Source organism: Homo sapiens, chromosome 3 (assembly GCF_000001405.40).
Source record: "Homo sapiens chromosome 3, GRCh38.p14 Primary Assembly".
Classification (NCBI taxonomy): Eukaryota; Metazoa; Chordata; class Mammalia; order Primates; family Hominidae; genus Homo; species Homo sapiens.
The window spans coordinates 167012126-167156304 of NC_000003.12; the positions used below are offsets into that span (position 1 = coordinate 167012126).

A 144179-nucleotide genomic window follows, 5' to 3' on the forward strand; every position below is an offset into this window, starting at 1 on the left:
CTGAGCCTGGATTTCACTGTGCATATCACTATCAGCACGTTGGTCAAAACCATTCAACAAGTCTCTAGGAAGTTCCAAACTTTCTCACATCTTCCTGTCTTCTTCTGAGCTCTCCAAACTCTTTGAATCTCTGCCTGTTACCCACTTCCACAGTTGCTTAAATATTTTCAGATTATCTTTATAGCAGTACCCCACTCTGCTAGTACCAATTCTCTGTGTTAGTCCATTTTCACACTGCTATAAAGATACTACCTGAGACTGGGTAATTTGCAAAGGAAAGAGGTTTAATTGACTCACAGTGTCCCATGGCTGGGGAAGCCTCAAGAAACTTACAGTCATGACGGAAGGTGAAGGGGAAGCAAGGCACGTCTTACATGGTGGAAGCAGAGAGAGAGCAAGCAAAGGGTGAACCATCAAACACTTTTAAAACCATCAGCTCTTAACAGAACTCACTCAATATCACAAGAAAAGGGGAAACCATTCCCATGATCCAATGACCTCCTACCTGGTCCCTCCCCTGACGCATGGGGATTACAATTTGAGATGAGATTTGGGTGGGGATGCAGAGTCAAACCATATTAGCCATGTTACCTTTTGAGAAATTGATATTTTAAAGTAGTGTGTCCCATTCCCCTTTAAAAATAATATACAACACATAAATATTTATGCACAAATAATGTATAGCTTAAAGAGGTATAATCCCTAATAATATCAATTCTTGAATTCCTACATAAAACCCATGATTGCCCAATACCATTCTTAGTGATTGCTCAATATTCTGTGGACACACACACATATGTATATACGTTCATACACACATATGGTACTTGACTTTTATGAGGCCACATATTTGTATACTTAATATATGGATATAACATATTTATACATATTTATGGTGAATAGAAACCCTCAAATAACACTGAAACTGGATTAAATGCACCTCCCTTTTCAACTCAGTTGCTAAGAATCTCAGAGCCATATTGAATGGCCTCAAATTGCAACTTTACGGTGTTAGAATCTCACAAGTCCACTCTTTTCACTACCTTTAAACAGAAGATATTACCTTAGGTTCACATGGATGGGTTTCATAAAGTTGGTGAAATCCCTGAAATTCTACGTATATACATTCTCAAAAAAGGTCTAAAACTTTAATAAGATTCTCAAAGGGGTATATAACTACCCATCATTAAGAAATAGAAATTTAGAGCGAGGTACAGTGGTGCACACCTGTAGTCCCAGCTACTTGGGAGGCTGAAGTAGGAGGATCACTTGAGCCCAGGGGTTCAAGGCTTTAGTGCACTACAGCCAAACCTATGAATAGCCATTACACTCTAGTCTGAGCAACATAGCAAGACCCCATCTCAGTAATAATAATAATAATAATAATAATAATAATAATAATAGAGCTTTAGTTGGTCTCTGTTCTGGCTGCATTGCTAATTGCTTTATTTTACATTATCTTCAATTTTGAAACCCAACATAAATATATCAGAGAAGAAATAAAAGTCACATTTTAAATAAATTAGTTAAATGTTTAGAGTAAACTGTCATATTACAAACTTTTTTTTCTTTTCTATATCACACATTATTTCCATTTGAAATGGTAACTAAAATTTCAGATCTCCATAATTTCTTACCAGTATCAAGCCACTGATATTTAAATATTGGCATGTTTGTTACACTATCTCTAGATTCTTTCCACCCATAATTGCATGGAAAATCCTGTGTAGTTTATTCAGTATTAATGGAAATGAGGAGCTGCTGAAATAATTGTAATGCTCAGCATTCACTTAACTATACTCAATAATTTTAAAATTAGACTTAATTGGCTGGGATCCAGTAGCACTTATTAAAGAAGCTGATTATGCTTATGATCTGTAATATGTTTTCAATTTAATTATTTATTTATTTAATGGTTGACATGATTTTATCAAGGAATATGGTCTCAGTTCAATAGGTTTCTAGAAATAACAGAGTGAGGTTATAATGCTCTTCTGCAATCTCAAACTCTCCTTTGTATACCTAATTGCCTGTTTTCTATACTCTGGTCACTAAAGTAGTTTCGATCATAGTGTTTCTGTCTCTGGTGTTTTGTCCCTACTATTCTTTGCTAAAAATTGTTTTTGTTTTCAAAATAGGACAGCATCAGGTATTTATGTCTTTATTTATTTGAGCTTAGACCAAAATATCTGCTGTTGTACCACAGTAGTCCCTGTTTCTCTATCTTCATTTTTCCATTGAGTTTACTCTTTTTGACATTCAGAGAGAAAAAGCTTTAGCATAGTTATGTAATGAGAAAAATATTTCCAGATAAAGTTTAAAGTCTATATTGAGATTTCCAGGCACTAAAACCTTCCCCTACTACCTTCCCATTTCTCATTCTACATGACAAATTCTTAGAAATACAGTTAAAAAAAATTTCAGATATTTGCAGTGGTTTCAACAAACCCCACATTGGGTAAATAAGTTTAAGAAAGAAAAAAAAAAGATAAAGATAGGATTAAGAAAGCTCAAACTAATGGCTTCCTTAAACTAAAACCATATGTCTCAATAAGAAATATTGGTCATATACACAGATAGCCCTCAATTAAGAGGCATTGAAGGCATGCAATCAGCAAAATAGAGCTAGACTGGTCAGAGAGATGGTAGAAGTTAGAGGAGGATGAAAAGAGAGAACAAAATGAGACAACATATAGCAGAGATGCTATATGGTATGAAGAGCAATAAAAAAAGATAAGCAGCAGGGACAGGGAAGAGAACCATTTGAGATGCACAAGAATACAATACCAGGAAATAATCTGCTGATGGCAGAAAGAGAATCTAGGTCAAGGCCTTATATTGACACTTATAATTGTACTTGATACTTGTGCTTGAGTATTCTTTAGGCATTTTTTTACTTGTGGTGCAAAGTACCAGAGCTTGCATGAATCAGCCTTAGCTCTGCTGATCTTATTTTATATTGCTTAGGTTAGAGCCCCAGAGCAAGAAGGTTTTTCTTTTTCAAATATTGTACCTACTGAAAATCAAGAAGTGTGAAATACTAAACGAATGACTCTAACTTCCAGCTCCGTTATCAGAAATGAAGGTTCCATCGACACGGGTTCACTGGGGGAGCTGAGGATAATCCATGCTCTCTAACTTCACATTTAGTCTGTTAAAGTTCTTTGGGTAAAATTAGACACACATACTTTTTTCTTCGGTCCTAGTTTGTTTTGTTTTAATCAGCATAATGCCCAAAGGAAAAAAATGTGAAAAATGACAAAATTAGAGATAATGGGGATACCTAAAATAAAACAGGTTTCTTTGTAATGAAAACTTTTAGAAAATATTGTTTTATGTGTCAGTAAGATACAATTTTCAATGTAATGGATAGCTCTGTAGAAACTAGAAATTACCAAAATTTCCAAAACAAAAAATTTAAAATTTGAATAAAACCCAATGTTAAAAGAAAATCTTTAGATAAGTTAAATTTAGCAAAGTTTATTTGAGCAAAGAAGTGATTCATGAAATGGCCAGCCACCCAGAACCAGTAAAAGTTCAGACAACTCCACCCAGCAATGTAGGTAGGTAGTATTTTAAGACAAAAAAGAAAAGTGACATACCATAATAGCCTGATTGGTTGCAGCTCTACCTTTGCCTTATTTAGACACATATGAGAAGTTTGCAGCCTGTGGTTGGCTGAATTTCAACTACTGTGATTGGCCAACAAGAACACTTAAAACCTCAAGCTAAGTTGCAGTTTGTTCACATATTGTTATTTTATAGTTTGCTATGTAAAGAGGCTGTTTTAGACCTAATTTAATTTAATGCCAGTAACAAGGAAGGAAATTGAGAAAATCATTGAAGGATTATTCTATAAAACTTGTTCTGTGTTTAGATGGTTTTATCCATAAATGCTCCCAAATAATGAGTTTTCAAGATGAATGAATTTTCAAATATTCAAAATATTTTGAATTTGAAAATATTCAAAAATTCAAATAATGAATTTTCAAATATGAGCTTTCAAGAACATAGAAATAGCTCAAAACCTATTCTATTCTGCTCATATAGCATACACAATAGATTATAAGAACTAACAGTTGTAGCACAGAAAAGTAAGTTACAGACAGGATAATTTTAGGCACAAAATGTGAAACTCAAACAAAAATTAGAAAACATCAATGGGTATGAAGTTTCAGTTATACAAGATAAGTGGGATATAGAAATCTGCTGTATAACGTTGTACCTAGAGTTAACAATACTATACAGTCTACTTAAACATTTGTTGAAAGTAAAGCTCATGTTAAGCATTCTTACCACAATAGAAAAAAAGAAGAAAGCAGCATTCAATAGTGCATTTTAAAAGTCACTATTATCATGCAGCTTTTATGTGATGAATAAAAGTGTAAAGAAAATGTTAGGAAATTTAATACTATAACTCATCACATCAAATAGTAATACAAATATATTAATAACAACAAAAATAATGTGAACAGTTGAAAGACATCAAGGAATCATTTAACCAATTTTAATATTATTGCTGAAAAAATAATGTTAATTAGAACTTGAAGGAAACATCTGTTATTATTAACTTTTTTGCTACCCATTAATTTGTGATACCTTCTTTATTACTTATTATTACATATCAGAGATTATATTTTGGTGATATAGACTTTTTTACTCATTAATTTGTCCTTTCTTAAATAAGATATTGTTATAGATGCATATAGTATACATATTTGGGAAAGGTGTTTATTTTTTAGGCATTTCATATAATTGGAAGTATAATTTTTATTATAATGATTTAGGAAAAATATCCTAAGTTTTTTATTTGCTTCTTTCTTAAAACAATATCTTTTGGAGAGTTTGGTGTATGCGTGTGTGTGTGTGTGTGTGTGTGTGTGTGTGTGTGTGTGTGTGTACAACATTGAATAAAAGTATGTATTTAAAAATTCTTAAACTTAATTTTAGAGTACTAAATATTTCTTTCTAGGAATATAGTATTGCATAGTATTAAAACTATTTTTAGACCTTAAAATGGTTTGGTATTTGATTTTCTATTAGTTATACTTTTTTATTTCTAGATATTTTAAATGTTTTTCCTATTAGTGGCATTTCTTTGGCATAGCATTTTAAAAAATTGGAATAAAATTTTCTACTGAATAGGTTTTAAATATCCATATTTTGTCTGGCCCTTTTACATTCTACTTTGCTTTTAATTCACATTAAAAAATATTATGATTTGGCTCCCTCTCCCTCTCCCTCTCCCTCTCTCTCCACGGTCTCCCTCTCCCTCTCTCTCCACGGTCTCCCTCTCCCTCTCCCTCTCTCTCCAGAGTCTCCCTCTCCCTCTCCCTCTCTCTCCACGGTCTCCCTCTCCCTCTCCCTCCACGGTCTCCCTCTCCCTCTCCCTCTCTCTCCACGGTCTCCCTCTCCCTCTCCCTCTCTCTCCACGGTCTCCCTCTCCCTCTCCCTCCACGGTCTCCCTCTCCCTCTCCCTCTCCCTCCACGGTCTCCCTCTCCCTCTCCCTCCACGGTCTCCCTCTCCCTCTCCCTCTCCCTCTCTCTCCACGGTCTCCCTCTCCCTCTCCCTCTCTCTCCACGGTCTCCCTCTCCCTCTCCCTCTCTCTCCACGGTCTCCCTCTCCCTCTCCCTCTCTCTCCACGGTCTCCCTCTCCCTCTCCCTCTCTCTCCACGGTCTCCCTCTCCCTCTCCCTCTCTCTCCACGGTCTCCCTCTCCCTCTCCCTCCACGGTCTCCCTCTCCCTCTCCCTCTCCCTCCACGGTCTCCCTCTCCCTCTCCCTCCACGGTCTCCCTCTCCCTCTCCCTCTCCCTCTCTCTCCACGGTCTCCCTCTCCCTCTCCCTCTCTCTCCACGGTCTCCCTCTCCCTCTCCCTCTCTCTCCACGGTCTCCCTCTCCCTCTCCCTCTCTCTCCACGGTCTCCCTCTCCCTCTCCCTCTCTCTCCACGGTCTCCCTCTCCCTCTCCCTCTCTCTCCACGGTCTCCCTCTCCCTCTCCCTCTCTCTCCACGGTCTCCCTCTGATGCCAAGCCAAGGCTGGACTGTACTGCCGCCATCTCGGCTCACTGCAACCTCCCTGCCTGATTCTCCTGCCTCAGCCTGCCGAGTGCCTGGGATTGCAGGCGTGCGCCGCCACGCCTGACTGGTTTTTGTATTTTTTGGTGGAGACGGGGTTTGGCCATGTTGGCCGGGCTGGTCTCCAGCTCCTGACCGCTAGTGATCTGCCCGCCTCGGCCTCCTGAGGTGCCGGGATTGCAGACGGAGTTTCGCTCACTCAGTGCTCAATGTTGCCCACGCTGGAGTGCTGTGGTGTAATCTCTGCTCGCTACAACCTCCACCTCCCAGCCGCCTGCCTTGGCCTCCCAAAGTGCCAAGATTGCAGCCTCTGCCTGGCCGCCACCCCGTCTGGGAAGTGAGGAGCGTCTCTGCCTGGCCGCCCATTGTCTGTGATGTGAGGAGCCCCTCTGCCCAGCTGCCCAGTCTGGGAGGTGAGGAGCACCTCTTCCCGGCCGCCATCCCGTCTGGGAAGTGAGGAGCATCTCTGCCCGACCGCCCATCGACTGAGATGTGGGGAGCGCCTCTGCCCCGCTGCCCCATCTGGGATGTGAGGAGCGCCTCTGCCCGGCCGCGACCCCGTCTGGGAACTGAGGAGTGTCTCTGCCCGACTGCCACCCCGTCTGGGAGGTGAGGAGCGTCTCTGCCCAGCCGCCCCATCTGAGAAGGGAGGAGCCCCTCCGCCTGGCAGCCACCCTGTCTGGGTAGTGAGGAGCCCCTCCGCCTGGCAGCTGCCCCATCTGGGAAGTGAGGAGCGTCTTCGCCCGGCAGCCACCCCGTCCAGGAGGTGGGGGGCAGCCTCCGCCCGGCCAGCCACCCCGTCCGAGAGGTGCAGGGCAGCCCCCGCCAGCCAGCCGCCCCATCCGGGAGGGAGGTGGGGGGCAGCCCCCGCCCGGCCGCCACCCCATCTGGTAGGTAGGGGGGGGGCGCCTCTGCCCAGCCGCCCCGTCTGGGAAGTGAGGAGCCCCTCTGCCCGGCCGCCAACCCGTCTAGGAGGTATACCCAACAGCTCATTGAGAACGGGCCATGATGATGATGGCGGTTTTGTCGAATAGAAAAGGGGGAAATGTGGGGAAAAGAAAGAGAAATCAGATTGTTACTGTGTCTGTGTAGAAAGAAGTAGACATAGGAGACTCCATTTTGTTCTGTACTAAGAAAAATTCTGCCTTGGGATGCTGTTAATCTATAACCTTACCCCCAACCCCCTGCTCTCTGAAACTTGTGCTGTGTCCACTCAGGGTTAAATGGATTAAGGGTGGTGCAAGATGTGCTTTGTTAAACAGATGCTTAAAGGCAGCATGCTCGTTGAGAGTCATCACCACTCCCTAATCTCAAGTACCCAGGGACACAAAAACTGTGGAAAGCTGCAGGGTCCTCTGCCTAGGAAAACCGGAGACCCTTGTTCACATGTTTATTTGCTGACCTTCCCTCCACTATTGTCCTATGACCCTGCCAAATCCCCCTCTCCAAGAAACACCCAAGAATGATCAATAAATACTAAAAAAAAATAAAAATAAAAATAAAAAAATAAAAAATATTATGATTTATTATTTATTTCATTTTTTAAATCATCCACTAATCTGGAGTTTTTTGGTGTATAGTGAGAGAGCTAAACTGATTTTCTAAAAGTCTAATTTGTTATCAGTTATCCCGCTATTTATAGATAAAAATATATATAACATATATATAATATACTACTTACATATATATTGATGCAAACTGAAAAGTAAATATAACAAAACAGAATGGATGACTGTCTTAATCAAAAAAGTATTAACATGAAATAACCACAGTTCATAAATAAAACATTTCAAATATACAATACAAAAGGAGAATGACTAAATTACTGTAGCTAGACTAGACAGGAGAGAGCTGCCAACAAAGGCAGGGTAGTCAGAGAGAGCATCAGTGAGGTCAGCTGCTCAGGTTTGCCAGTCATTGAACAAGAGACTGATGATCAAAGAAGAATACAGTTTATCAATTTATTAAACAAATAAGACTAGTGAAATAATCAGAAATATATAAATGGCTATATTTTACATTAAAAGTGATCCAAAATATCGACTTGCATTGTGGTTATGATAGAATAGTTTGTACTCAGCTAACATTCCTAAAAAGGAAAAGCAAAAACATCATTAAAATTTTACAAATTTTGTTGGAATGCATCAGAAATTGATAAAGCAACTATGGCTTAAGATGAAGCTTACTGAGATGATCTCCATTTTTTGCCTCATCTTTCCCCTGAGGACAATGGTTAATTATTGGAAGATAGCAGGAGATCAAGAGCTAGACAACAAGTTTCTACTAAGATTAGAATAGACTACAGAGCTATCAGTATCAGTAACTCACACAGCCAGAAAAAAAAAAAAAAAAAAGGAAATCTATGGTGCTATGGGAGCCTGGATTTGAAGTGATAGAATCCAGAGAGAAGATAGACTTAGAGAAGTCAGCTCAACAGTGGGCATTGGTTCTTCCCACAAGACATTTATGGAATAAGATGCACAAGACAAGAGGATAAAAAGGGGCAAGGTAACTAAAAATCAATGCACGACTGTTATGCTGCATTGCTTGAGAATCAAAGTTATATTTCAGGTCCTAGCAACGAGGGTATATCTTAAGAAACCTCCAACTCTTAGTTTGAAACCTTTGAGAGCTGTAAACTAGGAGTGGAAAAATTAGAGAATAATCATTACAAAGATGGTCATATATTCTGGCTCTACATCCTCACCCAAATCTCATCTTGAATTGTTATCCAAATTTTAATCACCACATGTTGGGGGAGGGAGCTCACGGGAGGTGATTAGATAATGAGGGTGGTTGCCCCATGCTGTTCTCATGATAATGAGTGAGTTCTCATGAGATCTGATGGTTTTATAAGGTGCTTTTCTCTCTTTGCTGGGCACTCATTCTCTCTCCTGCTGCCCTGTGAAGAGTTGCCTTCAGCCATGATTGTAAGTTTCCTGAGGCCTCCCCAGCCAGGTGCAACTGTGAGTAAATTAAACCTCTTTTCTTTGTAAATTTCCCAGTCTTGGGTATTTCTTCTCAGCAGTGTGACAACGGACTAATACAGATTGTAACTCAGCCCAGAGTCAATTCAGACTAGAGCCATTTCACTCCCTGATTGAATTGAAGTGCTCTGCTCCTCTGCTTCCTGCTGGAGAACAGGGTAAACCTGCTCTGCAGGAAGATGGCATTATTTAAAGTATATTCCATTTTTTATACAGATGTCTATTAATTTAAGCCAAAGTTGACAAACATACCTAAGAATACCTAAGAATAAGACTAAAAGAAAATACAAAAAGAAAACCGTAAGTGACAAAGGTTTTGAAATTTTAGTCATTAACTTTAAAATAACTATAATTAATATCATTTTTAAAATGTATGACAAGATGGAAAGTTTTACCAGAGAACTAGAATCAATAAAAAAAGAAAAAAGTGGAAATTCTAGAACTGTAGTGATAGAGCTTAGGAACTGAATATGTTGGATAACGCTAAAAATAAGACTAGTGTGTTGGACTATATGAGTTCATGGAATATATCCGAATTTAAACATGAAGAGGAAAGAAAAAGGGTGAACAGTACACAAAGATTGTAAGGTCTTGTAAGGTCTACCATAAGCACAACTTTATTCCAGAAGGAGAAGAGATAAATAATAGGGCAAAAGCAATTTTTGAGGAGACAACGGGCCTAAAATTTCACAACTGATAAAATACACTAATCTACAGATATAGGAAGTTCTAAGAACTCCAAGCAATATAAATATAAAGAAAATTCATTTAGCTACATTATAACATAAATGACCAAGGAGAATAAGGAGAGTAAACAATATGTTTTTAAATCTTAAAAATATTGCAAGAAACAAGACATATTACAGCCAAAGGGGCAGCAACAAGACTGAAAGCTTACTTTGCAAGAGAAATGATGAAAACCAAAAGATATTAAGTTGATGCTTTTAATTGCTGGGGGAAAACAAAAACAAATACTACCAGCCTCACATTCTTCAGCTATCAAAAATATTCTTTAAAAGTGAAAGCAATTTGAAAACATTCCAATGCAAACATAAACTGAGAAAATATGTTGTCAGCTAGACCCACACTGAAGACAAATCACAGTAAAGAGAAGTCTTTGGATGGGAAGAAAATGATACCAGAAATGTGAAACATAATGAAGGTCAATAAAAGGCTAAATATGTGGTAAATAAATAAAATATGTCTGATTTTCTATTTGTAGATATTTTATACATGGTATGATAAAAATTGTAAATTCATATTTGTAAGAAAAACAGGAAATAAACCAATATCACCACATATTGCAATACAGGTTTGGTGGAGTTACACAGATGATTCAAGGGAGACAAAAGGAGGGCTCCCTTGCCTACTTGAGATTGCTGAATAGAGGAAACTCTTCCCTGAGCAAGAGATACTTTGCTCAGTCTCAACTGATTCAAATGTTAGAACACAGAGGAGAAAATAAATGATATGATGGGTGGGTGTTATTTGAGAAACTCTTAGATGAACAATCATTTGAACACATACATGATTTTTTAAGCAGTCACCAATTTTAAGAATACGTTTTCCCAGTCATAAAAAAATTATCCTCTGCTTACTAGTTTCCTCTTTTAGTTCATTCCTATTAGTGTTCTTAAAAGATATCAAGATATTTAAAAAGACAAGGATGATATAATGTGCAGGGATGCAATTATATTATATGGAAAGAAAATTATAATAAAATTTGTTTCAAATTATACATTTTACACTCAACACTTTATACTGGATATTTGAGGCCATGAAAAGAGCAAAAATCATTAAAGCAAAAGAAAAGTTATAGGGTAAGGATATCAAGAGAAGCTGAAAGATGCATCTATCTGAAAGTAATTTTACCTTCTGCTTCTATTCTTCATGATGCTTGCCAAACAGGCCCAGCAATAACTGGTAAATGGAGGAATTTTCCTAAATGAATACTTAAAATTCTTGACAAATAAAGTGGATTCTGTTAATTAAAATCTTAATTGTTCTTGAAAGTGATAGAGAAAGACAATAATCAACCTTTCTAAAAGAATATGCCAGCAACATATATCTCTTTTAGCAGACCATGTACGAATTACTTATTCAATATCTATTGATTAAATGTTTTAATCCCTATGTAGATTCAAATGATAACTATGCACCCAATCAATTCTTGCTTGTAGCCTCCCTAGGAGCAGATGTTAGAATTCCGTCTATATGAATTTAGGTACAACCTAAAAAGTCATTTACTCTTTCTGTCACTTTCAAGGAGGACTGAAGGTTATTGCGATTATCTTGTTCGCCTCAACTCTGTCTTTTAAATCCAACTCCCAATGTCTAATGCTGAGCAGGCAAAATCTCTCAATACTGTGTGTCAAATGTCAAGAATAAGAAAAAATAATATACTCAAAATTACTTTTTCCTTTGACATGAGTCACAGTTGAATTCCAAACAATTATACTTTTTTTGATATTAATCTTCCTATTCAGATATCTATTAAATACGAGAAAAACACTACTAAAATTGAAATTATATTCCAGCCATGTACATTCTCTGTTCTGTAGAGCATGTGTCCTAAATCTTTTTATTGTTTCTTGTCCTGAAGAATTGAAGTTGGCAATCTAGAATGCACAAAATAGTTTATCCTGATGATAACCCTTAATCATAAAACAATAATTATCACCAGTGTTGTTACTTTTTTTTTCAATCAAGGCTCAACTTAAAAAAAATTTAATGTTAAATAAATGTAATAATATAATAAATCACTACATGTTTACCATAACCATTAAGGCAACAAATATATATAAATTAAAAACAATATTCCTCTACATTCTATGTTATTACACTGACATGTATCCTTTTACACCTTTATCTATGCTCACTCAAAAATATTTACACATAGGTAAAATCCTGTAATTTTCTCTTTCAAACGTGGGGTTATACAGAGTAAGCTGTCAAAGATTTCTGCATGCACACTTGCACCCAGAATCTTCAATATTGCATCTGGCTGTAATTTGATGATCTCTTTATTCATTTTACCAAAAGTTTCAAACTCTCTTTTGAATTTTAAATCTTCACTAGTCATCTAAAGGGAAAATATACAAGTTCATATTTGTCAGCACTTATTTAATGAAAACAAGTTGAGATTTTATCCCATATTTACTGGAAGACCATCAATACTTTTAAGCAGAACACTGACATGATTTCATCTGTGTCTTAGTGGGAAATATTTGTTAGAAAGGGGAGAATCTAGGCCGGGTGCGGTGGCTCACTCCTGTAATCCCAGCACTTTGGGAGGCTGAGGCAGGCGGATCATGAGGTCAGGAGATCGAGACCATGGTGAAACCCCGTCTCCACTAAAAATACAAAAAAATTAGCTGGGTGCGGTGGCAGACGCCTGTAGTACCAGCTACTCGGGAGGCTGAGGGAGGAGAATGGCGTGAACCAGGGAGGCTGAGCTTGCAGTGAGCAGATATCTCGCCACTGCACTCCAGCCTGGGCGACAGAGCAAGACTCCGTCTCAATAAAAAAGAAAAAAAAAGAAAGAAAGAAAAGGGAGAATCTAGAGGAAGAAAGATGAGACATTAATATGGCAACATTGAGTGACAAGTCATGATATGGCGAAGACCAGGCCAAGTAGGGTAAAAGCCACGGGAAGGAAGAACAGAGATGGCAGATATTTTCAGAGAGGGAAATATGAAGGACAAACATGAGTGTTTTAGATTCTCAGTTTGGAGTTTATAGTGATGAAGTTCAACAAGCTAAAGAATACGGAAAGGAGATTGGTTTTGAAGTGGAAATTGAGGCCCTATGTATGTTGTATTTGAGCATCTATGGAGCATCCAGTGAATAGTGACTTACGAGGAAATGCAAAATTGTATAATTATCTCTTCTTCTCCAACACTTAACATTTTAGCTTAAAGATTTTCCAATTTTGCTTTATATTCTTCACAATTTTGGTTTATGGCTGAAGACAAATTATACACAGTAATATCAAGAAAATTTGTATTTTTAAATTGTTGGACATTTGGACAGCTTCCAAGATTTTTTATCATAGTAAGAAACCAACGAATATCTTAATATTTGTAACATTTTCTTCTTTTAATTACTTTCTCAGAATATATATTCCCAGAGGTAAAATAAGTTTATTTACCCAAATCATAAGAATATTGGAAGTCACTGTTCAAAATGTTTTTAAAAAAACTTTTATACATACGTGTGTGTGTGTATGTATGTATATATGTGTGTGTATTGCATAGTGATTGTGCATATATGTATACACACACACACACACACACACACATGAATATACACAGTTGGCTTTATATATCCTAGGTCCTGCACCTATGGATTCAATCAATCACAAATTGAAAACATTAGGAAAAAATGGCATCTGCACTCAAAATGTACAAAGTTTTTTTGTCATTATTCCCTTAACAATATAGTATAACAACTATTAACATAGCATTTATATTGTATTAGATATTATAAGTAATCTAGAGATGATTTAGAGTATACAGGAAGATACGTGTAGGTTATATGAAAATACTATACCACTTTATGGATTTTGGTATCTATAAGAAGTCCTGGAACCAATCTCCCGCTACCTCCACCTCTCTCTCTCTTCCTCTCTCTCTCTCATTCTTTCTTTCTCTCTCTACTAATATACTCTTTTTCTCTGTCTACACACACACATACATATACACATACACACACATATATACACATACACATATGTATATACATTTGAAATGCTTAAAATATAAATATATATAGGTAAATATACCTATAGGTATATATAACTTTTAAAAATACTAAATATTAAATCCTGATGCTTTATTCTGGAGCATAAAGCAGGTCTCCAAATAACTATGCACATACAGATATATGTTCCAGGAGCACATAGATTCCAAGAAAAAAAATGTAATGAAGTATTTCAAGATTCCTTTTTACTAACCAATTTATAGCTCCTCTTGCAAAATGATGAATAAAGAGAAAACAAGTGCAAAACAGCAGTTTACCTACTTCAGCTACTGAGTGCCGTATGTTCTCTTTTCCCTCTGCATGGACTTCCTCAGAGGCAAATTAACAAAATCACAGGTGCCTTCTGGAAAAAGTGATTAGACTATTCAGAACTCCCTTGTGTTCTCTCAAAGGCAGTTTAAAGTTAACTGAACATTTCACTGTGTTGTCAGATTTACAATTGATTCCAGTTTCCAGTGTGCAACATATTCGACAGACTGCTGGAAAACAGATACCCCTTTCACTCGGCATTTGATTCTGAAGAAAAGCCATAAGAAGAAAACACATCAGCTGCAACAAGAACATTACAATTCCAGTGGTTGGTTTCAAAAATGGTTTCTAATGTGATATACACTGAAAATAAGGGACTGGAATAAAATGGTATTTGTCTCATACTACATTATTACTGTACATACTTCTACCAATTTCTTTTCATTCTTCTAAGTTGGAATTAAAATCACCTCACTAGAGACTTTTTTCTGATCTCCTTAAATGGCTTGCAGATTCACTTCTTATTATTCAAGCCATTTCAGTTGTTGGTGGCATAAGACACTATGTAATTACATATTTATTTTTGCTTACTTGTTATTTTTCTGTAATTCCCACCATCCATAATCTCCTTGAGAGCAGAAACTGTGTCAATTTCTCATGCAAAATATTTCCAGTTCTGAACCAAGTATCTGACACATAGTAGGTATTTTTAAAATATCTGGTTAATGAATAAACAAAGTGAATAAAACCATAAGTAAAACTCACAAGAACCAACCCCAGATTAGAAAACATCGTCCATTTGACAGTAGTAGTTTTTGGCTACCTAAGTGAAGAATATCTGTTTATCTGAAAATATTTCAATATAGACATTCATATAGTAGTTGTTTTCAAGAATAGCATCTACTCTTAAACTGAAAAGAACCTTAGAATCAAAGGTGATAATTCTATCTTAAACAACAATTACAAGTTAAGACATGGCAACTTGAACCTACACCTTATGGGAATAGGTGTCACTGTAAAACCCGATTGAGTGATGGATATGAAGATACATGACATGAATATAGATGCTGAAAGTCAACATACAATATATCATCTGTAATCTTTTCTGTGTTCAATTAGTGTAACACTTATTAATTGCCTAATAAATGTAATGCTCTGTTCTAGTCATTTGTAATACAATTGCATGACAAAATTTCCATTAAATATATTTGTATGATAAGTATAAATAGTGATAAATACTTTGAGGAAGATGGCCTAATGAAGATAAACAGGGATTGAGAAAGGAGAGGTTTTTTTTAAGATACGGAGTAACCAAGAAAGACCTATTGAAGAGGTACCATTTGAACTAGGTCCTGAAACATAATGAGGCAGCCCTGTCAAGTTCTGGTGGAAGAGTGTCCCAGGCACAGAAAAGGTACAAAGGCCAACTGTGGAAATAGGTTATCATACTAATAATTAGTCTTGTTGAGAGATGATAAAAAATTAAAAAGATAATTAACTAATTGCCACTAACTTACTAATAAACGTCACATTTATCTTTTGCCACTACTGCCCTAGAATATTTTACTTCAGTAGTTCTAATGCCTTTTGCTATAGCAATGTTTGCATTAAAAACAAAGGACTGCTAGATAATCCCAACTGAAATTTCAAGTGGAGTCAAATAAAAGGTCCATAGCTAAACATTTTATATCTTTACAGCTGAAAGAAACCTGAAAAGGTCATGCAGTCTCTATGACTCAAATATCTGAACAGCATCAAATAAAATTTATCACATTTTATGACTTTTCTAATGTAGCTTGAATGAAATCACATTTGACCAAGGTTAGAGATTTTTGTGCTAGAGCCACAGTCATTGTTTTGTATCAAAATCGAACCATGGGATGTAAAAGTAGGACTTCTGTCCTTGCTGTAGCTTTTTACATTTTATTATTCTTAAAAAAGATCTTAAACACCAAGGGTTAATGTTACATAACTATTGTGGGGATTTTATTCACCAAATAAGACAAATAATTCAGCAAATAGTTCTAATTTAATTATTCAAATTTGTATCTCTCTCATGCCTTAAATGATACTTGCAACCTACAAAGAAAAGAACATAGAATATATACTAACAGTACTCCTAAAACAAAATAATTTCTTTTTGCCTGTATTATGCTTACAATAAAGAATTTTGCTGAATTATTAGGCTATTTTTTCTTACTTTTAAAATGTGCAGTAGCCTTGGGCTCCAGGTCTTATCAGCCATTGGTCAAGAACCTGATTAGAATTTTGCATCAAAAATAGACAAGAGAACATGATACCACTCTTTATCTTCCAGAGATAAAACATGGAAGGATTATTCAGATGAAGTTGTAAAGTAACAATTTTTTCTGAGAGTACTTTTGAAAAGAAGGAGGGAAGAGGTCCTTAGGTAGGTTAGCACTAGCTCTGTGCCAGTGTCTGTGCCAGGCTCTGAGCATAGAGGAGGGATCCAGTACTTGCCAGTCATTCCCTTCACTACCATTATTTGATTTTAAAATTAATTTTACTATGTTAAGAGGAGGTCAGCTCTTACGGCACCTGTAGAATGATGCATGTCATAGCTAAAAGGTATACTTTTTGTTAACCACAGAAGTAGCAGTATAGGGTGACAGAAGAACTTTGAGCAGAAACTTGGTGTATTAGCTCTCACTGCCCTACCAAAATACCACAGCATGGGTGGCTTAAACAACAGAATTTTTTTTCTCACAGTTCTAGAGGCTAGCAGTTCAAGATGAAGGTGCCGGGAGGGTTGGTTTATTGTGAGCTCTTTCTTCCTGGTTTGCAGATGGCTGCCTTCTCTCTGTGTCCTCACATGGCTTTTCTTCCGTGCATTTTACTTCTGATGTTCATATAAGGACTTTAGTCCTTTGGGATTAGGACCCCACTCATGATTTTTTTTAACCTTAATTACCTCCTCAAAAGCCCTATCTTCAAATACAGTGACATTGGAGGTTAGTGTTTCAACATACGAATTTTTGGGGTGTGGGACAAAATTAATTTCACAACATTTAGCGACTTTGGTGCTGTCTCTTGGTTATAATACTATCTTGCTTGGAAGATCTTTCCCTCATTATGCCTCTTGTTTTTTCTTTACTTTTTTTTTTTTCCATGTGTAAAATGAAGTTGAAGTACATGATCTCTGTATATCTGCCAAAAGAAACCTGGCTTTTTCTCCAAGAAAACAAATTTAATGACCACTATTTCAAGTAATAAATAAGACAAAAATGACTCCTTGCAGAACTTGAGTACTAGAATGGTTTATAATTATTAACTGATATTTAGCGTTTATTTTATTCTATTAAATTGTCTCCTAAATTGTGTTAATCCACAGAGGAATACAAACTAAAAGGTTGTATTAAAAGACACTCTATGAGCCTGTAATTGACTTCTCTCAATCTCAAAAACCAACATCTTAAATAATGCATCATAAAGTAAAGCTAGCAATGCATTCAAAGATCCAGCGTATTTAAACATTTCAGACGCAATATTTGTTGACATGATGGTTCATCGTAAAACATTAATATGGTAAATGCCTAGGGAATTTATAAATGCATACACATCAAAATGTTAATTAATTAAAATGAATTAAATTTAGTAAAACTATTATTATCCATGCCTGGCAATTTACGCAAAGAAAGAATTAGGTCCTGTTCGCACTGCTGCTTGATGAGTAGAACACTGGATTAATTATCAAGAATCACAGACAGATTGTTGTTGTTTACATATACTACTTAGAAAGTCAGATTTCTGGACACAATAGATATGCACTTCAGCTATAATGTTAAGGTGGCAGGTCATTAAGCATGATTAGAAGTCAGGCTTCATCTGCAATCCAGGGTTCACATGAAAGCACAGTACATATTTTCTAGCAGGAAGTAAGGTAGGAATGGGGGCAGAAATAAGATTAAGATTCAGAGACGGGAAAGGAGATGCACAGAAAATGAATCAAAGAGCTGCCAAGCCCATTTCCATCACTCCTTTTGACTACAAATGCAGCAGCTGTCTTCTTGGGATGTTTGAAATGTGCTCCTTCAACCTCTGTCAAAGAACATTAGGTACCATAATTTTGCTAGTATATGCTCATGACTTTGCTGCCTGAACTTAAGTAGCACATTCCAGTCTATAATTTCAACTAAGAGCAAAATGAACAAGAGCCCCATAGACTCAATCCTTACCCTTTAGAAGCTGGTAATTGGAAAAAGTGGCCATAATGAAGAGCCCAAAAGAGGAAAATGTAATTAACCAGGAGCTGTGTATAGTGTTTAATTTGATTTTCTTAGCTTGTTAGCTCAGCTGGTTGGAGTGTGGTGTTAATAACGTTAAGATTGCAAGTTCAATTGCCATATGGGCCAGTTAGTTTCACTCAATTCTATGGCTACGGACCAAATGAGTTCTATTGGTCGCAAGAGGAAATAGACAAGAGAGGGTGGATTAGAGAAAATCTATTAATACCACTGTCAAACAAACTCAAAACACTACTGTCAAGGGCAGGGCTGCAGTGAAGACTGCATTTTAATTATTTAAAAGTGGGAAAATGTAAAATTCTGAGAGGTGAAAATTGAGACAAAAATTTAGACTTTCTGAACACTATAATTAGTGTCCTTTATCAAATCAGGAGAAGTTTGCCTGATAAATGTATTTCAGTTGCTTCTTAACTGAGTTCTCAGACATCTAAATTCTAATGTGACTGGGAATATGGATTTCAGCTGAAGTGGATTAGATATGTAAGATGAGAGAGATTCACAGCGGAGAGAGACAGTCTTTAGGGCTGACTGGGGAGGAAAGCAGAAATAAGGAAAATAAGGTTGGTAATAGAAACACAACGTTAAAGAACAGGAAATTGCTTTGTCATTTACTCAATCTGAAATAGGTCCAGTGTCTGGACAGACTCACCCAATCTTATGATTGGGCTCTAATCCCCTCTTAGAACTGTGATCTATTTTAAGTTAAGTAAAGGTGAAGTCCTAAACAAACCCTGGAATAAACCAATTACAAAAGATTACAACGTACATCTACATAACTACCTTAGCCCAGGGGAAAATGTGCAGGCAATTCCTCTTTATCCTAAGATCCTGAAACCACAAACACACATCTACAACTGAGTGCTATCATACTTAACACATATGTAACATGCAATAGTCACTTTGCTATATGAAACCAACATGTCTGGAACTGTTTTATAATACTCCCAGAGAAATATGGGAGAAAAAGTTTGACCTAAATTAATTTGCTAGCAAATCCTTATCATAATGACACGGCTGATAAAGAATCTGGAGTATGAGTATTGAATAAATCAGCCCCGGGGGGAGGAGCGGGTTCTTTAAGAACCAAGAGCAAGTATGCAGCACCGTTTGCAGGTCACCTGTTCCCCCTTTAACCCACAAATCTGGTTCTCCTCTCGTTCTATCTTACTTCAGCCGCAAGGAAAATCAGTCATATCTTTGGTCTTTCCATTCTTAAGCAAAACAAGACCTTTCTGGCACGTTTCGTGAGAATCCCAGATAAAAGTTATATCTGTAAAGTTCTACAGCTTGCCTGAAAGTTCTCAGGACTCTTAAATTTCCCGGTGGGAAGCAGGGAAAAAACCAAGTACAACTTCCCTCCTCAGTCTCTCCCGATAAATGCACCAGTAAGCAAAATTTGATAGAAAATTAAAGACATAATTCTCTATTTGACGTTATATGAATAAAAACAACTGGCATACTATTAGGTTTCTTTTGAATGGTGATTCATTCTAGAATTCAGCCCCAAACTTTTTTGTACTCTCCTCTTTAAACGTTTTCTTTCATAATAAATAGCAGAGACAAAAGTGTTTCTATTGGGAAGTGTGAGAGTAAAGAGATATACAATTAACTAGTGGTCTGCTCAGTTACAGGAAAAATGCCTGAACAGCATTCTGTTATCTTGCAATAATGGGGCCATTTATGTGCATCACATTTTCATTTTCAGTTCTGTGCTAATTTAAATCATTTTCATTTGAATTCCCAATCTTAACTTTTTCCCCTACACATGCCTGGCTAATAAAAATGCTTGATTTATTAATATTGCACTTATTACAATATTAATTGTACTTTATTAATAAAGAGTTACAGCACTTTATTAATAAACTAAATTTCAGCAACTAGATCTAGTAAGGCAATTACAAATACTACGGCCAGCTAGAATAATATTTTAAGTGTTTTAGAAATGTCAGATGAAAACTTGTTAAACCAGACAAGCACCAATGACAGTTAATAGCAGTGTTCTCATGCCCCCTGTTGGTTACTTACTTGAGAATCGCATTGAAGCTAAGTCATTTTGCAACCAGAGAAAAAATGTCCAATGTTTTCACTTGAATCTGGTTTGGATCATAAACTAAAAGGTATTTACACACACACACACACACACACACACACACGAATGTATCCCTCTGGTTTCATGTTTGAATTGAAGCTAAAAAAAAGTGAGATTTAAAGAGAGGGTGAATTTTGCATTGGGTGTGAAAAACTCCCACATCCACTTACACTCACAATTGGTGAGTGCCATCCATGTATTAAGTATTTTCTCATGAGATTTTAACATTTTGGTATAGCGCAAAGAGCATGAACTTTTAAACTACGTAGTCCTGAGTTTGAACCAAGTGAATTTATCTTCCTTATCAATCACATTAAACCATATAAACATGGAAAGTTATTTTTTTATCTTGAAAATGATTTGGGTTATAATTCTTATTACACATTGTTGGTTTGAAGATTAAAAGATAAATAGTTTGTCTGAAAGTGCCTACTAAGTATATGTTAAATGCTAAGTAATTGTTAGTTTTTTTTTTTTTACAACTCTCTGATGTAAACATTATCTATATCTCACTTTTTAGATAGAATAATTGAGGTTCAGGCATATAGAAAAAAGTGGCCAAGCTTTTGCAGCTAGTGAATGATAATGCTGGCATCAAAACCCAGAACATTTTGCCTCTAATGCAAGCATATTTTGTGATATTGTTTATACAACTTTATTATAACTCAGTGTTACAAAATCAGGTCTATATAAGCTACTCTACCTTGATTTACATCTTATAAAATTTAATAAGCAAAATGTGGAAAAAGAAGGAGTGGTCTTATTTAAAAAGTGTCCTGAACAATATTCTAACAAAGATTTGACTTTCGAAAAATAAAATCAGAGTATTCTCAAAATAATCACTGACTATTCTCAAAAATAATGCTAAAATATTAATTATTTGACAACAATTTACTCTCTTTGTGAACATAATATACCATCTCTTTGCATTTTGCTACTACTTCTCCTATTAGAAATACCAGCTTCTAGGAAGTTCTCAAGGGTTTTTATATCTACTCTATAAATGAATGAAAAGTTCTTACAGATTTTCATTACCACGTGGACGTCTATAAGCAGAATTAAATATTAATGTAAGTACAGATGTTTAATTATCAAGTAGAATTGATAATATTCTCAACACAAGACACCTAAAATAATTTTATTTTATACTCAGAAATTAAATGTCATCATTTATTAATTGGTCAGACTTTTTTTTTTTTTGACTCAGTCTCACTCTGTCGCCCAGGCTGGAGTGCAGTGTGGTCAGACTTTTAAAATAATATAATTAGAAATAAATTTGTGTTTTCCACCAGCGCTTTAGGTTGCAAATTATTCAAAATTACTGAATCATGTCCAAATATTCTAATTGTTATAATAATTCTGTTAGAAGAGGAGCCACATATGGGAGTAATTAAATACACACTTGTTTCTATTTTAGGGTAACGTGGAAAAGCCTAGGGACTTAAATATCTGCCCACTCATGTAATTTCCTGGGTAGATCATAAATCAACGTTAATAAGTCCAAAGTATCAATTTTTGATGGGTCTGGAATTTGCACATATATATTTCATAATGAATCAGTGTAGGTCATTTCTTTATCAGCAAAGACATGTGCCATTATAATTATACTAATCTTAGTGGAAAGTGCTAAGTTAAGGTCATACAAGTCAATTAAGCTTTGTTGAATGGGATAAACTAAAATAAATAATTATATACTGGTACAAGAATGATGTGTTGGATACAGAGTTACATCATTCTTGTAAGTCCATTTCTTGATCTATTCATTAACAAGTATTTACTGGTAAAAGACAACTTGGTGTAAATCTGATTAACTACTTGCTAACAGGCATACAGCAACTACCTCATAGCTTCAAATCTCTCTTATCTTTAAATTAGTGACAAAAAATGCCCAACTTCACAAGATTGCTGTAGAATTCAAAATACATTAGAATTCAAAATACAGTAAAAGTGGCATTTAATATCTCTGCAGTAAATATTATCTCAGTCTAAACACCTCTCTATAAAGGGTTTCTTGAACCATAAATTATTGGACAAGAATACATTTTACATCCTTTCTAAATCTAACCTTTGATAGTACTACAAATTCACCATGCCTAAATGTCAGAACTAGATACTGGGATATTGTTCCAGATTCTTCTTTGCAATGGATGTTTCTAAAATAAAATGTGTATCAACCTTATTCCATAATTTTAATCAAAGTATATCGTGTATGGAAACAGATAATGTTTCTTTAAAAACTTTTATATTAAGTTCAGGGCTAGAAGTGCAAGTTTGTTACATAGGTAAACTTGTGTCATGGGGGTTTGTTGTATAGATTATTTTGTCACCCAAGTATTAAGCCTAGTACCCATTGTTTTTCTTGATCCTCTCCTTCCTCCCAACCTTCACCCTCCAAAAGGCCCTAATGTGTGTTTTTCCCCTCTATGTGTCCATGTGTACTCATCATTTATCTCCCACTTATAAGTGAGAACATCTGGTGTTTGATTTTCTGTTTCTGTGTTAGTTTGCTAGGGATAAGGGCCTCCATCTCCATCCATGTCCCTGCAAAGGACGTGATTTCATTCTATTTTATCACTGCATAGTATTCCATGGTGTACATTACTACATTTTCCTTAGTCTATCATTGATAAGTATTTAGGTTGATTCCATGTCTTTGCTATTGTGAATACCGCTGCAATGAACGTACACATGCATGTGTCTTTATAATAGAATGATTTATATTCCTTTGGGTATATACCTAGTAACGGGGTTGCTGGGTCAAATGGTATTTCTGTCTTTTGGTGTTTGAGGAATCGCAACACTGTCTTCCACAATGGTTGAACTAATTTACACTCCCACCAGCAGTGTAGAAGTGTTCTTTATGCTCCACAACCTTGCCAGTGTCTGTTATTTTATTGACTTTTTAATAATAGCCATTCTGACTACTGTGAGATGGTATCTCATTTTCATTTTGATTTGCATTTCTCTAATGATCAGTGATGTTGAGATTTTCTCATGATTGTTGGCTGCATGCATGTCTTCTTTGCAAAGAGTCTGTTCATGTCCTTTGCCCACTTTTTAATGGGGTTCTTTGTTTTTTTATTTAAATTTGTTTAAGTTCCTTATAGATGCTGGATATTTGTCAGATGGATAGACTGCAAAAATTTTCTCTCATTCTGTAGGTAGTCTGTTTATTCTGCTGATAGTTTCTTTTGCTGTACAGAAGCTCTTTAGTTTAATTGGATCCCATTTGTCAATGTTTTCTTTTGTTGCAATTGCTTTTGTTGTCTTTGTCATGAAATCTTTTCCCATGCATATGTCCTGAATTGTACTGCTTAGGTTGTCTTTCAGGGTTTCTATAGTTTTGGGTTTTACATTTAAGTCTTTAATCCACCTTGAGTTAATTTTTGTGTACGGTGTAAGAAAGGGGTCCAGTTTCAATCTTCTGCATATGGCTAACCAGTTATCCCAGTACCATTTATTGAATAGGGAATCCTTTCGCCATTGCTTGGTTTTGTCAGGTTTGTCAAAGATTAGATATTTGTAAGTGTGTGGTCTCATATCCAGATTCTGTATTCTGTTCTATTGGTTTATGTGTCCCTTTTGGACCAGTATCATGCTGTTTTGGTTACTGTAGCCTTACATTATAGTTTGAAGTTGGATAGCTTTGTCCTCCAGCTTTGTTCTTTTTGCTTAGGATTGCCTTGGCTATTTGGGCTCTTTTTTGTTTCCATATGAATTTTAAAATGGTTTGGAAACAGATAATGTCTTACAAATAAAAAATCCAGTCAAGGCTTTAGCTTCAATTCAACTATTCTGTTCTACTTACAAGAAATTTTCCATATATGTATCTTTTTTTTTTTTTTTTTGAGACAGGGACTCACTTTGTCACTCAGGTTGGAGTACGGTGGCATGATCTCTGTTAACTGCAACCTCTTCCTCCTGGGCTCAAGTGATGGTCTCACTTTACCCTCCTGGGTTGCTGGTACTACAAGCTCATGCACCCATGCCCAGCTAATTTTTGGTAGGGAAGAAGTTTCAACCATGTTGCTCAGGCTGACCTTGAACGCCTAACCTCAAGTGATCAGCCTGCCTCAGCCTCCCAAAGTGGTGAGATTACAGGCGTGAGCCACAGTGCCCAGCCCATATGTGTATCTCAAAATGTTTCATAACAGTGCATAAACAATAGGAAAGGAATAAATGTAAATGAAAAACATGTAGTGTTGTTTGAAAAATTTCCCCTTCATGTAGTAACCTTGAAATAAATTTTGGTTCATGCCTAAATCTGATAAAAAGAAAAAAAAATCTTTAATAAATGTAAAAATGAAAGCAGACCAATCACCATGACTTACACCTATAATCTCAGCACTTTGAGAGTCTGAGATCAGCAGATGGCTTGAGCCCATTTGTTCAAGACCAGCCTGGGCAACATGGTGAAATCCCGTCTCTACAAAAATACAAAATATTAGCCGGGGGTAGTGGAATGCGCCTGTAGTCCCAGGTACCCAGGAGGCTGAGGTGGGAGGATCACCTGAGCCTGGGAGGTTGAGGCTGCTGTGAGCCATGATTGCGCCTGGGTGAAGGAGTGAGACTCTGCCTCAAAATTAATTAATTAATTAATTAATTAATTAATTAAAATTAAAAAGTAAAGAGAGAGACAGTAATACCATAAAACTGAGAATGTTCTACTCACAAAAATCATCCTATAAATATTTGTTCCCAAGATGCTGCATTTTCCTCACTGAAAGCTGTATCTTATTTATTTATTTATTTTTACGGACATATAAGCAGTGCAAGTGCTAACAATTGTAGAGATAGAAAGAAATAGATAGAAAGAGATAGACAGAAAGAAAAGAGTGTTATACAACTTTTAAACCGTGTAAGAGTCTTAATTTTGAGGGTGCTTAGGCCGCATTGAAGAACTCTGGAAATAGTTTTGACAGAAGTTTCTTCTTTGTGTCTTCTAGATCAAGGAGGCCAAAACTTGTTAGATTCCCGACTGCACAGCATTCAAATGTCCTGACAAATTGTCAGGAAATGACCCTCCGTAAAGTTGCTTTACCAAGGGTCAACTAAAGTAAAGTAGTGTCCTGAATGTCAGTTCCTTTAGTCGGGCCCACCTCTTAGTGGCAAAATGGCTGTGATAGGCTGGCAGCAGGGATGAGGAAAAGAAGAGGAAAAATAGACAAAGATGAAAAGAGTTCCTCTATATGAATGTTTTAAGGACTTTGAGGATACTGCCCATATATTTTCAATCTTAAGACCTCAGCCTCAGCCTTTCCTACCAATTTGTCTTTTTGTCTTCTGTTTGCTACAAGTTGAAAAAAAAAAAAAAACACACCAAAACCAGCCATCAGAGGCAGGAGGAAAAGCAGCAGCATAAATGTACAAATTTCTTCAACAAACAATTAGAAAGCATATGCTGCAGTTTCTTCAAAAAGGGTAAGAGGAAAATGAATGACTGGAGCTCAGAGACTAGGATAATCAGTCAATATCAATGTTATTTTAGGTATATCCACCTAACGAAATATATTATTTTGGTGATGTCAATAAATATGCAAGATTCTTACTGTAAAATATCCATTTCAAGATTAAATTTGAAATGACATCTTCCTCATCTGTTAAATCTTAGACTTTAAATAAATACTATGTAGAGTCAAATAAGGGTAAAATCAAAATGCTCTGATTTACATACGAGGAAGTGGAGATTAACTGCAACTAGTGGAGGAGATGGAGAAAGGGGGTATGGCTATTAGAGTCATTTGGAGATTTTACACAGGTATATACATGTTCCCTGGAGACTTTAGGAATCACTACCACAGTAGACCATTATCTATCCCTCAGACATGTCAGAGAAAAAACTGCACTGAGCACCACAGATCCTGATCATCCATCCAAATAATTTTTAGTTTAAAAGATAGAATGATACAGATCTATAGCAATAGCATCTGAATTACTTTACCAGATTGCTGTACAGTTTGCTATAATTCTGTAAGCATCTACGATTAGCCTGGCACTGCCTTCGGCAGCTTCTTAGGTCTTATTTACAAATATCTTATTTAATATTATCCAGAAGAAAGAACAATAGTAGGACAAAACGTCTTTATCAGGTGACAAAATGGAGTCTTAGAGAATTAGAATAGTTTATTTAAGTCCACACAGCTTGTAAAAATCAGAGAAGAATTAGGACCCAGATGTGTTTAACATCAAATTTTCCACTCTGTTACCATAGAGGACTTCCCATCCTGGGCATTATTTGTCAATTTGACTCACGGATGTGGTCAGAATGAGGCTTACTGTTCTTTATAGCAGTGCATGGAAACATACTCTCACTTATTTCTTCTCCTTATTTTAAATCTCTCTCAATTAATTAGGATTCACATTACTTCCCTACATGTAATTTTTCTCAACTCTGCAGTAATTGTAGTCACTTGCCCTATTTCATAACAAAGCACAATGTTCTTGAAAGATCTGCGTTCTTTATTAACAGGATGTTATGAGAAAACATCCCCTAAGTTGGAATGTACTTTATGAAGACAATCGTCATACTGACTTTCAATAATTTTAGTTTCATCCTTCTCATAATAAGTTTCTCTACACATTTAAAAGCAAGTATCAGCGATATTGAGTCAATTAGTTTCCCAAGTTCTATTATGTGATTGCAATGTAGGCAGTGCAAAAAGCTAGGTAGACAATATGTTATAAAACAAAGCAAAAAAGGAGAGAGAGAGGTTCACACTGGTAAAGATTGGTGTTTCCAAATTCTAAAAGAAAAATGACTAGTCTCTGCAAACATTTATTTTTTCTAGCAGACATACTTTAGCCATGAAATCTCAAGTCTATGTTTAACTATAAAGCTTTTTTTTATATACATCAAGTTCAAAGACAACAATCTGTGCCTGGGACTGCAGATTTGAAAACATTCCAATATGATATTAAATGATAATGATCAAATCCTAAGAGCATACTCAACCTAAATAACTAGTTGAATTACATGTGGTTGCCTTTTTAAAATATGATATGCGGCATACTTTTTATACCTGGTCCTCCACCCAACTACCTCATTGTATCTAGCTATCTGAAATAAAATATTTAAGTCTTTATGTCTACCTACCTAATAATGAAAGGTAATTCCCTTGGTACTTTGCATGTTAATTCTGATAAACTCCAAATAGAATTATACAAAATTCAAATTAAATACATTTAAATTAAAGAATAGACACTTTAACCTTTTAAAAAATTTAGGAGCCCCGGAATGTTATCTGGAATATTCATGTTATAACAGAAATATAACAGGATTATTTCCCTATATGGAGGCTAAATTTTCTGGGAGCACAGCTTTTAATCAAGCTTACTGTATTCATACAAAGAGATTTCTGAGAGAGAAAGGAGGCAGCATTTTTATTACTAAAATAAATGACTTTTTCCTAGTTATAAAATTGATTAATGGAATTTTATTTGAGCAACCTAGCCATTATTAAAGAATATAAGTATTCAATCTCAATGTTGGTTGTACAACATTGTGAACGTATTCATTGTCACTACATTGTTCACTATAAAATGGTTAATTTTATGTTACGTGAATTTAATTTCAATTTTTAAAAGTGAATAAATGTTATGTTTAATTTTGAAAAATGAGAACTTTACATAGACATATTATATTATTGTTGAGTTAAAAGAAAGTTTCAGGGCTGTGTATCTCATATATACCTTCTGTGTATAGACAACCGTAAACCTTCACACACTTGAGTCTTCCTTAGTGACAGAGTTTGTTTCAACTTTTGGTGTGCAGAGTTAAGAGGATCCCTTCCTCAGCCCAGTAGAGAGACACGATTGATATATTTAAATTATAGACATTCTCATTCTCCTTAATAATGATTGAGAAGCAAGTCTGTTTGTAGGTTTCTAGAAAAGCTTTTCCTCCCTAGTAAAAAGAGACACATAAAAAGAAAAGCCTTTCTCTTCCTTGCTGGATTCTGTGATATCTGTTTGTGGCACTTGGAACAGTTTTAATCATTCTGCGGCCATGAAGGGAGACGTTGTACCATGCTAAAGAAAGCATAGTGTTAAAGGCAATATTGTGCCACTCTCTTAACTTCCAATCTACTGGAAAATGCTAAATCTAGATTTTTCTTATGTGAATTAGTAAATTTTTCTCAATGTCAGACACTTTAATTTGGATATTTTAATACTTGTAGCTGAAAACCTCCTCCTGTTCAATACAGTGTGATTCTAATTTCCCTTTTTTTTTGCATATGGGAAAATCATGGTATGAAAACTATCTGATTAAACATTACATAGTTTTATATGTATATAAAAATACCTATCTCGGTCAACGGGTATTTCTGGTTCTAGATCCTTGAGGAATCGCTGCACTGTCTTCCACAATGGTTGAACTAATTTACACTCCCATCAACAGTGTAAAAGCATTTCTATTTCTCCACATCTTCTCCAGCATCTGTTGGTTCCTGACGTTTTAATGATCACCATTCTAACTGGTGTTAGGTGGTATCTCATTGTGCTTTTGATTTGCATTTCTCTAATGACCAGTGATGATGAGCTTTTTTTCATATGTTTGTTGGCCACATAAATGTCTTCTTTTGAGAAGTGTCTGTTCATATCCTTCACCCACCTTTTGATGGGGTTGTATTTTTTTCTTGTAAATTTGTTTAAGTTCCTTGTAGATTCTGGATATTAGCCCTTTGTCCGATGGATAGACTGCAGAAATTTTCTCCCTTTCTGTAGGTTGTCTGTTCATTCTGATGATAGTTTCTTTTGCTGTGCAAAAGCTTTTTAGTTTAATTAGATCTAATTTGTCAATTTTAGCTTTTGTTGCCATTACTTTTGGTGTTTTAGTCATGACGTCTTTGCCCATGCCTATGTCCTGAATGGTATTGCCTACATTTTCTGCTGGGGTTTTTATGGTTTTAGGTCTTACGTGTAAGTATTTAATCCATCTTGAGTTATATACCCAAAGGATGATAAATCATTCTACTATAAAGACACATGCACACTTATGTTTATTGCAGCACTGCTCACAATAGCAAAGACTTAGAACCAACCCAAATGCCCATGAATGACAGACTGGATAAAGAAAATGTGGCACATATACACCATGGAATTCTGTGCAGCCGTAAAAAAGGATGAGTCCATGTCCTTTGCAGGAACGTGGATGAAGCTGGAAACCATCATTCTCAGCAAACTAACACAGGAACAGAAAACTAAACACCACATGTTCTCACTCATAAGTGGGAGTTGAACAATGAGAACACATGGACACAGGGAGGGGAACATCACGCACGGGGGCCTCTTGGGAGGTTGAGGGCTATGGGAGGGATAGCATTAGGAGAAATACCTAATGCAGATGACGGGTTGATGGATGAAGCAAACCACCATGGCACATGTATACCTATGTAACAAACCTACACATTCTGCACATGTATCCCAGAACTTAAAATTACATAAAAAAAAATGTTTTCCTGATAATTTAAAACAAATTTGTGGTGGCTTCTGAATTGCAGAGCATTCCAGAATAACCACAGCCAGTAATGAAAGGGATACTTCTGCTGCATACACTTTAAATTTTGTATTTGTACATGAATTATGTATGCTAAAAAAGAAATAATTATTAAATAATTACATAAAGCAAATATATATATATATGGAGATATGCTAAAAATTTCTTAAAGATTACACACATCATTTGGTAATGACACATTCTAATGAATGAGAAGGTATGAGGAAAAGGACATCACTTATTAATTCATAGAATTCTTGTTTGAATTTGTTTTACAGTAAATGTATGTTACTTATTTGGATTTAATAATAGATGTGACATGGTTTCACTGTGTCCCCACCCAAATCTCATCTTTAATTGTAGCTTCCGTAATTCCCATATGTCATGGGAGGGGCCTGATAGGAGGTAATTGAATCATGGGGGCATGTCTTTCCCATGACGTTTTTGTGATAGCGAATAAGTTTCATAAGATATGATGGTTTTCTAAAGGGCAGTTCCCCCACACAAGCTCTCTCTTTGCCTGCCACCATGTAAGATGTGACTTTGCTCTTCCTTTGCCTTTGCCATGATTGTGAGGCCTCCCCATCCCTGTGGAACTGTGAGTCAATTAAACCTCTTTCTTTTATAAGTTACCCAGTCTTGGGTATGCCTTTATTAGCAGTGTGAGAATGAACTAATACAGGATGCAAAAAGAAAAAGTATATATTAACTACCATTCATAATAGGGGAAAATGGCATACTCATGTTTTGGGGGATAAATATATATGTTTATTAGAATTTTTACATTTTTTCAAAAATTTTGTTCGCCTTCTGTACTAATTAAGACTTTCTGGATTGCAAATAAGTATATCTTTCTCAAAGTTACCAATCCAAGATGGGTAGGATTAGAGCTTACTTTGTAAAATACTAAAACCAGGAACAAATAGAGTCAGCCCTCTTTGTTTTCTTATCTCATCATGTTGCTTCTCTGCTGATACTGGCCCATCCCCATGGAAAGGGTAACTGGCAATTCTGACCAACTCCAATACCAATTTGAAAATGTCTTGTAAGCTTGGGTGATGTGACCATCACTTTGACCAATCTCGGTGACAGGGAGTAAGGCAAAATTACTGCCCTAAATTATATTTTGGGCCTTCTTATATCTAAGACACTTTCAACAGACGTGGCTCTCTGGATTATCACTGTGAGGAGAAGACCGCTTATACATCATCTGCCATAGGGAGTGGGAGTTCTCTGGCACTTCCCCATACCTACCATGGGCCAGGGAGTGTGAGAGTAATTTTCCTGTATTCATTGGTTAATCGTCCTGATAAACTTCCCATTTTAGTTATTATGAATGCCAAAATCAAGGACTTAGGATTTAAAATAATTTGTCAAAATCACAAATATAAGAGACAAAGCCAGGATTTGAACAAAGTCTATATTTCACTATAGTCTGGGATATCTTCGGCAAGCCACTCAAACCACTCAGAATAAGAATTGGCTTTTAACTCTATGTTGAATAGGAGTGGTGAGAGAGGTCATCCCTATCTTGTGCCAGTTTTCAAAGGGAATGCTTCCAGTTTTTGCCCATTCAGTATGATATTGGCTGTGGGTTTGTCATAGATAGCTCTTATTATTTTGAAATACGTCCCATCAATACCTAATTTATTGAGAGTTTTTAGCATGAAGGTTGTTGAATTTTGTCAAAGGCCTTTTCTGCATCTATTGAGATAATCATGTGGTTTCTGTCTTTGGTTCTGTTTATATGCTGGATTACATTTATTGATTTGTGTATATTGAACCAGCCTTGCATCCCAGGGATGAAGCCCACTTGATCATGGTGGATAAGCTTTTTGATGTGCTGCTGGATTTGGTTTGCCAGTATTTTATTGAGGATTTTTGCATCAATGTTATCAAGGATATTGGTCTAAAATTCTCTTTTTTGGTACTGTCTCTGCCCAGCTTTGCTATCAGGATGATGCTGGCCTCATAAAATGAGTTAGGTAGGATTCCCTCTTTTTCTATTGATTGCAATAGTTTCAGAAGGAATGGTACCAGTTCCTCCTTGTACCTCCGGAAGAATTCGGCTGTGAATCCATCTGGTCCTGGACTTTTTTTGGTTGGTAAGCTATTGACTATTGCCACAATTTCAGCTCCTGTTATTGGTCTATTCAGAGATTCAACTTCTTCCTGGTTTAGTCTTGGGAGAGTGTATGTGTTGAGGAATTTATCCATTTCTTCTAGATTTTCTAGTTTATTTGCGTAGAGGTGTTTGTAGTATTCTCTGATGGTAGTTTGTATTTCTGTGGGATCGGTGGTGATATACCCTTTATCATTTTTTATTGCGTTTATTTGGTTCTTCTCTCTTTTTTTCTTTATTAGTCTTGCTAGCGGTCTATCTATTTTGTTGATCCTTTCAAAAAACCAGCTCCTGGATTCATTAATTTTTTGAAGGGTTTTTTGTGTCTCTATTTCCTTCATTTCTGCTCTGATTTTAGTTATTTCTTGCCTTCTGCTAGCTTTTGAATGTGTTTGTTCTTGCTTTTCTAGTTCTTTTAATTGTGATGTTAGGGTGTCAATTTTGGGTCTTTCCTGCTTTCTCTTGTGGGCATTTAGTGCTATAAATTTCCCTCTACACACTGCTTTGAATGTGTCCCAGAGATTCTGGTATGTTGTGTCTTTGTTCTTGTTGGTTTCAAAGAACATCTTTATTTCTGCCTTCATTTCGTTATGTACCCAGTAGTCATTCAGGAGCATAGTGTTGGAAGTTCTGGCCAGGGCAATTAGGCAGGAGAAGGAAATAAAGGGTATTCAATTAGGAAAAGAGGAAGTCAAATTGTCTCTGTTTGCAGATGACATGATTGTATATCCAGAAAACCCCATTGTCTCAGCCCAAAATCTCCTTAAGCTGATAATCAACTTCAGCAAAGTCTCAGGATACAAAATCAATGTACAAAAATCACAAGCATTCTTATACACCAATAACAGACAAACAGAGAGCCAAATCATGAGTGAACTCCCATTCACAATTGCTTCAAAGAGAATAAAATACCTAGGAATCCAGCTTACAAGGGACTTGAAGGACCTCTTCAGGGAGAACTACAAACCACTGCTCAATGAAATAAAAGAGGATACAAACAAATGGAAGAGCATTCCATGCTCATGGGTAGGAAGAATCAATATCGTGAAGATGGCCATACTGCCCAAGGTTATTTATAGATTCAATGCCATCCCCATCAAGCTACCAATGACTTTCTTCACAGAATTGGAAAAAACTACTTTAAAGTTCATATGGAACCAAAAAAGAGCCCGCATCGCCAACTCAATCCTAAGCCAAAAGAACAAAGCTGGAGGCATCACGCTACCTGACTTCAAACTATACTACAAGGCTACAGTAACCAAAACAGCATGGTACTGGTACCAAAACAGAGATATAGATCAATGGAACAGAACAGAGCCCTCAGAAGTAACGCCGTATATCTACAACTATCTGATCTTTGACAAACCTGAGAAAAACAAGCAATGGGGAAAGGATTCCCTATTTAATAAATGGTGCTGGGAAAACTGGCTAGCCATATGTAGAAAGCTGAAACTGGAACACTTCCTTACACCTTATACAAAAATTAATTCAAGATGGAGTAAAGACTTAAATGTTAGACCTAAAACCATAAAAACCCTAGAAGAAAACCTAGGCATTACCATTCAGGACATAGGCATGGGCAAGGACTTCATGTCTAAAACACCAAAAGCAATGGCAACAACAGCCAAAATTGACAAATGGCATCTAATTAAAGTAAAGAGCTTCTGCACAGCAAAATAAACTACCATCAGAGTGAACAGGCAACCCACAAAATGGGAGAAAGTTTTTGCAACCTACTCATCTGACAAAGGGCATATATCCAGAATCTACAATGAACTCAAACAAGTTTATAAGAAAAAAACAAACAACCCCATCAAAAAGTGGGCGAAGGACATGAACAGACACTTCTCAAAAGAAGACATTTATGCAGCCAAAAAACACATGAAAAAATGCTCACCATCACTGGCCATCAGAGAAATGCAAATCAAAACCACAATGAGATATCATCGCACACCAGTTAGAATGGCAATCATTAAAAAGTCAGGAAACAACAGGTGCTGGAGAGGATGTGGAGAAATAGGAACACTTTTACACTGTTGGTGGGACTGTAAACTAGTTCAACCATTGTGGAAGTCAGTGTGGCGATTCCTCAGGGATCTAGAACTAGAAATACCATTTGACCCAGCCATCCCATTACTGGGTATATACCCAAAGGATTATAAATCATGCTGCTGTAAAGACACATGCACACATATGTTTATTGCGGCACTATTCACAATAGCAAAGACTTGGAACCAACCCAAATGTCCAACAATGATTGACTGGATGAAGAAAATGTGGCACATATACAGCATGGAATACTATGCAGCCATAAAAAATGATGAGTCCATGTCCTTTGTAGGGACATGGATGAAATTGGAAATCATCATTCTCAGTAAACTATCGCAAGAACAAAAAACCAAACACCGCATATGCTCACTCATAGGTGGGAATTGAACAATGAGAACACATGGACACAGGAAGGGAAACATCACACTCTGGGGACTGTTGTGGGGTGGAGGGGGGAGGGATAGCATTGGGAGATATACCTAATGCTAGATGACAAGTTAGTGGGTGCAGCACACCAGCATGGCACATGTATACATGTGTAACTAACCTGCACATTGTGCACATGTACCCTAAAACTTAAAGTATAATAAAAAAAAGAATTGGCTTTTAAAAAATGTTAATCACATACAGTTTATTATAATTGTCTTTCTGCATTAAATGACAGAAGTTGTATGTATACAAATACAGAGTTTTTCATGAGAACTGGAATAGCAGCTACACTGGCTGCACTTAGGGATAGCTCAATGAAGAAATTCTCTGGCCCTCACAGGGTTTTCCAGTGGATATCTTTGGGAGAAATATGTGTTCATTCTGATCTGAAATGTCTAGAAAATCAGATATGTTTCATTTTTAATTATAGGGCATTGTCATCTTTAGTTGCACATTAATGTCCCTTGTTACACCAAAAAAATTCGATTAGTTATATATAAGAAGTGATGTGTTATAAAATTTTATATTAGAAAATGATAGTGATTTGGGGTAAAATAATTACATTTCTCATTTTGAATAGCATATTCTAATTTTAGCAGATAATTCCAGTTACCTGAGTAGCAATTAAAAATACTGATCTGTTAGCACTAGTCCTAGTTTTTCAGATAAAATATATAGGAATGATTAGTGGTGATGGGGTTGAATGTGTTTTCTTAAAATATCCTTTTGGGTCACTCTGATAATCTGGGGAGACTGGAAGCACTCTTATAGACTATCTGTGTTCACTGTGGCAAATAATTTTTTAGAATCATTGCAGGGGTAATTTAGAATCAAAGAAACACTCTGTTCCTGTATACAAAATCACATTTGGTGAGACTGACATTTCTAGATCTCTGCCAACTATAATATTGTAAGAATGGATTATACCTAAAACCATTATCAGATAGGATTTGTCAACTGTGCCATCCCTGACCACTTATAACAATTAGGACTTTAAGAAATTCATTTAGACTTTTTAATATTTCATGTTTCTTATTTGTAAAACAGGCAGTAATAATAACTACAAAATAAAAGACACTTGTGAGAATTTTAAGTGTGAAACAATGTAAATATAAGATATCATATATCCTTAAACAATTTCCCTTGTGAATTACCCTGCTATCATTCAAAACACAGAGTCTACCTCCTTTTCAGAGGTTTTCTGAAGCTGTCTGGTTAGAACAAACCTGCCTCTTCTCTATGTACCTATACTACATGGCTAATTTCTCTACTCTAGAATTTCATATTCTATTTTATGTCATAGTTATTTGTGTATATTCAGTCAGCCCTATTAGATTTTAAGCATCTTGAGAATAAAAACTTTTTCCTTATCATCATAGTGATTCTTTGGTGTCCATCATCAAGGGGTCCCGGACAGGGCCTTAGATACAGTAGGTCCTCTACACATACTTATTAAACTGCATTGATAAAGGTCTCAGAACACTGGACTGCATGAAGTGACTATTTGTCTATTGTTTATTACTATTTTATCCGAGAATATCAGCAGTATTTCTTTGCTCCTTTGCCTAATGGAAGGAACAATGTCTTTGAAATGAAAACTAAAATGTTCTGAATCCATTCCTTTCTCTATGTCAGACCCTTATATAAGAGTCTAAGAAAAAAAATCTAATACAAGATAAATATTCAGAAGGTTCTTGCAAGACTGCTTTTATTACCCTCTATGCTTTTATTACCCTCTATGCTTTTATTACCCATATGCAGTATGTAATATTCTTGAAGCAAATATTAAAATTATTTAACATGATTAAGAGATAATTCTAAACTGATAGCTTCTATGCACTCATTCCTCTTAACTTGTGATATTTCCTAAATGCTCCAAATGTATGATCTAGAAGCAACAGAAATCCTTTAATATTCATTATTATAACATTTTGTCAAAATTTGTATTTTAAATTATGGATAGGTTTGTTATTGCTTCTCACTAAAATGTTTCCTTTTCTGACTATTAAAATAGCTGTCATTTAAAATTTGAAGTTCTATGGCATCAGGGACTTTCACAAAAATATGTTTTTATATCTTTTGCCTGTTCGATTTTATTTATTGAATATTTTCTTCATAGCTATACCGGCAACATATGATCACACAAAAATTCAAAAGCTCCTTTTAAATAACCAGAAAGAGTTACAAATAACCTGGAACATAGCAGCTATCAAGTCAAAATGGAAAATCACAGCAAATTTAAGTTACAGAGCTTCAACATGGGACCTGCTCCATGAGCAGTTTGAGTAAAACCTAAAGACTCAAATGAATACTTCAGTCACGATCATTATCAAATCAATACTCTATTGCAACAAAGATATTGTATGTGTAATGGACATGTCTCATTCGGCTTCCTGGTTTGCATGTAAATGATCAAAATGGCACATGCACTAGCTGCTACAAACAAATGGCTTTTTAAGGATGGGATGCAGAAACAAAGAAAGACAACATTGAAACACTGAAAGTTCATTCAGCAATAGAGAAGCCAGGAAAAAAAAATCAATAATGAGGAAGACATGGGAATCTAAGAATCAGGAACCCAACACAAAAGAGAGATAAAGAGAATCACTGAAAATGCAAAAGGAAGACCCAGAATGACAGTTTGGTTACAGGCTAGAGAGTGTTAGGCCACATAAATAGTTTCTGAGGTATTGGCAGGAAAAAGGAAAGATGAAATGATAAGTTATCAGACAGGTTTGACTTTCCAGAAAACTATAAAAAGACTGGTGTCAATCAAATGAAATAAAAGGGCAAATTAATTACAGAAAAAAAATCCACAAAGGCCTTCAAGATAGGAAACAAACTCACAGAACACCGCTTGATTCTGCAATTTAAAAAAATTACATATTTTTGATGGTGAAAACTTATCAACATGGAATTAACCAAAAACGAGTTACAACTATATTTCAAAGATAGAAGGAGGAGACATATTTGGATGTGCTGGATGACAAAAGAGAGCTAAATTCTAAATTCTAATTTCTAAATAGTAGAAATGAGATGAACATATCTAAAACTAAAATATTAAGAAATAGTACAATCATTTCTTAAATGAATACTGTAAATAAAGAATAACCACAAGAATTGTTCGAGACCAACCTGGGCAACAAAGTGGGACTCCGTCTCTACCAAAAAAAATTGTTTAATTAGCCAGGTATGGTGGAATGCACCTGTAGCCACTAGGGAGGATGAGAATGGAGGGTTGCTTCAGCCCGGGAGTTTGAGGCTGCAGTGAGCTAACATGGCTCCTCTAGTTGCTGAATGACCTTTCAACGTTTCAGTGTTCTCTTTCTTGGTTTCTGCATACCATCCATTTTTTTAGTTTTCTAATTTTTATTTTACTTTAAGTACTGGGATACAGGTACAGAACGTGCAGGTTTCTTACACAAGTATACATTGCGGCACCTATTAACCCATCATCTAGGTTTTAAGCCTGGCATTCTTTAGGTATTTGTCCTAATGCTCTCCCCGCCCTTGCTGCCCACCACCCAACAGGTCCCAGTGTGTGATGTTCCCCTCCGTGTCCATGTGTTCTCATTGTTCAACTCCCACTTATGAGTGAGAACACGCAGTGTTTGGTTTTCTGTTCCTGTCTTAGTTTGCTGAGGAAGATGCTTTCCAGCTTCATCCATGTCCCTGCAAAGAACATGAACTCATTATTTGTTATGGATGCATAGTATTCCATGGTGTATATGTGCCACATTTTCTTTATCCAGTCTATCATTGATGGGCATTTGGGTTGGTTCCAAGTCTTTGCTGTTGTGAACAGTGCTGCAATAAACATATGTATGCATGTGTCTTCATAGTAGAATGATTTATAATCATTTGGGTATATACTCAGTAATGGGATTGCTAGGTCAAATGGTACTTCTGGTTCTAGATCCTTGAGGAATCACCACACTGTCTTCCACAATGGTTGAACTAATTTACATTCTCATCAACAGTGTAAAAGCATTGCTATTTCTCTGCTTTGTCTCCAACATCTGTTGTTTCCTGACTTTTTAATGATCGCCATTCTAAGTGGTGTGAGATTGTATGTCATTGTGGTTTTGATATTCATTTCTCTAATGACCAGTGATGATGAGCTTTTTTTCATATGTTTGTTGGCTGCATAAATGTATTCTTTTGAGAAATGTCTGTTCATATCCTTTGCCCACCTTTTGATGGTGTTGTTTGATTTTTTCTTGTAAATTTGTTTAAGTTCCTTGCAGGTTCTGGATATTAGCCCTTTGTCAGATGGATAGATTGCAAAAATTTTCTCCCATTCTGTAGGTTGCCTATTTACTCTGATGATAGTTTCTTTTGCTAAGCAGAAGTTCTTTAGTTTAATTAGGTCCCATTTGTCAATTCTGGCTTTTGTTGCAATTGCTTTTGGTGTTTTAGACATGAAGTCTTTGCCAATGCCTATGTCCTGAATGGTACTGCCTAGGTTTTCTTCTGGGGTTTTTATAGTTTTAGGTTTTATGTTTAAGTCTTTAATCCATCTTGAGTTAATTTTTGTATAAAGTATAAGGAAGCATCCCATCCTTAAGAAGCCATTTGTTTGTAACTACTAGTGCATGTGCTACTTTGATCATTTGCAAGCAAATCAGAAAGCAGAATGAGGCATGTCCATTACACATACAATATCTTTCTTACAATAGAGCATTAATTTAATAATGATAGTTTGATATTTGATAATGATAAGCTAAGGGCCAGGCCCCATCTCAAAAACAACAATAACAACAACAACAAAAAAAAACGGTGTCAATAGAAATTAGGCTTCTTGGCAACCACCATTTTCAGTATATGAACAATGAAAACTATTTCCTTTTTAGTTCTCTGAATGTGTTAAACCAGGGGTCCCCAACCCCCAGGGCTGGAGACCAGTACCAGTTAGTGGCCTGTTAGAAACCTGGCTTCACAGCAGGAGGTGAGCGGCTGGCTGGAGCATTATCTGAGCAGCATTATCCTGAGCTCAGCTTCCTGTCAGATACAGGAGCGCAGGAACCCTGTTGTGAACTGTGCTTGTGAGGGATGTAGGTTGTACTGGCCTTATGAGAATCTAACTAACGACTATGATCTGAGGTAAAACAGTATCAAGTTTCATCCTTAAGCCATTCCCCCTACCCCACCCCCATCCCAGGAGAAAAAATGTTTTCCAGGAAACCGGACCCTGGTGCCAAAAAGGTTGGGGACCACTGTGTTAAACAATAAAACTGAAATATTTTTAAAAATTGATTTGTGGAGGCTTTCATATTAAAGAAGTTTCAAACTACCCAAGGTAAGACACCTTCAAAAGACAGCCTGTGTGTGTGAAAGAGAGGCAATATTTATTAAAATAACCACACACATCTGACACATTCAACTTATATGTGTGGATATCAGCCCTCTTGAGTTCATGGTGAACGCATTCTACTCCTATGAATATACCACCAAACCCACCAACAATACACCAAACAGGTAGCTGTTTGGGCCACCAGCATCTGTGAATGTGGAGAACCTCTATAAAAGGAATCATCAGAGTTAGGCACAATGGAGAGGGAAATCAGTCCTCAAAGTCATCACTTTTAGACTTTTAGACAATTGAATGAGGGCAATTCTCTATATTCTTCAGATAAGTTATATATTATTGTTCCCATTTTCCAGATGTCTAGGTGAAGCTGAGAGAGCCTAATTAATTGCCTAAAGTCACATAAGAAGTTCAGCTGAGGTCTGGTACCAAGTGTCTCATTTTTTCCCTAAACCAAGCAGTTATCTTCCTGTGACACAGGAAGACCATTTACCATGACTGGGACCTCTGGTGCTGAGCTGCTGGCAGGAGAGCTAAAATCCCGCATATTGGGAGAGCTTTACAAAAGGCATTTTCCCCCTCACATTAACTTTAGAAATGTGATAAGGGAAGCATTAGTATCTATATCTAAAAGAGCAAGGTGAAAAGATCAGCTCAAGTTCTTGCTGCTGGTTTGACACTGAGTCAAAATGAGCATAGGTATCCTGCACTAGGGCTGCTTATGTTGGAGAAATCACATCCAATGGGAGGAAAGGACCCATCATCCCTGAAGTAGCCCAAACATAACTTCCCCAGATGGAGCAGTGGTTTGGAAGCATTCCTGCTGTTTTTAATTATTAGATTTGAAAAGCACATTTGTCCCAAATTTGCTATTAACTTTTAATTTAAGCATTTTATCTTTTTCCCCTTACAATGAAGGTCAAATTCAAACTCCACAAAGGTGAATTAAGCACTTCTTGTTTCTTAGGCACTTTTACATACCATATGCCAGTTAACCCTCTTAATAATTCCATGGTACCAGAACCATGAAATGGAGACCTAAAGGTTGAGTTCCTTTTTGTTTCTAATAAACCTAGGTCACTGGGGTTGACATGGTTCACAATATAAAGATTTACTAATTGGTAATGTTACAGGATTTAAACACAGATCTCAAACCACAAACAGAAAGGGAATAGGTATAGTGTGTTAAGGAGCTCAAATAATTTAGATACGTGTCTCACCAATTTCAAACATAAACTACCCATCTCCCCATCAAGAAAAGTTGTGCACTGTAAATCATATGAAGTTTCTAGTGTATTCCCTTATATAATCTATAATAGAATACTTACAATACACCAGGCATGGTTCCAATACATTTATATCTATGAATTTACTTAGTCATCACTACAATCCTATGATATAGCTATTAATGTTTTATATATGAAGAAACTGAATCATGATCACAGAGAAATTAGGTAGCTTGCATAAAGTCCCCACAGCTAGTAATAGTAGAACCAGTATTCAAACCCAGGTTTAGGAACAAAGCCTTTCATAACGACCCTTTACTACTTTTCTATACAGAAAATGTGGTAAACATATACCAACAAAATAGCCCCAAATTGCTTTTTGTATTCCTTTTTTCCTGTACTAGTTTTCCCTTACTTCAGTATTTCATAGTGCAGCTGATGAAATTATCATTCTAAAACACAGATCTAAACACAAGACTTAATTGTGTAAAAGTAATTTAATGGCTTTTATAACTAACTCCTTAATATGTAAACAGTTCCTTTCACAATCTGACCCAGTATACCTGTCTTGCTACATCCCTTTGAGAGGTGGTGCTATTCACTATCCCAGAAGCAAATTAATGAAGTAAATGATTACAAGCCCAGTAAATTGAAAACCTATTTGTTCCAATGATGGGCTGAGAACTTGCAGATCTGAAGATATTCCAGCTCTAAAACTTCACTTGATTTTGTTACGAGGAAAGACACACAGCCTTTCTGTTTTCTCCACCAGGGCAAAGATTTGCTGTTTCTATCTAGTGCAATTTAGACTCCTAATGATTTTCAAATACATTTAGATTAACTCTCAAAATTAACCAGACCCAATCACCCAGTTGCTTATAAGTTTTTGTGTTGTAAATTTCCAAAAAGGCAGTGTGTGTGTGTGTGTGTGTGTGTGTGTGTGAGTGCGTGCGCACGTGTGTGTGTGTGTGTGCGTGCGCACGTGTGTGTGTGTGTACCTGCGTATTTGTGTTTGAAACAGTGAATCCAATAACTGGAATGCTTACCGCATTCTCAGCACACTGCTAAGGCTTCACTTACTGTATTCCTTCACAGCAACCCAATAAAGTATCATTATTCTCATTTTGTGAATAAAAAAAAGTAAAGCTCTGACTTTCTGAGATAATACAGAGAAGACAAAAATGTTACATGCCAAAGACTTAAAAATGTTCACAGTCTTTAAATTATACACAGATTCCTTAGTGATGACTAAAAGTGTCAAATGATGTTGTTAGCAACTAATAGTTTCCCAGAGACTTCCCGTCATCTCAAACAAACATCCTTATCACAAAATTTGGTAATGTAATATTAAAGCAGCAAGACAATACTCAAACAAAAGGCATCTAAAGATGCTGAGGTAAACATCTGTATTTTAAGCAAGCTTGAGATTTCCAAATAATAATTGACAGAGAAAGTAATTTTTCTGTTTAATAATTTAATTTAGAGTGCATTTCTGTTTTTAGGTTTTTCTATTTTGTCAAACAGTTCTGTACTCTTTTAACGACTTCCATGAAAACTATTTCTGTGCACACAATAGGCAGAGGGTTTTTCAAAATGTGCAAAGTAAAGCGCCCCTCTACCTGTTATTTAAGCCAGTATGTTCTAAAGCACCTCTCATTCTCTTTGATGCTACACTGCAGTGTATCTCATAGAACACCTTTTTTAAAAACCTTCAATTCCTTTGGTCAGAGATTAGAGCATTTGATGTCATATATAAACAATAAAATCCTTTTTATCTCAGTGGTATTTCATTATACTTTGTGACTTAGAAACAAAACGGGCTTGAAGTCAAGCCAAGACACATCTTTAAGATTGCTATGATAATGCTAATATGCCCTTTAAAATTGAGGCCAGCTGGGAAATCGAAAGGGTGACAAGTGGAACCAACTTGCATCAAACTGGCATGACACCAGACATTGGCATGGCCTACATGACAGCTGCAGCATCTGGGGAGAGCTTGATAAGAAAATCCTGTTATAATGCAGAGCTGGTTTCCCTTAAATTACATCTTATACAGTTTCATAGGTGCCATATTTTATTTTAGAACAAAATGCATTCCTTTTTGAAACAGAAATACTCTTGTCCTTAAGCAAATGTGAAGGAAGTGGTATTTGGCTGTCCTTTGGCAAAGGGAAAAACCCATGTATATTTAATTAGACCCTTTACCTGAGGGATTTTTGTTATGAGAACAGAGTGTGAGACTATAACTTTGAGTAGCAATGTAAATGCTATCAGGGCATTCAAAGCAAAGAGTTCAACAAAAGAGCTGCTGTCTGTGTCAGTTGTAACAACACACTGAGAGGTCCTGGGTGGCAAATGGATGAAGCAGAACCAGATCTCAGTTTCATTCCCAATTGAGTGTCTTCTTTGGACAGAAAATCAAGAGGATAACTACCCAGGTGTTCCAGTTTATTGAGTATGACAAGGAGGCCCTCTGCCATCCTAACTAAATTGCAGGGGGAAATACTCTAAGCAAAGACTGCTCTCCTGTCATCTTATACTACAGCATTAGCCTGTGGATTTGTGATGAAGGAGGTGGTTCCTGTTTAGCCTTTTCTCCAGGGGACATAAAGGACAAATTGTCTGTTCTCCATTATTCATTCATTCAATACATTCTTATCAAACAAACACTTTATGACAGTCATTGTGTTTCTGTGATTTGTGCTTCTAAGATACAAAAATAATATGATATAGACTCTTCCTAAGCTCACAGACTAATAAAGACACCTGTATAAACAAACAATTGAAAAATGGCATGATGAGAGTGTCAATAAGAAATGTACAAAGAATTATTACCATCACAGCCCCTCTTGGCTTTTCTGCCATGTGGAAAAATGCACACTCTAATTTTTGAAGATTTCAAATCTATTTCCAAATTTCAGAGTGACTCTTCCTTAAAAGCATGCAAGCAACTATGGTCTGTGACTCTTTTTAATTTTGACGGATCCTCTAGAAACATTAAGATTTGATCTATCACTTCTATAAAACAGTCCAAACTCAGAAATTAGGAGCCGTGCAACCTAAAAAAGGAAATAAAAAACAGCCTGGAAAACTTCTACTCAGTGACATGACATGACATATTTTATAAATTTTTTAAATTACAAATTAAGTCATAAAAGAGAAGTCATACTGTTGGGAACACATCAATTTACTATGTTAGCTTTCTTAAATATTTTCTGAAATAAGGTGGAGCATACAAAAAAAATCAATGGTTACAGGGTTAAGGTATGATCATTGCACTCGTGGAGAAATGATAAATAAGGAAAAGAATGTAATAGGAAAAAAAGGTTAAAAATGAATTCTTAGATATGGTGTATGATATTGGCAACAAATTAGCAGCCTGTAGCAGCAGTTTACTCCAAAACCAGAATTGATACTAATTTCTGAACAAATAATAAAATTTAACAATGACAATATCATAGGCATATTATCATTCAAAGAACTATAAGTGTACAAAGCTGGTGTCATGTTGGTCATTTAGTATAATGTCCCAGTGAGGATCCCAAAAATTATAGCCTCAGAGGTGAGTGTCACCTTCTCCTCTTGGCTCTGCTTCTTCCCCTCTACTGTCTTGGCAAAGATGCAAAATTTCAAACAAGGTTCCCTATATGCACTACATCCTCCATTTTTAAAAAGTTTAATGATGCTTACGCGACTAACTAGTTGATCCAAAAATACAGTACAGCAATTAGAAGCAACTCAGAAGGAAAAACTGCTGTCCATCTGCTGGCCTCCACCACCATCTGAAAGGAAGCCCCTCTGCATTGTAGCTATTATACTCACAAAGGATAAAAGAGCATTTTCTAGACCCTTTGCTAAAAAGCCTGATATTTAAACCTATTTCACAGATGACTAACTAGGTATACTCCCCTATAAAGTATTCATCATCTACTGCAGAAATTTATTCATTTTAGTATGTCATAAAGGTATTGCAATTAGACATTTTTCTTTTACTAACACTTCCTGTTTTTATACTGTGGACTTGAAAAAAAAAAAGAAACAGCCTTATAGAAAGAGAAATAGAGAGGCTTCTTGCCATCCCAATTTTTATAAATTCCTGACTATAAAATTCTGCTTCCAACTTTAATTAAGGCATCTTCTAGTTTTCATATTTTGTCAGCCAGCTTGGACATCCCAGCTCTCTGCCACCAGGGGGTTATAATGCCTCCCAGGGCTTGCATTAAATTGGATGCTGAGAAAATGAGATTCTTGGCACCCGAAGTTTTTCTCTGCTCTCACCATTCTCATTTTTTCTTTGTTATTTTTATTTTTATTATAGAATCGTCTTGTTACACCACCAATGGGACTTTTACATTGGAGCAGCAAAGGAAGTACCTATAAGATAATGCACACTGGCCAAGCATGATAAAAGCATCAGCTGAGTTAGGGATATTATCCTGATCCCTCACTGTGACTTAGTCTCATTCATTCTTTTGTCCTGAGCCAATTACACCCTGCCTGAGCTTATGACCCACTTGCTCTCTTGACCAAGCTCAATGCATATTGCATGACTCCAACCAATTTTAGCTGGTTGTGTCCCCAGGCAGAATCACATATTATTTGTTCCTTTGGATGAATGGCCATTCAGCAATCATTACCCAGTGCTTTAGTAGTGCCCGAGGACAGGAATTACATCCAGAAATAAGTATGGACATCCCACACACTGCCAGCTGTTTATTCACTACATGATTACAACACTGCATGCTCCAATCTACCATGCCAATTCTAAAACAGTTTAGTCATTTTAATAAGAAAAAAAAAACACACTGGTTTAATGATTGTTAGCTAGCTAGCTAGAGATTATAGATTTTACATATATTTAAGTCCCAGTGTGGCATTATTTGTTGCCTAATCAACAGCCATTCCCAATTATTCTCTCTAAAGGACCGAAATTCTTTTCTGTGATCAAGTAACTATGACCTTATGAGAGTTCAAGGTTTCCCAAGACCCTGGACAGGAATGTGATTGGTTCATGTCAGTCATGGTGACATTTGCCTTGATTATGGGTATTTGAGTCATGGGCACCATATTAGTCCAATCTCACACTGCTATGAAGAGATACCCGAGACTGGGTAATTTATAAAGAAAGAGGTTTAATTGACTCACAGTTCACCATGGCTGGCAAGGCTTCAGGAAAATTACAATCATGGTGGAAGAGGAAACAAACACATCCTTCTTCATATGGCAGCAGGAAAGAGAAGTTCAAGCAGGGGAAATGCCAGATGCTTATAAAATGATCAGATCTCATGAGAACTCACTCACTATCCTGAGAACAGTGTGGGGGAACCACCACCATGATTCAGTTATCTCTACCTGGTTCTGCCCTTGACATGTGAGGATTATTACAATTCAAGATGAGATTTGGTTGGGGACACAGCCAAACAATATCATTTCACCCCTGGCTCCTCTCAAACCTCATATCATCATATTTCAAAATACAATCATGCCTTTCTGAGTGTCTCACAAAGTCTTAGCTCATTCCAGAATTAATCCAAAAGTCCAAGGTCAAAGTCTCACCTGAGACCAGGCAAGTTCCTTCTGCCTATTAGCCTGTAAAATCAAATCAAGTTAGTTACTTCCTTCATACAATGGGGATACAAGCATTGGGTTGATACACCCATTCCAAATAGGAGAAATTGGCCAAAACAAAGGGGCTACAGGCCCCATGCAAGTCCAAAATCCAATAGGGCAGTAATTAAACCTTAAAGTTCCAAAATGATCTCCTTTGACTCCATGTCTCACATCCAGGGCATGCTCATGTAAATGGTGGGCTCTCACAGCCTTAGGCAGCTCTGCCCCTGTGGCTTTGCAGAGTACAGGCCCCAGACCCAGCTGCTTTCATGGCTGGCATTGAATGTCTGCAGGTTTTTCAGGTGCACGGTGCAAGCTGTCAGTGGATCTACTACCATTCTGGGTCCTGGATGATGGTGGCCCTCTTATTACAGATCCACTAGGCAGTGCCACAGTGGGAACTCTGTGTGGGGGCTCCAACCCCACATTTCCCTTCCACACTGCCCTAGCAGAGGTTCTCCATGAGGGCTCCACCCCTGCAGTAGACTTCTGACTAGACATCAAGGCATTTTCATACATCCTCTGAAATCTAGGCAAAGGTTCCCAAACCTCAATTCTTGACTTCTGCATACCCACAGAACCAACACCGTATGGAAGCTGCCAATGCTTGAGGCTTGCACCCTCTGAAGTGATGTCCTAAGCTGTACCTTGGCCCCTTTTAGCCATGGCTGGAGCAGCTGGGACACAGGGCACCAAGTCCCTAGACTGCACACAGCAGGGGAATCCTGGTCCCACCCCACGAAACCATGTTTCCCTCCTAGGCTTCCAGGCCAGAGATGGGAGGGACTGCCATGAAGACCTCTGACAAGCCCTCAAGACATTTTCCCCATGGTCTTGGTGGTTAACATTCAGCTCCATATTACTTATACAAATTTCTGCAGCTGGTTTGAATTTCTTTCAGAAAATGAGATTTTCATTTCTATCATATCATCAGCCTGCAAATTTTCCAAACTTTAATGCTCCAATTCCTCTTGAATGCTTTGCTGCTTAGAAATTTCTTCCTTCAGATGCCCCAAATCATCTTTCCCAAGTTCAAAATTCCACCTATCTCTAGGGCAGGGGCAAAATGCCACCAGTCTCTTCGCATAGCAAGAGTGACATTTACTCCAATTTCCAACAAGTTCCTCATCTCCATCTGAGACCACCTCAGCCTGGTCTTCATTGTCCTTATCACTATCAGCATTTTGGTCAAAGCCATTCAACAAGTCTCTAGGAAGTTCCAACATTCCCATATTTTCCTGTCTTCTTCTGAGCCCTCCAAACTGTTCCAACCTCTGCCTGTTTCCAAGTTCCAAAGTTGCTTCCACATTTTCAGGTATCCTCATAGCAGTCCCCCACTACCTTGGTACCAATTTACTGTATTAATTCATTCTCATGCCGCTATAAAGACATTCCCAACACTGGGAAATTTATAAAGGAAAGAGGTTTAATTGACTCACAGTTCTGCAGGGTTTTGGAGGCCTCAGGAAACTTACAATCATGGAAGAAGGGGAAGCTAGCACATCCTTCCTCATATGGCAGCAGGAAGGAAAAGCACAAGCAAGGGAAATGCCAAATGCTTATAAAACCATCAGCTCTCATGAGTACTCACTCACTATCACAAAAACTTCATGGGGGAACTGCCACCATAATTCCATAGTCTCCACCTGGTCCCACCCTGGACACATGGGGATTATTACAATTCAAGATGAGACTTGGATGGGAACACTGTCAAACCATATCAAGGACATAACACAATTCTGGTTAATTGAAGCTGAGGGCTCTGCTGTGGGGTTTTTGAGAAAGAGTTCCTGGTTGAGAAGATGAGCTGTATAGAAAGAAAAGTTTCTCTTCTAAATATATGTCATCTAGTCTTCATGGGATGCCTGGAAGCACTTTACCTATCACGTAATCATAAGGAGAAGCTTACTGACACACTGATAAGGGAGAGTGGAAAATATGGATAGTGCCAGCACTAGGATCCCTGATGAGGTCCTTGAACTGCTGAGTTAACCAACCATGGATTCTGCTGACCTCTGATTTTCTTATCACATAAGACGATAAATGGCCTATTTTGAGTCACTTTTAGTGGGATTTTCCATTACTTGCAGCTAGAAGCATCCTAACAGGCATAGCCTGCATTTCTAATTTATACTACATTTTTTCTTTGATATAGAGTCTATTCCCCTCCAAATCTCATGTGAAAAATGGATCCCAAATGTTGGAGGTGGGGTCAGCCGAGTGGGAGGTATTTGAGTCATGAGAGTGGATCCCTTATGAATTGCTCAGTGCCATCCTCACAGTAATGCATGGGTTCTCAGGCTATTAGTTACTGTAGGATCTGATTTGCTAAAGAGAGCCTAACACCTCTTCCTCCTCTCTTTCTTCCTCTCTGTCACACATGTGGCATGCTTGCTTCCCTTCGCTTTCACCATGAGTGAAATCTTCCTGAGGCCCCGCAGAAGCAGATGATGGTACCATGCTTCTTGTCCAGCTTGTGGAACCGTGGGCCAAATAAACCTTTTTGCTTTACTCAGCATCAGGTATTCCTTTGTAGCAATGCAAAACAGACTAATACATTTTCCTATTTTCAAAATCCAATCATTCTCACGGTAATGAGAGTAAATTTGATCAATTGCCTACTCCTCTAAATTTTATTAAAGAAACACTATGTTTATATCTCCTCTCATGACAGCTAGAATTTTAAAAAAATCTTATTCATGATAGTATTTTATGAAATCAGAGTATGAAAAATAGAATAAATCACTAGGGAAAATGCAATAACTGTGTCAGAAAAAATTATCAAATAAGCCATTTAAACAAGAAAATCTGAAAAAATTGCTAAAGAAGAAAATCCTAGAGGGGTCAGAGAAGTCATAATTACAAAGAACAGCAAGGTGAGAATATCATAATAGCTGGAACATAAAAGGTGCTCTAATACTGAAATGGGGAACTGAGAAGGATTAACTACATACTTTATTGGTCCTCACGTAAAGTGAAAAGCTTGGACCTCTTGTTCAAAAACTTAAGAGTTTTAAGACAGAGACAGCAGAGCACTAAACCAATGTGGTTTTAAAAGTACCCTCAGAAAGCGTGAGCCCTGAGCAACTGCATGGGTTGCATACCCATGAAGCCAGCCTGACATCCAAGAATTATGATTTTTCCAGTCCACATATAAAGATTGGAATGGAGTGGACATGGTAATGAGGCTATTGATACAAAGTGAGGCTGGGCCCCAATAGGACTTCCCTGGACAGAGTTTAATTTCAGTCCAGAGCAAAACCTAAAGAGACTGTGGGAAGAAACCATTCTAGAGTTAACCCTACAATACACATCTTCATATTTCAGATGAAAATAATAATACGGAATGTTATTTAAATAACAGGGAAATGCTTAATGCATAATTTTTTGTTTTATTTTATTATTTTTTTTTTTGGAGACTGAGTCTTACTCCAGGCTGGAGTGCAGTGGTGCAATCTTGGCTCACTGCAACCTCCCTCTCCCTGTTCAAGCGATTCACCTGCCTCAACCTTCCAAGTAACTGGGACTACAGGCACATGCTACCATGTCCGGCTAAATTTTGTATCTTTAGTAGAGATGGAGTTTCATCATATTGACCAGGCTGGTCTCGGACTCTTGAACTCAAGTGATCCGTCCACCTCAGCCTGCCAAAGTTCTGGGTGTGAGCCACTGTGCCCAACCTTAATGTATAATGTTAATAAAGATAGTTGTACATAAAATTATGTGCATATAGATGTACATGTGGGGTATATATACAGACTTAAAGGAAGTACTTCAAAACATATCATGTATATTACTAGATGCTATAGTAAAGTACCAAAAACTGAGAGGCTTAAATAATAGAAATTTATTGTCTCACACTTCTGGAAGCCAGAAGTCCAAAATCAATGTACTGGGAAAGTTGGTTTCTTCTGATGGCTGTGAGAGAAGGATCTGTTTCTGGCATCTCTCTTTAGCTTGCAGAAACCTGTCTTCATGTTCACATGGCATTTTCCCTTTATGCATGCCTCTTTCTAATTATCTTTTTAAAAATAAGGACACCAGTTGTGATATTAGGGCCAATCCACTGACCTCATCTAACCTTGATTATCTCTGTAAAGACTCTATCTCCAAATAAGGTCATATTCTAAGGTACTGGGGGTTAGGAATTTAACGTATAAATTCTGGTGTGGGAGAGGAAATATTTAGCCCATATAATAGGTTAACTCTATGGTGGAATATCATATTTTCTTTATATATTTTCATAGTTTCTAAAGCTCAGTTTTATAATCAGAAAAAATAGGAAAACATGAGTTTAATAATACTCTATAGGCTGAAGAAAACGACAACAATGAGATACTGGACTGATAGAAGAGTCTTGGGAAAATAACATTTGAGGCATAAGAGATGTCTATATCATGCAGGAAAAATCATACTTGCTCAGCCTACGTAAGTAGAACCTCAGAGTAAAGGATTTTTACTGAAATAATGTCACACCCTTAAAAATAATGATCCCAACTCTCAACCTTTACCATTTCCCACACAACTTCCCTTCCTATAATATTGATTTAGGATTCCAGCTCTACATACAAAACTACACCAAACACTCATCCATTCCAGTTTCAGCAACCCAAACTAAGTGCATCCAACAAATTCTAAGGGACAGCCTCAAACTCTGTTTAGACTAAAACTGACAGGACCCACATCCATTCAGAATTATATCTTATTCTTTACTATGTTTTACTAGTCTGATAAGCCTATATTTTCACAGCACTTTTTCACTTTGGAGCTGTAGATTCATAATAACTACTCTGCAGGATTGTTGCAAAAACAATATCAATTATCATTATTTCCATGTTTTATTCATCCTGTCAAATTCATTTTTATTCAGAACCTACAATGTGAACAAGACAATACAGGACATATTTGTTTATGAGGTTTTGAGTGAGGCAACCTGTGACGATAGTCAAGGCAGTGGCTCAAATGTTAGCGAAACTAAGTAAGTTTTACTCTATTCCATTTATACAAACTCAATACCTCAATCCCCTTTTGACCATGTGGAATCTTAAGGAAACCAACAACATGACCCAAGAACATAAGATGCTCTGTCAGCTCACTTTATAAGCTCTAGGAAGAATTAAGCACACACACGTAAAGATACCAGATATATGAAGTTTCAACCAATATCAAGATCACTAAAAAGCATTTTGGATACATTTCAAAGGAAGTAACAAGAATATGTTACCCATCAAAATCAAAACACTTAGCCATCACTAAAATTTCATAAGACAAATTGGAGCTGCCAAAATCTAGAAATTTCATTCACTTCATGGATGAATATAGTGTTTGCATTCCTGCTTCACTTAACAAAAACAAAAATATAGATGGAAATTATAAACACAAAGTTAGACTCTTCTAAGAGCTTAATTGCTCAACATTATGATTTTCTAGATATTATCATATATTTTAACTGACATTAACAACAGTTTACTTCAAATTGTAATTCATAATACAAAGCAGCAATTATAGTTTTAGGTATCATGTATTAAATCATATCTTGACAAATGGCAGACTTGTTTATTTGTTTGCCATTATGAAAGATTATGTTTGCTTATTATTTTTTTTACAAATATGAGAATAGGAGATACAATGTATATTCTTCATAGCAATGTGGTAATAAAGAGGTTGAGGTGTCTCCTATATAGATCTTCAATATTTATAAATTCAAAAAATGCTATTGTCTTCAGTCTGAAGTTGGCTGACATATTCATTTTGAATCAATATAATTTACTTTTCAATGAGGTTTAAGTGGCTACCATGTATAAAGCACTGTTAAATATTCTGCATGACTTAAAAATACACAGTCAGTCTCCATTCTTCAATAAAATCATAATCTAAGACCATGAATAAGATACAGGGAATTTACGTGACCAGATAATATAATTGGTATGCCATTGTTGCGAATAAATAAGAAGATTTAAATGATGGCGAGCACTTCTCCATACAGTGCGATTGAGAAAACCTTCACACAGTCCTAGGTGACACTGATTTTCAATTCCTAACAAATGGAATATTTTTAGCCAATTCACAGGGGGAGCAAAGTACAAAAGTGTTTGAGAAAACACCAGAATTATACTTGAACTAGAAGGAAAGGAGGCTAAAAATTAGGAAAACCAAAATCACGGGATAGGAAAATGAGAGAGAAAGTAAAAGGCCAAGGAATGGTCAAAGCAAAAGTAGACAAACACACACACAAAAAATGTGTCTACCCTGAGCAATCTTTGTTCTAATATTTGGTATATTTGTGTCTTGGTTTTCAAGTGAAACTGGGGCTGGTCGGAAGAAATACTGTTGACAATTACTTATGCCTAATGTTTTTTGAAAAACAAGGAATCCACATGTAGATACACAAAACTTCTCCACAGGTATCTTCCTCAGAGGACACAGATTTCTGAAATTTAAAAAACTGTGATTGCTTTATTCTCTAATAAAAACATTCCATAACAAAACAACATTTTATTGGTCATCTTGGTGAAAATGAGTATACTAGTCATTTGTTTTTAGAAATGGGATTTTGATCTGTATGATAAACAAGAGATAATAATTGAAATAGCATAAGTTAAAACATCTGCTCACTTTTATTAGCTCTGATTTTAGAGGGAAAATCTTACATCTAATCTTCTAGACTTAAAATAAGATTTTCAGAATTTTAATTATGTCCTCTCTCTCTCTCTCACATACACACACACACACACACACACACACACACACACACACACAGAGAGAGAGAGAGAGACAGAGAGAGAGAGAAAGTACTTCTGTTGCCATTAATTTGTTTTAGAGATGAACGGGGCTTAAGAAATTTAACACAAATAAAGTAAGCAGTTAAGTTACAATGAAGGATACAAAATGTTCACACTTCTTTACTGTACTACATTTAAATCAATGTGACAAAGTCATTTTGTCTTTATGCAAACAATCAACTTGGTATTTTCGTATAGTAACAGAAAAAATGGGCTTTGCAGACGCCGCTGCCACCGGGAGCCCTCTACTATCAGCCATGGTCAACCCCACCGTGTTCCTCGACATCGCTGTCCACGGTGAGCCCTTGGGTGGTATCCCCTTCGAGCTGTTTGCAGACAAGATCCCAAAGACACCAGAAAACTTTCATGCTCTAAGCACTGGAGAAAAAGGATTTGGTTATAAGGGTTCCTGCTTTCACAGAATTATTCCCGGGGTTATGTGTCAGCGTGGTGACTTCACAAGTCATAATGGCACTGGTGGCAAGTCCATCCAAGGGGAGAAATTTGATGACAAGAACTTCATCCTAAAGCACGCAGGTCCTGGCATCTTGTCCATGGCAAATACTGGACCCAACACAAACAGTTTCCAGTGTTTCATCTGCACTGCCAAGGCTGAGTGGTTGGATGGCAAGCATGTGGTCTTTGGCAAGGTGAAAGAAGGCATAAATATTGTCGAGGCCATGGAGCGCTTTGGGTCCAGGAATGGCAAGACCAGCAAGAAGATCACCATTTCTGACTGTGGAAAACTCTAATACGTTTGACTTGTGTTTGATATTTTATCTTAACCACCAGACTATTCCTTCTGTAGCTCAGGAGAGCACCTCTCCACCCCATTTGCTCGCAGTATCCTGGAATCTTTGTGCTCTCGCTGCAGTTCCCTTTGGGTGCCATGTTTTCCTTGTTCCCTTCCATGTCTAGCTGGATTGCAAAGTTAAGTTTATGACTATGAAATAAAAACTAAATAACAATAAAAAAGAATGGTAGAAATGATTGGTAATTGACTAGGGACTTTAGAAAAATGTTTAAACTCTGTAACATTTCGTTCTTTATCTTGCATTCTTATTAGATATCACTTCTACCAGATATCATTAACAGAATTAAGGATAAAAATCATATGACCTTATATTCCTAATACTCTTTATACCAAATTAGTTACTTAGAAAGAGCTCTATGACCTTGGGAAGTTATGTAAGTTTTCTGAGCCTTGGTTTTCCTATTTGCAAAGAAAAAGCAATACTATTTAAATGAGCCATTCCATGTATCATTGCATGATTCTGAATTTCCATATTTTATCTTCCTTCTATGAAAAATGACAATCTCAGTTGCTCCTTTTAGTATCAGATTGTGCCATTTTATACATTATGATAATTAAAGTAATGATCAGGGACTAGATTTTCAAGTGCACATTTTGGTTTGAATACATTTCTCAGTCCTCCCCTTCTGGCTTGGTAGGATGCACCAGCCCACTCATGCCAGCCACTGAGGTTAGGATGCATTCTGCCTGTGAAGATCCCAGATTTTCACATCACATTGGCTTTATCAGCTTCCACAGCTGCTGGAGAGTGCAAGGTCCTAAGAGGCTCTAAGAGACACTTAGACACCTGTCAAACCAGGTGCACTGGGGCAGCAACTGCCCACTAAACATCCAGGCTGGCATGCAGCCAACTCCTTCTCTACCCTAATAATTTTTTTTAAAGGCCAATGTGATCACATTTAAATAACACAACGCTTTCCCAGAGAGAAATTTTTACAGGCACTGAAAAGAGAGAAAAGTGTGCTTTTTAAAAAATCTGAAGCAAAGTTAGGACAGAATCCAGAAATGAAGCTTACTCAGCCAGTTCTGAAATGTAACCTGCTTGTTAATCATTAATGAGATGTTAAATTTATGAAATCTTGAAGTGAAACACAAGACTAAGATTTTGGCATCAGGTTTCATTTGAATCAACTTTCTGGAGAAAAAAAACAGCTCAGTAAGTTGAACTGCAGGCTGCGGGGGCTACCCCAGGGCATCAGCGTTGTGCTGTAAAATCACACTATATCATCAGCACACATGTGCACAAGGGAGAAAACACATTAGACTGTAAGATAATCGTCAAGCAGAGAAAATAAAATATGCCCTCAGGCGTCCCATTTGTAATTCCCTTGAATCCATGTTCACAAGGCTTTCTTTTCTATACAATTTGACAAGTTAATGCAAACCACTTTATGTAGTCACTACAACGCCCCAAATCCCTGAAGTTTTGTAGGGATAATTTATGGTCAGCTAAAGCAAATGCCTTAGAGAAGTCAATAGAAATTGCTTCTATCACACAGTCTTCATCTATTGCATTGGAGATAGTGTGGATACCAGATCCTGGGTGATTGGTTTGCTGTGAAGCCTGACAAGAAAGGAGTCAGCAAGTCCTTTGGCTGTAGATAGTTTGAAATGTGTACGTGTACATTTTTTTTAACAGGTAGAGCCAAAATAGCTTTCTGCTGAATCAAACCTCTTAATTTCCTTTTTGTGGAGGTGAACTATACTGACAATGTCTTCAGACTTGAATGAAGGGAAGACCTCAGAACGGAGATATTTTCTTTGCTATTACCAGAATTGGCAAGTGAAGAAATGCAGGCTCTTCACAGATACTGTATCACAATTTAGTATTCACCAGGAAATAATTCCAAATTTTCCAATGCATAAATGAATCTCTCTCAGTAAAAATCCACATTAATCCCTCTGAGTGCATTTATTTGTTTGAAGGCAAAGCCCTCACCACCATCACCAAAAGACATTGGTATAAATGATAATGACATTAAGAATCTGGTGTTTGTCAGTCTTACTGTTTTAAATCTTTACAGTTGAAATGGTTATAGTTAAGTATTTTAAAATAATTTTCACATATATGTATGTGTGAATAAGGTATATATATATATATATATATATTAGGAATTATCTCCATTCTCAGAAAAAAATCCAGATGTTTCCAGAGATTAATTTCCTAGTTTTTTATATATGTATATATTTCATATATATATTTTAACTATATATTATTAAAGAGCAGGCAGATTACAAAATATTTCTCAAAGAACAATATAACATTTTTAAATTTTATTTTTTATTTGTTCATTTTAATCTGAGTGTTTCTCTCTTTGACTCTGTAGTACCTCTGGTCTACCAGCACAGGAGAATTGAAAGTAGGGTGGCCTACCATTCAAGAAAGAGTACTGGCTAGGTTCTCTAACTTATCCAAAACATATAACAATCTTGTCCTCTACACATCTATCATGTATAGATTCTATCATGTGTATTGGCTCTCAAATAAGGGGAAATATTTTTGTAATAGTCAATGTTTGGTCATGAAAATAGAAGCTATTTTATTATTCCAAGTATGAAGGATTTCAATAGAAGAAACTAAAAGTTTTTCAAAACCATTGTATGGATCGGAGAGTAAAGAAAGGGAAGCTCTCACCAATATTTCCAGCCTATGGCACTAAAGTAGATGGTTCTTAAAAATTCCTCCAGAAGTCACTGAAATCTCAAGAACTGCTGAGTGGCTTCCACTGACTATTTGAATCTGCAATACCAAGGAGAACAATTCTCCAGAAGTCACCATGAGCTATCTAAGCTATACAAAGCCTAAAGCAGGTGAGATGTAGGATGTTGTCAGCAAGCTGCTGTGAACTTCTTGTCTGTCATCTGCCCACACCCTTGGCTTCAAAGGCTTCTGAAGAATAATCCTCTTTTTTCTTCTACCTTCCAAATCTCAGTTTAGTTCATCTCATTGTCAGACTGTGACCTAAACCATGGGGCAAAGATAGATTGAAGAAATGCATATTCAGACTTTCTTTCTGTAATAGAAGTTAATAGTGATTAATTTTATAATACACTAATCAGATGTGTGTTACAACTGAAAAATATCAGCAATGCAATTTTAAAAACTTTATTAAAACAAATCACATTTGTGTATGATTAATAAAATGTTAGGCAGTCACTTAAGTCATGGCTTTCATCTTTACAAGAAGAAAAAGCCGAACCAACCAAAAATATACTACTTTTCTTGGACTCTTCAGAGAAGTGAGGTCCCTGGGAAAATTACTCCTTCAAAATCTGAAAAGACAGGTGAATCTGAAGAATTACAGCTAGATTTGCTTATCTGGAGCAGAAGCTACGGAAGCCATAAGCCTGTAGGAACACATAAATGTTAATTCTGATGAGTAACTACAGGCAGAGTGAAGACTTGTATGATGGGAGAAACACCTGAGGATGCGGTCTTGAGGGGCCCCACACTTCCATGAGGGCCTCACCATGTTGTCCAGTAAAGAGCTGGGAACGTTCCTTTCATGAACCCGATTGGGGGCAAGGAAGAATAATCACTGTGAAATATACTAAGCAGGCCGGGCATGGTGGTTCACGCCTGTAATCCCAGTACTTTGGGAGACCGAGCAGGTGGATCATTTGAGGTCAGGAGTTCGAGACCAGCCTGACCTATGTGGTGAAACCCCATCTATACTAAAAATAAAAATAAAAATAAATTAGCCAGGCATGGTAGTGGACGCCTGTAGTCCCAGCTACTGGGGAGGCTGAGACAGGAGAATCGCTTGAACCCGGAAGGCAGCAGTTGCAGTGAGCCAAGATCATGCCACTGCACTCCATCCTGAGCGACAGAGCAAGACTCCATCTCAATAAAATAAAATAAAATAAAATTTTATATATATACACATATATATACATATACACACACACACACACACACACACACACACATATATATATATATAGAGAGAGAGAGAGAGAGGACATTCTTCCTAAAGGGCTTTATAATCTAAAAACAAAAAAGACTTTACCAGAGCCTTTTCCCACTTGGCGGAAGGGCATAGTTTTCCCACTATAGTCCCTTCTAGCCTTCCTATTTCACCTAAGGAAGGAAAATAAAAGCTAAGACATGTTTGTGAAAGTTAAGAGTTCAGAGATACCTATCTCCTAAAACACTGAGATCAAATCACAAAATGGTGAAACGTGTCCCCTCCTCCGTGATTTAGCACCACATCAACAGAGGATATATAACAAAGGATTATAGCTGAAAGAGTTGCAAGATCCAAACTCTTAGGAGGAGCAGCTAAGGAATTCCGAAGTCAACAGGAGATACGAAAATAGGACACAAGAGGAATTTGAAACCCCCGGCACCTATAAATGCAGCAAACATTAAGCACAGCCTAAATTCTGATCAGATTAACATAAAGTCTCATGTTAAAAGCCAATTAGGCCAGGCACACTGGCTCACATCTTTAGTCTCCACAACTAAGGAGACTGAGGCTGGGAGAACACTTGAGGCCAAGAGTTCCAGACCAGCCTGCAGCCTGGGCAACATAGTGAAACCCCCTCTCTAAAATAAATAAATAAATAAATAAATAAAAATAAAATTTGCCAGGCATGATGGCATGTGTCTATAGTCAGGTACTTAGGAGACTGAGGCAGGAGGATCAATTGAGTCCAGGGATTTGAGGCTGTAGTGAGCTACAGTTGTGCCACTACACTCCAGCCTGGGATACTAAGTGAGACCCTGTCCCAAAGAAAAAAAAAAGCCAATTTATCTCAATTTCTCTTACTTGATACATTATGCCCGGCCTTCATCAAAAATATTAAAAGACATGCTAAAAGGCAAAAAATAAAATAGTTTGAAAAGACAAAGATAGCATCAGAATCAAACTCAGCAGTAACACAATTTTGGAATTATGAGAGAATTTAAGACAACTATGATTAATATGTAAGACCTCTAATGGAAATGAAAGCAATGTGAAGAAACAGAAGGGTAATGTAAGGCTCATTGTAGACTGGTCATGCCACAAGAAAGAATCAGTGGTATTGAATATAGGTCAATAGAAGCTTCCCAAACTACAAAGAGAAGAAATGAAGGGAGGAAGAGAGAGAAAGAGAGAAAAAGAGATTTCAAGACTAGTAGGACGATTTCAAAGGTATAACATACATGTAGTTGGAATACCAGAAGGAGAAGAGAGAATGGAGAAGAATAAATAGTTAAAGTAATAATGACTGAAAAGTTTCCAAAATTAATAAAAGACACTAAAACATCTTGGTTGCTTCCAGTTTGGGACAATTATTAATAAAACTGCTATACATTTTCACATTCTAGTTTTTGTGTGGATATCAGTTTCTACCATGTTCAGTTTTGTAAGAAATTGCCCAAATGTTTTCCAAAATGGTTGAAGATAATTGAGATATTTATATAACGTATAGTTATTTTGTTTTTATATTGTAAATCATCTGGAATTTTATTTACATATTCAGGGTGCGTACATATGCACAACTTTATTACAGATTTTTAAATATCTGATTGATTCTTACTTTATTGTATCAACAATATTAAATAGTCTTCCTCACCTCCAACTTTCTCATTTTAAAATTTTGGTATGTGTAGACACAGTCCCAGGTGTGACTTATTTTGCCAGTACATTTGTTTTACAGATCAAAATGGAGTTTTAATCAGAATTTCCCCTTTTATATAAATAAGATGAAATGGTTTCTTCTACATTCTAAGTCTACTGTGTTTGCTTTTTCATTTCTTTTGAAATTTATGGAAGTTAACATACTATATTTTCCTTCCTTCAATCACCCTCCAGTTTCATAGATATTTTGGTAAACTCTATAGCGAATTTAATTCTGCAAGATGTCAAGAATTCTTTCAGGATAGCCCCAGTATCCATAATTTCTTCTCGACAATTTACCCCAAATTTTACCACCTTTAACTTTCCCCTCACCACCTCAAGCATCTAGAAGTTTTCTCCATATATTAAAAAAAAAGAAGTGCCATATAGTTTTCTTATAGCAGGAAAGCTATAAGAAATACTATATCCTTCAGAAAAGCAGACAAGTAATTAGCTCATCCAATTTTATTCATAACAAGAAGATAAATAGTACGAACATCAATTTTATTCCTCACTAAAGTTGTAGCTTAGAGAGATATAAATAATAATATGTTGTTTTTATATAGTAGACACCTATAGTATTTCCAGCTAAATATCTTATGAAATGAACAGCAAAACATTATTAGGCTCATAAATAAATGTGCCGGAGAGAATGATAAATGAAACTGGGAAATGTACACCATTTACAATATCAAAGCAATGTGCCAGGTATTCATCGTTAAGACAATGTGGATTATGATAAAGTTGAACAACAAAATGTTTAAATAATCACTCAAAACAACTATAAGAGAGATGACATTTGAAATGTACAGATGAAGATTGCTGTAAGAAAGTTATAGAAGGAAATTATCACTTCAGGCAAAGGTCATCAAGAGGCCGAGAATTTGAATTTGAGCTTATTCTTGTATAACATTGAATTTATACAGAAGCCAAAGTAAACAAGGAAGTAGAAATAAAGAAAAATGATGGCTATATACAAGATTTATTTACAAAAAACAATACAATATGATAGATGTAGAAATGGAGTCAGATGACAAAAATCATATCGAAGTGGTAGAAGTAACTGGTTATAATAGCTTTAAACAAAGTCACCTAAGTAGATAAATGGCTATTAGGAAATTTAAAACAAAAAAAAATACAGAAGCAACCTGAAAAAGATTAAAAGCTTGACAATTATTAATAATTTTAAGAATTCCAAGCAAAATCTTCAATGAATTTTCTTATTTTTTATACAATCCTTGCAGTTTCAGTGGGACTGTGTTGCCCATAAGAAGCGGAGGCTACATCAATTATTCCTTAGCTAATATTCTCTATTGTTTCAGAAATTGATTTCTATAGAATTGCATTAATAATTCTATCAGTTCAGTAAGGAATCAACACTCTAACTCCAGTTTCACCTAGAATAGTATTTCACTTTAATTAAAATACTAGAGCAGCAAGCAGATTTTATAGTTTCACACATCTGGCTATTTCAAAGCTAGATTGTTCTTTGCATATTGCTTTTGGACACTTTGAATAGCATGCTTTTCCAAAGGAAACTTGTTTTCTCAAGTTTCTGTAATTGGTATTTTGAATCACAGGATGTAGAACTCTCAAACCCAATATTGGAAATTCAGCTCTCTAAACCGGTATTGACTTTTGTTGTAATCCTACAGTGTAGAAAGCTTGCTGAAATTACCTCATGAGGACAGTACTTTGAGAATCTGAGCATAACTTTATTTTTCTTCATTTATTGTATTTTTCCAAAGAAATTATGCATTTAATTTAATATCTCAGCACCATTCACACATATTCAACAATTTTCAACAACATGCATGTAGACAAGAAAAGAATAAAAATATATTGACTTTTGGATATGCATTGCTTTTTACTAGTTTAAAGAAGTAAATTATCAGTTCAAATTAATATGTACAATTGCTTAGAACACAATATAGTGTATACCATAAGTCATCACAATGGGCTGTGTCTCATATTATATTAAAAAAAAGTTTACCTTTAAATCACTCTATATTTTAAAATATTACCAATTACATTAAATTGAAAATACACAATGAGATTGATTGTAGGGGATGTTCAACATTAGTAACTAATGTTTGAATAGTGTTTGTTTTTACATACAATTTTCAAAGTATTTCCCACATCAGAAAATTCGCAACAAGTTCTTCAGCTGTTTTGTGTACAGGTGATATCTCCATCTTAAACAATATTACTGAAGAAAGACACTATTTTTATAGTCCTGATTCTCTACTACCATCAAAATTACAGACTTTAAAATACCATAGAGATATATATCTTTTAAATCCAGAGTTGCTCAGACCATTTATTTTGATAGATTATTTTATCTTTTCTTATAAGCAGCAAAGTTCAAATCTACTCGGGTTTATCTGAATAGAATCAAGGCATCTGGACCTCAACGGCCCTGGAAATACCACAAAAAGTAAATTTTACAGCATATACATGAAAAGATAGAACTATTGTCTAGGGGTTTCTTTAAAGTAGAAAACATCATGTTCTTTGTTAGCATCAGATACTACCGTAAGTGTGTCAAATAGTCATTATATGTTTTGTGATTTATCTATATTTTTATTCATGGCCTCAAAATATAACTCCTTAATTTCTAGTGAAGGCAGAAAGGCCTGAATAGGAATATAAGCCAGACAAAAAAGAAAACAACAACAAAAAACACTAATCATTCTCTGCATGCACCTGTATTAAATCTCCTGAATATAGTGAAGCAAATAATCGTAATACATTATAATAAATAAGCAATCCATCACCTGTTTGTTATTATTTATAAAATGCTAAAAATTAAATCACTCTCAGCAGAAACATTAGTGAAATTTTATAAAGGCAAAAACCATTTCAGAACTCTCATGTATTTTTGGTTGGAGTGTAGAATGGCATAATTACATTGCAAGATAGTTTGACAGGTTTTTATAAGGCTAAACAAACACCTGATTGAATAATATATTTAAAATGAGATCACCTTAGTGTATTTAAACTATTTCTCTATAAAGTTATTTTTAAAAGTTCAAATTCAATTTTGCAAATAGATTTTGGTTTCTTTTTATTTTCTTTTTTTTTGTTTTTTTGTTTTTTTGTTTTTTGTTTTTTTCTTTTGAGACAGAGTCTCTCTCTGTCGCCCAGGCTGGAGTGCAGTGGCGCAACCTCGGCTCACTGCAAGCTCCGCCTCCCGGGTTCATGCCACTCTCCTGCCTCAGCTTGCAGAGTAGCTGGGACTATAGCCACCACACCCGGCTAATTTTTTGTATTTTTAGTAGAGACGGGGTTTCACCATTCACAGGATGGTCTCAATCTCCTGACCTTGTGATCCACCTGCCTCAGCTTCCAGAGTAGCTGGGATTATAGGCCCCCGCCACCATGCCCGGCTAATTTTTTGAATTTTTAGTAGAGACAGGGTTTCACCATTCACAGGATGGTCTCGATCTCCTGACCTTGCGATCCACCTGCCTCGGCCTCCCAAAGTGCTGGAATTACAGGCGTGAGCCACCGCGCCCGGCCAGATTTTGGTTTCTAACAACTATTTTCCAATAAATAGTTTAGGAGAGCTGGTTGATTTCAAGTTTGGAATATCTCATAGGACCAGAAAATAAGAAGAGTTCAAAAAGAAAGAAAGAGATAAAGGAGGAAGGGAGGAAGAAAGAAAAAAAAAGAAAGAGGAATAAAAAACAACCTGAAATATTTCATGGTAAAAGTTTGAATTTAAGCAAGAAAATAAATATCATTTCAAATATAACCCAAATAATTTAAGATTGACTCCATGTTGAAATAAATAAACAACTTAATAGACAAATAAGTGGGCTATATGTGGCAGCTCTTTCCTACAGAAGAATTCCAATTTATAAATATAAAAGGAACAGGGGAAATAAAAAATATTTATTAGACTATCACTGTAATAATTGTCATAGGCACTATAAAGTGGTAAATTCTAAAACAACATAACAAAAATGTAAGATATTTGCATAGCCCAAATATAATAGAAACCAGATATTTGCATAGTCCTAAATTCTCTCTTCAAAATATTTACTAATTCCAAAGGGAAAATTTGTGTTTATAGCTAAGAATTCTGGAGGAGACCATCCTAGCCAAAGAATCAAGAATAACATCGTTGGGATAAAGAGATTCCAACATCATATGCCTTCTTATGTGATACACTGAGAAAAGCATCTCACCTCTGTAATATCCTTCCCAATAATGAATAACTTCCATCTAAATGCAGTAAATCATAAAACAAGCACAAATTGAAGAGCATTCTACGTAATAACGGACCAGTACTCTTCAAAAATATCAAGGTCTTGAAAGACAGGGAAAAGCTAAGGAACTGCCAAAGATCACAAAAGACTAATGAGACATGACAACTAAATGCAGGAATCAGACAGAATTGGATCCCGGAACAGAACAGAGATATTAGAAGAACTGATAAAATCTGAATAAATTTTGTACTTCAGTTAATAGTATTGTTCCAAGGCTAATTTCCTAGTTTTGATAAATTTTCTATGGTTATGTTAAGAAGTTGACATAAGGACAAGCTGGGTAAGAACATAAGAAAATTCTCTATATTATTTTTGCAACTCTTCTGAAAGACTAAAATTACCTCCAAGTATTTATTGTTTAAAAGTTTAAAGTATTATCGATGATATTTTATGTTTCCAAAAATATGCAGAGAACTGGATCCCAAGCAGTGTTGGAATTTTTATCTTTGAGTCAAAAATTAATCAAATTAAAATTATAAACTGAATTATTGCTCTATGCTAAGCACAGACCCAATTTCCCATGGAAAGGAAGTAAAACACCCAAATTTAAAGAATATTCTATTAAAGTCCATTCATTCAAAAGTCATCAAACATTTACTATGAAAAAGTACTAGGTGAAAATATATATAGCAAAGCTAGTTTAAAATATTAGCAAGTACAATAGGACTTGCTGTGTCCCATGTATGTCATTAAAAAATGGTCATAAAAATATTTTTTCCTATAATGTTTTCCTGTTGCTTTAAGAAAACTGGTTTTTAAGTTTATATAAAATTATGTTATTAAAATCATTGTTTTACTCTGAACAAATGCTTGGCCATATACATAGTGAATTATTATTATTATTCTCACCAATTTATACTACTTGAAAGAATTTCCACTTGCTAGGAATTAATTTTTAGAAATACCTTGATATTTTATGTAGCTTTAGTTAGAAAACATCAAACTGACAAAAATAATAACAACTGCAGAAGAAAAAAAAGTAGGGCAAAGGTGAGTGCTATTAGCTCTTTTAAAATCAATAACCTTGAAGTGTCACAGAAACTCAACTGCTTCTTTTAAGTGCTTTTTTCTAAGTGTATTTCTTGTATGTAATAGATAATTGGATTTTATTTTTTAACCCAGACTTACAGTCTCTGTCTTTCAATAGAGGATTTCAGACCATTTGTATTTAGTATAACAACTAATCTATTTCCTTCAAGTAAAAGTATTTTATCCTTTTTTGTTATTTCTTCTTTTTAAATGTTTCTTACTTTTATGACTTCTTGAATGCTGAGTTCTTTGCCAGTGAAACATGAATACAACAACAACAACAACAAATAAAATGAAGAACCACGTTGTATCTATACATAGCTATTTTTTAAATTTTGAGCAATAAGAAGGCTTGAATTAAACAGCTTGGAATTTTACCTTTTGATTTGTTCAAAACAAAAGCATCCTCACTGCAGTGTCCCATTATGCTGTTTATCCTATTATCAAACAAAAGAAATAACACCCTAGGTTATGTACCCTGGGAATAAGTTGAATTTGTTCATGTCTTTGAGCAGAGTAAAACAGAAGCAGCTATGTCTCTGTATAATGCCATCTGTGTTAATATCTCTAAAGTTTCTTCAATAACTCTAAAGCAAATTACCAAGGAATATGGTAACTTTTCCATTTTTCTACATTGGACAATAATTTGAATCTACTGGTTTCTCTCAGTCCATCTGTTACTGGTCGAAGGTGGCCAGGTTCTTGGCATCTTGAACAAAGAATTGGACAACACTCACAAAAAAAAAAGCCAGGAGAGTGAAGCAACAAAAGCAGAGATTTAAGATTTTCTTTTTGAAAATGAAAGTACACTCCATAGTGTGGGAGTGGGCCCGAGCACAGGGGCTCAAGAGTCCTGGTTACAGAATTTTCTGGGGTTTCAATACTCTCTCGAGGTTTCTCATTGGTTACTTGCTGTATGCCCTATGTAAATGAAGAGAATGAAGTCAAGTTACAAAGTCATTTACTCAGTACGTGCCCTATGTAAATGGAGAGGATGTTGCTTGGTGCCTGTGGCCTACGTAAATGGAGAAGATGTAACATGGTGCATGTTGCCTTTGTAAATGGAGAGGATGAAGTGAAGTTGCAAAGCCATTCACATTTATGTCATTGCTGAAGTGTTTCCATTTGATCTCGTTCTAGTAAGTCAGCATGAATCAGACTCGTGCTGCCTGCCTCCAGACCCTATTCTCCTGCATCACATCCACTTCCTGAGTTTAGTGCATTATGTGCTGCTGATGCAGTCACAAAAGCCTGACTACTTTAAGGGCTCCTGTTTGAAATTTTAGAGATTGTCAACCTCTTCAAAATTGTCGTTTGTGTGTGTTAGTGTTAGCAGCCACATTTGACTAGGAAAAAAATCTCAGTACTCTGTAAAGACAGGTCTCTGTAATAACATCTGGTTTCTCTGGTTTGGTAAAAAAAGAAGCTTCATGCTTCATTATTTCTCGATTTCATGCTTTGGTACCAAAGACTGCCAACATTTCTGATCAAATTTATACACTGCTCAGAAAGGATCCAACTTTATCGAAAGCAGGGCTTCCACAAATCACTTTTTCAAGTTTGGTCTAGAAAAGAAATCATAATATGATGATCTTCCCTACCATACAAAAGTATATCATTAAACTATTATCAGAAATAGCATTGCAATGGGAGAAAAGGGGAACCCACTTTCAAAGCAATTTGAAACAGAGGGATTGATTTATGGCTTCATTTTCTTAGTAGATATTTAATAAGATCTTATATAATTCAAAAGTGAAATTATTGAATCAAATTTCTGAAATCATTTGAGACATTGAGAAATCATAAGATTATTGGCTATATTGCTCTAATGTATTAAATATTGGAGGCAAACAGTTATGTGAAATTCCCAAAGCTCAAAAAAAATTTTTTCTGATAGGTTGATGTGTAGGGTGACAAAGCAGTGTCCATTTCTCCCCAAGTGGAAATACATAGAACTTATAAATGCTGAAGAAATGTTACTTCTGTTCAAACAAAATTAAAATTGAAATATGGATTTACAATCATTTTCTTCTTGATCTAGAAAGTCCCAAGACTTTCTAAACATAATGTCATTGGCTTACAGCCAAAGAGAATTGTTTAACATAAATTCATGGCTGAGAATTAAAATCCAATGTTCGTTAGCACAAGTCTCTTCGTCTAGCAAAGTGGGCCATGTGAAATTTGGGGGACATTTTTTCCCTATGTATGTAAGGGTTTACAACCGTGCTTGTTATAATCAAAATGCCAGGTTAAAATTTATGTGATTTCAAAAATGCTAGATAAAAGATTGGTCAAGAATTTTGATTCTCTGTGTCACTTTCTCCCATGCCAGGTGTCTCAATCTTCCCTGATACCTCTAAGGAATGTGAGTTCTCTAATCTTACCTAGGAATTAGTTTCCAGTCAATCACAGGTATTGCAAATCTTGATTTATTTATACTGGAACGACAAAGTAGTCAGTGGAAGAAGAAACAGGCCTAGAGTAACCCAGAAGTTACTCAACTACACAAACTTGGATATACATACTTATACAATTTTTTAAAACTCTGCCTTCTCTTTTAATTTAGACAAGCCACATCAGGACACCTGTTTTTTAATCATTTCTCTTTTTATTTGCTACTCCCTTAGGGTCATATTTCTTTCCTACCATGCAACTCCCTCCATTTTGTCTCACCATGGTCTAAAAGTTCGTATCAAATTACACTCATAGGTCTATATCTTTGTTACCACATGATTAAAGAAATGAAGAATAATTTGCTGTCTTCTTCATTTAATGCCTGTGTGATCCTTAATAATGGTAACCATAAAGCTACTTGACTTTCTTCCCTGAAGCTCTTGATCTTCAGTGTAAACAGTGATTCTATTTATTTGTAATATATATTCAAATTAAAACGTTATTAACATTTTAAAAATAAATGAAAGTATGCTTTAAGTAATTTATTGTCATTTTATCTGATAGACAATTTGTATTAAATCAAACTGCCCATTTTTTTCACTTAAATATTTTATTCTGTTTTGTGCAAACTATAAGTCTAGTTTTTAAAATAATTCACATTGTATGAATATTATTATATTACATGAACATATTCATGCTGTCTTAGTCCAGTCAGGGCATAAAATTGGTCGCAACAGATGCCATACAATTGGTTGCTTATAGACAGCAGAAATTTATTTCTCACTGTTCTGGAGGGTGGGAAGTACAAAATCAAGGCAGATTTGGTACCTTGTGAGGGCCTGTTCTCTGGCTGATACAGGGCACCTTCCGGCTGTGTCCTCACAAGAGGCAAACTGGCTCTCTGGGATCTCTTTTATAAGGGCACTAATCCTAATCATGAGGGTTTTGTCCTTAGGACAAAATCAACTCCCAAAGGCCTTGCCACTTAATTTCATCACACTGAAGGCTAGGATTTCAATATATGAATTTTGGAGGGACACATTCAGACCATAGCACATGCCAGTATTCAATGTTGTTAAATTATGCTCCTGACCATTTTACTGACCCCAAATTCCATATTCTCTTCATGCTAAATAACAATATCTTTATTATTGTCATTTACTTTTGAGTAGAATTAAAGTTTAGGTTTTGGCTTGTTTTCACAGTTTGAATTTAATCTTATTCAAAGAATTCCCATTGTACTTTCCTTGAAAAGTGAGAGAAATCTAATTCTTTGTATTTCTTTTATACCCTACCTGTACAAGGGAAAATATATTTTAGTTTTATTTGTTAGGAGAATTGTTTAAGTCAAATCTTTTTATTTTACTATTTACCATGACAGATACGTCACTGTTTTTTAAAATTTACAATTTTAATTGGATGTATTTTCTTATTTCTCTTAGAAAAAGTTAACCTCCTACATTTATGTATACTTTTTAAAGTAATTTCACTTGCATTATTTCATTTGATATTGACAGTGAACCGGCAATAGAGTGGACCAGCCCTTCACTTGATCAACACTTCCTTCTGCATCCCCCAACTCTCCAACTTAAAATTGATGTCACAAAATCAAGGATACTAAAAAGTTTGTCTTATGGGTATGCAGCTTCTAAAAGAGGAGATAAAACTAATGTTTATCCTCTTGAGATAGAGTATGCCCTCCCTCATGCCCCTTTGTTATTCTGTGGGAAAAGAGAAGGAACAGGGTTCTTTTATTCATTAATTGACTCAGCATATCAAATACTTCCCCAGAGTGAATAAATTAATTACTCTTGATATCTATTAAAAATCTACCAATACTACAAATTAAGGAACTAGAAGGGCCATAAGATGTATTTTTAAAGTTTTAAAATTCTAATATATTTCATACATAAAATAAAGTCAAAATCCTAACTTTTCCTCTTCTCTGGAAGATAAAAACTATTTTGCATTTAAATTATCAAAATTAGGTCAAATCTTTATTTCCCCAGCCTACATATGTGATTTAGTTAGGACAATGTTTCAGCAAGAAACATCTCATCCTCTAGATACTTTATTTGATTGAAAATATTTGATTGATTCTTAAACTACACAAAACTATTGAAGACCAAGTCCAGAAGATCATTCTAAGAAGATTTTTTGAAATCTCTGCTATCAGGCTGCATTTACATTTTGATTCTTTGGTATTTAATAATATTTTGCATTAATATGTAGCTAATTCATGGAGGTTATTTTTGTTTGTTAGAGAATGGGAGGTTTGTTCTATTGACTGGCTGAGTTGTTTTGGAAGTGGAATGAACAGAAGACTTTTATCCTATCATTTTCACTTACTATAAGACAGGCTGCAGAGGTCAAGAAACTTTTTCTGTAAAGTCAGTAGTAGGCTTTGAGAATGGAAAGGGAAAATCAACAATATTATATAAGCACTTATACAATCATTTAAATGTAACCATGTATTTACACATGTTAACACCATTCTTAGCTTTCAGATACAAACAGTAAACTGAACTTGGCCCACAGTCACAGTTGGCTGGCCCCTGCCTTAGTCAACTGAGTAAATCTCTCTGACCCCAGTTTTCTAATATGTAAAATAGAATGATGAATAAGGACCCTCTGAAAGGAAGGTGGGAATTTGAAAGGAGCAGGAGATTAAATACTGCTTCGACAGATTAATAGCTAACCTATTCTCAATAAAGACTCCTAAATTCTCCCAAATTCTCCTTGTTACTAAATCCAGGGCTTGCTTCCACTTCTAGTCTGATCGCTAGGCAGGTTTGTTTTTTTGGTTTGTTTTTGTCATTGTTGTTTTGTTTTGTTTTTTTGTTTGTTTTTAGACAGGGGTCTTACTGTGTCATCCAGGCGAGAGTGCAGTTTCACATAGTTCACGTCAGCCTCAAACTTCACATGATCATCCTACTTCAGCCTCCCAAGTAGCTGAGACTACAGACACATGCCAACCTGCCTGGCTAACTTTTTTAGTTTATTTTTTGTTGACATGAGGTCTCACTGTGTTGCTCAGGCTGGTCTCAAACTTCTAGCCTCAAGCTCTAGGCAGCTTCTCAGTCCACTGATTAACCTTTTTATCCTTTAAGAGCATTCCTTTTGTGGAGTCTAAGTCATTTTCTTCTATATCCATAGAAACCCATTTACACACCCCACCATAGGCCCCTCTTCTGCTACCCAGCCATTACATAGTGGTGTTTCTCCATGTTACTTTCATCCCAGAGCCTCTCTACAGTCCCTCCTTCCTTAACAATCTTAACTACTTCTCACAGCAACAGTCATCATCTTTATGTCTACTGGTGACTTCTAAGTTTTGTTCCTCTGTCCCGGTGCTCCCAGGCACCGGACCACCAAGACGTCACAACAGGCTATCAAGTTTTGCTTAGGACTGAAATTGTTTCTATTTCTGCCTCCCAAATTACTTCCCACTACTTTCTCAAGTTGAAAACTTTTCTCCTTTATTCAATCACCCCTTAACCATTTGGCTTCTTTACTCCTGATATCTAGTTAATCGCTGTATTAGTCAGTTTTAATGCTGCTAATAAAGACATACCCAAGGTAATTTATAAAGGAAAGAGGTTTAATTGACTTACAGTTCCACATGGCTGGGGAGGCCTCACAATCACGGCTGACGGTGAATGAGGAGCAAAGTTACATCTTACACAGCGGCAGGCAAGAGAGTGTGTGCTGGGGAACTCCCATTTATAAAACCTTCGGATCTCGTGAGACTTAATCACTACCATGAGAACAGTATGAGGGAAACTACCCCCATGATTCAATTATCTCCACCTGGCCCCATCCTTGGCATGTGGGGGTTATTACAATTCAAGGTGAGATTTGGATGGAGACACAGCCAAACCATATCAATCACCAAATCTGGGGATTCTTCTTCCTGATTATTACTCCATCTCAAGGTTCTTGGATCAGGACATATCTTCATTGGAGCTGCAGCTTGAATTTTAATTAATACAGTTAGATTTACAGTCTTTTTTAAATTTCCTATAAAGTCAGCTCTGCAGTTGAAAGGCATTAGTGAAATTTTCTTCAGGCTTCTCATATATATTGTAGAAAGAGCATTTTTGCTTATTTTTCTATATTATTTGATATGTCAAGTTTCCTGAAACAGAATCTCTGTATTCATTTTCTTATCACTGAAAAGTATATTTTATTTATTGCACATAAATTATTGCTACCTTTTTCACCCTATAATACCCTTTTATTCTCTTTAACTATGTACTTATTTACTTATTCAAGGAGGCTCAATCTGAGTAGTCTCCATCAACTGACTTAGTCCTTAGGAAAATTCACAATTTTTGCCACTGCAACCTTTGGAAATTAAGCTTATCCAGCCTGTATGACACAGGCACAGGAACTCCAAACAAGTATCCATGCAAAGTTCTTCCAAAAATCTCTAGTCCTGCGCTGACAATAACAAGAAGCAGGTCTGAATTGGAGTTTTAGAAGAAAAGCATTTTCTGTTTGAACTCACTTTCACTTGAGGCTGAGTACAGAAAGAGGACCTCATCCCATTTCCCAGAGCACTTGCTACTCCTAAAAATTCTCTTCAAAGACATCTCTTCTGGTATGAACTTCTAGGCTTCTGTAATACAGGCTGAATATGGGCTAATGATGATTCAAGATCCAACTTATTAGCTTTTAGTAAATCTCATGGGGATGCCATGACCTTTGGAACTTTGTGTCTCCCTTTTATAGAGACGCAGTAAAGCATCTTCATATGCCACAGAAGACTTACATCATTTTAGTCAGGAGCATAGTGTTGTAATTGCAGTTTTGTTGAAGTTCGGGTATCTGTAGAAGAGTGTGTGTGCTCACTCAGTAGCCAGACATTTGACTGTAGATACTTGCTATTAACTCAGTTACCTCTCGCTTTAAACTCACCCATCTAGGCTGTGCTTTGTGAGGCTTGGGCTGGAACTTTGCAAACTGTATTTCTCTTTGGACTGCTGGCTTTCTGTCAGGCTCTGACAATGGAGGGTGCTGAAGGAAGACATGAAGCTAATAGCAGCTGTTGATTGCAGGCTTCAGCTTCTTTGCTATTCTCAGAACCAGCCTCACTGCATAATCTCTAACAGCACGATCAGCCAGCAGTACTCCTCCTCAAAGGTCTGAGGTCAAACTCCACTGGAATCTTCCTCTAAGACTAGGTTCTAAGAATTACAGTCTGTTTCCTGGGGGTGACACTTGCTTCCTGCTATTATTACCCTCATGTTCTCTTTTCACCCTTTCAGCTCTCCATACCTATGCTTCTATAGTTCCTTCTATAAAAGTTCTTTGTTGAAATGCCCAGTGTGTTTTCTATTTTCCTGTCACAACTTGGCTGATAGAAAGAAAAGGATAGACTTTAGTTTAATTAAGGTTTTAAACAGATTACTAATGGAAAATATCAAAACCATAGTAGATATTTTGGAAGTAAAGCAGGAAGCTCAGAGCAATAATCATCGTTTCAAAAATAAGCTACACTGTTGAGTGTCTGTGATGTCCAGCATTGTAATAAGAACTTTATATTTATTAAATCCTCACAAAACCCTTGCAAAGTACCATCACTATCTCCACTTCATAGGTGAAGAAACTGAGGATCAGAGAGTTAAGTGACTTGCACAAAATCACAAAGCAAGTATGCGGCAGAGTGAATATGAAAACCCTATATTATGTGATTCCAAATTATTCCACTCTGCCTCTCATTAGATGGACAGGCAGAAGGGCTATGAATGTGCTTAGTGAATAATACCACATAGCTAAATAGGATGGAATACTAAAGATAAATGTCAATTTAAAAGGTTTGCTTCAGAATAATAATAAAGGAGGAGGGAGGGGACTTTGGAAGGTGAGAGATATGTTTATGATCTTGATGGTGGTGATAGTTTTAAAGGTGTATACATTTCCTCAAACTCACTGAGATGTAGACATTAAATATGCACAGCTTTTTATATGTTAATTACACTTAAATAGTTTAAATAAATGATTTTGCTTCTATGACAGTATGTATATATAACACGTTTGGAAAAAGCAAAAAAATATACCAGTGGAGACTGTGAGAATAGAATTCTGAAAATGCAAGGAAAACACTTGAGATCAAAGGGACATATCCTATTTTGGACACCTATTTGAGTCAATTTGAACAAGTAATTTTGATTTTAATATTGGCTACCTCTAGCAAATTCACTTTAAGTCATATATTCATGTTACATTAGAAATAATTAATTTAATTTTTAGGGGATTTCTCCAACAATTTAGAGCTCCAGCTATTTGGTCGAAAGAGCTGAATTAATCAAGGGAGGAATGTAATTCCTAATCTGAGATCTAGGACTTGAAACTTGGATGCAGAATTTGGGCATCAGTTGTGGTGACAAGAGCAGGAGAGCCAAACAGGACAATGGTTATCAAGAATAATGGCTGTGGAAAAGCCATTGTAGGGCCATTGGAAGTGAAAAGAATCAGAGCATTTTCCAGAATTGTCACTGCATTGGATGGCAGCATGTTTGACATTTAAGGATTTGGTTATTCCAATGTCTACTGTGCTTCACAAGATGTGATATAATAGGAGTTATTTTAGAGTCTAGATAAAGCCTGTTATACTGTCACACATCCTGTACTCTGGCTGTATTTGACCTTGCCCCTAAGTATCTGATGCATCATGGGCTCACTTTAAGCACTCTCTAAATAGGATGCTATTACCAAATCCTCCATCTGAAAAACATTTACTCATTCTAAATGCCAATTCAAATTTTATCTGTTTGATGAAACAGTTTTAGGAACTATCAAATAAGTTAATGACTCACTTCTGTGATTCCCTAGCACGTTATCTAAGTCTCTCTTATTCTGCTTACTTCTGTGTGCATACTCAATTATTCCTATATCTTCTTCCAACATCTCAGCTGTGGACAGAAAATTTGTCTTTTTCACTTTCTAAAACCATTTAAAATGGTGGCTTAAAATAGGTGCAATATAAGGCAGGTGCAGTGGCTCACACCTGTAATACTAGCACTTCGGGAGACTGAGGCAGGAGGATCCTTTGAGCTCAGGAGTTCAAGACAAGCCTCAGCAACATAGAGAGACCCCTGTCTTTAAGAAAAAAAATAAAAATTAGGGGGTGTGGTGGCATGTGCCTATGGTCCCAGCTATTCAGAAGGCTGAGGTGGGAGGATTGCTTGAGCTGGTGTGGGGGGAGGCTGCAGTGAGCTGTGATCATGCCACTGCACTCCAGCCTGGGTGACAGAACCAGACCCTGTCTCCAAAATTAAATAAAATAAAAGCCCAAAATAAGATAGAACATTTCCTTCACCAATAGTTATTGAGCAAATTAATAAAATAAATTAACGTTAATTAAATACACAAATATAAGTTGATTATTTGGTTAGGAAGAACGAACCATTCTACTGTCAAGTAAACATAAGGTTAAATACAAAGGAGTATGAATAATCACCAAAACCAGAAACAATTACTCTAAATGTCATAATTTTATAATTTTAAAATATATCAAAGTAGTGCTATACATTAATGATTTCTGGTAAATTAAGCAACTTAGATATTCAGCCATGCTGTTTAATTACCTGTGTTCTTAAGTGTTACCAATTATCTTTCCTTTTTATATAGAAAAAAATATGGCTGTAAATCAGTAATGCATTACTCTGGACACGAAAAGTGAGTAATTAGTGAAGAAGATAAAAATGTTTCTTTTTGGATGAGCAAAGTGGCATTCTACAGCACCTAGAGTATGGACTGAGAAATAAAACTGAGTAAATCTACTAAGTTAGATTAAACGTCTCTTGAACTAGTGAATTCTATAAATTAATAACAAAAAAATGTAGGCTAATATATACTTGGAGATGGGAGTAGACAGTGTAGGAAACCAAACAATTCTCAACTAAATGTAATTTATATGTATGACTTTTGCAACAACTAAATACCCTTTCTTCCAAGTTTTTAACAATATTATAATTAAGTGATCAAAGAGGAATGCCAGTGTTCTTATTACTCCCAGTAACTAATGTATCAAAACCATGAAGTTTGTTCAGTGATTCTTCCTCAGTTAATTCTTCTTCAATTTTGAATAATTTGGCCCTATTCACATATTTTAGTTAGCATTATTTCCCCTTTTCTTAAAAGCTTAGATTATAAAGTTTATCAAACACGAAGAAAATAGGCTGAATAATTAACTTTTTTTGACATTTACAAATAAAAATAAGTTTTAAACTACCAACCCTTTCTTCCTCTTTATTCTCCTGTATCCTAAATCTTTTGGCTTCTAATTTAGCAGTAAGAAATTTGTGATATTAAAGGTTTTCCTTTCCTAATAATGATGTATGTGTGAAGAGGCAAATATTCTGACAACTAGATATTAAGTTGATGTTTAGCTAGAAACTATGAAGTTCTCAGATGCAAGTAAACTCTTACCTTGCAATCTTGACCAATGATGCATCCATACACGCAGCTTTTGTTGAGCATCTCAAAAGTGTAAGAGCCAGTTCCTGCCAGAAAGGAGCAGCATGATAGTGCAAAAAGAGACAGAGTGGTAAAAAGCACCAAATGTTGGCTGAAGAGAATGAAGTGGTAGAATTGTTTACCCTCTCCTGGGATGTTTGTTTTAGCATCTAAACATGGGAGTATTAGCATCACTTTTACAGGGTGTTTTGTGGGGGTTAAAGATGATAATATTTGTAAAACACTTCATTTGGCAGATATTATAACTTATCATATTAGCCATTTCCTCCTGGGCATTCTACATGTCCCAGCTTTCTGTGGAGTTAGGTGTGGCCCCATGCTTATATTCTGGCCAATGATGTTAAGCAGAAACACTGTGTATGATTTATGGAAAATGTCCTTTCAAGAGGTATACTTACATTTTCCTAACATGTTAAGTGATACACCGTTAACTGTTAATGTAAACATGTTAAGTATAGTTCAAGCAGCCTCTTGGATCATCAGGTTGCTCATGAGGGAGAGTAGAACAACAAAATGGAAGGAATCTAGTTCTCCATAGGCATGAGATTGCCAAACCATCCCAGTATACCCTAATTCTGAATCCCTTATATGTTCAAGAGTAAAAAAAAAACCTTTATTTTTATATTTGCATGCTTTTATATGCTCATTTCTTTGTCCCTAATGTTCAGCATAACCTAATCTGAATTGATGCAACTGACTACTCCTATTATTTCAGGGTGACATTAAAAGAACAGAAATTGAAGGCATGGAGAACAGATAAGAGACTCCTACTCTTGTTGGAAATATCTAACCTAAATGACTAAATCAATAAATAAATAACCTAAATATGCAAATTGTAACAGTGGCAGTGGAATTAGCAGGTATGTAGCAAATGAAAAAATATTGAGAAGTGAGACTAGACCCACATTTCCCTTTAAAGAGGTTAAAATGATGATATGGAGTAAAATATAACAGAGATTTTATCCAGTGTCAGGAAATATATGGTAATATTAATCAGAATAGGGAATTAACATTAACGAAGCTGTTGTGGAAGAAAATAATTAGTTTGATTTTAGACATTTTGAGTTTGGTGCACTGGCACACTATCTTGGGGAAATGTAAAGCAAATATTACAGTCTTATACTTCTGCCTGCTGCGAACATAGGTTCTAGTGGATTTATTATAATTATTCCTTAATTTATTCAAAAGATTTTCTTAAGCATCTACTTTATACCAGATACTGATTGGGGCCTTTGGTATTCAGCAGTGGATAATATAAAGTCCTTGTCTTCATTCTAATAAAGAACACATTTTATCCTCTTCTAGGACATGAAAAAGATAACTTCATTTTACAGATTTCTTCTGTGTTATGATAGCACAGTAATTGAATTGATACCTTAGCATTATCCAGTATCTTAGCCAAAACTTTACTTTTTAACGTAATTTCATTTTATTATATTATACAATAAAAGAGCTAGCTGCTTAACCTTGAAATTTTCGAAATGAAAGAGTAATAGAAATAAGGTATAGAACAGAAACTAAAGGAAAACAGTCTTACACATTCCACTGATTCTAAGCAATGATTTTCTGAGTAAAATCTAGAGCAGCACTTTGAAATTGTAGACATTAATAAAGCCCATTTCTTCTCCTTGCCAGCAATTTGGAGAGTATTCCTGTATTATTGCAAGCATAAATTCAGTTACAGAACCATGTAAACAGCTCTATTAATATGTATTACCTTCTTTCTTTGTTTCGTGAGGCTTCAGCAAAGGTCCTTATTTTGGTCATGGGAAAAATACTTAAAAGTATATAATTCTGAGATTACTGAAAAGTCAATGATTATTCTTCAGTAAGATGCACATGTTTATATGGATTTTATTAATCACCTCTAACAGTTTTTACATTCTTTAACTATTTTAGCTATACAGAATTCTTCAAACTGAGAATCACTAATATTCTTTTGCTGCAGTTGTACAACAGAAATATTAAACTATAGTTTAGGACTAGCTTCTGACTAGATAAATGGTTTTGAACCAAATCATAAACTTCAGATGACTGAGCAGCTCTGTTCTAAAATATTTATGTCTGGCATTAAACATTCCATAAAAATACCAACTTTGGTTTCCTGAACTCTTCTAACATTTTAAAGGTTTACATACCAGTTGCTTTGGGGAGCTTTCAGTAAACATTTTTTTGTAATGACCTAAGTTGCTCATTTCATGCACAAACCATAGGTCATCAGGTTCACTTATATTAATATAATACTATCTCACTACTAAGTTGCCTGCCTTGGGTTTGAACAATTAGGAGCAAGTTTAAGATGAATGGACTGTATTCACTGATTTAGATCAGCAAGAAATCTCATCATCTGTGGAAGGACATCATATAAGTTTGCATTACATTATATAATTGTAATTGCAATACCTATCATTTATAGGACAAACAGCTATAGTCACAGACATTACTAAGAACTTCATTCTTAAAAAAATCTAAAAATCTTATTCACTATATAATATTTTATATTACTTATGCAAATAAGGATGTGGAACCTATTTTTACTTAAATATGTTTTTCGGGATACATAATTTAGGTTATAATAATCCTTTATATCTACTTGATATGTCCATTCAGCAGTTAGAGGCTTTAAAGCAAGTGTATAAATTATGCATAAGCAATATCGACTTTTTAAAAAGCTTCAAAATATAGCATCACAAGTTAAAAATCATTAATTTATGTATGTGTTTGCTTAAGATTGATTTGCTTTATAATAATTTACTGAATTTGAGGGGGCATGATTATGATAAAATAGAGTCTGTGTTTTGTGAAGTCTGAATAATAGATCAGGCTTGAGTCATGATGGTAATTAACATACAAGACACTAAATGAAGGGCTGGTAACTTTGGTTCAAGTCTCAGCTTTGCCATTTACTAGCTAAATGACCTTGAGCAATCTTTCAATAATTAGGGGTACTGGTTTTCTTCTTTGAAAATATATTTCTGCCTATATCCAGGAAAAACATGGGATTCACATCTGATAATTTATATCAAAGCACCTTATATTTTACTCAGATGAAAAAAAATAAATGATTAATATTGGTGTTGTGTTGTCACTACTGTTTTGTGGATCGCTGGAGAGTGATTATATACCATATGTTCCAGGAAGGACAGTAAAGCTCGTTACTCATTGCTCTGTAAACTGAATCTCCTCATCCATGACATCTGATCCTACTTATCTTCTGTTCACACATTCCTGGCCTGTCTTTATAGTACTTGTCAGGAAGATGACAAGTAAGTCAACTTCCATGGCTCCTAACAGTGATTCTGCTCCAAAACTTCAGTTCTGAGGTTTGGGGTGGCATACCTGAAGCTGTGTTCTGGAATATATTCTCTAGAAGCCTATCAAGGAAATTAGAAACAGACTTAAAAACTGAGATGGGTTTACAACCCAGCTGTGATTCACCATATCCATTTGTCTTTTGCTATTCTCCTCTTATATTGCTGCTAGAAGTTCCCTTTTATTGCCATCATTTTTTGATATATATCTGTGCTTGTGTTAATCATGAAGGAAAAGTTAAGACGTCCATAAATTCTAAATACATTCCCTTCATTAGTTGTCTCACTACTTCTGCTTAAAAGAAAAATAACTTCAAGAGAATTGTCCAACATTGTTAAAGAACATTTAGTCAACATTATATTTATTAAGAATGTTATATGTACCTCATAAAGATGTACAAACATTAATATTTTGTACCAATAAAACATTTTTAATTGAAAAATGGCTTTGGCCAATTTTTTTTCATCTTTGTTGTTGAGAAAATATCAGAATTTCAGTTCTTATTCAAACTTTCAGATCTTAGATTTCTTCAAGGTATTCCTATCCGGGATTTTTCTGAAGGATGTGTTTATCAACTGATTATTTAAGAAGAAATTAATAACATCTATATAAAAATCAAATCATTTTTAATTTATTTTTATTGTTTTGTATTGTATATCACTTAACTGTCATTTTTTCTACCTTAATTTTTTTCTACTCAGCTCCTCCACTCTCTTCCTGAACCAAGAGCTCTCGTGTGTGTGTGTGTGTGTTTGTGTGTGTGTGTGTATTTGTGTGTGTTTAAACAGCAGACATATATTTCTCAGTTCTGGAGGCTGAGAAACCTAAGATCAAGGTGCTGGCAGATTTAGTTCCCGAGGGCTCTCTTTCTGGCACAGATGGCCACCTTCTCACTATGTCCTCACATGGCAGAGAAAGAAAGAGAGAGAGAGATACAGAGAGAGAGATTGAGAGAGAGAGAAAAAAACACACACACTCTGGTGTCTCTTTTCTAATAAGGGACACTAATCCCATCCCTGGGCCCCACCCTCATAATATCATCTAAACCTAATCACTTCCCAAAGGTTCCACCTCCAACCACCATCACATTGGGGATTAGGGCTTCAAAATATGAGTTTTGGGTGGACACAAATGTTCAGTTCAACAGCTCTTTTAATTCATTCCAGTGCCTACACCTTTATCATTTTCCTTAGGCCTTTAATGCAAGATGGCAGTAACCATTTTAAAAAAATTAATAAAAATGCACAATACATAAAACAGTTTTTCTTTATTAGCACTAAAATAATTTGGGAATGCTGAAGGATAATAAAAGACTGGTTTGTGAATTATTTAAGATATTTCTATTTAAACATATGAACGTATTCTTTTTTTTTTATTATACTTTAAGTTCTAGGGTACATGTGCACATTGTGCAGGTTAGTTACACATGTATACATGTGCCATGCTGGTGCGCTGCACCCACTAACTCGTCATCTAGCATTAGGTATATCTCCCAATGCTATCCCTCCCCCCTCCCCCCACCCCACAACAGTCCCCAGAGTGTGATATTCCCCTTCCTGTGTCCATGTGATCTCACTGGTTAATTCCCACCTATGAGTGAGAATATGCAGTGTTTGATTTTTTGTTCTTGCGATAGTTTACTGACAATGATGATTTCCAATTTCATCCATGTCCCTACAAAGGACATGAACTCATCATTTTTTATGGCTGCATAGTATTCCATGGTGTATATGTGCCACATTTTCTTAATCCAGTCTATCATTGTTGGACATTTGGGTTGGTTCCAAGTCTTTGCTATTGTGAATAATGCCGCAATAAACATAATTTTAAGCACATTTATGTTCCTTACGTATTTGTTTCAAGGAAAATCCAAAAATATTCATTCAATATTTTTATAACATAGCTTTGGAACATTTAATATTTTTATGGGGCTGTACTGCTTAGGGACTAAAAGGGATATAGCAAAACTGCAAATTATGACCCTTGCCATTTGAAATGTGCAATATAAATGGAGATAATACACAAGCAGACACATTCACTCACATAAGCTGCAGGAACTATGACTTTTTGTCACTACTTCCTAACTTGATGCCCAACAAATAGTAAATACTCAGTAATGATTTTGAATTGAGTAAATACATAAAAGTCACAAAAGAGTGGGGTTAACTGTGTGGGCTCTAAAAAGAAAGAAAAAGGAAAATGTTAACTATATCAATTAAAGCCACAAAATGCTACATGGAGAAGGTGAAACACTCAATTTTAAAGGCAGATAGTTTTTGTCTAGGTGCAAAAAGGCAAAATGCATTTCAAGCGAAAAGTGCTTCAGAATCCTGGGCGATGGCAAAGTGTTTCTATCCCGATTATATCAGTCAATGAAGTTTTACCCCACCCCAAATAATTATTTAAAGGTGAGGAGCCATTGGAATATTTTATGAAAAACAATTATATATTGTAAAGACCAAGAATAGTGACTGATTTAAAAGATTGTTGGCAATGCTTATCTTATCATGAGACTAACAGCCTTGTTGTTTTGGACTTTATTGTTTTCATGGAGAAGGAAGGAAAGAAGGAAGAGAGGAAGAAAAAGTTATTCTTAAAGTTTATGAAATCTTGTTTCTAGTGATTTTAGTCACAAGTGTGGTATCTGAATGGAAAAATAAATTATATTTAGAGATGTTTTAGAACTGTCAAAAAAAGATATAAGCTACATTGTGAAGCAGATGTTATAATTCTGTATTTTGTGATGGTGATGAAATCACTATTCTCCCTTCAAAATGGAACATTTCAAAAAATGTTTATTGGGGGAATTTCTGTGAGGCACTATCTTGTATAGAAATCAAAATAGTTAAGTCAAAGTTTCTGTGCCTACACTCCCTCTACTGACCAGCTGACCCACATGCTTTTTTTTTTTTAAAATAAATGTTGTGCTTATATCTAAGATACAGAATTGTTTCCTCAAGTTTTTCTAAAATGACCCATATGACATTTTGGTACAATACAAATGATATAACCCCATAGAAAGCCAGTCAGAGCCACAAAGGAGAGTCACGTTTTCTGTTACATACTCTTTTTTTGAAGTAGGAAGCGTGATTGGCATCATATGCTATGATCCATATGATACGTATTCCTCCAGAGACATGTTCAACAATAGCTAGAAAGTAAATATCTAAAGAAAACTATGTACAAATATCTTAGTTTGTCCTTTTCTCAATGTAAACATGAAAGTATTGCTGCTTAAAAAGAAGCATTTTTATGTTGTGTAAAGCTGGTACCATCTGAGAGTAAAATATAGTGCCCATAAAAACTCAGTAATTATCCTTATCTCAATTTCCTCCAGCAGTCCTGAAAAATAATATTGCTTGAGATAATCCATGTCACAATCACAGCAGGATATCTAGGTGCTCACTTTTCACTTTCTCTGTCATAGCAGAACATTAATAATATAAGATAAATAATTCTTAAATGTTGATAGGCCTCTAATGTAAGTCAGGTATAGATGAAGCTTACTCTATTCTCATTCACAACAAAAGCACTTTAAATCTCCCATGAGAAAAAATTGCAAATAATTTATGTAGATATTTCATCCTTAAGTAGAGGACATAACTCCCTACTCTAAGTGTGGACTGTGCATAGTGACTTTCACGCAGAAAGGACAGTATTGAGAAGGAAAAAGATGTAGTAACTTTATAGTAGAGAAACTGGCAAGTTATCTTTGCCAGGTAATTAACGTTTTTATCAACAGTACCCTTGACATGATGGAATCAGAGTGGCACTTTCCCTCTGTGGTCTTTCTGTAAAAAAACATACACTCTAACTATGAGAAAAAAAAATTAGTAAATTCCCAAGTGAGGGACAATCTGCAAAATACCTGACTAATACCCTTCAAAACTCTCAAGGTCATTAAAAACAAAGAACACCTGGCAAACTGTCACAATCAAGATGAGCCTAAGGAGATGTGACTAATGAATCTAATGTGCTAACCAGAATTGTATCCTGAAATAGAAAAAGGACATTTGTGAGAAACTGAGAAAATCTGAATATAGTATAGAGTTCAGTTAAAGATTTTGCATCAGTATTTGTTCATTACTTGTGAAAGATACACCATATTACTAAGATGTTAATAATAGGGTAAGCTGAGTGTGTGGTATATGAGAATTCTTGTACTCTCTTTGCAATAATTTTTGTATGTCTACCTAAGACTGTTGTAAAATTAAAAGTTTATTTTAAAATTAGGTATGGTTTATCTTAAGCCCATACTAATTATGACAAAAGACCTGGAGACAGGCATATGAGGGATGTGTTCTTTGAATATCCAAAGATTAGGTTACTTGGGAATATATTCTGCTTAAGGAATCATCAGTATATTCAAATGAGAATCGCAGGATAAGATTCACAATTTGGGAGTAATAATTAAATCAGAATTAAAGATTAGAGTATAGAATTTGAAATATTGAGAATAGAAAAGAATTCAGGATAAAGGAGATAATAAAGAAGTTCAATGAGCAAAGAAAAGAGAATGAATGACATAGTCTGGGAATTGCACTCATTGGGCCAGCAGAAGAAAGAAGAGAGACTCTGGAGAATTTCAGAAAAGAAGGGAAGAAAGGCATACTAGAATAATATACAGGCACAGAAGTAAAGACAGGAAGAATGCTAATCAGGATCACGAGCTGAGTAATCAAGGAGTTATGTTAAGGATCATGAAAAGCTGGTAACTCGAAAGTCATTGCTATGTTTAAAAGACTGGCAGAGAGGACACTTGATGCAAAGGGCTGAAAAGTGAAGAGAAAATAGGAAAGATTAGGCAGTAATTTAGTGAAGTGGTGTCTTAGTTAGGACCACTATAAAAACAACAACAACAAAAACAAAAACACTATATCCTGGGGTGGGGGAAGAGGGAATTTGGCAGGCTTAAACAACAAACATTTATTTCTTATGATTCTAGAAGCTGGGAAGTCTAAGTTCAAGGTGCCAGTTGACTCTGTGTAAGGTGAAGGCCCTCTTCCTGGTTTACAGATAGGCCCTTTCTTGCTGTATTCTCACATGAAGAAGAAGAGAGATCTATCTCATGTTTCTTTTTCTCTTTATAAAGGCATTAACTCCATCTTGAGGGTCCCACCTCCATAACCTAACCTAACCCTAATTACCCCCCAAAGGCCTCACTTCCAAATCCCATTATGTAGGGTATTAAATCTTCAAAATTTGAATTTTACCGGTACACATTCAGTCCGTAGGACATTGTGAGAGTTTTGTCAATAGTAACTTGAATTTTTCTATGCGCACTATACCACAGACCAGCTGCATCAATGTCACCTGGGAGCCTGATACAAATGTGGAAATTCAGACCCGTCTTATACATATGTAGTCAGGATCTGCATTTTAGCAAGATCCCCTCCTGATCCGAATGCACTTTAAAGTCTGAGAAACATTGGATTATATTATTATTTCAAGAATTTGGCAATATCAAGATGGGGGAAAATAATAGTTTAAGTAAGAAATGCATTTTAAGATTTTTTTTTACTGGAAGAAAGGGCACATGAGTATATATGTAGGTGAGAAGAAGCAGAAACAAGTGAGGAAGCAGAGATATAAAGAAATGAATACTGGTCATAAAATAAGGCTCATGATATTGCTCATCATAACTGTCCGTTTCCATCTTTATTCATCTTATCACGACCTGTGGCTTTACCATTTACAGTAACTGAAAGTGGGGATTCTGAGGGAAAGGGGGGATCCACCAAATCTTTTGACATAGGTCATCCAGGATCTGTCAATTCCCTGTAGCTTTGGTTTCCCTTCCACTCTCCTAAAAATGAGAACACTGAACAAGCATCTGTATAAGGAATTAAGGTTCAATAAAAAAGTTTTCTAACTTTGATGTCACTTAGTTAGCATTAACTAAAGAAGCATAAAAAAGACAGCTATTCTGTTTGAACTCTCCTTATAGAATGTACTTTAAGGACTGACTTTCCCAATTAATTGTAATCTTTTATGAGTCCCCCAAGAGATGCACAGAGCTGTCCTAACCTGCTAATTAGGAGGCCAGCAATGTACTGCTAGGCTTTTTGGAGTACATTCCCTGAGGAAGTGTTAGTACCAAGTGTTTCTCTTGGGATGATCTATAAATAATTTTTAATGAACAAGATATTATTCTTAATGATCTTCTGGAGACTTGACCAGCACTAAGATACTTTAAGAAAAAGCACATTTCCATCAATAGCCATTGATATGCCATTGGCTTGACTTAGAAAAAGGAGCAAGGATCTTTGCATCAACAATTGAGAAACCAAAGTTATCAGCTTAATTCTATGGCTGTGCCCTTTTATTTTCTTTAAGATACAATGTTCTCATCTGTAAAATGGGAAAATGAAACTAACATGAATTAGCAAATTGGAAACTCTGGAATTAGATGTGGCCCACATGGGTATTTGCTATTATTTGCATGTTTATGTCTAGCGTAGTACACAGGCCAGTTTAGTTGGCCATATAAGATTTGCTTTGTAAGCTCTATAGCACTGTTTAAATATAAGGCCTTATTATTAGCACTGTTGCTAATCTGCTCAAAATAAACTAATAAGAGTCAGCTCCAGGAAATTTATTCTAGAAGCAAACTCGTTGTGTGGAATCAGTAATATTGTCCCTATATTTTCAGCAGAGTTTAAAAAGAAACATTTGAGCCAAAGAAAGAGTCAGAAGCTCCCTCTGCAATATAACTTATATACACTGTGATTTTGAGTATTCAAAATTGAATATATAGATACATATACGTATATATGAATAAGGAAATAAGTTTAGATTGTGCTACCCCCCAAAAAATGTTCATCACCAGAATAGTGAAAAAGATAAAATGACCCAAATCTTTAGCATAAGAGAATCAGTTTGGTAAATTAAGTCTCTCCCACAAAATGAATTTTTATGTAGCCCTTGGAGTTATATTTATAAAGAAAACTTCATGACATAAGCAAAGAAAAAATAAGATTAAAAATTGTAATTTGTGCTATGTGATTTCAACTTGTTAAAATAATAATTCAGAAGAAGCTAATTCAGAAGAAGCTGGTACAAAATATGCCAAGCTTTTAAAACCTTTGTATCCTTACCTTTAAAGTGTTATAACAACATATTTCTCAGGGCTGCTGAGAGAACCAAATGAACCAGAAAGCCAATACAGCACAGAGGACGTATCCTCAGAGCCCTAACAGGAAACAGATGGCACACTCAAATTGGACAATCAGAGACAATTTGATAAAGGAACTATTTACCAAAGTGTGGCAAGGGTATAGAAAAACATAAAAGAAAGAGTAATGCAGGACTAATAAAAATTGGGGTATGATTATCTACCCTGGATATGAAGGGGCAGTTAGCTAATCCCAGAAGCAGAGAGCTCTGTGTGAAAAGGATTGGTTCACAGAAAGCTCTGATCTTCTGTCCAGAATGGAAGTCAGGCTATAGCAACCCAGCAGAAAGGAAGTCAGGGGTGTAAAGACTCCAGTAATACTCTCTCCCTTTTTTCCATATAAGTCTGCCTGTCAGAGTAGAAAGTAGGATGGAGAATGGTGGAAGGAGGCCTGGTGGGATCGATGAGTTATTCTACCCAGTTGATCTCCTTTGTCCTTTTGCTTCCACTCTTGTCCTTCCACCAGAAAACATGTATCCATAACACAGGGATCATACTAAGTTCTATCAGGTAATTTATCTGTAGATGAGATCCAAACTGAAAGTTAAGGTATATGAAAGCTCATAAATGGTTACATTGAAAAAAAAATGAACAAAAAAGGCAATTTCATATTTGAAATATGTGTCCATCCCTGGAATAAAGGAAGGGTTCCAATATAATCAACGTGCAAACAGTTGTTTGGGGAAGATAAAAAAGCTTGACAAACAAGCGATAATGAGATTTGAGGGAGGGAAAAATGTGAAATACCTTGACTCTCCCAACAGAGTTGGCATGGCACGGCTAAGTCACTTGCCTAAGGCCACAGGTCCTGTTACACAGCTCTATCCACTCGGCACTCCCAGTTTTCAGATTCCAATAACCATTCTTTTTTCTTATTTCTTCAGCCCCAGTAATGACATGAACCATCTCTTGTGAGTTCTCAAATGCCCTGTGCAGATGACATTAAATAGACTTTTAATCAAATTCTTCTCAAATTACCTAATTTGAGTTTAACATCTGATTATCTTTTACAGTGCTAACTGATAGAATAATTGAAACCATCACTGGCCTCAGGAAAGAGTGTCAAAATGCAATTCTGGGATTGAGTTGCTTATATGTTCACGGAGTGAAGGGATATTCTTTCTGGTAGAAGGAAATGAATAATGAATAATCCATGGCAGGTGGTAGTATGATAATAATTCAAATTACCACTAGTGGTGGCTTTATGTCTTGGTCTGCTTAGGCTGCCATAATAAAATACCATAAGCTGGGTGGTTTAAACAACAGGAATTAATTTTCTTACAGCTCTTGAGGCTTGGAAGTCCAAGACCAAGATGCCAGCATGGTCAGTTTCTGGTGAAGCTCTCTTCCTGGTTTGCAGATGGCCACCTTCTCACTGCGTGCTCACATGACCTTTCCTTGATGGTATGCACAGGAGAGAGAACTCTGGTTTCTCTTCCTCTTCTTACAACGACATTAGACCTATGGATTAAGGACTTTATGGCCTCATTTAACTTTACTCACTGCCTCACAGGATCTATCTGTAAACACAGTCACAGGCCCTATCCTCCAATACAGTTAGGACTTCAATATATGAAACGGGTGGTGGGGGAGCACATTCAATCCGTAACTTTTGGAATGAAGTGCAGAGTGAATGCAAGAAGTAATGAAATCAAATATCTGTGGCACTGAGTTGCTACTGCAACAAAAATAACTAAAATATTGATTACAAAGATGCCAATGATGATGTCATGATCTAACTTTTGAACTCCTGGAAAATGTATAAGAGGTAACAGAGAACTTGAGATGTCTGACTGTCCAACAGAGAATGAAAGTGGACAATTGGAAAGCTTCTTCAGGAGCTTTGAAAAGCCCTTTATTTCCTGTAGTTGGGAAGCTGACATGGCTGAGAACCAAGCCCAATGCCTGATTATAATGGTTAGAGTTGCAATGTCAATTAAATATTCAATTCAACCAGCTAAGGGCACTGGCAGGAAATAAATGAGATGCTAAGACATGAATCCCACATGATTCATCCCATGATGCTTCCCACATGAATACAAACATGTGGGAAGTCATAGATAAGACATAAAAGTCTGAAATTTTAAATCATCTTGAAATTTAATCATCTTGAAATTTAAATCATCTTTAAATCGTCTTGAAGCTCCCTTGTGAATGAACATAGATATACTACCCTCACTTTGTGATGAAGTCAGCATTTTCTGAAGTAAAAAAATCACTCAATGTTTGCATTTAAGACAGTTGACCCAAGGCCTCCAGAGCCATAATGGAAATCAGATTCCTAAATAGCCCAGACACAGAAGTACAAAGCTTAACCCCAGAGGAGATAACCTATGTGAGAAAAAAATGTGAGACTTCATGAATCTGTATAGGCAGGAGTATACAGTGTGTGTGTGGGGCATTGGATGCTAAAAGTGGTAGCTGCCCAAGCAAGAAAAAACAAAAAGCTTGCTAACAGTGGGATTACCCAAGGGTCAGGATTTAATGTGTTAAAAGTCTACAAGGTTAGCTAATTGAAGCCTTGACTCAATGGTGACCTATAGTTTATGAGATTGAAATGTCAGAACTTTGGTGCATACTATAATCTTTCAATTTAAAGTTTTGTCCACAAAGCAGTAGGAACACCTGAGAGCTTCTTGAAAAGGCAGAATCCTTGGCCCCAAACTCAATCTATTGTCACAATCGGCATTCAAACAACATCCCCGTTTGATTTGTATGAAACTTTAAATTCAAAAACACTGCAGGTAGATAAAATAATCCAAAATTTCTACCTGGGCAAACTGTTCAGCTAACCTGACGCTGTTAGGAGACCATTTTTCATCTTTCTCTTGTATTTCTGTAGAGAAATGTTTTGCGAGTAGAGGGACTTACTGCTCTTTTTTTTTCTGGACTATATTTTTACTTTTCCACAAATTTTTGTATAGTGAACACCCTCAGAAAATAGATGTAGTATTTCCTCTGGAGCAAAAGTCAGAGACACTCACTATCCAGTATAATAATGTTAATGTCTCCTATGGAGCAAAAGGCAGTCAGGTTTGCTGCCATAAATGATTTTGGTTCTCAAAGCTCAAAAATGATTTGGATTCCCTAAGCTCTTACACCTCAAACCACTGCGTAAGCAGATATCATCTATTCCTCTTCATATCACCAGGGGACTGGAACAAGAAAATGCTGATATGTTGACTACTGATATTGTTGAGAGAAATAAAGATTTTTGTGTCTGACACAGGCGTCTCTTGTTTTCTGCCAGCATCCACAGGTAGGCTAACTTATCTTGGAAGTACAATAAAATCTCAGATCCTTTACATTTCTTGGTAGTTATATTAAAAAGGATGTGAAGCTGACAAACACATGGCTATCTGGAAGAGAAAAATAAGGGACCTTCAAGACAATAAATGGGATTTGAGGCAAGCCCATGTGAACTGGTAATGAATATGTTGATCAAACCGTATGACCAACCAGGCCAAATATAATCTTCCAATTTATTCCTTGTTAAAGAGGAAGAATTGGAGAGACAGTTGTAGGTCAAGTACAAGTAAATGGGTTCAGTGAAAGACAGCTGCCAAATTGGAGTCCCAAATGTGTTAACTCTCCTGCAGGTGGCAGTACTCACCAATAGGGTAGGGGGCCTCAAGATTTGTAACTGCATGGCAGAAGTTCCTAACTCCAGTTAGCTACAGTTACAGAAAATCACACCTACACTTAGTATGCAAGGAGGCAAATCTGTGACTATTGGTTGAAACCAGGTGAATTATGAGAACTTTGATTGATTTTCTAGGGAGATGAGAGAGTGGAGAATGTAATGTCTTTGAATAAAGAAGGCAACAGCTAGGCCATTTTAGGGTTCAGTCACTCATGCAGTCTATCATGCTAATTTCAATCCATTTGAAGAAGACAGTAAAAGTTTTTGGAGACTTTTTCAATGGATATTGACTGTTCTAAGGAAGTTTTGGCTCTCAGATTTACAAGAGAAGAACCCTCATAGTAAACCATAGATTATGCATTGAATAGTATTTGAACTTTTATTGCCCCGGATTGGCTTAATTAGGGATGAAAATAAGTCACTAGAGAATGAGAAACCAACTCAAAGAAATCTAGAGAAATGTTTGCTGTCAGTCCCACTGCCCTGGAAAACTTCCCTTGCCCTTATGCTAAGAGCAGGCAATAATCTAAGAGATATTCTCACAACAATAGGGAAAAAAAATGCACCAGTATAAAGTAGGTTGCGTTAAAACAAAACAAAACAAAACAAAACAAAAAAAACACTGTGCAAGTGAAGTCCAAGTCAGCCAAAAGGTACAAGCCCTGGAGTCCTCCCTATGAAGCAGTGTGGCTCTGGCTGCTGAGTCAAAGGGTCCTCAAAGCTTAGTAAAATGTTTCCCAAAGTTACAATGACCTTGCTGCTTTATATACAGAGGTAAAAATAATAAAAATGTTTGCAATTTGTTTGGTTGAGACATAAGCAGCCACAGCACTCCTTAGAATTGAATGAAAATGGGCCTTGCTTCCTAACAAGAGCTCCCCTCTCCCTCTTTCCTGCTCTACCCCAAGAAAGATGATTAAAAGGGAGAGGCTGAAGTCTTCCTCTCCCAGGAGAAACCAGGGCTGTAAGTACTCATCACCATATGCTTGAAGACTTTGGTAAAGGGAAGAATTCAAACTTAACTTTCTGTCACAATATAGTTTGGAAGTGCTCAGATTTTCATGATCTTTATCATAGTCTTGACATTTTGGCTTTGGATTCATTCCGATCTTTAACAATTTGTTTGATCTTGCATAAGATGTTAAACTTTTCTTATATATTGAAAACATTAGCAGTACTTATTTTATTATAATCTTGTGAATATTAAATGTGGTAATATGCATGAAGATTGTATTATCATCTGGCAAACAATATAGGCTGTTCTTGATAACTATTAGCTACTATTATCATTTATATGAAATGTACGGTGGGTATAACATCACAACAATTTTGCCATTGATAAGTTATGGTAGAACATGTCTCGTACCATTTCTATAGTAAAAATGCAATTTTTAATATAAATTATTAATATATTGAAAATTGGAAGAAATATTGAGCTCTAAAAATTTAGTCAAGACATTTTGTCTTCTTAAGTCTACTATTAAAAATAAACTTAAAATAGGTGGCCATTAAAATTATGTATATTGATAAAGAAGGATGATTATGAAGTACTGTTTAGGAGGAAAAATGCACGTTGCACATTTGCAATCATAATATGATTATATTTATATAAATATATAGGTATACAGAGAAGGAGTGAGAGATTGTACATATCTGCATCTATATGTAGAAAATAGTCTAGACCCTTTTCAAAACATGCAGCCAACAATCATATGAAAAAAGGCTCAACAACACTGATTATTAGAGAAATGCGAATCAAAACCACAATGAGATATCTCACAGCAGTCAGAATGGTTATTATTAAAAAGGCAAAAAAATAACAGATGCTGGTGAGGTTGTGGAGAAAAGGAACACTTACACGCTGTTGGTGGGAGTGTAAATTAGTTCAACCATTACGGAAGACAGTGTGGCAATTCCTCAAAGATATAAAGACAGAATCACCATTTGATTCAGCAATCCCATTACTAGGCATGAAGCCAAATGAGTATAAATTGTTCTGTTATAAAGATATATGCATGCTCATATTCATTGCAGCACTATTCACAATAGCAAAGACATGGAATCAACTCAAATGCCCATCAGTGGTAGATTGGATAAAGAAAATGTATGACATATACACCATGGAATGCTATGAAACCTTTAAAAGAAATGAGATTATGTCCTTTGCAGGGACATGGATGGAGCTAGAAGCCATTATCCTCAGCAAACTAACACAGGAACAGAAAACCAAATACCACATGTTCTCGCTTATAAGTAGGATTCAAATGGTCAGAACACATGGACACATAGAGGGGAACAACACACACTAGGGCCTATCAGAGGGTGGGGGGTGAGAGGAGGGAGAGAATCAAGAAAAATTACTAATGGAGACTAGACTTATAACCTGGGTTACCAAGTAATCTGTCCAAAAAAAAAAAAAAAAAACCATGACACAAGTTTACCTATGTAACAAAAATAAAAGTTTTTTTAAAAAGAAAATCATCTAGAAAAATGCACTGTAAATTTTAATTATGTCTATCTCTGGGAATTAAATTAAGAAATATTTGTACTTTGATATATTTCTGTACTCTTTAAATACATTGAAAGAATTATGGTTTATATGCATAAAAACATATGATTTCTTTTGTTGTAGAATAGGTACATTTTTATTTAGCACAAAACTCTGGAAATCAAAGTGAGCTGATAACTGAGCTGATACGTGCACAGTGTATTATACTTTGATATTTCTATTGTTTAAAAAATAGTTTTTATATATAACCTACCAAAATTTTTGTAAATACAAAAAGACCTAGAAGTATTATATTCCAAGACCTTTATTTTAATTATCCTCAAAACACATCCTATCTGTTTAGTTGGTTCTTGTCAACAATTTTTCAGAGTTCTAGGTAAATAGAATAATAATATTGACTAACAGAAAGATCTTTATCCATGGAATGTTCTTTACAGGATGGCTCTGGCTTAGGATCCCTTATAGTCAATAAAACTAGAATCTATAGATTTATAAAGCTTAGCTTCATAAATAAAGCTTTGCTCCATGGACAATGTTACATAAGCTGTGGCATAAAATGGAGATAACTAAAATTCTCCTGCTGTGTGAGGGAATAATCTCTCGAAGACATGTCAACTCTTGGCCAGGAAGAGCATGTCCACTGCAGGAGGAAGAACTTAGGGAACTGCCTTCAATGTCGTGGACAACTGCCAATTTTCCTTCAACAAACCAATTGCCTTTAATAACAGGGAAGAATTTTGATTCATGTGAGTCAGATTTAAGGATACAATATTTTGTATTAGCTCAAAAACAGAGTAAACAAAAGAAGAAAACAACAAAATTACATGCTTATTAATATATTTCTCCAAATAATAGTGATTTTAAAATACAAAGGTTAATGAATATGTAGAACTTACCATGTACCAGGTGCTTTCCCTATGTTATTTTGCTCTACTATCTACCATGCGAGGTATATAGAAATATTCTCATTTTCAAATAAAATTAGTAAGACACAAAGAGATTTTTTTATGTGCAAACTTACCCAGCTACTAAGTGAGGGATCTGGCATTTCAACCTAGATCCGTCTCCTTACCACCTACTACTACATATGAGGAATTTAAGTCTTTGACATTCTTTCCATGGGTTGAATTCAAGAACCAGTTCACTGCTTTAGAACCTGATGTGAAATTCCAAGTGTATTAGAAAGCATTACTTTCTATATTTGCAGCCCTGAATCTATCTCCCTCTAAGCCTTATATATCCAACAAATAACTTAATTGCCTTTGGTTAGATGTCCAGAGCTAGGGTCTGAGACTCAGATGAAATGATTCTCCATCTAATACAAGTTTCTTTGAATGGCACTCAGGACCCATTCTTGAAAAGTCACTTCTAATTACACTTTGACATTTGTTTTGCTTTACAACAAAGAAATAAATAAATAAAACCCATGACTTTTAATAAAATGGATATGGGTTTTGCCCTGGGAGTAAGTCAAAATTGAAAGAAGTCATCTATAAAGCTTTTGAAAGAGTTTGAATGGAATTACTTTGTCTTTTTTCATCTAAAATGAAAGTGATACTTCTGTGCTCCATAGGCAGAAATATGTATTCTTTTTTGACATATGATCCAGGGATTTTTAATGCTTCTCTAGAAAAATGAATTCTAGAGAGGCTAAGATGATGAATAATTACAAGTAACAGAGTTCTCTTCTTTTGATGTTATTCCCAGTTACTTCTCATTTTGAATAAATAAATATTCCTGTGAAAGTAGGGCAGTTGAGGAGTAGGTGCAGGTAGAAATGTGTCATGTTATACAACCCTAGGATTCATCAGCAGGTGGGCATCATGACATGAAACCAAAACTCACAGGTGAATAGATGGCATCCATCCAAAAGCAAGGTCATTTGGGCCACACATTTATAATTACACTCACCATATATACTTCACATAAGAAAAAAGATAATTCTTTTGTTGCTCCATGATTTTCACTATTTTTCTAGCATTCACAGAGTACCTTGGTGAAAGAAAAAAAGGTCAAAATATCACAAATGACAGAAAATTAAAGCAGAGGTGATAAAAATATATAAACTCTGGATAAAGTAGTCTAGACCCTTTAACAAGAACTGTTTCTATGACAAAAGTAATTGTTTTTGCTGAAGCTGTTGTTTTCACATGAATTAATAGTGTTAATAGTGCCAGTCATTTCATTCAGAACAATCTAATTTGTTTATTGATATGGTTCTTTTAGTGAAAAGTAGTAAGAGAAGAAGTTCCTGGTTTCATAGCTTCCTACCCCAAAGGTATGATGGAATGCATTCACATGCTGTAAATTATTTTAGAAAGATCAAAGTAATTGACTTAATTAGCTATGATAGCATGTACGACTTGCTTTTATAAATTGAGGAAGAAAGTGTCTCTGCACTTCAGAAGCTGAGCAGAGCACTAATGGGGCAGATACACAAGTGTTTTCCCTGTAGTAATCTACCTTCTATAGTCTTTTTCATTGTATAGATCCTTAAAGTGTGGTATTTTTCTCCAAATTGTTTTTATCACAATCCATTCTAAATTTGTGCCAAGTTGAAAAATGATGAAGAAATACACATTGCCCATACTGTCAAATTAATATAAGTAAAGTTATATAGATGTGAAGTTATATACGTGTATACATGCACATCTATGAAGAAAGAGATAGAGAAAGAGAGAGAGAATGACTGAATCTTGTTCAGTGCTTTTCTTGGTAAATCAAAGAAAATTCAGGGGCACCTAAATGGTGCTTTCTCTGAGGCAATGTTGTCAATCTCTCAACGTGCCTTTTTCTGTATTCCCTGATTTTCCTGCTGCCTCAGTTCCTATTTGGAAATAAAATTAGCCTCTGCTGAACGTAAATATCAGCAACCAGATAATCAGGCTTTCCCACTGCTTTTCTGGGGACCCATCTTAGACCAGAAATGCAAGAAAAAAATTGATACACATGCTGAAATAAAGTTTCTATCTGAGTTGTCTGGTTTGAAGAGAGCAAGTGAAGAGACCACAGGGATTGAGGATAATGGGAGAAAATTATGGAATAGGTATTTTATTATAGAAAGTCTGAATAATGCTATTTATTTTTTTATGAAAATAAAACAATCTAGAAGCCTTCACGTTTCTAATATACTAGTCAAATTAGACTCTCCTCTCTCTTTCAACATCACTCCATTCTCCCTAAGTATTTTTGGTTGAAAATCAGGGAGTCTAAGACTAATTTATCTTTCTCCCATAGTCTATTTCTTCTTCAGTTATCACAGCCCAGTGAAGGATATAACCATTGACTCAGACAACCAAAGGATCTAGAAATTTCTAATTACCCTTTGATTCTTCTTTCTTCCTCACATGTAACATTCAGTCACCAGCTAAGTCCTATGTCTAGTTCCTCCATGGCTCTTCATATTTCTCCTTTCAACCCCCACTGCATTATCTGTCTTTCAGCCCTTACTACTTCTCACCTGCACTAAAACAATAGTGCCTGAACATGTATCTCTGTATCTCTGCAATCTCCCCTTCCTTTCGTTGCAAGAATAATTTTTCTAAAATCATATTCTGTCACTTTCTGTAAAATGATGTAGAAGTATTAGAACACTCTCTCCCTGAAGTACAGATTGTCTTATATGGTATGAATTATCTTCTGGGCTCTGGCTATCCTTACAGGCTCCATTGCTTGAGGGAAAATATCACTGTAAATTGGCTTATCTTTGTAGCAAACATATACTGTAAAGAAAAGTTGATTCTATATATGTGAATCTTAGCCTCTTTCATAGGTCGTATGAAACAGATTTTGAGACTGTTTAAGATTTTCATACAGGAGGTACTAGGGATGGAGAAACAACATGTATGAAGGATGAACTTAGCAGGAGGAGAGGTTGAATTATAATGTTATTGCAATAGAGCCTTGGCCAATCCTACAGAGAGTTTTGTCCTTCAAAAATTCCATAATAAAGGTGAGAGATCAAGTTTAGATCCCCCTACATGGGCCAGTCATTGGAATATTGGCTACCCTGGGGAGAGTCATGGCTTGGGTAAAGCAGTTTTCTTCCAACAAAGGCAATTCATGGAAAATAATTCAGCTTTAAGTCATCAGCTGTCGATACTCCCAACAGCTAAAAAATGAGTCCCTAGGTCCCAAAGAGGCACCTGGGTGGATCTTCCCAGTGATTACAATTTTTACCAGAATGTCTTTATTTCAGCAGTCATTGTCATTTAAACTTATTCCTCACAGGACATTAATGAGAGCCAAATTCTAAATTTAAAAAATAAGGATACATGATAAAGATGATTATCCTAAAGCTTTATATAGCTTGACAATGATTTCCAAAATAAACATTAAGAAAATAAAAGTGTAAATTGAAGAAACAATATATTCATGTTCAGCTGTGTTGACCTCTGGATGTAGCTTGTTAAATAGGTAAATTATTTCCTAATTTCCTCTTTTGGTAGGATTTCTATAAATGTAGAATAAAAACTTAGACTTTCAAAAGGTACTTGAGAAATTGGAACATCTTCATTCTTTGGTCAATCTCATTACTATCACATAACCCTGTTATTGTGCTCCACAAGATATTTTCTGACTTAGTTAATGTTACTTTTAAGTTACAAAAATTAGCCTGGGCAATACACTGAGACCTCTTCTCTAGAAAAAATAAACAAAAATCAGCTGTGTGTCGTGGCATGCACCTGTGATACTAGCTACTTGGGAAACTGAAGTGGGAGGATCACTTGAACCCAGGGCGTTGAGGCTGCAGTAAGCTCTAACTGTGCCACCATACTCCAGCCTGGGCAACAGGGCAAGACTCAGTCCAATAATAATAATAATAATTAAAATAAATAAATTACAGAAATTGATCAACATTTTAAAGGTAATTTTTATTTTCTGTGCTGAAGTATTGGCTGAAAATTTACAAATAAATATGACATATTGATAGTTATTAACTATTAAAATAATTAATACTATATTATTATTATACCCATTGAAGTAAATGCAATTAGAATTTAGGTAGATTTATTTACCATTCATATAACTTAAGCCAGGCAGACTTACAAAGAATGCAGAGAATTGTCCCTAGATGATTGTGCAAAAGACAGCGTGAATGAGGGAAGCCCTCTCACACTCACACCATGCTCTTACTAAGAGGAAATGCATAGTTAGTCCCCAGTACTGCAAGTGACATAGGAAGTAAAGACTCTGCTTAGAGTCTCTATATAAAGACAGTTACTAATGAAAATGAGTGCTATAAAACTGCAGCAAAGGAATTTCAGAAAGCAGAATTTGTGCAGATTTTCTAAAGCTCTGTCATCAGAGCTGACATGATATTCCTTAATTTTTTAAAATAAGGGCAAAAAAAAAACCTTAAAAAATTTTCAACCTATTCTAACACTCACAGTCAAACATACATTTTTACCACAATATTTAACTTATATTTGTCCATCCCTCATTAGCCTATATTTCCATCCTTTTATTCTCTGCTGACTTCTTCCTCACAGTGTATAAATACCGTAAAATCCTTCCCAGATAAAGAAGCCTTCCTTATTCTTTTGTCTCTACGTGCCCTTCTTAACCAAGACCTTCAAAAGAGTAGTCCACAATTGATAGACTCGCTTGTTCTCTTCCTATTCACTGATTACATTATTAAAATCAGGATCTCATTCCACGTACTTAGTATAGCCATTCAGACAAAAGTCACCAGTGACAACCTAACTTGTAAATCCAATGAGCTTTTCTACACGTTCATCTTATTTTACTTCTCTAGGGAACTCAACACTGTGAATGTACATATAAACACACTTATTCACATCCATGCACACATAAAATATGTGTTTTTGAAAGAATATATAACAATGAAACTTTCAAATTAAATGTAATGTTTGAGTAATGAGCATGTTTTACTTTTGTAATTTAAAAAAATTTTAAAGCACCCCAAACAGATTTTAAACCCTGGGGAAAATGTTATAACCTCATGTTCTGCTGAGAAGACTGAGCTGTTTTATTACTGTATTTAGTTTGAGCTTGACCTCCACATCTTTCACAATTAGATCAAACTTTCAAAGAAAGCTGCACCACAGTCAGTGATGAAAAAAGAGAAAGGCACTCGATTTGATGTTATATACCCAGAAGTTCTTATTCACTCTATGGATCACTGACCAAAGGCCACAAAATTTCCAATTTGAAACCATGAATGAGAAAAAAAGTTAGCCGCTGACTGGAGCACCTTCGTCCTGATTCACAGCAGCCCCTGCCTCTCGGGTTTGATGTGCCTCAGCAATGTTATTTTGGGTTAGTTACTAGGCAACTACATCTGTGAGTCATGGGAGAGCACTCGGCAGCACCATCATCTGTGTCATCTTTCAATAGATTTCACACAATAGCTAAATACCAGTCACCTTTTCCTCACGAAGGCCCATGTCAGAAATCAGGACGGGAACCTGGTCTGCGTAGGATGGTTTTATACTGTAGGACTCATAATCAGCTTCCATGTAATTTCAGAAATAAACACCATTACAATTTTTTAAATAAATGGTTTACTAAAAGGGAGTCAACAAAAAGGAGTATAAAGTAAAAATAAGTATCATTCCCTTAGGTGGGATGGTCAATAAATAAGACACCTCTGGAAGATTTATTATCTCTCTCAAGTCTCCTCCAGGTTACAGCTCGAGAAATCCATTACTGTTTTCAGTGTACTAAAATAGACAGCTAGATTCTTCTCTTCTCAGTGTTCAGGACAACATACCCTATAATCTGGTGGAGACAAAAGCCTTCTCTCTATTACTTTTAAGCAGACTCAATTATTCTTTTGGCTAAAAATTTTGTTCCATCCCAAAATATAAAAGTTACTAGAGACTAGGGTGTGCACCTGGGATTAAGCAGGTGGATAATGAAGGAAATAAATACAGGTTCTTCACAAGCAAATATTCAACTACACACTGAACTCTTCCGATCAATGTCCCTCATATACCTGAATATCAACATTTCAAAGTTTACCTAACTCTGCTCCTCTTTCCAGAACACTTTTTTGTTCACTGAGGGTATCTGCCACCATCTAACCACTCAGGCTGAAAATAGTCCTGATCTCCTCCCTCTCCCTTCATCAGGGCCAGCTTCATGGGCATGTAACTTATGCACTCACACAAGACTCCATTCACTGAAGGACCTCATACTTCATTAAATACTTAATAATAAACAATGTGTACTGTGTTTTCATTTTGCAATAGACCCCAAAATTATGTAGCCTGCTCTGCCTTACATTTTTCATGTCAAATTAGCCACTAATTCTGTCCATTCTACCTACTAAACTAACCTAAAAACCTATCGATACTGTATCTCACTTTCATGGTTTAGGCCTTCAGCCTCCTACTAATGAAACCTGATTTTGGAAAGGATTTTAAGGAATGTGTCTCATTGGCAGTAAACAGGGTCATGAGCAGGAGTTAGTAGAGAAGAGTGGTGAAAGAATATTCCAGGCAGCAGCAACAGCAGTGGACCATTCTGAAGTGGGAAAGAGGATGGTAGGTGGATAGAGCAAGGTGTGGAAATCCTGGATGCCCTCCCTTTATTCTTGCTCCGCTTCTCTGAGTCTGCCCCTACATGTTATCCAAGCCGAGGACTTCTGGTTATTATTTCTCACACCTGGTCCAGTGCACATTTGGATCTAACATGAGATTTTATTACTGTTGTTTTTAATCTGTTGCACTGTCTCTTAGAAACAGTTCATCATGTATCCTCAGGATCTCTCTGTCTAAACACTTTACTGTTAGGCCTACCTTATCCTCTATAGTAGAGGCAGGAGGTTGGACAGTCTCATTTCTTAGCACTTTTATACACATTCTCTGTAATATGATCCAACCACAACAACCTATGTGTCTCTGTACCTTTGACCAGAGTGCTCTCTCGGCCTGTAACTCCTTACCTACTCAATTACCCAGAAGTAAAGCCAGCACATTTCCAGCAATCTTTTCAGATAAATTTTATCACCATTTCTTGGAAAGGCTGAAGCTGCGGATAGTATCATCCTCTTCTTCCTCATCTTCATGTAGCTGCTTTGCTTGTTTCTACTGTAGAACCAGTCACATGTGTTGGATGTTTAAGGGAAGGAAAGAAAAGAGAGAAGGGGCTGGGCGTGGTGGCTCATGCCTGTAATTCCATCACTTTGGGAGGCCAAGGCGGGCAGATCATGAGATCAAGAGATAGAGACCATCCTGGCCAACATGGTGAAATCCCGTCTGTACTAAAAATACAGAAATTAGCCGGACGTGGTGGCGCACGCCTGTAGTCCCAGCTACTTGGAGGGGTTGAGGCAGGAGAATCACTTGAACCTGGGAAGTGGAGGTTTCAGTGAGCCGAGATTGTGCCACTGCACTCCAGCCTGGCGACAGAGCAAGACTATGCCTCAAAAATAAATAAATAAATAAATAAATAAATAAATAAATAAATAAATAAATAAATAAATAAAATAAGAGAAGGATGAAACAAGAGTTCTGGACTCATTAGGAAAAAGTCTATAAATTAGCAAGTGAGGGCTTTGAAACAAAAACACGAAAGTCACCGAAGACGGCTCACCTACTTCTTAATTTTCTCTACATTTTTTCCCCTCTGGAAATCACTAGGGTTTCCCTAAATGGGTTCGTGCCAGTTTGAACTGTGCCAGCTTTCTCAAGACAGCAGCCTGAATGCTTTCCTTTCAGCCCTATGAGAGGTAATAAACCAGAAGTCAGTGAGCTCAGCTACCCTAGCCTCCTGTATTCCTATATGCTCTCTGCATGCATAAAGGAAGTCTCAGTATTATCCCTTCCTTTCCCACTGGAAGCAGTGCATTTGGCATTTATGCTGGTTCACTGATTCTAAAGGGTCAGGATGAGGAAGCCACGACTTCCTCCAATTACCCAGAACAGCTGAACTCAGCAGACACTGGAAGACTCCCTCCACAAACTCTTTTCCAAGCAGCTGCTGTAATCTAGCCATCTATTTATGTACAAAAGACTAAGTTATTTTCAGAAAAACAAAAACAATACAGGTTACACATGAAAGATCTCTCTATTCCTTACCCCTTCCAAGTAAACTAATTCCAACTAGATAAGCTGCTCTGGAATTAGGAATTCAGATGTACGATCAAATAACATCAAAATAACGTGTTATAAATTTACTCACTAAGCCAATACATGAATACTTTTATTTCTAATCATATTGAAATGCAAAAGAAAAATAATTTCACATTATTTTTGCATTTATTTCATAATTTAATATATATGAGAATGTTCATAAAATTCCAAAAAATAATATTGGGAAGAAAAGACAGGGTAATTACTTCTCCCTATTTAATTTTTACTCTGAATTTATAAATATAAAATATTAATACATCTGGCATGTTAACATTCAATGTCAGTAACAACATTACCAGACTTCTGTTATGTTGGTGTTCTTTTAATTTCTAATTCACTTTCAAATTATTTTTATTTTATTATCTCTACTCAGTTTAAATTTTTGATTTTCATTTCCTGTTTTCAATTTGTTTCTTCTGCCAGACTTTATTATTATAAAATTTATAAACCATGGCATTCTGTGGCTGATAAGTAAGTACAGCCAGCAGCCAGTTTTATTTTTCAGAAATGAAGAAATACACTTATTACAAAAAAAAGACCTTAATCATACTTTCCTTTATTTTTATGGTCATACCACTTTTGACAATGCAAAGGGTGTTAAAATGCAACTGCAGTATGATATACCATTAATGATTTAATATTATAAATGTATTCCAAAGAAACAGAAATACCTTCATCAAGCGCAACTGCTTTTGAAATTTCCTTGACATTTAACATGTGCTAGTGTTAGGAGATCTTTGGGGTGTCACCTTTCAGGCCGCAAACCTGTGGCCGGTGGCGCCTTTCCTCGAGTTTTGCTCCAAACCACTGGGCTCATTCTGCCCACTGGGCCTAGAGGCTGTGCTCAACTCACCTTACCTGCCTGGATCCCACGCCTCCAAGGGAGATTGCAAGTCAGGCTTTGAGCGGCAAAGGGTTGTGAGCCAGCATGGGGTCAGGTCACTGCAGTCAGACAAGCCGGCTGCTGCTATGGGGCAGGCAGCTCCAGGTGCTAGCATGGGCACTGGCTCTCTGAAAGGCTGCAGCTGGACCAGGCCCACCACAAGCAGCTTCCCTGGCTGGCAACGGGGAATGCAGTGACACCTGGTAACTTGGAGATGTCAGGAACTGCAGGGTCCCAAAGAGGGAGTCACATCCCTGGCTGGGGGAGCTCCCAGGTCTAGGCTTCCTGAAGGGCCACAGTTCTTTTCTCCTTCTCTTCACCTGCAATGTGATGAGCAAGGGGCATGTTTCAGCCCTGTTTGTGTTTCAGCTGTCTTAGCCTGGCGGCAGGGCCCACGTTCTTGTCCTGCGACCAGGAAGAATGAGGTACACAGACAAGTGGAAGGTGAGCAAGATGAAGCGGAGCTTTATTGAGTGATAGAAGAGCTCAGAGGAAACCTGCAGGGGGTAGCTCCTTTCTGCAGCCAGGGTGAGCTGATGAGCATTCAGCTCCTAGCAGAGAGGGTAAGTCCTCTCTGCTAGACAAATCGTCCTGACAAGTGTTCAGCTATCAGCAGAGAGAGTGGCTCCTCTCTGCAGCTTGTCCTCCCCACATCTTCAACTATCAGTGGAGAGGGCAGTTCCTCTCTATAGCTGGTCATTGGTTGTCTGTTCTGCTCTAGCTGAGCTAGGGACTTTTATGGGTCTCAAAAAGGAGGAAGTGCTTGTCGATTGGTCCATGGGCAGCCATGGGCGGTGGAAAAGGCACCAGGTTTCCACTTGGTCTGTAGGACTGTCAGCACAGACCCCTGCCTTCAGGCCCTCCCTGGTCTGAAGATGAGGACTCACTGGGGACTGTCCCCTTCCACCCAAGAGCCTGTCTGTCTCCTGCCATCGCCCATGGCGCCCAGGCTGCTTGCACCAATGGGCACCTGCAAGTCAGCACCCCCATTGTCTTCCCCGCCATCCTTATTGGAGCCCAGAGTCTGGAGGGGGGCTGAGGTGGCAGAAGGCTAGTGTGTCAGCACTGCCCGGAGTTTGCACACACCCCGCCGGGCTGTGTCAGCCCCGATCTCAGCCCTAACCCTGTTTGGAGATCGGAGTGGGCATCGGGAGCAGGGAGAGGCCAGATGGTGGGAGCAGACATCCTTGATCCTGCAGGGGAAGAGGGAACTTTCCCAGGCTCCCAAGAGTGCAGAGTGCAGAGACCCCTGGGAGTCCCAGCCATGCTTCCTTGCAGCAGCAAGAGCAACGACGCTGCAAGCTCCCTCCATGGCCTCCGTGCTCAGGGGCAGCCCCCAGGGCTCCCCTTTGCCCAGCTCGTGGACCTGTCAGTAGCGGGGGCGCCTCTGGGAGTGAATCGTGAACCCTGGCCTGGCTGTCAGGAGTGTCAGACTCAACGATCAGCCTGATGCTGTGCGGACCCCAGGGACGGGGTCCCAGGCGCCCTGCGCAAAGCCTCCTCCAAAGGCAAAGGAACTCAGTGCCCTTGGTGGGGTGAGCGCGGTGGCCGCGCCACTGGCCAGGTCCCTGGAGCCGGCACCACTCCCACTTCCCGCCCCGGGCCCTCAAAGCATAGACCCAGCTCTGCGCCCTGGGCCTCTCTTTGTCCGACCACACTCCCCGGCTGGCGGGCAGCTCTGCCCGGCCCCATGGCAGCGGCTCCCAGGGCTCCCGCTTGTCCCTGGATCCCGCCAGCTCCATGGAGTGCAGCACTGCCCCTGGCCCAGCTGTGCCTCCTCCCTGAACCCTCCCTGTTGCGGTGGTGGGTGATAGTAGTGATGTGGATTCAGGGTCCGGAGCAATGAAGGCTCCCGGCCTGGGAGCAGGCTCCAGCCTGCTGCGGAAGGATGGACAGCTGCACAGTTGGCCACCTCAGGGACGTGGCACACAGGGGACCCACCGCTGCCACTGCCACTCCCACAACCCCTCCTGCCAACACCGCCCGTGCCTCCCAGCCACTGCCATCACTAGTAACTTCTGTGAAGACAATGTGCACACTAGTTTTAATGGCATCATTGATTCAGGATGATTGAAATAAGCCCCACACCATGCTCAGCATCTAATAGTGTATGCCTTGTACTAACTCCTGTCCTTACGCATGTGGGGCAGCATAATGTCTATATTATCTAAATTCTCCTAAAATTAATAACTCAGTTAATGATAGCTTAAATTATTTATAGAAAACTAACTCTCATATAGATAATTTGCAAAGTTAGATTTAAAGAACTGAGATGTAAAATTTTATCTTTTTTTCTACTTTGTACTTTCATGAAGAAAAATGACTTCAGTATCACTGCACTAATTTCCTTATTGCTAGTGTTCTTTAAAGCTCATCCACAGTGCCCCAAACTCCAAAGCGTACTCATTTTCCCCCCCTTTTTTTTTACAAACAGTATGCTTTACTTAATTCTAAAGTATAAAGAAATAAAGTGATGGTAGTACTAAAAAATATGGCAATAATAATGTTAATAAGATAGCAGTTAACATTTATATAGAATTAAGTATGTGCCAGACATTGATCTAATCCTTTTACAGGTATTAACACATTCACTTGGCACCATAGATAACTTATAGAGTTTCCTGGTCAAATTTCACTCTTTGAGAAACAATTAAAAACTCACTACAGAAGGTCTGCTATTTCTTCCACAGTCTCACCACAAAAATCAATGCATGCAATCAAGATTTCAAATGGTTTTGCAGTTTTACAAGTATTGCTTATCACCTTGCACCTGTTAGAATGCCCATTCTCAACAACAAGCCAAAAGATAACAAGTATTGACGAGGATGAGGAAAAAAGGAAACCCTTGCACACTATTAATGGGAATATAAATTAGTACAACCATTATGGAAAGAAGTATGGAGGTTTTCAAAAAATTTAAAGTAGAACTAACATATGACCCAGCAATCCAACTACTGGTTATGCATCCAAAGAAATGAAATCAGTATACAGAGAGATACCAGCACTCCCATGGTCATTGTCACATTATTCATAGTAGACAAATACGAAAATGACTCATAGTTATTGCCACATTATTCACAATAGACAAATATGAAAGCAACCTAAGTGTCTACCAACAGATGAATGAATAGCAGTGCATATACACACAATGGAATACTATTCCATCACAATAAGAGAAGAAAATCCTCTTATTTATGACAGCATGAATGAACCTGGAGGATATCATGTTAAGTGAAATAAGCCAGGCACAGGAAGACAAATACCACACGATTTTGCTTATATGTGGAATCTAAAAAAGTTGATCTTTTAGAAGTAGAGAAGAGAATGGCAATTATCAGGGGCTGGAAATTGTTGGGAGGGTGGGGATGTTGGGAAGATATTGGTCAAAGAATATAAAATTTCAGTTAGATAGAAGGAATGAGTTCAATATATCTTTTATACAACGTAGTGACTATAGTTAATAATATATTGTATTCTTGAAAAATGCTAAGAGAATGGATATAAAGTATTCTCACCACAGAAATGATAAATATGTGAGGTAATACATATGTTAATTAGCTAGATCTTATCATTGCAAAATGTATATATACTGTAAGACATCATACTGTACATGGTAAATACATATAATTTTATCTGTCAATTTTTTTTAAATGAAAGGTATCTCTCTGTGGCCAAAATAGAGCTATTTCTCAGTAGACATGGCTAACTCTACTCAATATTACCCTCATCCGCACTATGCACCACACCCCATGCAGACACGGTTCTCCTGAGAACATTTACTTTCACTAGGACAGTTACCTCTCAGATACCTCTGCCCCTGTGTTGGAACTGAGGGCTCCCTTAGAACATTAGCAGTGGGATGTTACATGAGACTACATGAACTGCCAGAATTCATATGATGAATTTGTGTCTAATTATATCTACACATATATTATTCTGGACATAGGGTTTATTTTATGAAAGGTTAAGAAATATTACACAGTATAGTGGCAAAATGGGTAAAATTTTCTTCTCCTGCCTTCATTATACTCCCTTAGCAGAAAGCCAAAGTACTGTAGCTTGTACCCCAATATTTTACAGGGTATTGATACAAAAAAGTCTTTTTTGGTTTCTACGTATATTTTCCCTCCTTCCTGCAAATCATAAATATTAGCTTAGGTAGCACTTAGATGACAGTCAAATTTGAGAAACAAAAGCTTTGCTCTTCTCCTAGAAGCTCCTCCTTCTGAAGCTGAAAGTTTCTTTATCTGGCCAGATTTGTAGATTTATTACCTCTCCCCTTAGGGTTAATTATTTCTCAGGAAGTTTCCAGGTCCTTTGGAAAACATCATCCCAGAGGAACTAACTCTTCAATTCATAGTATATGATCACACATCTTCAGCCAAGAGGTAGCTGTGAATTAGGTCTCAGTTAATTTCATTGTATCCAAATATTTATGACTCATTATTATAAGAATGGTTTTCTCAAAGCCAGTAAGAATCTATGACTACAAAGTAAGGGTTATTTAATTTGACATTTAACCACTCTCCCTGGCATAAACTATGGTGCTCACCAAACATGCCTTCTGCTCCCCATTATTTCCTTGTTCTCTTGCATTTAAGCTCAGCCTTTCAATTACTTCTGGACAATGCCTATGAGTAGAAGCAAAGGCATAGAGGAGTTATGCACAACCTTCTAGATTCTCTTTACCTGCCATTAATTGAAGTACCATGGTACAGGTAAAAGATAGAGAATTTGCATCAGAATAGAAACCTGATTTGTAGCATTTGCTGATTTCCATGATGTAAATAATCCCAACATGTCCGATGTCAAGCTATTCATGTGAAATTACAAAATGGAGAGGTGGGATGATCCACAAAGAATTGGTTCTCGTCAACCACTATACACCATCTCTAGCACACCACTGTAAGCTCCAAAAGAAGAGGACATACCTATAATTTACAGATAGAGGCAGAAAATATTGCCTTGTGTAATTGAAGTACATAATATTCAATGTATGCTTGGTTGAGCTTGGACATCTACATATGTAACACTATCAAAGGAATTAAGATTGTATGAAAATGTGTTACATTTAGATAGGGAATCTATCAAGGAGGAGTTTTATAAATTCATTTAAGGATGACAGGTAATCCCACATCCTGCCAAGGTAATCAGTATAAACTCAGATTCAACCAACATTTTACTGAATGAACATTATGCTCCAAGAAGAATGTTAGTTATTTTTGCATATGTTGCCCCATTTCACCGCAAACTCCTTTATCTTAGTTCTATTTTGCAGATGAGAAAAATGAAGCATATGCAACTAGCAAGAAATGAAAGTTTGAATCCAAGCACTCTGACTTCAAGCTCAATGTGATGATTCTTGATCATATGGCATAGTCTCCAAAATAAATAAATAAAAGTAACTAGAAGAAATAAAGCTTCATTCTGCTCAAGAATCTCATAACTTCCTGAAGATAAACATGGCCAAAGAGGCGAGAGGTCACAAAAAGGTAATTAAATATTTGAGGTATTTTATTTCTTTCTCTAAATTCAGTGAAGTCAGTAAATATTTCAGAAGCTACTACATGCTGCATGAGGAAATTGACTCTCAATAAACAATAATCATTTTTAATTATAGATATCTCTAGCTTGAAGAATGATTTTTCCAGTCATTGCAGTTTAATAGAAACATCTCTTTTAAAAATACAAATTTGTTCCATGTTCATTCTAAACTCATGGGATGCTAATCATACTGCCCAACAGAAAGGAGATTTCCTTAGCAAATATCAAATATAGGTAATATTGCAAGATATATGTCCCATTACAATCTAATAATCTGCCAGTCTATTTATACAACATCTTATCTCTTTAAGATGTTTCTGTTGTATACATAATCCAAAAAGTGATAATATCTAGAATACTTTAACAAAATAGATTTTCTGATGTTGGAAAATTTGGAAGCCAGTTCCTAGAATTACTCTGGCCCACCAAAGGTCTCTTTTTTCCTATACATCCCATTAGCAGTAACTAAAGTTTAACAATAGTTAACTATAAAGACATGCTAAAAGTTAATTTAAATTTAATTAAGTTAATTTATTTTTAAGTTAAACATAGCCAATTCACAGAATTAAATTGACAACTGAATTAAATTTTCTGGAAGAATAGCTGATTTTATTCACCCCTGGCATGAGAGACATTTTCACAATGTCTACCAAGAGCATCATTTTACAATTTGCAGAAGTGCCCTGAATTAGTTTCATTTTCAAATGCAAACAGATGAAGTTTTCCTATTCCTCAAACTCTTTTTAGCTTCAGCACGCCAAATAGAAAATTAGTCTCACCTATAGGCAAGAAGACAGAATGAACAGTGGAAAGTTCATTAAATTGTTCTTTTTTAAAGTTCTTCAAGGTAAAGATTATATAAGCCTGCCTGAAAGTAGGAAGACTTGATATTAAGTTGAAACTGAATTTAACAAAAGAGTGTAAAAATCCCTTTGCCATCTATTCAGAGTTTATATCAGATGTTGCTTTTGAATTCTCTCTTCCAAAATTTTTTCAGGCTTTAAGGACTCCAACCTACAATCCCTTTCAAAAGATTACTGTCGTAACCAAATACTTTATTTTTGAATGGTCACTTACTCTCTGTCTATATGCTTCCATTAGGGACTTCCCTGGGTTGAAAAACAACTCACCTAGAACAAAACTGATATTCAACCTCTTAGATCCCTGATCAAATACATCTTAACATCTCTCTATCTTGAGCAGAAGGTTTTACTCTTTAAATAACTTAATAATAGCAAATGCCATCAGAGCAACAATTCTGCTATTGTCAGGCTACCCTAAGAGGGTATATATGAATGAGAACATAAACTAATTTCCAAACAGAGTTGAAGGCTTGAGATTATTAAAAATACGAGGATTAACAATCAGGAGGTTTTTTTTATTTTTAGTCTCGATATTGGCATCATTTATTCCTTGCACTTATCTAATGTATTCATCTCTCTAAGACTCAGTTCCCTGATATATAAAATAAGAAGGTTGAATTGAAATTTCTTTCATACCTGAAATGCTAGCAGTTAAAAAAATGATAAAGGGGAAACAAATGAACTATCTAGGAGTGAATTAGACCAAAGAATTCTAATCCATTTGTTAACTGAGAAAGAACACCAGCTACCAACCTACTCCTCAACCATGCACCCTTCATGAATATATTTCATTCACTCTCACCAAACCCACAGTAACCCTCACATTCAGTAGAAAGGACCAATACGTGGACAAATCACCATACTGTAGAGGGAAATCTCATGTACTAACCAAACTAGTTCATCATAATCATAAATATAATAAACAAATATAGATCACTGGACATTTGAAGAGACTCAGTATCATGTTATAAAAATACTAGGATGAGCAAACAAAATTCATGACACTGAAGGAAACAAGGCTAATTTAGAAGTAGAGGAAATTTTCATAAATTCTAGTTTAATAATTTTAAAGATGTTACAGAAAATAGTCTATTAATGAAAACATAAACTTTTAAAAAGAATGTTATATAACAGAAGTAATTTATTAAAACAGAGAAAGAAGCATTTTCTCCTTCTCATTTACCTCCCTGCCCTACCCAATAATTCCTTTCTACCTGGTTTTGAATATTTGATAAAAGTGTCTTAAATCCCTTACTGGATAGCAATCTCCTGTTGGTATGTTTTGTTAAACATCCTTTTCACTCATCTATAACCTCCAATTCCAGCAACTGGAAAAAGTTTAATCTATAATAGGAAATATTTATTGAATAATAATTAAATAATTTAAGGAAAAATTTTAGAGCCAAAAAGACACAAGTGTTCAGACCTATTAAGCCTACCCATTATCAAACACAGTAAATGCTGGGTCAGAAAAAATTACACAAGGAAATATTTTGGTTAAGATTCATAGTTTATAATTCAAAATATAAAAAGGTATTTTAATAATTAATAAATTATTGGCTATATCATGAACAACATTCAGAATGATATATAAAATCAATTTGTCACTAAGAACTTATTTCAAAAAAATTATTAGGCATATGTGAGGGCATTTTCAGGCATGCAATATAATTATAAAATTTCCTGTAACAATAAATTGCTCAAATATATATTCCAGAATGAAGAACAAGAAACCCATATATAGACATGATGTGAGATACATAAATAGTGGCAATATGACATCAAAGATATGTATAAAGTTTTATTTCTTTGATTTTTTTCTGATCAACAGGTTCTGTTGGAACAATACTTAGACTATTATTTTAAATAAAAATAATAACACAAGAATATTTTATCCATCTAATCATCCTACTAGAGTGAAAAATATGTATATAATCATAACATTGCAAGTAATATGTTGAAGTTTTCTATTTTCAGAATTTCTTTACACATGAAGGACATAATAATTCATTCAAATTATAGAACAGAATGTCATGTCTACAGCTTTGACCAACTAAAAAATAATAACATAACAAGTTAGAATAGGAAGCAGAAGAGGTAAAAAGGATGGTAGATGTGCTTGTTACTTTATGTTTCAAAATAGGAGTCAATAAGGACTATCTAAATTAGACAAATCAAGAAATAAAGATTTAGAAAAATTTGGTAAACAACCTCAAAAAAACTAAAACTAGAAATATATACATCAAGAATCATGCTCATGGATAGGAAGAATCAGTATCATGAAAATGCTATCCCCATCAAGCTACCATTGACCTTCTTCACAGAATTAGAAAAAAATACTTTAAATTTCATATGGAACCAAAAAATAGCCTGTATAACAAAGAAAATCCTAAGCAAAAAGAACAAAGTTGGAGGCATCACACTACCTGACTTCAAACTATACTACAAGGCTACAGTAACCAAAACAGCAGGGGACTGGTAGCAAAACAGATATATACACCAATGGAACAGAACAGAGGCCTCAAAAATAATGCCACACATCTACAACCATTTGATCTTTGACAAACCTGACACAAACAAACAATGGAGAAAGGATTCCCTATTTAATAAGTGGTGTTGGGAAAACAGGCTAGCCATATGCAGAAAAATGAAACTGAAGCCCTTCCCTACACATTATACAAAAATTAACTCAAGATGCATTAAAGACTTAAACGTAAGACCTACAACCATAAAAACCCTAGAAGAAAACCTAGGCAATACCATTTAGGATATAGGCATGGGCAAAGACTTCATGACTAAAACACCAAAAGCAATGGCAACAAAAGCCAAAATTGACAAATGGGATCTAATTAAACTAAAGAGTTTCTGCACAGCAAAAGAAACTCATTAGAGTGAACAGACAACCTACAGAATGGGAGAAAAATCTTGCAATCTATCTGACATAGGGCTAATATCCAGAATCCACAAGGAACTTAAACAAATTTATAAGAAAGAAACAAACAACCTCATCAAAAAGTGGGCGTGGAATATGAACAGACACCTCTCAAAAGAAGACATTTATGCAGCCAATAAACATATGAAAAAAAGCTCATCATCATTGGTCATTAGAGAAATTCAAATTAAAACCACAATGAGGTACCATCTCACTCCAGTTAGAATGGCGATCATTAAAAAGTCAGGAAACAAGATACTGGAGAGGATGTGGAGAAATAGGAAAGCTTTTACACTGTTGGTGAGAGTGTAAATTAGGTCAACCATTGTGGAAGATAGTGTGGCGATTCCTCAGGGACCTAGAACCAGAAATACCATTTGACCCAGCAATCTCATTACTGGGTATATACCCAAAGGTTTATAAATCATTCTCCTATAAAGACACATCCATACGTATGTTTATTGCAGCACTATTCACAGTACCAAAGACTTGGAACCAACCCAAATGCCCATCAATGGTAGACTGGATAACGAAAATGTGGCACATATACACCATGGAATACTATGCAGCCATAAAAAAGGATGAGTTCATGTTCTTTGCAGGGACATAGATGGGGCTGGAAACCATCATTCTCAGCAAACTAACACAGGAACAGAAAACCAAACATCTCATGTTCTCATTCATAAGTGGGATTTGAACAATGAGAACACAAGGACAGAGGGAGGGGAACATCACAAACTGGTGCTTGTCGGAGGGTGGGGGACTATGGGAGGGATAGCATTAAGAGAAATACCTAATGTAGATGATAGGTTGATGGGTGCATCAAACCACCATGACATGCGTATACCTATGTAACAAAATGGTATCCCAGAACTTAAAGTATAATTTAAAAATAAATGAATAAATAAACAAATAAAAAATAATCATGTACTCAAGAAGAGTACGGTATATAATAGAAAGATACCAAATTTCTCATATTTCATGGTGAAAAGTCAATAGATGAGATCAAAGTTGATCAAAGTGCATGTATATTATCAAATTAATGATAATCACTAGAAGCACTCAGTTCAGAAATTCTTGAAAATAGTTGTGTCTGAAAACTTGGGAGAGGAATTATGAATGGGAAAGTGGGGAGTACGATCACTCTTATTTACCCACTTTTAAACTGTTTGGTATTTCTTTAACATTATTTCACAGTATATTTTGAGTAAATGAATATCCAGGATAGGATAAGTCTAACATGATTTTGATAATATTAATAGCTTCTATTAGTGAATTACTTAGAGTTTATAAAAATACTTTCAATGAATTATTTTATTCATGCCTAACAATTTTTAAGAAAGTTTTTATTATGTACAATTGAAGAAGAAATGATTGATTAGAGGGAAAAAAATGGACTTGCCCAAAGTCACACAGCTATTAAGTAACATGCTGAAGCACAAACCCAGGTCTCTCCTACAGTCAACATTTTTTCTCCATTTTAATTTGAATCAGGCTAACCATCATTTGAATGAATTGTTTTATTTTAGTTGTTTTGTTTGTTTTCAAATTTGCAACATAATTTATTGTAACTCTTTCTTATTTGTGTTCCCTCAGAATCAAATTCCGGGGCAATGACTCAAGTACAAGTAGTTTATTAGAAAGGAGATTCCAGAAAGCAGCAGTGCTGGTAGGGAACTGAGACAGAGAAGGAAAACAAGAAAATAAATGATGTGTTATCAAGCAAGTTATTACTGTGGAAAACTAGAGAGGATTTTTTGAGAGGCTTAGGAAAGAATGTGAAATACCCACTTAAGACTTTCTCCACCTCACGGGCAAAGGAGCTTGGGTATTTATATACTAACTTTCTTCATTCTTTGGTTTGATACCGCTAGTGAGGGAGGTTAGGTTGGAGACAAAACTTGGCCATTTTCTTTAGACCCTTCTTGCAGAACAGGTTTCAGTGACTTCAGGTGGAATTTGGGGTTGCATGCATAGACATGGTAGTGACAAGGGCATATTGGTGGGACATTGACAGGAATGGCTACAAATCCCCAACTAAACTGTAACATTCCTTATGAGCAGAATTCATACTTTGCTCTTTGTTTTTACCACCTGTTATGGAACTGACTTTGAGTAAATATATCATATTTCATTAGGTTTAGAATACCCAAGCATTGTGAACACATGACTGGTTTAGCACACAATCTCATTTTAGAAAAAACCAAGTTTTGTACATATTCTGCTGCCAAATATAAAAATTTTACTTATAGCATTGATTCCCCAAGTGCTGATTTACAGACCAGTGCTGACCTAGAAAGAATTATTTAACCATCTAGAGCAAATAAGAAAACATGATAAATTTCAAACTTTTGTGAGATGTGTAATGTTTGGATTAAAGAACTGTGATTTTAAATTATATCTATTCTGTATTTTTCATAATAAAGTATTATTTTTCTTATGAAATTATAGTGTGAATAAATTATGCTCTATTTTCCCCTTTTTATGCCTATGTGTTCCCTTTATTTTCACTTTATATCCTGGGCAATTTTGTGCAAGTGATCAGATGTTGTGATCAACTATTAATTAAAATCACACTACTTTACAATATAAAAAAATGTAAACTCACTGATCTATAAGCTACTTCTTAATAGCATTTGGTGGATTCAAATTACCCCATGAGTGATTTTCCAAACTTAAAATAGCCTTAATATAGTAGATGTGATTTAACAAGGCAAATAAATTTACCAGCACCTTTAAAAACAATAAATATCATACTTGTTTACTCATAAAGAAACAAAAAAATGAACATCTGCTTAGCTATGTTAAGATTACATGGTTAACAAAGTAATTCTGTTTACTTTGTGATTAATTATCTTTACTGCCATACCATATAAATAAAATATTTCATTTCAAACATGTTACATCTACATTTATCGAGGGAATGATTTACAAAATAAGGCATATATTTCTGTGAGGAAAAATTATCTTTATTATGTAGTCCTACTTAAAACATTCATATGTGCAATACAAGATTAAAATAGCCATATTTTCTAAGTATAATAAAACCGTTAATGACTGTAGTTTTGTCAACATCTATCAATCTTCCTGTAGATAGTTAAATTCTTATTTAGTTTATTTTTATTCATTAAATGATGAATAATGTTTAAATAATTTGGCTGAACAATTTTGAAAGGTGATTAGTAATAATCTGTGTAATATTTGGGAATCTGGCAGAGCCATTTCTAGGTAAGTGATGAAGCCAGGACCATCCACAGATATAGGCAGGTCACACCGTGAGGCTCTGGCCAAACACACACAGGTAGATTTAGGTTAACATAACAAACAAAAATAAATTTTGAAAGAAGAAGATCACCACAGGGTAATATATAGCTTAGGAATATGTCTTAAAAGGCAGGAAAAAAGAAGCCCAATTTTGTGTTTGTAAAGGGACATACTCAAAATCTCCTTTTCATTTATTGTTAATATTCTTGATTTACTACTAAACATTCAGTCCAGGTTTTGTCATCTTTTAGCAACTGTTTCATAACTTGTCTAATGTGCCTTCTTTCCATATTTTCTATGTCTCTATAACTTAACCACAAGGCAGTGAGGAGAGATTTTTGTCAGGCACAGCTTTAAGGGCATATGATGACTTGGCATCACCTCTGTTTGTCTTTCAAATACCTGACAGATATCCTTTTCTTTATACCTAGTATTTGCTATGAACTCACTGGGTAACATCAATGACTGAGAACAGTCACTGAATTGTGTCTAAGCCACTTCCGTATAATAATGTTAACATATAAATTGATGTGTGGCCTTATTTGTATGGGGGTGTAGAGTCCACTATTATTATTATTCTTACAGTAATTGGCAAAGTCATCTAAAAGATTTAATTATCTTTCTAATACATACCTTACTGCAAAGATTAAAAATTTAGAGCCTATTTAGTTGTAAAATAATGGATTTTTAAACCCACAAAAAAGTACTTGAATAAATAGATATTTCTTATGAATATTCTAATAAGAACTTATGCTAATAGCAATTGCTAAAGCTAAAAATGGTTGATAAGATTAATTACTTATATGCCATGAGCAACAGGAGACAAAAATAGATGATTCTTCAATCTTTAATTCTCAACTATCTTATTGATATATTCTTGATGAGAAAGGAAATAAAGATTTACCTTCTAAAGTTTAGAAAATTATTTTAAGAAGAAGAAATTAAATAATTTTTAATATGTATATAAATGTATGGTTTATCTGTAACAAGTGCTATATGATCTATGAGATGCTTTCATGGAAAATAATGACTTGGCTGTAAGCCATAAACATTAAGAAGAAACAGGGGACTTTACTAGACATCAAGATTATTTATAAAGCTGAAGTAATATATAAGGTATTGTTGCAAAGATAGATAAATAGAAGAATGGAACAGAATAAAAGGGTTCAGAAACAGACTCACACTTGATACTTGGTCGATGATAAAGACAACACTTGATTGACTAGGCAGTAGCAAAGAATGACCTTTTCAAAAGACGGCATTGGGCCAAATGTATATACAATGTAATAAAAAATAAAATTGGCTTCTGCTTTTGAACATACACAAAAATTAATTCCAGGTAGATTGCCATTCTAAATATAATAGATGAAACATTAAATCTTCCTTAAGTTAGCATTTAAGAATATTTTCACAAAATGAACTGGGAGCAGGCAAGATTCTCTTTCACAAACTGGGAGCAGGCATGATTCACTTTCTTTATTATCACCATAATGGACAAAATTGAAATTATACTATATTAAATCAGAACTTTTCATGTAAATACACTATTAGAGAAAATGTGAGCCACAAAGTGGAAGAAAATATTTGCAACACATGAAATCAACAAAGGGCTTGTATCTAGCATATATATTGGAAAAAACCTTCTATAAGTCAATAAGAAAAGACAGGTAATAAAATAAAATGGACAAGAGACTTGAACAGGCATTTCACAAAAGAAGATATTCAAATGACCACTCAGCACATGAAAATGTTATTGACATCACTATTCATCATGAATATGCAAATTAAAATCACGACTACATATACACCAGACTACATCTACATCAAAATGTCTACAATTTAAAGCAGACAATGATATTCAAAGGTTGGTGTTGCGATCCCTGTCATATATTGCTTGTGAGAGGAGGAAAAGAAAACTGAATTCTTAAAACCACTATATAAAATTGTTTGGTAGGGGGTGGTTCCAAGATGGCCAAATAGGAAGAGCTCCAGTCTACAGCTCCTAGTGCGAGTGACGCAGAAGACAAGTGATTTCTGCATTTCCAACTGAAGTACCGGGTTCATCTCACTGGGGCTTGTCGGACAGTGGGTGCAGGACAGTGGGTGCAGCCCACCGAGTGTGAGCCAAAGCAGGGCAAGGCATTGCCTTATCCGGGAAGTGTAAGGGGTCAGGGAATTCCCTTCCCTAGCCAAGGGAAGCTGTGACAGACGGCACCCGGAAATCGGGTCACTCCCATGCTAATACTGTGCTTTTCCAATGGTCTTAGCAAACTGCACACTAGGAGATTATAACCCATGCCTGGCTCGGAGGGTCCCACGCCCACGGAGCCTTGCTCATTGCTAGCACAGCAGTCTGAGATCAAACTGCAAGGTGGCAGCCAGGCTCAAGGAAGGGGCGCCCACCATTGCTGAGGCTTGAGTAGGTAAACAAAGCAGCTGGGAAGCTTGAACTGGGTGGAGCCCACTGCAGCTCAAGGAGGCCTGCCTGCCTCTGTAGACTCCACCTCTGGGGGCAGGGCATAGCTGAACAAAAGGCAGCAGAAACCTCTGCAGACTTAAATGTCCCTGTCTGACAGCCTTGAAGAGAGTAGTGCTTCTCCCAGCATGGAGTTTGGGATCTGAGAACGGACAGACTGCCTCCTCAAGTGGGTCCCTGACCCCCGAGTAGCCTAACTGGGAGGCACCCCCGAGTAGGGGCAGACTGACACCTCATATGGCCGGGTACTCCTCTGAGATGAAACTTCCAGAGGAACGATCAGGCAGCAACATTTGCTATTCAGCAATATTCGCTGTTCTGCAGCCTCCTCTGCTGATACCCAGGCAAACACGGTCTGGAGTGGACCTCCAGCAAACTCCAACAGACCTACAGCTAAGGGTCCTGACTGTTAGAAAGAAAACTAACAAACACAAAGGACATCCACTCCAAAACCCCATCTGTATGTCACCATTATCAAAGACCAAAGGTAGATAAAACCACAAAGATGGGGAAAAACAGAGCAGAGAAGCTGATAATTCTAAAAATCAGAGGATCTCTCCCCCTCCAAAGGAAAGCAGCTCCTCACCAGCAACGGAACAAAGCTTGATGGAGAATGACTGATGGGTTGAGAGAAGAAGGCTTCAGATGATCAAACTTCTCCAAGCTAAAGGAAGAAGTTCAAACCCACTGCAAAGAAGCTAAAAATCTTGAATAAAGATTAGATGAGTGGCTAACTAGAATAATCAGTGCAGAGAAGTCCTGAAATGACCGGATAGAGCTGAAAACCATGGCATGAGAACTACGTGACAAATGCACAAGCTTCAGTAGCCAATTCAATCAACTGGAAGAAAGGGTATCCGTGCTTGAAGATCAGATGAATGAAATGAAGCGAGAAGAGAAGTTTAGAGTAAAAAGAGTAAAAAGAAATGACCAAAGCAAGAAATATGGGACTATGTGAAAAGGCCAAATCTACGTCTGATTGCTGTACCTGAAAGTGACGGGGAGAATGGAACCAACTTGGAAAACACTCTGCAAGATATTGTCCAGGAGAACTTCCCCAACCTAGCAAGGCAGGCCAACATTCAAATTCAGGAAATACAGAGAATGCCACAAAGATACTCCTCGAGAAGAGCAACTCCAAGATACATAATTGTCAGATTCACCAAAGTTGAAATGAAGGAAAAAATGTTAAGGGCAGCCAGAGAGAAAGGTCGGGTTACCCACAAAGGGAAGCCCATCAGACTAGCAGCAGATCTCTTGGCAGGACTCTACAAGCCAGAAGAAAGTGGGGGCCAATGTTCGACATTCTTAAAGAAAAGAATTTTCAACCCAGAATTTCATATCCAGCCAATCTAAGTTTCATAGGTGACGGAGAAATAAAATCCTTTAAAGGGAGGAAATGCTGAGAGATTTTGTCACCACCAGGCCTGCCCTAGAAGAGCTCCTAAAGGAAGCACTAAACATGGAAAGGAACAACCGATACCATCCACTGCAAAAACATGCCAAATTGTAAAGGCCATCGATGCTAGGAAGAAACTGCATCAACTAATGAGCAAAATAACCAGCTAACATCATAATGACAGGACCAAATTCACACATAACAATATTAACTTTAAATGTAAATGGGCTAAATGCTCCAATTAAAAGACACAGACTGGCAAATAGGATAAAGAGTCAAGACCCATCAGTGTGCCATATTCAGGAGACCCATCTCATGTGCAGAGACACACATAGGCTCAAAATAAAGGGATGGAAGAAGATCTACCAAGCAAATGGAAAACAAAAAAAGGCAGGGGTTGCAATCCTAGACTCCGATAAAACAGACTTTAAACCAACAAAGATCAAAAGAGACAAAGAAGGCCATTACATAATGGTAAAGAGATCAATCGAACAAGAAGAGCTAACTATCCTAAATATATATGCACCCAATACAAGATCACCCAGATTCATAAAGCAAGTCTTTAGAGACCTACAAAGAGACTTAGACTCCCACACAATAATAATGGGAGACTTTAACATCCCACTGTCAACATTAGACAGATCAATGAGACAGAAAGTTAACAAAGATATCCAGGAATTGAACTCAGCTCTGCACCAAGTGGACCTAATAGACATCTACAGAACTCTCCACCCTAAATCAACAGATTATACATTCTTCTCAGCACCATATTGCACTTATTCCAAAATTGACCACATAGTTGGAAGTAAAGCTCTCCTCAGCAAATATAAAAGAAGAGAAATTATAACAAACTGTCTCTCAGACCACAGTGCAATCAAACTAGAATTCAGGTTAAGAAACTCACTCCAAACCACTCAACTACATGGAAACTGAATAACCTGCTCCTGAATGACTACTGGGTACATAACGAAATGAAGGCAGAAATAAAGATGTTCTTTGAAACCAATGAGAACAAAGATACAACATACCAGAATCTCTGGGACACATTTAAAGCAGTGTGTAGAGGGAAATTTATAGCACTAAATGCCCACAAGAGAAAGCAGGAAAGACCTAAAATTGACACCTAACATCACAATTAAAAGAACTAGAGAAGCAAGAGCAAACACATTCAAAAGCTAGCAGAAGGCAAGAAATAACTAAGATCAGAGCAGAACTGAAGGAGATAGAGACACAAAAAACCCTTCAAAAAAATCAATGAATCCAGGAGCTGGTTTTTTGAAAAGATCAACAAAATTGATAGACCGGTAGCAAGACTAATAAAGAAGAAAAGAGAGAAGAATCAAATAGACACAATAAAAAATGATAAAGGGGATATCACCACCGATCCCACAGAAATACAAACTACCATCAGAGAATACTATAAACAACTCTATGCAAATAAACTAGAAAATCTAGAAGAACGGTATAAATTCCTGGACACATGCACCCTCCCAAGATTAAACCAGGAAGAAGTTGAATCCCTGAATAGACCAATAACAGGCTCTGAAATTGAGGCAATAATTGATAGCCTACCAACGAAAAAAAATCCAGGACCAGACAGATTCACAGCCGAATTCTACCAGAGGTACAAGGAGGAGCTGGTACTATTCCTTCTGAAACTATTCCAATCAATAGAAAAAGAGGGAATCCTTCCTGACTCATTTTATGAGGCCAGCATCATCCTGATACCAAAGCCTGGCAGAGACACACACACAAAAAAGAGAATTTTAGACCAATATCCCTGATGAACATCGATGCAAAAATCCTCAATAAAATACTGGCAAACCGAATCCAGCAACAGATCAAAAAGCTTATCCACCATGATCAAGTGGGCTTCATCCCTGGGATGCAAGGCTGGTTCAACATATGAAAATCAATAAACGTAATCTGGCATATAAACAGAACCAAAGAAAACAACCACATGATTGTCTCAATAGATGCAGAAAAGGCCTTTGACAAAATTCAACAGTCCTTCATACTAAAAACTCTCAATAAATTAGGTATTGATGGGATGTATCCAAAAATAATAAGAGCTATTTATGACAAACCCACAGCGAATATCATACTGAATGGGCAAAAACTGGAAGCATTCCCTTTGAAAACTGGTACAAGACAGGGATGCCCTCTCTCACCACTGCTATTCAACATAGTGTTGGAAATTCTGACCAGGGCAATCAGACGGGAAAAAGAAATAAAGGGTATTCAATTAGGAAAAGAGGAAGTCAAATTGTCCCTGTTTGCAGATGACATGATTGTATATTTAGAAAACCCCATCATCTCAGCCCAAAATCTCCTTAAGCTGATAAGCAACTTCAGCAAAGTCTCAGGATACAAAATCAATGTGCAAAAATCACAAGCATTCTTATACATCAATAACAGACAAACAGAGAGCCAAATCATGAGTGAACTCCCATTCATAATTGCTTCAAAGAGAATAAAATACCTAGGAATCCAACTTACAAGGGATGTGAAGGACCTCTTCAAGGAGAACTACAAACCACTGCTCAAGGAAATAAAACAGGATACAAACAAATGGAAGAACATTCCATGCTCATGGGTAGGAAGAATCAGTATCATGAAAATGGCCATACTGCCCAAGGTAATTTATAGATTCAGTATCATCCCCATCAATCTACCAATGACTTTGTTCACAGAATTGGAAAAAAAAAACTACTTTAAAGTTCATATGGAACCAAAAAAGAATCCACATTGCCAAGTCAATCCTAAGCCAAAAGAACAAAGCTGGAGGCATCACGCTACCTGACTTCAAACTATACTACAAGGCTACAGTAACCAAAACAGCATGGTACTGGTACCAAAACAGAGATACAGACCAATGGAACAGAACAGAGCCCTCAGAAATAATACCACACATCTACAACCATCTGATCTTTGACAAACCTGACAAAAACAAGAAATGGGGAAACGATTCCCTATTTAATAAATGGTGCTGGGAAAACTGGCTAGCCATATGTAGAAAACTGAAACTGGATCCCTTCCTTACACCTTATACAAAAATTAATTCAAGATGGATTAAAGACTTAAATGTTACACCTAAAACCATAAAAACCCTAGAAGAAAACCTAGGCAATACCATTCAGGACATAGGCATGGACAAGGACTTCATGTCTAAAACACCAAAAGTAATGGCAACAAAAGCCAAAATTGACAAATGGGATCTAATTAAACTAAAGAGCTTCTGCACAGCAAAAGAAACTATCATCAGAGTGAACAGGCAACCTACAGAATGGGAGAAAATTTTTGCAGTCTACTCATCTGACAAAGGGCTAATATCCAGAATCTACAGTGAACTTAAACAAATTTACAAGAAAAAAACAAACAACCCCATCAAATTATATGAACAAAGGATATATGGGCAAAGGATATGAACAGACACTTTTCGAAAGAAGACATTTATGCAGCCAACAGATACATGAAAAAATGCTCATGATCACTGGCCATCAGGGAAATGTAAATCAAAACCACAATGAGATACCATCTCACACCAGTTAGAATGGCGATATTTAAAAAGTCACGAAACAACAGGTGCTGGAGAGGATGTGGAGAAGTAGGAACACTTTTACACTGTTGATGGGACTGTAAACTACTTCAACCATTGTGGAAGTCAGTGTGGCGATTTCTCAAGGATCTAGAACTAGAAATACCATTTGACCCAGCCATCCCATTACTGGGTATACACCCAAAGGATTATAAATCATGCTGCTATAAAGACACATGCACATGTATGTTTATTGAGGCACTATTCACAATAGCAAACACTTGGAACCAACCCAAATGTCCATCAATGATAGACTGAATTAAGAAAATGTGGCACATATATACCATGGAATACTATGCAGCCATAAAAAATGATGAGGTCATGTCCTCTGTAGGGACATGGATGAAGCTGGAAACCATCATTCTCAGCAAACTATCACAAGTAGAAAAAACCAAACACCGCATGTTCTCACTCATAGGTGGGAATTGAACAATGAGAACACTTGGACACAGGAAGGGGAACATCACACACTGGGGCCCATCATGGGGTGGGGGGAGAGGGGAGTGGGGAGGGAGGAGGTATAGCATTAGGAGATATACCTAATGTAAATGACATGTTAATGGGTGCAGCACACCAACATGGCACATGTATACATATGTAACAAACCTGCACGTTGTGCACATGTACCCTATAACTGAAAGTATAATAAAAAAAAATAATGTCAAAGGGAAAAGTTAATTAAAAAAGACAAAATCTGAAAAAAAAATAAAATTGTTTGGTAATATTGACTAAAACTTAACATACACAAACCCAGGGACCAAAAATTCCATTCGAAACTACATATCCAAAATTGTGTGTGTGTTTGTGTGTGTTCATGTGTGTAACAATCCAAGTGTTCTCCAACTGAAAAACAAATTATGCCATATTCATACAGTAAAATACAACAATGAAAATATATGAACTGCTATGTGCAACCACATGGATAAATATAATAGCCATAATGCTGAACAAAAAAGCTAGATATAAAATGCATACCTAAAGATTTCATTTATATAAAGTTATATGAAATTATAGTATTATAACTCAGGATATTTTTTCTTTTGCTTTATTTTGTTTAAGGAGGAGAGGGAAGGAGAGTTGTTAGGTAACAGTAATGTTCTTTATTTTTACTTGATTAGTGGTTACATATATGTGATTATATTATAACTCATTGAACTGTACACTTAACATTTTATGTTTTTTTATTTCGCTTTGCATGTAAACAATAAAATTCATTTAAAAAAATAGAGCCTTTGACTTTTCTGTCTCTGGTCAAAATATGGCAACAGGGACAGTATTTACCCTTCCATTTGAAATGCATGAAAACAGACAAAATAAGTGAAACAACAATTTTCAAGGCACCACACATCAGGCAATGAAGTACTATGATCCCTGAAAGAGAGCAAATAAGGTGAGCCCTATAAATGGCACAACTTACTAACTGAACAGAGCTTCCAAAAAGGGAGAATGCAGCAGATGCCCTGAGTTGAAGAGTTGAATGTGTGGGGAAACCAACATGGCTATAACTGATATCCAGAGTACCAGAGAGGAGAGAGCAACACCAAAACAGAACCACAGATATCTGTAAAGGATTACACTATAGTATTCAACAGAGTATGGAACAGAGTATAGTATTCAACAGAGTATGCAAAGAAACTAAGGCCAGAAAGAGAACCACCTGTGAAGATTGGGGTTTGATCAGGCATGGTGGCTCACACCTGTAATCCTAGCACATTGGGAGGCCGAGGTGGGCAGATCACTTGAGGTCAGGAGTTCTAGACCAGCTTGGCCAACATGGCAAAACCCTGACTCTACTAAAAGTACAAAAAAAAATTAGCCCGGAATGGTGGTGCACACATGTAATCCCAGCTCCTCAGGAGGCCGAGGCAGGAGAATTGCTTGAACCTGGGAGGAAGAGGTTGTGGTGAGTGGAGATCCTGTCTGACACTGATCTCCAGCCTGGGCAACAAAATGAGACTCTGTCTCAAAAAAAAAAAAAAAAAAAAAGAAGAAGAAGAAAATTGGGGTTAACAAGGTGGTCAAGAAGCCCCTGGGAATAGTGCCTGTTTCCACCAGTCAGAATGGAAATTCTCATGATTCATGGGATATTGCCACAGTGTTCAAGAGTCTTGCCTCAGTAGTGGGAACAGTTATCCCTAAAGTTAATGCAATTTTGGTCCTGCCTAATAAGTATTAAAATTAAGATTCAAAATAATCAAACTGTTTATAAGTAACTTAAGATAATTCAAGAACAAATCTCAAAAAAAGATTTAGGAATATAATAATACAATACCCAGGAACCAACAGGCATCCAATTAAAGATTATCAGGCATGCCAAGAAGTAGTAATGCAACCCATAATGGGGAGAACTGAATGTAATCAATTGAAACCATTCAGAACTGATCCACATGTGAGAATTAGCACACAAGGATACTAATGAAAACAACTACTACTATAAAGACATGTTTCAACAGTTCAGTGGAGATATAAAATACATAGAAAAGACTCAAATTGTACTTAAATAGATGAGAATGACAATATCTGAGATGAAAAATATAGTGGATGGGATGGGATCAAGATATATTAGACATGGGATAAGAAGGTACTAAGGAACTTGAAGACATAGCAATAGAAACTATCCAAAATGAATGGCAAAAATAAAGAGCATCAATCGCCTGTGGGAGACAACTTCAAGACTCATAAAATATGTGTAATTGGAGTACCCAAAGAGGGAAAGAATAGAGAAACAAAATATGAAAAGAAATAAAGACCTACATTTTTCCAGCTTTGACAAAACCTATAAACTCACTGATGCAAGCAGCTCAATGATCCCCTAGCACAAGAAATATGAAGAAAACTGCAAGGCATTATCAGACTCAAATTGTTCAAAACCAATGATAAAGAGAATATCTAAAAAGTAGTCATAAAAATAAGACATGTAATTTAGCAATCTCGCTGCTGAATATTTAGCCAAAAGATTTGAAATCAGTAATGTCAAAGAGATGTCAACACTCCTATGTTGATTATAGTATACTGTTCACAATAGCCAAGACGTGGAATCAGCCTAAGTATATATCAACAGATGAATGGATAAAGACAATGTGATATGTATACACAACAGAATGCTATTCAGCTTTAAAGAAATTTTTCACTGGCAAAAACATAGATGAAATTGGAGAACATTATGCCAAGTGAAATAAGCCAGGTACAGAAACACAAATACTGCATGGGAGAACAGATAAATAGGTAAAATTTAAAATACTTGAACTCAAAGAAGCGAATAGAATTGTGGTTAACACAGGCTAGGGGTGGGAGGAAATGGGGAGATGACAGTGAAAAGGGATCATTAGACAGGAGGCATAAGGGTTTATTTTTTCTTTGAGGTATATTGCACAACATGGTGAATATAGCAAACAATACTATATCATACATTTCATTTCAAAATTGATAAAATTTCAAATTTTCTCACCACAAAAACGTCGCAAGTATTTGAGTGATGAACAGGTTAATTAGTTTGATTTCATTATTCAACACTGTATTCATAAATCAAAGCATTACTTTGTGTGTGTGTATATATACACAACTTAATTTATCATTTACAATTTCAAAAATTATTTTAAAACACATGCATATTCACCAAAACAAAGATAAGGATGATAGCATATTATTTCTTATAAACAATGTAAGCAAAAAGATACTGGAACAATATCTTTAAAATACCAAAAGAAAAAAAATTTCAAGCTAGAGTTATATAAGCGTAAAGATAACTTTCAGAAAAGAGGGCAAAATTGACAAAGGAATTTTTTGAGGAAGTGAAGAAAATATTCTGAATAGATAATGTTTACGGTTATATCATTTTGTGACTATACTAAAATCCATTGAATTGTACACTTTAAAAGTGTGGCATTTATGGTACATGAATTGTAGTGAGTTGGTAATGACTCCCCAAAAGATATATCCAAGTCCCAACTCTTGATATTTGTGAACATGACATTATTTGGAAATAAGGCCTTTGCAGATGTAACTAAGTTAAGGGTTTCATGATGAGAGCATTCTCAATTAAGAATGTGCCCTGCATCCAAAGACTGGTGTTTTTATATGGTAAAGGAAAGAAAGATTTTAGACACTCATATGCCCAAGGTAGAAGGCCATATGAAGATGGAGGCAGAGACTAGAGTTATGGTGCAATAAGCCAACAAATGCCAAGGGATGTTCAGCAGCCAAGAGAAGCTAGGAGGGAGTCAGGAAACAGATTCTCCCTCAGAACCTACGGAGGAAACAAACCTGTTCACAATTCATTATAAATTTCTGACATCCAAAATTGTGACAGCATAAATTCTGTTTTTTTGTTTTTGTTTTTGTTTGTTTGTTTTTTGAGATGAAGTTTCACTCTTGTTGCCCAGGCTGGAATACAATGGTATGATCTCAGCTCACTGCAACCTCCATCTCCTGGGTTCAAGGGTTCTCTTGCCTCAGCCTCCCGAGTAGCTGGGATTATGGGAGCCCGCCACCACGCCCAGCTAATTTTTTGTATTTTTAGTAGAGATGGGGTCTTACCATATTGGCCAGGCTGTTCTCGAACTCCTGACTTCAGGTCAACTACTCATCTCAGCCTCCCAAAGTGCTGGCATTACAGGCATGAGCCAACATGCCAGGCCAATTCTGGTTGTTCTAAGCAATAGTTTGTGGTAGTTTACTACGGCAGTCCTAGGAAGCTAATATATCACTTAGATATCAATTTAAAATATTATAGTTAATAAAATTATCCAAGTAAAATAACAGTATAATGGGATTGGATTATAACACATAAAAGTAAATGTATGAGAACAATACCACAAGGTCTATAGGGGAGAAACGGAAGTATACTATTGCAAAGTTCTTGTACTGAATAGAATAGATTCTTTAAAAGTTCCATGTCCTTTCTGGAACCTCAGATTATGACCTTATTTAAAAATTGGATTATTGAAGTTTTAATTATTTAAGATAAGATGAGATCATATTAAAATAGAGTATAGCCTTAATGCTATATGATTGATGACTTTATAAGCAGAAAAGAGATACAAGGACAGACGTATTGGAAGAATGTGACATCAGAGAATGGAAGGATGCAGCTACAGAACAGGAAACAGCAAGCATCTAGGGCCATCACCAGAAGCTAGAAGGAAGAAAGGAAGGATTTAACCCAGAGTCTCAGAGGAAGCATAGCCCTACTGACAACTTGATTTTAGAATCCTAGCCCCTAGAAATGCAACAGAAGAAATTTCTATGTGTTAAGACAGTTTATGGTACTTTTGTTAGAAAGTCCCTAGGAAACGAAGTACAGTTCTTATACTAGATGTGAAACGATATATAATATCCTTGAAAGTAGACTGTGGTAAGTTAAAGATGCGTTCTATAAACTTTAAACCTCCCTCGGAAAAGAAAAGCATTTGATAAAAATTTAACGTTCATTCTTGTTAAAAAGCCCTCAGAAAACTAAGAATGGAACAAAAACATCCTCAGTCTAATAAAGGTCATACATGATAAACCTACTGCTTCCATCATGCTCAAGGGTGAAAGATTAAAAACTTTCCCCCTAGGATCAGAGACAAGTAAAATATGCCTGCTATTACCGCTTCTATATTTTTCTTCTTCAACTTCTATTTTAAGTTATTGTAATCAACATTATACTGGACAGTCTGGCCAGTGGCATAGGGCGATAAAAAAGCCTTACTTACATAATAAAGAAAGAATTGAAAATATCCTTATTCACAGACAATAAGATCATGTATGCAGAAAACTGATAAAAACTATATCAAAAAAGCTACTCAAACTAACAAGTGGGTTTAGCAACTTACCAAAGTTCATTGAGTTTCTTGGTTGTAGATACAAGATGAATATACACAGATTAGGTGCATTTCTATATACAAACATCAATTGGAAACTGAGGATCAAAAAAGAAAAAATATGTAAAATAGCACCATAATTTGAAATACTTAGGGATAAATATGAAAAAACATGTTAAAGATCTGTATATTGAAAACTACAAAATGTTGCTGAGAGAAATTTTAAAAGACCTAAGTAAATGGAGAAATATACCTCTTCATGGGGTATATATTAATATTAATATTAATAACAAATATACTTAATATTAAAGTCAATTCTTCTCAAACTGACTATAGGTTCAATATAGTACCAATCAAAATTATAACAGACTTTTTATAGAAATTGACAAGCTGATTCTAAAATTCACATAAAAATTTAAAGTACCTAGAATAGTCAAAATAAATTTGGAAAAAAAAGAGAAGTTGAAGAACAATCATTACTTGATTTCAGGACTTATCAAAAGGATACAGGAATCAAGAAGTTCCAGATATTGCCATTATGAAAAACAGTATGGAGATACCTCAAAAAATTAAAGATAGAACTACCATAAGCTCCAAAAATCCAACTTACGGTTATATAGCCTAATAAAATAAAATCAATGCCTTGAAGAGATATCTGCACCCACATTCACTGCAACATTATTAACAACAGCCAAGATATAGAAATAACCTAAATGTCCATTGACAGATGAATAGCTAAGGAAAATATTATATACACGCATACATATGCACACACACATACATACATATACATACAATTAAATATTATTCTGACATAAAAAGAAGGAAGTCTTGCCAGTTGCAACAACATGGATGAACCTGAACGACCTACGTTAGGTGAAATAAGCCAGACACAAAAGGACAAGTACTATATAATATAACTTATATTTGAAATCTTAAAAAGCAAAAGTCGGCCGGCGCGGTGGCTCACGCCTGTAATCCCAGCACTTTGGGAGGCCGGGGCGGGCGGATCACGAGGTCAGGAGATCGAGACCATACTGGCTAACACGGTGAAACCCCGTCTCTACTAAAAATACAAAAAATTAGCTGGGCGTGGTGGCGGGAGCCTGTAGTCGCAGCTGCTTGGGAGGCTGAGGCAGGAGAATGGCATGAACCTGGGAGGCGGAGCTTGCAGTGAGCCAAGATCGCGCCACTGCACTCCAGCCTGGGTGACAGAGCGAGACTCTGTCTAAAAAAAAAAAAAAAAAGCCAAAGTCAAACTTTCGTAGAAGCAGAGAGTATAACGGTGGTTGCCACGGGCTGGAAAGATATTGGTCAAAAGATACAAAGTTTCAGTTAGCTGGGATAAGTCTGGAGATCTACTATATAGCATGGTGACTATAGTTAATACTACTATAGTGCATGCCTGAAATTTGCTGAGAGTAGATTTTAAGTATTCTCACACACACGGTAACCATGTGAGGTAATGGATGTGTTAATTAACTTGATTGTGATAATCATTTCATTATATATATAATATATATATAATATATATACTGATTTCTGAAAAAAATGAAAGCCAATTCAGTGGAGAAAGAAGAGGTTTTTTCAATAAATCATGAATTTAATATGCACATGCAAAAAATTCAATTTAATTCATACATTACACCATGTAAAAATTAACAAAATTGACCAAATCTCTAAATATGAAAATATTAAAATAAAACCATTAAATTCTTAAAAAAAGAAAGAGAAAATCATGATAAACTTGGGTTAGCTATCACAAGCATAAAATATAAAAGGAAATAATTGATAAATTTTATTTTAACAAAATTAAAAACTTTTGCTCTTCAAAAGATACTTTTAAGAGATGGAAATGACAATCCATAGAGAGAGAAACAAAAATTTCAAAACAACTTTTTAAATATATATGAATAACTTTAAAAATTCAATCTTAAGAGATGACAACCTTTTTTTAAAGAATAAAAAATGTAAATGAACACCTCAGTAAAGAAGATATACTATCAGCAAATAAGCATATGAAAAAATGCTCAAAATCATTAATAATTTGGGAACTGCAAATTCAAATTATAATGAAATGTCACTACAAACCTATTAAAATGACTAATATTAAAAACACTGGCAAATATGTGGAGAAAATGAAATTCTCATACACGGCTCATGAGAATGTTACTCACCACACCTGCTTTGGAAAAAAGTTTGGCTTCTTCTCAAAAAGTTAAACCTATACCTACTTCATGAGCCAGCCATTCTCTTTTTTTTCTTTTTGGCATTTATTTACCCAAGAGAAAGAAACTATATGTCTATGCAAACTACACAAAAACTTACACACAAATGTTCATAGCAGCTTTACTTGTAAAAATTCAAACTGCAAAAAAAAAAAAAATGCCCAAAACAGGTAAAAGGATAAACAAACTCTAGTATATTCACATCATGGAATATATAACTCAATGATAAAAGGTAACGAACTACTAACACATACTACAAGATAGAGTTGCTAAGTGGAAAAAAAATACAAACAAGATGAATGCATACTCTAGTATGCCATTTATATGATATTCTAGAAGATGTAAACATTTATAACAATAGAAAACAGATAAGCAATTGCCTAGTTGGGAAGGGAGGAGGAAGAAGGGATTATAAGGAGCATAATGAAAACTTTAGTGGTGATCAATATGTTTACTCTCTGTTGTGGTGATGGTTTCATGGATGTACACATATGTCAAAACATTAAATTGTGTAATTGAAACATGAACACTATAATGTATGTCAATTATGCCTCAATTTTTAAAAGACTTTCTTTGTTATATCTATGTAAATCTGCATCTATATTCTCTAGGGTTGATTTGTTTATCTGGGCTATTGCCTGCTTCTTTATATGACCATATGTTCTCAGACTATATATTCAGTTGCCGAAAATAATTTCCTATTTGTAGTTGCATTCTTCTTCAACCAGTTATGAGTAGCTTCCTTCCTCAATCAGAGCTACTACTCATTCAAAATATTGTGCTCCTATCCAATACATGTACCTTAAATATTTGAATTGAGAATGTTATTGGACCCTTCAGTCTCTATTCTTGACTTCTATACCAGCTACTCTTGCCCATCAATGGAAATAAATTATTCATTCTAAGAGACAATCTGAGTAACAGAAAGAATATCACATCAGGCAGCCAAAATTCCACATTTCCTCAACTCAATTTATTAAGTGACTATGGACAGCCCTTTAACTGCTCTGATACTCAGTTGCCTATTGGAAAAATTAGGACATCAATTTCTGTTAGAACTATTGCAGATGCAGATGATTTGTTAGGAACACTTTCAGTTTAAACAGCCACAGCACTGTATATCACCAAAATTTAAAATTGAACTTTTTAATAAGTCAAAATCATACAAACAATTATTTTAGGAATAACTTAAAATAGACATCATAATTATGTGAAGGTCCATGGAAAATGCTTTCTATTTAGGAAACCTCTTTCTTTTATTAAAAGACTACAATTTCTCTTAATGTTTATTTTTGTGCTTCTTTCAGTGAAATTATATAGGAGACATATGCATTTTAATTTTTAATTTTTGTGGAATTTACATGCATTTTTAAAATATTGACTAAGAATTTTTCCCTGGTAATATTTCTAAAAATCACTATTCTGCCAAACACACACACACACATATTTAGCAAACATTTTCAGTTGATATCCATAGACTTTATAGCATTTTGGACAGCACAGGACCTTGGAGATCATGCTGTTTTAGGCTTCTCATTTTAATGTAGAGAAAAAGCCTGAATCCCAGAGGACTTAAATGACAAATCAGAGGCACTCTGCTATATGGCAGAATTTGGCGTGATGTCCTAATCTAGAGAGAATTCATAGAGCAATGAAAACCCCTATCTGTCCTGAAGACATGTTCAGATAAAGATATTTAATTCTCCTACCCTCTAAAACAAAAAAACTGCCTCACAGAAATGATCAAATTAGACTTGTTTCCATGGCCATATTTGACCATTCAATAGAGATTCATATTTGAAATATATGATCTATTGTTATATCTGACCAAAAATATCCTAAATGCATCTTTTCACTGTTGTCTTTTTAAATAGTTTAAATCCCATGCATTGGTATCTATGAGAACAGGGAGATATCACCCACATCAATCCAATACAGGCAGATAATCTTTTAAACTAATACCATACCATTGTATCCAATACTTTTTCATGTACTTCCTGGAAGCTATTAGTAATTACAGTATTTTATTCTGTCATATTGAAAAAAAAGCATTTAATACAAACACTAAATTTGTTAATGTGCTGTAAAATACTAGGAATGATAGCTAGTTCGATTTTTCCAAGATATACTCATATTTCTGATTAATGACTCTAACCTGACTAGTATTTAATGTCTTATGAGATGACCAGAGATAAAGTAATCATGTATAACCATTAATTGCTCTGTTGCTTTCAAGAAATAGAAAAACTCAAGTTACTGGGATCACTGCTTCTCATAAATTTTGTTAAGCCAAAATAGTCGTGCACAAATTCAGTACCTAATGCATGGTCAATTTTTTAAAACACAAATGGCACTTACTTCTTAATCCTTTAGATATACTACTGTCCATCAAATGTTGGGTAATCCAGCAGACATTTTGTCTTTATTTTTCTGTGCAAATGTAAATGCCACAAAGATTTCAGTATTTGCCTGAAAAGCAGAGCCTTGTCTGCTTCTGTCAAGTTCGACAACAGAAAATCTTTTGATATAGTGAAAAAGGGGAAATAGTCTCCTCCTAAATTGCTTTGAAGATATCTGCTCTATTATGCCTAATGTAATTTGTGATATTCACTGTGAGGTCCACTGCAATGAAACAACAACAACGTTGTTGAATTATTAAGCAAACGTGCCGCATGACAACTGTATTCTGAGCCTACAGAAAGCTTGGATTGCAAAATCATCTCAAACTTAAAAATAATCAACATAATTATCTTTTCAAAAGAATAAATAGATTTTGTTTTACTTTATTTTTTTAAGTTCAGGGGTCCATGTGCAGCTTTGTTACATAGGTAAACTCGTATCATGGGGGCTTGTTGTACATGTTTCACCACCCAGATATTAAGCCTAGTATCCATTAGTTATTTTTCCTGATCCTCTCCATCCTCCCACCCTCCAACCTCTGATAGGCCTCAGTGTGTGTTGTTCCCCTCTATGTATCCATGTGTTATTATCATTTAGCTCCCATTTATAAGTGAGAACATGTGATATTTGGTTTTCTGTTTCTGTGTTAGTTTGCTAAGAATAATGGCCTCCAGCTCTATTCAAGTTCCTGCAAAGGACATGACCTCGTTCTTTGCAATGGCTACAGAGTATTCCATGGTATATATGTACCACAAATTCTTTATTCAGTCTATCATTGATAAGCATGTAGGTTGATTTTATGTCTTTGCTCTTGTGAATAGTGCTGCAATGAATAATGCATGCATGTATCTTAATAATAGAATAATTTATATTCCTTTGGGTATATATACCCAGTAATGCAATTGCTGGGTCAAATGATATTTCTGTCTTTAGGTCTTTGTGGAATCACCACATTGTCTTCCACAACGGTTGAACTAATTTGCACTTATACCAATAGTGTGAAAGTGTTCCTTTCTATCCACAACCTTGCCAGCATCTATTATTTTTTGACTTTTTAATAACATCCATTCTGACTATTGTGTGATGGTATCTCATTTTGATTTTGATTTGCATTTATTGCTCTAATGATCCCTGATGTTGAGCTTTTTTTCATGATTGTTGGCCGCATGTATATCTTCTTTAGAAAAGTGTCTTTTTCATGCCATTTTCCCACATTTTATTGTTTTTTTTTCTTTTAAATTTGTTTGAGTTCCTTGTAAATGCTGGATATTAGACCTTTGTCAGATGCATAGTTTGCAAAACTTGTCTTCCCATTCTGTAGGTTATCTTTACAAGATTAAATATATTTTAGATTTACATAGTTTTACTAGTATACAAAAAAGATTTTGTCTTTTTGAAAAGCAATTATACCAATTTCCCAACTCAATTCCCACACTTAATTCTATAACATAGTATTCTATTTTTCTTCCACCACAGCAGAAAGACCTTTTCTCATGTCTTTTCTATTTAAAAGCTAAGATCAGTGAGAGCAGATATGTCTGGCTTAGTCACTTATGAATAAACAAGAAGACAAATGAAACCATGGAGCATGGCTAAATTGATGTTTTAGTAACATGCATTTTATTACAAAGCTAAACTAGACATAAATGTGTGTGCATGTGTGTGTATTTAATTATAAATCACACCTTCACTTTGTAGATGAGGAAATTAAAATACAAAAGCCTAGTGTGGTTAATTCTAGTTCATTCTGGTGTAAACGGTCGCCTTCTCAGTACCATTTCCATTAAGTATCTATTATGCAATCACCTCCCTAATCGTCACTAAGAACCTCAAAAAGAGGAATGAGCTTGGTTTCTTTTTTGCAGATTCAGAAATAGAAATTTGAAAGTAGTAATATATGAAGGGAACACAATCAATAAACAACAGAGAAATGAAGAACACATTTTACAGTGATAAAATGCTATTCATTCTCCAAACACTAGCATCATTCCTACTAATTGATGGAAACTTTTTGCAGAGTTCCAACACTGCATGAAATCCCATTATATTTGCTTTCTGTAGAACCAATATGACAATCATACCCTTTCTGCCACATATTGTTACTTAATATATTTCTTCAGAAACTGTAAGCTGCTTCAGGGTAGAAGCAATGAATTTTATTTACTGGAATATTACTCTCTCAACCCACTAGAATTTAAAACAATGCTAAGTTTGTAGTTGGCACTGAAGAAATTTTCATTGAATAAATTATTTAATAAATGGACTGCATTGGGTTGAGCTAGGCCAAAATTAAATACAAAATACCAGAATAGATTCAGTGGAAGAAGAGCTATTAAAAATGAGAAAAAGCTATATATTTTGCTGTTATGATTCAAACAAACTAAGCTAATTAATTATAATTAGGCAGAAAAGTCTATATCTACTCCAAACTCTATTTTCCTTCCTGTTTTAATTTTTCTTTATCAATACTATATAAATAAAAGCTCTGCCTCTTGACTTCAGCAAATTTATGGGTACGTTAATTTAATCCTCTCCATATTTCTAAAATTCACACTTGCACAATTCTCACAGAAAAAAACTTTTATACAAAGTTTCTTAAGAACTCATCTGCTTTAAGTTAAATATAAAAAAGCCCAAGGTATTAGACATAAAGTAAACTCCATCTCTATAAAAGAGCAAGACATGTTGATTTCTGCATTTCTTTGCACAGAAGAGTAATCTTGAATCAAAATACATGCGGGACCAAGGAGAATTTTTTCATCATCTCCCCCCCCAACCCCTTAAGTTACTGAATCTTATTGTAAGTCACTGGGCCTTATTTTGTTGTAGTCATAAGTCCATTTAAGAATCTATTGAAAATTATAGATTTTCTTCACAGCAAAATGCACCTACATACCCAAGTTTTGCTACAATTTGGAAGCATATTCTGATATCTCTGAAGCTCAAGTTAAGCTTCTTCCTTACTCCTTTGGAAAGCCATTCATTTGTAATTGCCAAATACGTGTGACTCAACGTGTTTCTGTCTGAGGCTGACTTGGTCTTATTTTGAAACTTTTCTTTGCTTTCCTTCCCTGTTCCTCCCTGGAAAGCCCTTCTTTAGCATTGCTTTAAGGCTGTATGTCTCTGTTCCCACTCGCCAAAATCCTTTCTTCCTTCCATCTTTACTCATGATACCACACACGACCCAGGTGCATAACTTCTTATTAACTATAACAAATAAATCATTTACCCTTGAAATGTCAATCTCTTATTAACCTTCATTTCCAGATAGTTACTGGTGAATGGACAAATGCCAACCATCAAAGGTCCCTGGGTTCAGAGTCCTAAAATATCCTGTGCAGCACAGCCAGTTTCCATTGACCACCCTTAATGTTCTGAAAGGGATATATATTGAATAACAAGGGCCCAACTATAGTAGAAAACATTCGAAATGGGAGAAAGAATCAGCTGTAGATTCTCCTAATTTCAGATTTTTTTTTCAAAATGGCAGGGTTTTCTTGAAGTCACTGAGAAAAACATTCATGCCTTTATATTACTGCTTTTTCCCTGCCAGCAAAATGAATCATGAAAGAAAATTAATTGCTGCACCATCAATGTCTAAACCCATCTGTTTTATTGCACTTATTTTACTATTGGAAAGCTCATATTTAAAAAAAGCTTATATTAAAACATAATGAAGATCTCCTGGTGTTAAAATGTTCCTGCGTTTGCTATGAAATAATTTGTCATTACTCTAAGATTAATTCGCTTAATTTCCCCAAACCTCTGCCTCTCAGATTAAAGGAAAATGATAGTTTGAGCTTTTAAAATATTATGCTTCAATTGTCTTCTATGTTAATTTTATTGATAAATAAACATGGGAATTTTCATGATGAGAAAAGAATCTTAATTCACTTATAGAGAGAAGTGAAACTGGAACTGGTTTCAAGAAGAGGAAAATTGGCATCATCCATCTCTTTATGTAAACTGCACAGAAAAATACATGGCCACTTTTGTTTTGGGACACTTAAGTTCTAGATGGATAGAATAATAACCGGAAAAAGACATTTGATATGTCCATTCAGCACTCTATTTTTCAGCTTCTTCATCTGCAAAGTGGAAATATTCGAGGATCTTCCCACTCAATGAGTAGTGTGCAGATTAGTACCTTAGGCATAACTTGAGTGCTGGGATTTCAGGTCCAGACCCTTCCAAGACTTGCAGATTCAGAATAGACCTTGATACAAGATCCACAGGAGATTTTAAGGTACATTCAAGTTTGCCAAGCACTAGTCAAGACGGTTTCACCAAGACTTAAGGGAAATTATACTTGAAAAAAAAAAAAAAAAAAAAAGGAAACCTTCCTCTGCATTTTTAAATCTTCCACCTAATTTCCTGAAGTAATTACAAACTTCATTGTCTGCTTACAGGAAAACACATGTGATCGCTTATGAGTTCCGTTGAGAAATCAAAGACACAGTTTTACAAACAAAATTTTATGTAAAAATGTAAAGAGGAAAAAATCTGTCCACTTGTTTTTTATGACAGGAGAAGATACAAATAGATTGACTTCCCCAGAAAGATCATAAGAAAAATTTGCGCCGGGTGCGGTGGCTCACGCCTGTAATCCCAGCACCTTGGGAGGCCGAGGCGGGCGGATCACGAGGTCAGGAGATCGAGACCATCCTGGCTAACACGGTGAAACCCCGTCTCTACTAAAAATACAAAAAATTAGCCGGGCGTGGTGGCAGGCGCCTGTAGTCCCAGCTACTCGGGAGGCTGAGGCAGGAGAATGGCGTGAACCCGGGAGGCAGAGGTTGCAGTGAGCCGAGATTGCGCCACTGCCTCCAGCCTGGGCGACAGAGCAAGACTCCGTCTGAAAAAAAAAAAAAAAAAAAAAAAAAAAAGAAAGAAAAATTTGCCTAAGAGCACAATGTTGAGAATAAGATACAGAAGCAATGAAGCAGAGCATTGACAGGTAACAAGAAAACAAGCACAGTATACGAAGAATGTTTATTGTAATGCCTGGGAATATGCAGCACTGGCGAGAATCTCAAAATTGATTTTCCTTTCTTCTGAGGCAATAGTGACTTGAGAAGATAAACAAACAAATAAAAAGGAAGAAAATATCCACAGTCTAAGTTGGACTAAGTACCAGAAACAGCACTACTTGGCAATTGTGTTGCAAGCATAATAATATAAGGACAATGTCTTTTGAAGGAAGAAATATTTTCCTTCCACTTGCTGACTCTCTGAAATGTCTATAGGGTTATAAAAGATGTTAATAATGGACCAGATGCATCTGAATTGGTCAGAGAAAATGTCCCACTACATGTAGCTTGGAAAATTATAGTTATCTTTCTGTCAGTATTTTAAATAGAAAAATTTAGTTGAATGCTGTGGTTTGGTTACTAATTCTTTAATATAAGTGTTTTTTCTTAATTCTTTAGCTATGTACAGCCTTTGGGCGTCTGAAAAAATAATATTTCCAGAAGCAACCAAAGTGAAAGAAAAAAGCATCCTTGCCAAAGCAAAGGAAAGGGATGCCTTCTATAGGCAATATTAATTTTCTCTGTCAACAAATATGTTTGTGGTAGATGGATACAAAATACCTTGTCCCAGGATTGCATGCAGATTTTTGCTTCCTTTGCCTAAGAAGTTTGGTAAATGTGTCATATATATATATATATATATATACACACACATATATACACACACACATACACACACATATCAGCAATCTGAGCAAATAAAAAACCTTGGAGAAAGTTCTAATAAAAGGAAAGTACAAAAGACTATCTCTGCTACATGTAGGTCAGGCTTTTCCCAAGTAGAGACATAAGCAGCACCTCAAAAATAGCAATGAAAATGTTTAAACTACATAAGAGATGTTTTGGGAATATGGACTGTGAATGTCTAACAAGCCTCTAACATCCCCAGGGCAATTGCTTAAAAAAAATCAATGCTTCATTTTCTAATAAGTTAGTAACTTTTTGGAAGTCTTTTTAAGAACTGGTACAGGTCGTTTGCATAAGTAGAGGATTCTAAGCAGTACGTCTAATAGAATGAACACCAGGGTTCTATAAGGAGGTTATTCTGAAGAGTGTTTAAAGGGCATAATAGTGAAAACTGCCTATGTTAGCCTCTTGGAAGAATGAAATGGGAACCATTTTACTCAAATAATTGGTATAGATCCTGGAAACCAATTATTGAAAATACATAAACATGAAACAACAATGCTTTCTTGTAAGCAGGAAATCTTCATTAAGTCTTTTGGCATTGATTACATTCACATGATTCATTCTGAACTCTTCTTAGTAATGTGAATTTAATGCATAATTTCTGTGTAATGACTTTTTTTAATTACCACATAATCACGGGTGAAAAAAGTGTCTTCCATTTGGTCCATTTTATGAGGTTAAGTAAATAAATCTATAAAATAATTTATTCTGCTAGTTGCTTGGAAACTGTATTGTTGATATGACAACCATGGCATAATAAATCAAATCACCACTTTCTTTCATTTGCATGTAGAAGTCATATATTTTCAAAAGAAAAGAAGTTGTCTTGCTTTTCCCTATGCTACAGTGACATCTACAGAAGGGAATGAAGAAAAATTGAGAGGAAAAATCTTTCTTGCTTTCTTTTTTAAGAATACTCTAACATAAAGTGCACTAAAACTCCCGGCTTTCAGAAATAGGTTCAATGTTTCCTATATAGAATATTTTATAAATATCTTTAAAATCTCAGAAGGCCTAATTTATAGAAGTTTGTAACTTGTGCTTCCTGGAGATCTAGGTAATAACAACTTTACAGATACATTTTGTCATGATAATTCCAAAAAGAAGTAATTATTGCCTTCATGAAGTTCAGTGAATACTTGTAGTTAGAGGATCAGCACTTGCAGTTACCTATAAATATTCATTTATCTTCCTAGCTTCTTTTAAAATGCTCCATCATACATTTTGCCACCCATTACTGTATATTGCTATAGGTGTTTTAAAATTTTTCTACCAATAATACAATTTTAACAAGTGAGTCTTTGTCCTTGGAAGTGGAAGATAATATGAGTTTCACACTAAGCATGCCAATAGTTGTATCAGATCAATTATAAATGGACATTTTATTTCTAATTCACCAAATATCCATCTCTTCTCTGACAACAGATTGACTTGAAAGAAAAAAAGATCTTAATTCCCATGTTCTAGTGTCCGTAAGTTATTCCACCTGCACCTCATTAAAAAGAACAAGAATAGAAATAATCCTCCTTTTTTTGTCAGGGTCACAATCACAATGGAGACTTTTAAGAGAAAAATGTCATTTTTAGTAGAAACTATTAAAACATCTCCCTTTCCCACAGGGCTTCAACGTGTTCCACAATGACAGATCTCAACATGACTTCTAAAAGGTAGTAAAGTTATGCAAAGCAGCATGACAGAGTTTTATATGCATGGAAGGGAATTATTCAAAGACGATGCCAGGGATACTTTCTCATTGACTGTATTTCATTTAAAAACCAAATCAAGGGGCAAGGGGATGATGCCATTATCATCATCAGCATCAGCAGCAGCAGCAGCATCATGTTATATATGGCAGGGAATGTAACTGCACGTTATGGCAGTGATTATTACTCTAAAAACAGAATAGGGTAGTGAGGAGGCTGGTAACTCTGGCATAATCAATTGAGAAATAAAAAAATTAGTTCAAGAAAACAAATTAAATTAATTCAACTGACACTTACAAAACACCTGCTATGTACTGAACTCTGGGTTCACTGGCAGAGGTACAAAGGAAAAAGAAAAAGGTGACGTTAAACATTAAAAGATATAAAAATTATTCTAAGACATGGTGATATCCTAGAGGACTCAGTGCAGATTTGTCCTAAAGAGAGAGAGAAAGAACATTTTTCCTCCACAAAAAAAAGCATTTTTTTTCTGTGCTTTGCATTTTGTATTTAGCTTTGTAGAAACACATGTAATTCTTAGGAACAGGTATGCTTCATGTTGTTTTATTATTTTAAATGTATAGAATTGGTATTTCTTAGAAAGGATATTGCTTCACCAAAGCAACATCCTTGGTTTTCTGTCCCTGGCATCACACATTTTAAAAGGGCAAGATTCAATATGTCAGAGGCTCTTTCTTTTGAAGAAAATCCCTTAATTCTGCCTTCATCTAAGAGGCAATGTGCTCATTTCAGTAAACCCTTCTGGAATATTCTGAACAATATAGAAAGAAGTCCCACTTTGACATGGGCTTACCACTGCACATTTAGCATTGGTCACAGCAAACATCCCAATGTTTGAAAGACAGTACTAATGAAACTATTAAACAAAGCAAGAATGACAGAATGTGAATAAGTATTGAAGCTGAGGATAAACACATGAGGGATCCATTTAACTATAGCATACATTAGACACTTAAAATTTCTAGAGGAATGTTAACTTCACAAAAATGACTAAGATTCTGATTCTATGATAATTGATCTACTTCACTATTCACTACAAAATTTAGAACATGTTTATAATTAACTTGTACCATTTCTTTTTCTAAGATCACTAGATATTAAATGCAAACTATAATTCTATATCCAGGTCACGCCTGAAAAAAGGAGCTGGTAAATCCTGTAGAAATTAGGAATTATCTGTGTGATTGAACTTCTTTTCCAATGACTATACAACATAACATAGAAAATGGGCTCTAGCACATAGCTGGGAGCATAGGTGTGAGGAAGGTCTAGAACTAGGATAATTCAATAGATAAGACCCCACAGGAAATAAACAAAATCAAAATTTTAAACTTGAAAACTTTCCAAAACCTACCCATACCTGCCTTTTCCCTATTGGCTGTATAGAGACTCCTTATTTCCTCACTTCTGTCTCTTCTTGCCTGACCTGCCAATTTTGCACCCCAGTTGATCAAGTTTTCTGACCTTTGAACTTGCCATTTCATTTCTAGTTTATGATCTTAACCTGAATCTTTGCTTCATGTTTAGATTTGCACTTCCATATGGGGAGTCCCTGGGACCTCCTTCTCTGAACTGCCTCCTCTTTCATTTCTCTGATGTAAGACCCTGCATTCTGGACTTGCTCCAGTCCTGGCCAAGAACACAGTGGTAGGGTTCTGACAAGTGGCATTATCTTTCCTGAGCACTGCATAAGTCAGAAATGTGAACTAATACTGGAGATCTGAGTTGTCTTCCTACCTCTGTCCCTGCACCTTATTAATTTATCTGGCAAGGTCAGAAAACCTCTCTGAATATCAGACCCTCACTTGTGACCCCCAAAAATCAATTTTACTATATTTTATACATATTCTAAGCATAAGAGAAGAGCTTTGAAAAAACACAAAAGTAAATATGAGTTAGCAACAATAGACATCACGTAGAAAGCCACTGTTGAACTCCTACAGAGTTTCTATCAGGTTTGTGGAACAGTCATGGCCTTTGACCTCACTTAGTTATTCTTCAGTTAGACAATTTAAATACATAAGTACAATGTGAGGGAGTGCAGTTATAACAAAACAATAGCATATTAAGGCATTCAGATACCATAGCTTGGATTCTGAAATTCATTCATACAGTTATCCAACAAACAGTTATTCAGTGCTGATGATCTGCCAGGAACTGTGTGCTAGGCATCTGGAATAAGCAGGTGAGCCTGACAGTCAGAGGCACTGCCTTCCTGGAGCTTGCTTTCTCGCACTGAGGAGTGGAAAACTGGCTGTGATAAAATGAACATCAGATGAATAACTTAAAGATAATCACTATGAAGGAAAATTATAAGAAGCTATAAGGCTAGAATAAGTGGACCTGATTTTGTCTGAGATAACCTACAAAGGCTTTCTAAGGAAAGTGACACTTTTGCTAAGATTTGAAAGGTGAGCAAGATTTAATTAGGTAGGGAGAATAATTGTAGACAAGCGATTTTCCTGGCAGGGGATATTAGCCTGTACAAACACATTGAAGGAACAATAGGCCTTTGAGGAACTTAAAGAAGACTGCTGTGGCTCGAACACCAAAGGCAAAGAGCGTGTCTCATGGTAACTACATATTCCCAGTTGCGATGGCTACAAAAATGATTGAGTGATCAAAGAATCACTGTTTGTGTATAACTTGTGATTGTCTGTATATAGTTACTAAATGTTTTTCATATCACTCCTATTCTAAAATTTAGCTATATATAGGTCAATTTATATCACCTAAAAACTTGTCTATGAGCAAAATAATTTATTTTCTCATTATGTTATTGATTTTCAAAATCACCTTGAAGTGACTGAAGAATATTTCACCTTGTTTATCACTTTATAATAAGTTACATGTTCTCTAGTTATCAGTACTCTACACTGTCCACTTATTTCCCACAGGCTCCTTGATTTATTGAAAAGACTTACAGCATTTTAGTTAGTGAAGTAAAATTTATCTTTTTGCAGACAAGTGACTCAATTATAATAGTAATGATAGTTTATTGGTTACTTTGTGTTTAGAACAGTGATGTTATCTGAGTACCTTTTTCAACCCAAAACTATAATCCACATTTTCCAAGAGCCTATTTGGTGCTCTTTCCAGCACACCATCCTTCTCTCTCCATCATTAACCATCATTGAATATTCACTTAGTATTAGTACAGCTGGACTACCTACAAGACCTAGATGTCAGAGATGGGTCAGAGTGGTGGGAAAAGCTATAAAAATTATAGGGAAAGATGCAAATGTTATTGGAAGGCCAAAAGGTTTTGCAAAAGCTTCAAAAGAGGATTTAGCTGAAGGCAGTTAAATTATCTTAAGAGCAAGGGTTAGATAACAAGGGAATGTAAAGGAACTTATCTAGATAAATTCATTTACTCCTGTCTCCAGAAACCAATCTTTGATCATTCATGCACAATATTGCTCTCTACTCGGGGGGTCAACAATGTTTATTACCCACAAATTGTGTTTGCTGTAAGCCTTTGTCATTCAATCTGTACTAAATAAATGCAAGCATCACCAGCTTATCGGGGCTGCACTCTCTTGGCAGCTGCTAGACT

General features: G+C 36.0%; 1 long non-coding RNA gene and 1 pseudogene across 3 annotated transcripts, besides 2 other annotated features; one reads left to right on the forward strand and one right to left on the reverse strand.

Annotated features, from left to right (window-relative positions):
- Positions 53664–54417, forward strand: PPIAP74 (peptidylprolyl isomerase A pseudogene 74; annotated as a pseudogene).
- Positions 56778–94635, reverse strand: LOC105374196 (uncharacterized). Of its 3 annotated transcripts, XR_924682.2 has the most exons (4): positions 94599–94635; positions 87818–87996; positions 87283–87463; positions 86464–86553 (listed from the first exon to the last, which is right to left on the reverse strand). It is a non-coding gene; the product is annotated as an uncharacterized LOC105374196 (long non-coding RNA). The 3 variants fall into 3 exon arrangements; XR_001741011.2 differs by lacking the exons at positions 86464–86553; positions 94599–94635 and adding an exon at positions 56778–57224 and having other exon boundaries at positions 87818–88079; XR_001741010.1 differs by lacking the exon at positions 94599–94635 and having other exon boundaries at positions 87818–88079.
- Positions 102265–102765: an enhancer, noted in NCBI's record as "H3K4me1 hESC enhancer chr3:166832178-166832678 (GRCh37/hg19 assembly coordinates)". NCBI's record gives its function as "activates a minimal SCP1, AML or CMV promoter by ChIP-STARR-seq in naive H9 embryonic stem cells {active_cell/tissue: H9 hESC(naive)}" and the evidence as "EXISTENCE:reporter gene assay evidence [ECO:0000049][PMID:30033119]".
- Positions 102766–103266: an enhancer, noted in NCBI's record as "H3K4me1 hESC enhancer chr3:166832679-166833179 (GRCh37/hg19 assembly coordinates)". NCBI's record gives its function as "activates a minimal SCP1, AML or CMV promoter by ChIP-STARR-seq in naive H9 embryonic stem cells {active_cell/tissue: H9 hESC(naive)}" and the evidence as "EXISTENCE:reporter gene assay evidence [ECO:0000049][PMID:30033119]".